This window comes from Lepidochelys kempii, chromosome 7 (assembly GCF_965140285.1).
Source record: "Lepidochelys kempii isolate rLepKem1 chromosome 7, rLepKem1.hap1, whole genome shotgun sequence".
NCBI lineage: Eukaryota > Metazoa > Chordata > Testudines > Cheloniidae > Lepidochelys > Lepidochelys kempii.
The window spans coordinates 108,488,435-108,632,613 of NC_136386.1; the positions used below are offsets into that span (position 1 = coordinate 108,488,435).

Here is a 144,179-nt window from a genome sequence, read left to right on the forward strand (position 1 = left end):
GCTGTAGTATAAACACAGAATGCAAATACTGCCCATTTTATGTTTTCTATCTGCATTACCCTGAACTCAAACTTTCACTAATTGCATGTTTTCCAGATAGTTTGACTCCAGCCTCCCCACCCCCATTACTTTTGTTGTTGATCTAATTTAAATTGAACGTTCAGCGACGGACATCTTTCCTTACAAAAGATTATGCTGTGGTTCAGCTGCTGAAGGCATGCAAGCAAAGCACATCCAATCTAAGCAGAGCTGGTTATCCTTAGGACAAACAAGAGTTTCAACTGCAGCCCTTTTAATTCAAGCTAATCCACGGAGCTTGCACAGCAATGGTGTAACCTACATTCAATTAAAGTTCAGGTTGCACAGTAAAGGTAAGTACTGAACAGACATTACTTCGACAGCTTGCAACTATTCAAGAATGACAACAATCTACATAGCTCTAATACGTAGCAAGTGTAAGACGGAGGCTAAGCTCTCTTTCTGTATATCTACAGCGATACGTAGCAATAGACCCTCAGTAAGCAGGAGCTTTTCAAGAGAAGTAACTGTAACCATGTGGAATTTACTCAAGCCACCTCTTGAGAAGGAGAAATGCTACTTAGCACATTTACTCTCCATGTTTCTGAAACCATGTACATCTCGTGCAGCAAGTTTAACAAAAGGCCCTTTTTGCTCTTAAGGGAAATACTTCTCCCCAGCGTTTTCTTTATGACTGCTTTATGTCACAGTCTTTGCTGGCTGTATTTTCAGTTTCAATTTGCTACTGTAGAAATACTATTTGCTCAATTAATCTGGACACACAGTTCTTGAAATAAGATGGTCTGCAGCTGCACTTACCCTTTTTAGGTTTTAGCTCTGCTTAACAACGTTATACTGCAGTGCCAATTATACTTCTGAGAGAAAAACACATTCCTTCTAAGCTAGCCAAGAAATAAGTTGTTCTGATGATGCTTTTTCCAGTCTAACTAAAGCCATTTTAGATAGCAAAATTTCTGAACAAACCTTGTTGAGTCAAGGGGGAGGAGGGACATTAGCTAGACAGGGAGCCTTCAGCTGTTTTCCTGAAAGCACAAAGAGGTTATTCTTATTCTATTGGGCTGATCCATACACAAGACTAACTCAAGTCTTCACAAAAAGTCTTAATACAATCAGTTTCGTTATGATCAGCTCAAGCATTTCACAATATATACACATAGCATGTAATCAAACAAACTCTTCTTGAGTTCTCTGCTCAGAGATGACCCAGCTTTAGACCACTGAACATGATGCAAGTCTGAAATGAAGTGCAGCTGGCAGCGCTCTGAGGATAAGTTTGTACAACATCTAGACCCTATCTTCCAAGTAATGCTGTTCGTTCAAAGCTCTTCTTCTGAAACTCCCTGAGCTTTAAAGTGGCTTGCCAGGGTCACTAGAGGATTCCTACTGTGTAGCTGACTAACATTCTTTTAAGTTGCATGATGTAAGCATTTATTACTGTTTGCACAAAGCACTTTGAAAAGTTAAGTTGTGAATAATATACAAGTCTTCTAAAAGGGGAAAACCCTGATGAACAGATCTTCAATGTCTCACTCCTTCCCCCACCCTCCCAGACTCTAAATATGCTTCTGCTCTGTATGCATTCTTTATACACATAAGCATCAGAAGCTTACTGATCCCTCCAAATTTCCCAAGCTTATTCTGTCTACCATGGGTGGCAATGCTTTGTCTCTTTCTACATACATTAAACACACGTAGTTGTTATAGGGTGTGTCACTATATTTGTAAATTCGTTCCCCCCTTCACTTTGTACCAAGGCAATAGCACGGCATCCTGCACTCCTTTCATTGCCTTAAGTGTTAGTGATTTTTTCAAATGTTGCAGGAAAATTTAGAACCTTGACAGGCAGAGTAAGTGATGATTCATGGTCTGACCTGTATAACATAGGCTAGAGAACAGCATCCAGTTACTCCTGTGTTGAGCCTAGTAACTTGTTTGGCTCAAGCATATTTTCAAGGAGATGGAGAATCCAACACTCCCCTTGGTGGAGGAATTAGGGTTTTTTAGACATCTTAGTGAAAGCACTTATAGGACTGAAACCTGGGAGCCAAGGAGTGGACAATATAGCTCAGGAAAAGGAGATGAAAAGGAGGCATAAAACACTGCCTTCCCTGACCCTGGTCTGAATTGGCTCCTTTGGTTTGAAACTTGAACTGAAGTCCAATATCCCTTCAAATATGAAGAACCAGAAAGCCTCTTTGGGTTCCTTATTTATTTTTTTTAATTAAAATATTTCTCATGTTCATCCCTCACCTTAAAATACAATGTATTTTATTTTTAAATATAGTCACAAATGTATATAGACACTCCACAAAACAAACCGCATTACTGTAATAAAACAAATAAATAACAAAACTGAAATTGTTTATCAAAGTCCAGACAGACAATCAGGTTTAGTTGATAATTACTTTGGTTACATTAGAGAGGTTCTAAGACACCTTACTACCATCATGACACTTGTTAATTGCTTAGAACACCACGTGTGATCTATCTACAGTACATGTACTAAAACACAGAGGCACTGGCTCTATAATAGTGGTGGTTATAGTTATGAACCACTGTATAGCAAGATCCTGCTTTATGCTATAGTTTCTATAGATGACATCCTACAACAGAACAGTGTTGGAACACCAATTCTGGGAAAAATCAAGAATCTAAAGATATAATTCCTTACACACACATTTATTGGTACCCAGTTCCCTGCACAAGTACAAGTTTAGCCTCATCCATGCGAATATCACAAAGATTGAGTTGGTTTAAACTAAATGAACTGTTTTGATACGTGTTACTATAATCGGAGTTTAAAAATCACCAAACTAACCTCATGAATGAGTACACTTTCCTTCTATGGTTTGCTGGCTTAATCACTTGCTGCTTTTGGCTAGAGGACAGTTAAAATTTCTAATCAAATGAACAGAACATCAGGATGTATCCTGATACACTAAGCAATTATTTCTGGATGTAGAGTACCCTGTTTGTTTTACCTTATTATAGGGGACAGAGAAATTATAGAGCAGTGTGTTTAGTAGAACAGAATGGGGAACAGGACAGCTTTAACACCAGCAAGATAATTAAAAGAACATTAGTTCCCACTGGTTTTACAAAAAAAACCCCACAAACTTTAAGAAGTTGCAATTCAGGCAATTAGATATTATAGATTTTTGCAACCTGTCTTATCCTTTAATTGAGGTAGGACAGACAAGAGTTGTGGTAGGGAAGAGTCTAAACTTCCAGTTAATGTAATGATATGTATAGGAAAATGTATCAGTTTCCATTGCAAAGACACCATTTCTTGAAGAACGTGTCTAGAACTTCAATGGAAACCACACAAAAAAGATTAAGTAAAAAAAAAAAACTAGTTCAAATATAAATAGAATAAATGTAATTTGCCAGTAAAATATGTTGCTGGTGCAGTGCAAGAGTAGTAAGGTAACAAAAGAAGTGCAGTACCAGCCCCTTTTACTATAAATATTCTACACAAATCAGAAGACCTACAAAATTTGTCTCAAAGATAACTGTGCAACTGATTTAAAATGAACAGCGTGTTTACTAAATACCAGTGTATAGGCTACCTGTTCAGTATGGTATGTCTTTCTATCATCTCGGCTGCTTGAGGGAATTCTAAAACCTATTCAGAACCAAAATCAACTTGCATCAAAAACACTTCCTGTAAACATTATTGGTATTTTATCCCAATGTTCAGTGGCAATTCACGTTACATAGATCTTCCAGTATGAATTTTTAAGAATATGTACAAGCCACAACAAGAGTACTTTAAGTTAGCAACTAAATCTGAATTATTCGGGTCTGGCACTGTGTAAACATTTCTATCAGTTCATTTTGTTGGATATCATTTGCAGCCTCAGGTTCTGCTGGGCTCTTCTGCACCTTTGCCACTGCAAAGTTTATCCCTTGGGTCAATCCAGCTTGTGTAATATTAGCAACTTGGACCATAGAACTGCGGATCTTAGCAAAGGGGGAGACTGCTCTGCTGCCATTACTGTCTGCTGGAGAAGGAGTCATGTGAAGTCCTGTCTCAACTTCAAGAATACTGGGTGCAGATCCTGGGCTCTTATGAGATCTATTGGAGTAAATCTCCTCAACAGCTAAGAACTGAGAACCTGACTCAGAAAATGATACATCCAGTTTAGATGGTCTTGAAGGGATGTCTCTGTTTGTTTCTGACCAGGTTTCTGTTTTCTGAGAAGCACTGTTGCTGGTTTGATCTACTCTTTGGCAGGATTGTTGAGGAGCAGTCTCTGCCATTGAAGCATCTGTCATCTTGTGTTGAGCGTCTTGTACAAATCTGTGGCAGTATGCATCAATGGGTTTAATGAACTCCATCGCCACATTGTCAGCAAAAGGACTTCCCTGCATAGGTCTGTCTTCACACTCAGGCCTGTTAGCCTGGGTGACATGGATCTCTGAAGGAATGTGAATGCTAATGTTGATGTCAGTGCTATTTATAGACTGGGACCGACTACCCAGTCGAGGAGCTGAAGCAATGATACCACAGCTGGGCAAAACGTAGTCTATCTGTCCCACATTCTCTAAAGAGCCAGTTAACTCATGGTCCTCATCAGATTTAGAATTTGTAAGGAAGTCATCGGAATGAAAAGAGTCATTATCTGATATTTCAATATCTGATTCAGCACAGACTTTTGTATCTGCCATTGGATTTTCCAAAGTTTCAAGGCTACTGTCTGATTTCCAAAGATTAACTTTCAAGTTGGGTTTTAAAAAATTGACTTTCATTTCAGGCTTGGTAAAATTCCCTAACTTGCGAAGATTGCCAATGTTAACATTGGATTTGGTTTGTTTGACTTTCTGATTAAGAGATGAAAACTTGCTCATTAAGAAATTCTTGCCTTGAGCCAGGGATCCTCGATTCTGGGATCTAATGCCAATGATGTCCTCATGAGGTTTACTGCTCTTCCTGAAAAATTAAAGAAAATAATGTCTTCTCTTGTTCAGTTAATCAAGCAGTTACACTTCTAAATCACAAGTTTCACAATATCCCAGTTAATATTGTTTTAATATTTTAATAGATGTAGATACAAGCAAATGAAATTTATTTTAGAACCATTCCAAGAGAATGGCCAATGAGATATTATGATGAACTGTTCTTTTAGTATTAACCTGACCAAACCAAAAAACCTTAAGATTTGAAAGTCATTGTTTTTCCTGCTGATCTTTAAATAACTGGGATTAATCAAGGAAAAAAAGGGAAAAACTGTTGTATGAAATGGCAAACATTTACTGAAGAGACTAAATTTACCCAAGATTATTTCAATAAAATAGTTATTACGGGCAAGTTTATGACCACAGATTGAAATCAGTACCTAGACTTCTGTTCATGACAAATGACATCACATCTATGACACTCTAAATGTAAGAAACAGAACAATATTCATAAAGTTTGCTGCTTTATGAAACAGTACACATAAATAACAATATTACCAGGAGGGGACATACAGGAGAAAACAACAGATAGTAATAATAGGTGAACTGGGTGATTTCTCTCCCTGGCAATGTAGGATTGTTTTATAGGATATATGGAAAAGTCCCACTTGATGAGAGACCCTTGATTCTTCAACTGTCAGGTTTTTTTCCCTAAATATAGCCTAAAATTTTCTTTTCTTAGTTTTACTCTATCCTCTTTACACCCATATTTATCACTAAATAATTTTTTTCCTTAGTGTTAATGCCTTTCAAATATGTGCAGACAGTTTGCCCCTGCTTAGCCAAACTATTCATATTTATTTTTGAGTTTATGTTAATCTCTTCTGTCCTTGATTACTTTTTATTCTTTTCTGAACTTCCAGTCTAATGTGCCAATATCTTTGAGATTCCTGGAACTGAATGAAACATTCCAAATGCAGCTTAACCAGTGCTACAGAACAGGATTATTACTTTCCTGAAAAAGGGTGGCCTCTTTTTTGAGCCAATTTCACATTGAAAACTCCAATCTAATTAATTGTCCATTATCACGCCTTGTTCTCCTTCAGCATTACTTTCTATTGAGCATGTTACAGATGGTTTCAATCTTTCCAACCACCCAAATGACTTCGCTTGCATTTTTTCCAGGAAAATCTCTTATTTTCTATTCATGTTCATACTTTCTACGTCCTTTTCTTATTTCTCTGTCCTTGTTAGTACTTGCACTTCCCTCCAATTTATCCTCATCAGCAAGGTTCATTATAGACTACTTACTATTCTTCTAGATTTTAAGGAAAAATGTTAAATACAACCAGTCTTACTACTGATCTCTGTGGTACCCCAGCAGACATGCTCCCTCCCTTGCTCAATATGTTACCATCTACCATCACCTTTTACTTAGGACCATTTAAGCTTTTTCTTTCATTCTTCTGTTTCCGAAGTACTAGTGTCTGCTGTGCCTTAATTTGCAAATCCTTTAGAATTCTTCACCTTCTTGTACTCTGGTGGATATGGGTCTCTAAATCACCGTGATCTGCTTTCATGAAATACAATATGCATACACTCCTGCGTTCTGGGTACCCATTCCTGCGTTCTGGGTACCCATTCCTGCGTTCTGGGTACCCATTCCTGCGTTCTGGGTACCCATTCCTGCGTTCTGGGTACCCATTCCTGCGTTCTGGGTACCCATTCCTGCCTGAGTGGAAAGTAGCTTGTAGTCACTTGTTTCGGCTTCTCCGTTATTCATCCAAATCCCATCAGTTTCTCCCTATGTCGCCTTCTCTAGTCTTTGGATCATAGTTATTTTCTACATAACTTTGGAAGTTTGCTGTTGTTGCCTGTTTGGATTTCTTTGAAACCCCACTGATATCTGATAATTAAAATCTCCTATGATTACAGTATTCTGCAGCTTATAAACACTGAATTGAGCTAGGAAGCCTTCTCTTCCTGTACTAGTGGTATATAAATAAATGTCTACATAGGTTTCCTCTTTGTTATTAACTCCTTGTAGCCTTAAGGAGAGAATTTCTCTGCCACACCCTCAGCAAGTTGCAACCCCCTAACATTAAAAAAAAAAAAAAAAAAAAAGTACCCACCACCCTAGAGGTCAATGCAAGTGGTGTGTGCTCAGAACCTCTGAAATAAGGTAACTGAAAAGCACAACCCATCCATCTTCCTTCTACTCTGAAGTAGATAATTACAGAATAACCTGTCCATAGGCAAGTGTCTTCTTCACTCCTTAAGCACAAGACTGACTTACACCTGAAGCATGAGGGTTTATATCCCTTCCAAAATTATACTAAGTATTGACATTTCAGATATGAGAATCATCTCAATAAGCTTCTGGTTTCCATTATACTGTTCTTGATGAGAAAAATCTAGTTCTTAAAGATCAGTAAATATTTACAGCTACATGGAAATTTTTCAGTTGAGAAAAGAGTAAAACACAATAGTACAGAAGATAAGTATTTCATTATATGGGTTATGACACCTCAAGAAAAAACTTCCATTTACAAGTATCCTTCAACTATTTACCTTACGAATAAAGATGGCAATACAAGACTTACAAACTATTAAAGAAAAAACAGATTGGTGAGAGATATTGACACATCTGGTTTAGAGATCAATTCTATACAAACACCAAAAGTATTGGCCATTTAGACTTCTGTATCTCATCAACGCCAAGTGAAAATATCCTGAAATAAGATTATCTGAAGTCTATTAAATGCAGGCCTTGTCTGCAACGAACCTGAATTCTGACCTCAGAAAACACTGCCTCTTACATAGTGGGTATTTTCATCCCATATTCAGTCTCTAACCTTTGTGAAGAAACTCTAGTGAAATATCATCTGTGAGCAGCTGACACCTCATTGTATTTTTCCAGAGCATAATAATGATTTTTAAATACTCAAGAGTTCAAAACATTTTTTAAATTTATTCACAACATTCCCCTTCCCAATTTATGATGCCATCCATTTTGCAGCATATAAATGTGGGGTACCCTTAATAAAATCTTCAGTTCATACGTTTAAAGTGGTTTACAATTTATTTGAAAAATGGAATTTGTCTTCACCTGTGGCAATTCCCAACCTGAAATCTCACCCCTCTTTGGGACAGTTTGTAGTCATTTCTACAGCAATCAATGCTGATGTAGAATACCAAGGCTGCATCACCAGAGGACAAGAAAGCAATAAATGAAGATGAACTTTTGAAAACAGGAAGATCTGTATTAAAAATCCTAAAAGTAATCAAGAAAACTTCAAAATATCTACTATGGAAACTAAATTATTCCATCAATTATCAACTGCTCTGAAATACACACCGCACAGGCACTTCTTGAGGGCTCTATTCATTTTCTCCCAGAGGCAAGATATTGTTCCCTTGCAAAATCTCTACCTTCTAGTTGTCTTTTCTTGTTGATCCAAGGGAACCTCAATAATCTCTCTATGGGCTTTTGTGCCCCCTCAATTTCAATTACTGTTTGCTTTTAATATTTCAGACGATCCTTTGTCTTTTCATAATAACTATGATTTACAAGGACTGTTTTTGTTCCACTACAACTAAAACTTTAAACACACACACACACACACACACACGACATTCAAAGCTTATGGGTTTGATAGCAACTGAAACTCTGACAAATGTTGCAGGACAGAGATAAAGACAAGGTTATGTAATGAAAGTATTACATAGGCGCAAAAGAAACAGTTACAGTTCCTGTGAAAATAGTCTTGAATTTTCTGATTTGTGCTATTAAAATATCTTCCATCAAGTTAAAACCAAAGTTACGTCACTTGCATTTATCTTCTAAACGGTTCTAGGTATTCCGTAAAATCAACTTTTTCCAAATAAAAATCACTAATTTAACTACACTTGATGTCGCATCACTGCCTTCACTAAGCTTGAGTGTATACTGACTTCATTATGTATCTGCATATTCTTCTAATACCATTTACCACAACTATGTTTGTTGTGGGTATCAAGCAATGCAGAATCAACAGCCTGGAGCAATTAGCCATATTTCAGAGATAATGTAGAGCCACTTTCCCATTGTTCAGTGGGTATATAGTTTGTTGCTTTTCTAATGAGTTATGTTTTAAGTTTATTTTGCTAGGCCTTCAGAGGCATGGACTTTCCTAGAAATAAATTTAAAATTCATCCTATCCAACAATCAATTCTAAAACAAAGCTGTTTATCTTGTTTAGTTTGGCTGTTTTAATACAATATCCATATCCATTCTTGAGTATTATGCCAATATACAGTAAATTTATCTAAGACCTTTTTTGTATGATGAAACTAGAGTCCTATCATTTAATTATTTTTGACAGTTCTTTCACAGATAGGAGACAGTGAATTATAACCTCTGTGTACTTGCCCTTAACATGTCTTGGGGTGGTGAGATTAGATACATGAATCTTCTAGACATGTCAGACAACAGGAAAAAAAAAAATCAAACTGACAGAGCACTTAAATGATAGTTTAGTACTTCTTCAAGGTGAATGATTTTTGTGTATGTACTACCGGACCCTAAAGTTGATTTTAAGAGTCCATTCTAGCTCTCACAATAGAATTTTTAATAAATTCTATTGGAGTAAGCATAAATTGTTTCTTGTTTATCAGATTAAACTTCTTCTAAATTCAGCTCAATTTTACAGCAGTTTTTCAATCAATATAGCAACATACATATTCTGACAGTCTAGATTCACACATACACCTTTCTCCTCATTCCCGCAGAGTAGCTTCTGGAAGGTTTCAACAGATTATAACTTTCTCCCAGGAGTTTCATGCAGAACACAGTGTGACAATGTTTTCTTCCCACAACATTTATTGCTCTTCAAGATTTCAACTTAAATTGTCAGATACAAAATGGTGTCTAATGGTAATGTGCCACATATTTTTAAAAATAGACCGGAATATAGCATTCAATGCCCCTCATATGCCTTAGAGTATTTCAGCATGTCACTTTAAGGTACCTTCAAGCTTTTGTAGTTTGTGAAGTCCAGTCCCTCGCCATCAATGAGAGATGTCCCATCAGTCTGTTGAGGTGTGGTAGGACTCTTCCTCAACCCATACTGAGTGGTTCCATAAAGGTTACCTTTAATATTATCTTCTGTTTTGTAGCATATAGAATACTGAACACGTTTCAGAACCACTGAATATTAGGAGAGGAACAGAACCATGCCTGCCTTATTCGACGCAGTTTTCCTACTCTACTACCGACAAGAGAGCATTAAAATAAGGGAGAGGTCTAATTATGTTATAATACACATGGCAAAATACTACTTATTTTTAGGTGTTAAAGGAACAAACAGCATGGCACCAGCTTCAAGAGGGGCTTTCATTTTAAAGACAGCCTCTACGAACACAATACACGCGTGTTTAAACATAAGATAACAAAGGACACCTGAAATCAACACACTGTCTTATATTCAAATAGTGTCCTTAAAAGAAAAGCAGTTGCCATCTTGGAAGACCTTGTGTAGCAAGGATTCATGGCTCCCAAGATGGTCTCACTTTTAAAGTGACAGTGCTATATGCATGTGTACATAGAAGGCCCAGATCCTTAGTCCACTGGAATCACTGGAAATCTTTCCATTGACTTTGATGGGCTTTGATCAGTCCCATACACTAACACAGACCGGGAGAAACTATTTTAAATTCTATCCTTCAATAAATGTTTACAGAGCGTAGGTGCTGAAAGCAGTACAGAAATCAGGTCATTCTTAGCACAGTAGCTAAAATGGGGACACAGTTGCTGTGAGAATCCCATGCAGAAATAACTTGGTGTCTCTAAAAAGAGTTATTTAAATTGTGGCTTGAAGATTCAGGGCAATTAAAAAAAAAAAAAGAAGCACACCACTCACCTCTCCAGCTTTTTCTCAATAATGGGCACATCTAATCCCATAGCTTGCTTCGTGATTCGCAGCATCTCTGCAATACACTGAAGGGTGTCTGAAATCCAGTTAGCAGACTGTCAGATTCCCTTAAATATAAACTTTTTAAAATCCCATGTTTTAGCAAATCTAATTTTAGAGGCTGTTTGTCAATTAATTAAACGTGTTAAATCTCTCTATTTTTTTAAACTTATACCCCAAAAGTTGTGATTTCCTGATGTAAAGCTCAAAGTGGGAGTAGACTATTCTCTTTCCTTCCCATGTCCTGGTACTGATGGGTTAGAAAAACATTCAGAAAGGAATTTTTACTGTAACTACTCAATTTGGGGAGAGAGAAGGAAGGGGAGACAGTATATGGATTATACTGACAGAATGATGTTTATTTTAATTCTCTTTGACATCAAATTTGGAGGTACGGGTAGGAAGTAAGATTTTTCTGCTGATAAGTGTTCTGTTAACCAAGTTAAACAAAATACCAAGGACTTTAGTCATGGATTACACTGACTTAATCCATACTCATCAGCATCAGTGACTTTGTTTAACATTCATCCTACCCTAAACATGAATAGCAGAACAAACTCGGACAGCCATTGTCCAGACCCTAGAAGGAAGATTGCTGTTTTAAGCTAACCAAATCTGAATTTACCCTGTCGTTTTTTAGTAAGTTAGGTGGCATCACAATTTAGTATCCAAACAGTGAGCCACTGTAAGACACATTCTCTTTCCACCTGTAAAATGGGAATATAATTAAACTTACCCTCCTTTGTAAAGTGGTCTGAGATCGATAGGTTAAAAGGGTTATATAAAAGATAAGCTTTAGTATATTGAACATGATCATGTGTTATTGCAAAATGTATATTTGTTACCTTTTCCATCTTCTTCAGGGTTGCGCACCACAGCTCTGAGAGTATGAAAATAGCCACTTGTTTCGTTGTATTTATAATGCAACCTCATACAAGAGAACTTGGGCTTTCCAAAAAGGGTGGGTTCAGGACCTGAGAAATAAGCCAGACATACACATTTTTGGGAGGGTGAGGAGTGTTCTTTCATGAAATAGTGGAACAAATATTGCAAAATTGTCAGCATATATAATAAATATCCATTAGCTACTCTATCTCTGGGATATAAAGAGGAGAATTTGGTTCTACAACAAACAACTTCTAAAACATCTGTGCAAATCTCTATAGAAAACCTGCTGCTTTTTCATCATTCTACCAGAAAAATTATTCCAGATAATATCTTCACCTAGAACCAAATTCTCTTCTTACTATCCATTAGCTGCTCTATCTCTAGGACAAATACTAGCGAGAATGAAAGGAAGAGAAAGAAACTTAACCCTATCCCAAGTCACTCAGCAAAAACAAGCATTTTAAGAATACAAGTCTCTGGTTCCAGTAAGAATGTAAGATATTTTAACGTATTGCATTGTGGTTCATCAACAATAAACCCTGCCTTTGAAAAGATGTGGCTAAAACAAAGCCATTTTATCCAGAGTTCTAATTAAACCTTGCAAATACTGAGTCTCAACCCAAACCATCGCACTCTGCAGATCCACATTTTACAACAGGCTCTGGAAAAAGTTCTTTGAGATGTGCATATTATATGAGCCTGTGAAAGCTCACAGAAATTACAGTATATGCTCATATAAAGAATGGAAACTCAGAATCAACAGAAATTAACATCCCCATGAAGAATGAGATTGCTGGCCAGGTCACTGGTACAAAAGAACATTCATATATCTCCTTCACATCGTGTATCTGCCTCCACATTGAAGATGAAGTGATAAAATGACAATAAGCAGAAAGGCACAACAGAGGACTTAATTAAACAAAGGTGACTGAATCTATCCTACTACACAATGGGATTTCATTCTCTCCAGGGGAACTACAATATAAAAAGACCTTCCTTTTCAATACTTGAGAGCCTCAGCAACTACGGTGGAAATACAGGTAACACTTAGGCTAGTGGCATCCATAACTAGAAACTCTGGATTCCCTCCTTTAGACATTACTTCCTTTAGCAGCCAACTTAATTCTCATATCACTGTTTACTTGGCGTTATAATCTGGCTAACTCTTAACTAGAGACAGGGATTACATTTTCAGCCAACAATGAAAAGATGAATTGATTATATTATGTTTAGAGTTCAAAAAATAGATTTTCTTCTCTATGGAGCACAGTTTTGAAAGATGTCCAATTGTGAGCAGTCCCTACTAATTACAAAAAATGCATTTAAAGAGTTTCTACCATTTTGAAAGAAAACTAAATTATTTTAACAATATTCCCCAATTAAGTAGAAGGAATCTCTCTTGAACTGTTAAAAGAAAAGGCGTACTTGTGGCACCTTAGAGACTAACAAATTTATTAGAGCATACGCTTTCGTGAGCTACAGCTCACTTCATTGAATTGTTGAAATCTTTCAAAAACAGAAGAGACTTTTTGAAAAGCAACCATTGTATCTCTGCTATTTACCACAGGCCTTATGAAAGAAAGAATACAAGAGCACAAACGTGAACCTGAAAACTCTGCAGAAAGGCATCTAATCAAGCAGTCCTCTCAAAACAGGCCATGACACCTTTGAAACTTTTCAGAATGTGATGCAACTGACCACAGAACATATTTTCAGAGTAACAGCCATGTTAGTCTGTATTCGCAAAAAGAAAAGGAGTACTTGTGGCACCTTAGAGACTAACCAATTTATTTGAGCATGAGCTTTCGTGAGCTACAGCTCACTTCATCGGATGCGATGAAGTGAGCTGTAGCTCACGAAAGCTCATGCTCAAATAAATTGGTTAGTCTCTAAAGTGCCACAAGTACTCCTTTTCTTTTTGAGAACATATTTTGTTTTTGATTTGGTTCAGACATCTAATTGCTGTAATAACTTGACAAAATTAAGCCAATACTTAAATTTGTTTAAAAGTTTCTTTAAAAACCATGTACTCAAAAATGATTCCCTTACTACTATGCATTATTATGTGACCTAACTGGAAATGGAGAGAGGTATACCCTGGAATTGACCATTATTGTAAACTCAGAGGAATCTGAAATGTGTTCTCAGAGAATACTGGGTATGGGACATAGAGGTTATGATCTGAAACCCTGACCAGCACTGGAGACATTGCCATTTTCCTTTTCAAATAGTACTGCAAGTAACCTGACAGAATCCAAGGTGGGCAAAGGGAAGAGAAAAACTACTTAATGCATGCTCAGTCTGGTTATACACCACCAGCGAGACGGCAAACTTCTGCTAGAGTCCTAACTACATGGAAGTTTTTAAAACCATCTGACAGATATTGCAACTGCATGCATTATCGGTGGTGACCATTATGTGTTAAACGTACTAATGGTTTATGTAACACTGTGGAACAGGGATTACAGAATCATAAAAATGGAGGGCCAGAAGGAACCTCAAGAGTTCATCTAGTTCAGGCCCCTGCACTCAAGGCAAGATGAAGTAATAAGACCATTCCTAACACGTGTTTGTCCAACCTGTTCTTAAAATCCTCCTTTGATAGAGATTCTATTCCAGGAGAAGCTTATTCCAGAGCTTAACTATCCTTATAATTAGAATTTTTTTCCCCTAATATCTAACCTAGATCTCCCTTGCTGCAGATTAAGTCCATTACTTTTTGTTCTATCTTCAACGGACATGGAGAACAATTGGTCATAGTCTTCTTTATAACAGCCCTTAACATATCTGAAGACAATTATTAAGTACCCTCTCAGTTTTCTTTTCTCAAGTCTAAACATGTCCAGTTTTTTTTAACCTTTCCTCATAAGTCTAGTTTTCTAAACATCTTATCATTTTTGTTGCCCTCCTCTGGACTCTCTTTTCAACTTGTCCACACCTTTCCTAAAGTGTGGTGCCCAGAACTGGACACAGTACTCCAGCAGAGGCCTCACCAATGCTGAATGGAGCGGAACAATTACCTCCTGTGTCCAACATACAACACTCCTATCAATAATCTCCAGAATGTAGTTCACAACTGCATCACACCGCAAATTCATTCACTTTGTGATCTATAACAACCCACAGATCCATTTCAGCAGTATTACCACCTAGCTAGTTATTCCTATTTGTAGCTGTGCATTTGATTTTTCCTTCCTAAGTGAAGTACTTTGCGCTTGTCATTATTGAATTTCATCTTGTTAATTTCAGATCAATTCTCCAAATTTGTCCAGATCATCTTGAATTCTAATCCTGTCCTCTAAAGTGTTTGCAACCCCATCCAGCTTGGTGTTATCCAAAAATTTTATAAGCATACTCTCCACTCCATTATCCAAGACATTAATGTGAAACTGGCTTGTTAGGGACTTCACAGTGAAGGCAGGGAGTTGTACAGCCTTAAAACCCCCAAATCAGAAGGGAGCAAGACAAGGGCCCCTACCCAGAGACAAGTGATGACTGGAGACCTGACTGGGCACTTCTGGAGAGGACCACAGGAAGGAGTGGCGGGGGGGTGGGTGGCGCGCAGAGGAATATATAGATGCAATTACCCTGAAACTGTGACTCCCATCTATAGATACCTACTGTACAGTGAGGAAATAGCCTTTGTACTCATAGCATGGTTTGGCAACAATTGTGGAACTCTACTTAAGATAGTACCTTCAAGGAACAGGGATAGCATGTAATGAAGCGCAGTGTCATTCAATCTTACCTATTTCTATTTTCTCCAAGGCTTCGAGGCTTAGTCTTTGATACTGATTTACTTTGTCAACTTCATCATCATAACTAGACAGAGAAAACAGTTAATGTCCGAAGTTAGATCTCTATTTACTCACAGCTAAAAACCAATTATTGTGTAGCACAAAGCTGTCAAAAGTAAAGTGATTCTGCATATAAATAGGGTATGTTTATTAACAGAATACAGCACATGAAGAATGAAGAAAAAAACAGTGACTTACTACGCCACATAGTAGGAAGAGTTCGAAAGCAGCAACAGAACATCCACATCTTTGTGAGTAGCATCGATGAGGCTACAAAACAAGTAGGCAAATATACACAATTGTTTAGTGATACAGCTGTAACTGATAGGCATTTTGCAGACATTATGTTTTAGACAGAAAAAGACATGACCACAATACCAAAATAAAAAAGGAATTCAAGTAATTATAACTGTGAATGGTCTAGATTTAATTACTGCATAATGTGTTGTGTGTTTATATCTGTCCATGTTACAGTTTTCAATAAAAATACACCAGCACAATGCAAATATAATTTTGAAGAGCAAAATTTTCTGTGAGGTATATAAATAAAGCGCAACAATAACACCAAGCCAAATTTGCCTGGCTGAAGCTACAAATGAGGTTGGGTAGGATCATGCAACTGGGCTTGGGGAAGAGGCAATGTTCATTCCCACCTGAAGGTGTTGGACATTTCTAAGGATTGGTAAAGGGATATGAAGCTTTCACCTTGAGGTCAGCAGTAAGTCACGTACACATATTTATTAATGTTAGACTGCTGTTTCTTAATTGTTCTTTTAAACAAAGCTATGACAGTCCAAAGTTAATTTCTTTTGTAGATCAGCTCAGTTCCTAGGGGATCGTTATTTACAGGGGGGAAAAAAAAGTTTCATAACTGAATTGACTCTTCTCTGACAGTCTCAGAGGCTAAAGGTTAACCTGGCAGGAGAGACAACCACTGTTTTATCTTTATAGGTCACCTCACCTGAACAAGTTTGAGGCACATTGGCATAATGGAAGTCTGCACTCTTATTGCCCCTGTGTGCCCGCTCTGTGGTTAACAAGAGGACACCGGGCTTTCACAAATCTTAAATTCACTTAATCAGATATGGCTCCATTACACTGCAAGTTATAGGTATGCAGCATACCTCAGCTTGAAAGCAATGAGGGTAACATACCTACTCTCAATGTCCACAAATGGCTGAGAAGTCTCTTTATGGTACCCACCACACTTAAAAGTTGAAGAGACTAAGAATGGCTGCATGGCCAGGTGATGTTTCCCAGAACTAGTTATATTACGCACCCATTTTTAGGGTACTTAAGAGAATACATTTAAGAAATCTTCACCACATTAATCCTCTCCTGCATTCAGAACAAATCACATTTTAAAGTGATTTGTAGGACACATTACCCAAGGACATAGTCACTTTCTGTAAAAGCCTTCATTTGCAACATGCTTAGAGTATGGATGTATCAACTATCAAAGCTATAAATACATTTAAGTAATTCAGCATATTTTATCTAATAATTGTGAAAAACTCCATGTTGGCAGATGACCAACAGAAAATCAATCAATTGTAATCTTGTTCTACACACCTTGGGTCACAATCAATAAGTGCCCATCCACCATGGAATTTTTCATCATCTGGTAAGAGTAGTTTCATGTAACTTTGCAATAGCTGGCTGATCAGTTCCTGATGGCTTCTCAGTGTCTCCTTGTGCAGTGCTTCATGTTCTTTCTCTTTTGTAAATATGGAATAAAGATCCTCAGTCACAGGGATACCTTGCATCAAATCTAGACAGCAAATATAGGAGATAAATATAAGGAACTGACAAATATAAGTGAGATAAATAACTAGGGAGATACATACAGAAGCAGTCTCTCAACACCTTAGTGTACGGCTTTGAATAAGCTTTATGCTCCGAAACTTGGGGGTCTACAATACAGTAGAACCCTTATTTTATAAGCTAATTGGGGACTGAGGAGTTCATAAATTTAAGAAGTTCATAAAGTTGAATATCTTAAAATTACAGGAGGCAGAGTGTATGACACTTTCTTCTTGTCCTCCAAACCACTGCAAAATGATTTCCAATGTACTGAAGGCATCAGAATGTGAAGGGATATTGACTTGTTCTTTACAGACATCACTTAAGTTATGTAATCCCCCCCCCCACTGAAAAAACTGGTTTGTATAACTGGTTGTTCGTAAGATTGGTATGTATAAAAATCAAAGTTATTCTGTATGGTGGATTTGAAGAACTGTCACTCAACATCTCCTAACTATATGCTTGTCTTAATATTATACAATGAAGTATTAACAAGACTATTTTGCTCAGAAAAATTTAGCTATAACCATTTCTTAAAAAACAAATAATTACTGGAAACAGTTTCCAAGAAGAAAGTTTTTTCTAATTATATTGTATAACTAAGATAAACGGATAAAGTCGAACTGTTGGTGCATCTTAAGTTACCTAGACAAAATGAGGTTATGGCCATATAATCCTACTGAGTGAACAGGCATCTACTACAATGCACTTAAGCCATGTTGCATAAAGTGTAAGTCACATACAGACTGTGGTAACATATACTTGCTTACCCTTTTGAAAGCATGAGTCACAAGACAAGATATTTTCCACAAACATTCACAAAAGTAGACAAATAAGCAATAATTCAGCTGAAAATATATTTATACTTTCCCCTTACCTATGACTGCTTGCCTATAAGCATCCCTGAAGCGATTCAAGTAGTATCTATTTGCAGAATTGACTCCATCTTTCATTACTCCTGCCAGTTTCCTTTCGCCAGTTCTTGTGAAGTCACCCTGTTACACAGAAACACTCCTTTGAACACTCCTTTGAACACTTAATTAGCCAAAGTGTGTGGCATTTAAACAACAACCCTCTCAGTTCTCAAAAAGCCGTTTTGGAGGTTAGTGTACATACTGCATAACTCAATGAGTGAAATTTCAGGGAATTAAATTTAAGTTGCTATTCTGCATATACAAAATAAAGCTATATTAAGAATAATAGAAAGAGTATTTCCTTTACCTGCGAAACATAAAAATAGATTTACAAATATAGTTTAAGGAATCTTTGAATCTGGAGAACCTTAAAAAATGCTGTTGACAACCAGGTCCATAGCGTTTTAACATAAATTACACCTACCAAGAAATCATTTCTATCAATTCATAGAATAAATGTCTCAGGGACACAAGTTCAAAGTAAAATGAATCAAGGTCACACTTAGATTGCATGGATTGTACATGCACAACAATAAGAGAGACTAAAGAAAGAAATCAATAGTCTGAATATCTATCCTATCTGTTAATATTAGGATAGGTCACGTAGGATTTTTTTTTTTAATTAAAATCAATAAAGGCATCACTATTCTTCAGACTAGTTTGACATGCATCACTCTCCATCACTGGAGATTTTTAAGAGCAGGTTACACAAACACCTGTCAGGTATGGTCTAGATAATACTTAGTCCTGCCATGAGTGAAGGGGAGTGGACTAGATGACCTCTCCAGGTCCCTTCCAGTCCTATGATTCTTGAATTCTTTTTTGGGGCATTGCAAAGGAGGCTTAGAATCTTTTGGCTTCTATTATTAATATGAGCCAAGCACCATGCACGGAGGCACAATAAGCTCCCTTTAAGTCAGTCATCTACATCCAAATAGCTGCCCTCATAATCATGATCCTCAGTAAGCAGTCGACTTGTGTAGGCACAGTAGGGCCTGCAGCATCAGGAGTCAAAATTCTTTAGAGTAAAGAGTTTTGCCAGATCTCCTAGATCTTACTTCATGAGAGGATCCTAGCAGAAAATTGCCCGGATATTCAGAGCTGCTGGGCACCCACGAAGCCAACAGGAACTACTGGTGCACAGCACCTCTGAAAATCAGGTCAGTTATCTTTAAAGAAAAATATGTTTCAAGAGTATTTAATTTTTAGAACCTTAAAAAATGTATCCACTGGAAGATTGCTCAAGTTGGTTTCTAGGTAAATAACTTGACTGTCAAAATACAAGCATCTTTGTGTAAACTAACTGAAAACAAACCAATCTTTGTGCTTCAATCTAGTTGCTTGACAGGCACAAATTAAAGATACGATGGAGAGAAAAAATAAAATAAATAGTTTATTCAATGAAGGCTCTAGTCAGGCAGCCTTATTAATTTGTTAAGTGACTACGAAGTGCTGTAGCAGACAAAAACCATTCCTACCCTGAGGAGCGTACAATTACAAAAGATTGTCTAATAACAGTGCAATCTGCTGACAACATAAAGGCCCCGCAACACCAAGGGCTGGGAGCACTGGAAAGATTTCCCCGGTGTTTGGGTGTATTGAGAGCAATTTGTTTTAGCTCCTTAATGATCCCTTGTAAAAATAAATGGAGCAGCCTCTACCAGAGGAAAGGGTCACAGCTATGAGAAGGACAGAACCCTCAATTCTAGTCTTGGCAGGTAAAAAGCATTTAAAGTTCACCTACAACATTAAAAAACAAATACTTGTATGGATTATTTTTCCATTATTTAATGATAGCTGGTTGATTTTTCTCACCATAGCTAAAAAGGCAGACTCATCTGCTATCTACCAAATTCTTCAACACGTATTTTGAAATACTATGTATGTATTCTGCTGAAATACTCAAAAGGTTGTTAAAACAGATCTCCAGTTTCAATATTAATTCAATTCTTACACTTTTCTTCTCTTTAAAACAGAGTCAAGCTATTTAACACCAAAAGTGTCATGTACTGAAGAATGCTGGCAACTTAGGCAAAACTAGACATTCACTCCTTGGGTCCAAGAAGTGTTTCTCCAATTGTCTAATGTCATTCTTTAGAAATCCCCCAAGAGTCCACAGGTCTCTACGAATTGTACAGAAGGAATCAAACTTCAGCTGATTTTACTGTGTCATTTTTATGTGCATCTTTTAAAAGCAATAAACTAAATGACTCCTACTGCATATTGCATAATAATTCAGATCACAAAACTTAAGGTACTCATTATACAAATGTTTTTGTTTCGCTGGTTTGGAGAGGGGTTATTTTTTGGGGTTTGTTTCGTTTTTGTTTGTGTCTTTTCTTTTTCCTTCTTTTTTTTTTTTTTTTTTTTTTACCTTTAAAGCTGCTGTTCCAGCATACTGTCTGCTTATCGAATCTCCATTGTTTGCCCACATTATCTGGTAGATTCTGTTGCATTTCATTGGCAAAGGCTGTTCTGGTGGCATCACACCCAACTTTTTCAGCTGGAATTTGACACATTTATTAGTGGATAAGGTCAAAGTGACATTCATTCTTAAACTATATAAATTCAATAAAGAAAAAGGTAACATGATACACATCATTTTAGTAATAACACCATTTACTAAATTTTCTTAGTTATTGCATTTTACAAATCAGAACAAAAAGAATCATTAGGTTATACTGTAAAAACAAACCAACATCCTTAATTTTTAGGATTTATCTTTAAATATTTGAAGATATCAAATATTCTTTTTTTTTTTTTTTTAGTTTCGGTGTCTACAAAGGTGACATTTCTTTGAGCACAAAAAACTACCAGATTTATTTTTTAGTGATCTAAGCAGAGAAAACTCCTAATTTTTACCCCTATCAGCCACCCAAAGGTCATGTTTTTGTTTTTCTTCCTCTGAGCATGCCATGAGGAAAGCCAAAAGGCACAAAGGAGAAAGACCACTTCTATATAGAGGTCTTACACTGAACCAAAGGAACAGCTGACTGGAATGATGTAATGGTCTCAAGTTGCAGTGGGGGAGGTTTAGGTTGGATATTAGGAAAAAAACTTTTTCACTAGGAGGGTGGTGAAACACTGGAATGCGTTACCTAGGGAGGTGGTAGAATCTCCTTCCTTAGAAGTTTTTAAGGTCAGACTTGACAAAGCCCTGGCTGGGATGATTTAATTGGGGATCGGTCCAGTCCTGCTTTGAGCAGGGGGTTGGACTAGATCATAGAATCATAGAATATCAGGGTTGGAAGGGACCCCAGAAGGTCATCTAGTCCAACCCCCTGCTCAAAGCAGGACCAATTCCCAGTTAAATCATCCCAGCCAGGGCTTTGTCAAGCCTGACCTTAAAAACCTCTAAGGAAGGAGATTCTACCACCTCCCTAGGTAACGCATTCCAGTGTTTCACCACCCTCTTAGTGAAAAAGTTTTTCCTAATATCCAATCTAAACCTCCCCCACTGCAACTTGAGACCATTACTCCTCGTTCTGTCATCTGCTACCATTGAGAACAGTCTAGAGCCATCCTCTTTGGAACCCCCTTTCAGGTAGTTGAAAGCAGCTATCAAATCCCCCCTCATTCTTCTCTTCTGCAGGCTAAACAAGCCCAGCTCCCTCAGCCTCTCCTCATAACTCATGTGTTCCAGTCCCCTAATCATTTTTGTTGCCCTTCGCTGGACTCTCTCCAATTTATCCACATCCTTCTTGAAGTGTGGGGCCCAAAACTGGACACAGTACTCCAGATGAGGCCTCACCAATGTCGAATAGAGGGGAACGATCACGTCCCTCGATCTGCTCGCTATGCCCCTACTTATACATCCCAAAATGCCATTGGCCTTCTTGGCAAAAAGGGCACACTGCTGACTCATATCCAGCTTCTCGTCCACTGTCACCCGTAGGTCCTTTTCTGCAGAACTGCTGCCTAGCCATTCGGTCCCTAGTCTGTAGCTGTGCATTGGGTTCTTCCGTCCTAAGTGCAGGACCCTGCACTTATCCTTATTGAAGCTCATCAGATTCCTTTTGGCCCAATCTTCCAATTGGTCTAGGTCCTTCTGTATCCTATCCCTCCCCTCCAGCGTATCTACCACTCCTCCCAGTTTAGTATCATCCGCAAATTTGCTGAGAGTGCAATCCACACCATCCTCCAGATCATTTATGAAGATATTGAATAAAACCGGCCCCAGGACCGACCCTTGGGGCACTCCACTTGATACCGGCTGCCAACTAGACATGGAGCCATTGATCACTACCCGTTGAGCCCGACAATTTAGCCAGCTTTCTACCCACCTTATAGTGCATTCATCCAGTCCATACTTCCTTAACTTGCTGACAAGAATACTATGGGAGACCGTGTCAAAAGCTTTGCTAAAGTCAAGAAACAATACATCCACTGCTTTCCCTTTATCCACAGAACCAGTAATCTCATCATAAAAGGCGATTAGATTAGTCAGGCATGACCTTCCCTTGGTGAATCCATGCTGGCTGTTCCTGATCACTTTCCTCTCATGCAAGTGCTTCAGGATTGATTCTTTGAGGACCTGCTCCATGATTTTTCCAGGGACTGAGGTGAGGCTGACTGGCCTGTAGTTCCCAGGATCCTCCTTCTTCCCTTTTTTAAAGATTGGCACTACATTAGCCTTTTTCCAGTCATCCGGGACTTCCCCGGTTCGCCACGAGTTTTCAAAGATAATGGCCAGTGGCTCTGCAATCACAGCCGCCAATTCCTTCAGCACTCTCGGATGCAACTCGTCCGGCCCCATGGACTTGTGCACGTCCAGCTTTTCTAAATAGTCCCTAACCGCCTCTATCTCCACAGAGGGCTGGAAGGAGAGGAAACCGCCTCTATCTCAGGAGGGCTGGACCTCCTGAGGTCCCTTCCAACCCTGATATTCTATGATTCTATGAATACTGCTAACCCAATGGAATTAGCGGGTGCCACATGGAAAAGAAATGCATTTGTTGAGCAATGTGGAAGCTACTGACCTAGCATTAATGAGAAAGTAAGGAACTAGAAAGGCAAAAAAAAAGAAAGAAGCAAGCTTTAAGATTTCAAGCTAGTTGCTTAAAGATGGTCTCAGAGAGGAGCTGTTTTTCAGCCCAGTACCCATTAAGATAGCTCTGGTACTGGTGAGGATTTTGTTTGAGGCCATTTTCTGACATTCTGAAGAAAAGAATAGTTACTCACTTACTTGTAACTTGTTCTTTGAGAAGCATGCATATGTCCATTACACTCTGTGCGCGTATGTCTTGTGCGCTAGTGTCAGAGTTTTCCCTAGTGATACCCACAGGCCTCTGATGCCTGAATCTTAAGCTCCTCGTGCTTGAAGAGGAGTATAAAACGTGGAAATGCCCTGTCCTTCCTTCAGTTCCTTCACACCAGACCCCATGTTGGGGAAGGAGGGTGAGTTATGTAATGGACATATGCAACACACCGCAAAGAGCAATGGTTACAAAAGGTGAGTAACGGCATATACCATTACACTAGGGGACTTCCAAGCAGTTTCCAACAGAGGTGGGGCTAGGCATCTTATCAGAAGAGGAACTGATTTCCCTATATTAGAATCTTCCTTTACTGCAGCAATCACGTAATGTCTAGACTATAAACCACGTTGCTGCTCTGCAAATGTCCACAATTGGGACATTACTCACAAATGCTGTGGCAGCTTTATCTGAAGGGAAGCTTTAACTTGGGTACCAACCTGACTTTTATATTAGCAAGAGAAACGAAAATCGTGACAAATCCAAGGAGAAAGTGTGGCAGGCTGTACAGCAGTATACTGTTTAATTAGCTACAGGGTGTTAAACTGTTGTAACAAGGGAAGAAGAAATAAATGATGGGACATTTTCAAATCTGGATGTCTGAAGTTGTGTTCCTAAATCCATGTCTGAAATAGAAGTGGCCTTATTTCAAAGTGCTTTGGGCACTCCTCATTCCCATTTATTAGCCTCATCAGTGATACCACTTTCTTTTTTCAAATAGTTTTTAATAATCTGTTGAATAAAAACTGGTGTCACTGTCAGGTTAGAACAGTTTCAGATTACAGCCTGTAAGCGTACAAACTAGTGGCAAAATTTTGTTTCAGTTTTAAAATGAAACTTCACAGCACACAAGCCTCATAAAACTGACAACTGAAAAGCAGTCAGGCTTCAGAGGTGACATACAGGCGAACTGAGGGAAACTTTAATGAATAACAATCCCAGATATAGTATTCACTAATTAGTTATTACTGCCACGAGTTTAATTAATCTAAACATTTAAGACCACTAATTATACATCTGGGTTCCAAGATTAATTAATGCACTGAAATTTAAGCATCAGAATAGGTAAAAATCTGACTTGCAAAACCTCAGACAATCCCACTCCACCCAAAATCTTAAAAGCATGGACATAAGAAGTTAAGGGGAAAGATCTACACATTCCTTTTCCATCTGCATAATTGCTTACAACATTGTCAGTAACATATTCCATGAGAAATTCACTTTCATCTCCAACAGATACCAAAAAACATTACTGTATCCCAATTTTGTCAAACTTGTACTCTAATGCAAACCTTAATACTGATCTCATATTTTTATATCAGACATTCCATGCCTTTGAAAAGTTATTCTGCCTTAACATTACTGAGGATTCCCTCTATCAATTCAGTTTTCATCAAACCACCATGAACAATTCAAATAGCACTCAAAGTTCATATTCTATGTTTTGGTTTCTGCCATTTCATTGAGAGTTTTACAAAATAAAAAAAGCTTAAAGCTCCTGTTATAAATTTAATTCTAATGCTTAAAGCCTTAGCTATGGCTTTCCAATGGGCTTCACTGGGTTAAATCAAGTGTGATTTTTTACTTTAGACTATTTTCTTAGAGTCTAAATGCTAAAACACCATTTGTGGACAAGAAAAGAATTTGTATTAAAAACTCTTTATTGATTTGAGAAGTGTTATCAAATTTCCAGCATAAAGACAATGAGTCATATGCTCCTGGGAAATGTGACAAGTTTACAGGCAACTAGAGTTCTCCGAACACTGTGCTTCTGCGGGTCTGTATTGTATGAGTCATACCGTACTTAACAACCGTAGAACAATTCTAAAGTAGATTAACAATTCTACTTTAGAGGTAAGAGAAAAGGTAGAGAAAAAGTATATGCAAGCGATAATCACTGCCTATTCTACTTTAGAATTGTTAATCTACTTTGCGGTGGGACGGGGGGACAGTCTCACAGATCTACTGTTCTAATGTTATTGCAGAAGGCCCCACTCCATAACTCAATATCAATCAGTATGTCCACACTGCAATTAGACACCCGCAGCTGGCTCATGCCAGCTGACTCAGGCTCGTGCGGCTCAGACTAATGGACTGTTTAATTGCAGTGTAGATGTTAGGCTGCAGCCCTAGCCCTGACCCCTGGAACCCTTCCACCGTGCAGGGTCCTAGAGCTGACGCTCCAGCCCAAGCCCGAATGCCTACACCACAATTAAACAGCCCCTTAGCCCAAGCCCCACAAGCCAAAGTCAACTGGCATGGATCAGCTACAGGTTTTTAATTGCAGCACAGACATATCCCAGGACTCGAACCTAAGATTTCTTGAAAGATTATCTTGCTTTGATTATTCGGAGGCAGAAGAGACCAAGAATCAGAGGCAAGATGCTAGAAGGAAAAATCAAAATCAATCGTACAACCAGAATCATATGGTCAGGATTCCTTGCTGCGGATGACATTGGAACTTGGCAGCACCTATTTTCATAGTCAGATCAATTCATTCTTTATTTATAGGAAGGGCCAGCTTGCCTTTATCCTTTATCTCAAGCACATCACGGAGCTTTTTCATCTCTTCCTGCACTGCAATGTTGAATTTTCAAGGCTACTGTTAGGATATCGATATTCAGGCCTGTCTGTAAAGGCCTATACGCTAAGAATTTAGGTGTATTCTTATCACTTAGCTAGTTATAGAGGTACAAAAGAGAGAATCAAAATCACTGTCTGACTGTATAAGGTCTTTTCTCACTGTGACAGTCTGAGGCCCTGTTCTTAGGCTAAGGCCTTTGGCTAAACAGCAGAGGCAGCCATAAGCTGGGAAGCGAATGCTAGTCACATTGAAATAAGGTGCTATTGGGCTGTTAGGAATACTATCCTGTCCTGATATTACCTATCACCTCCAGAGAAAGGGAAGTGCCTAGAAAATGTAAAAGGAAACTTAGTTTGATAGCATCCTGTCTGGCAAGAACTCACTTATCCATAGCTGGGATGTGAAATCGTCATTTCTGTGTTTGTTCTATCATTGTAGTCCCCGTTTCCCTATTGTTTTGTTGTAGAATCTCTGTCTGGATCTGTGATTGTTTCTGTCTGCTGTATAATTAATTTTGCTGGGTGTAAACTAATTAAGGTGGTGGGATATAATTGGTAAAATAATCATGTTACATTATGTTAGAATTGGTTAGTTAAATTTCAGGAAAATGATTGGTTAAGGTATAGCTAAGCAGAACTCAAGTTTTACTATGTAGTCTGCAGTCAATCAGGAAGTGAGGGGGGGAAATGGGAACAGGGAATGGAGGTGGGGAAATTGGAATCATGTTTTGCTAAGGGAGGGAATGGGAACAGGGACACAGGTAAGGCTCTCTGTGGTCAGAGTTGGGAAGGGGGACACTAAGGAAGGAAACTGGAATCGTGCTTGCTGGAGGTTCACCCCAATAAACATTCAATTGTTTGCACTTTTGGACTTCGGGTATTGTTGCTCTCTGTTCATGCGAGAAGGACCAGGGAAGTAAGCAGGTGAAGGAATAAGCTACATGCACCATCATCTACTTAACATCCTTTTCAGGCAGAAGATATAACCAAGGTTGAGGTTCCAAAGAAGGAAGCAGATGATTGTTGAACTATAAGAAAGCTCCTTAATCATCTCCTCCTACTCCTAGTTGGAAATGCCGTCTCTGAAAGGGACAGATTCATTCCAGAAGAGATGATCTGTCAACTACCTGTTTAGGATACCTGGAAAGATGGAGAATGATGGTCTCTCTATAGTCAAGGGGAATGATCTCTCAGGCATATCAAGCACTTAATATGCAGATTCATGGGATATTTTATTCTCAAGTGCCTGAAACTAAAGTGCATCTCTGGACCTACCCATTTTTCTACCTATACCTAATTTTGTATATGCAAGCGATAATCACTGCCTATGAACTAACAAACTACAAATCTACACAATAAACTGAGATAAGAGTTCTGGTGCCCCTAATGCCAGTCTCTTCTCCCAAAAATGTTAAAGACATGCCTCCCAATCCAAGAACTATTCAGAAGTTTAAACATTTGGGGGGCATATGCACATTCCCAGAAGATCCCGTTACCTTCATAACTTAACAAGTTCTAGGCTATTTTCACTCACAAAAATGCTGATTATCTTTTCATAAATAAAAAAAAATCTAAGATATTTAGCACTTTAAAATTTACACGTCATACATGCCTGCTGTTCCATGACCACTCTTGCAATAGCAGCCTGGACTACATTGGTCCGATCCAGACAGTCCATACAGTTAACACGAAAAATTCCTTCTTGTTTACAGATCACACCAGCTTGATCAACCCTTTCAAAGGTGGTAAAAAATAGCAATAGTAAAATGTTTATTGAGAGATCTTAAATATGAAAGAACTGATCAGTCCATGCAAATAAAATAGAAAATTTAAGTTAGAAAACATGTTTCTACTAGATTAAACCATGGAATATTCATTCAGCATCTCAGCTACACTCCATTAGAACTGTGTGAAGTTTTTCAGACAAATAGTTTATTCGCTGAAAAATGCAGTTTGTCTACCTGAAGCTTCCTGCAAATTTGTCAAAAAGTTTCAAACAAAAAAGGAGGAACATACAAACCATTCATAAAACAAAACAGTCAGACAAGGTGGTAGTGGTGGAGTCCACCTCAACTTTTAGCCCAGTGGTTAGGGCACCTGCCTGGGATGTGGGAGACCCAGACTCCATTCTCCCCTCTACTTGATATGGAAGCAGAAACCTGAACTTGGATCTCTCACATTACAGGAGTGTGCCCTAACCACCAGGCTATAGTCACTCACTTTTTCTCTCTAGCCCAATGGATTAGTCAAGTATTTTATACATAGGAGAGAGAGAGACTCACTCCAGAATATCCCATAGTCTACTGGCTAAGGCACTCTCCTGGAGGAGGGGAGACCCAAGTTCAAATTCCTGCTCCACATCAGACAGAGGGGATGAACAGAACCCCAGTCTCCCACAACCCAGATGAGTGCCCTATTTGGCTAAACAGTTAGAAGGTGAGCACCGGCACCATCACTATCACCTCCACCCATTCTAGCATTTTATTTCCTTTAATGTGAAAGAGTGTAAGTTTCATTCAACCCAAAATGAAATTCATCAACTTTTTTGATTCATCAAAACTTTTTGGAATTTTCAGGTTGTTTGAGACAAACCAATTTTTTTTTTCAATTTTTCAGAACTACCAGCAAACCCAAGTCAGCCCAGCTGACATGAGCCCCCTTTTCAGAATAGCTACCTCCCCCTCCATTCCCCTTCGCCCACATTTCTCCACCGTTATCCTGAACTTGCAAGGAAGCCCATTTTTACTAAAAATTCAATATTCTAGTACATGCACACAAATTTAATTATTTCATTTCTATATAAAAACAATGCCAGCTTTAGAACAATAGCTAACATATAGGACAACCATTCACAAAATTTCCTAAATGTTGCAGAAAAACATCTCCCAGACACCACTGACAATCTGACAGCACACTTCATTTATTTACACACACACCAATATGAAACAATGTACTGAACCATATACAATGTAATTCATGAAAGCCACATCAATCATATATCAAAATGCATAAATATGTAACCAATATACCTGGCTGGAGGTCAAGGGTTTTCACTGGCTGTTCAGGGTAAGGTTGGAGCTCTATGCATGGGGGAACTGCATGATATTTCATACATAATTTCTTTAGGTTTTTTTTTTTTTTTTTCAAATTAACAACAGTGAACCTCAGGGAAGGGACAATGTTATTGGGAGTTCTTCTGTTGTTAAAAGGGTAGAACCATAAGTATAGATCACAAGAATACTTCACAACATTGATTCCAAGATGCTGATTTGCTAACCAGGAACTAATGTTCAAGACAGGTAAAATTGGAGGGAAAAGATCATCATTGGAGAAATGTAAGGTCATAAAAATCCATCTAAACAAACATTGTTTAAACTGTTTTTCCCCTACTCTTTCATTCAAATTTTTCTATAAACATTTCATACCAGCCTGAGCATGCTAATACCTACCAACACCACTTCATATCAAGGATGATATCATGAATGGCATCAGTTAATGTTTGAACATTTTCAAACTTCATTCCTCTGCTAAAATAAAGTTCACAAAAGTAAATTAAGTTTCACCTAGAAAAATGATGCAACACACACAAGTCAAGTACAGATGAATATAAACTGATATTTAGCTAAATTTGAAGCAGAATTTATTCACAGCAGTTCTCGTGCAATGTACAAAGTTTATGAAAATCTTTTCAAATGTCAGTTGCAAATTAAACCATTTAAAAATATACTCAAACAGCTACATTGTAGCCATGCCCATCTTCCCTCCAGCCTCTCAAGAATTCTCTTTCGATGCGTTCACCTATAAATGGGAGAGGATTTGGGGGGCAATTATAGTATGGTGCTGAAGTATGAACCAAAAGCAAAACAAAAAAAAGTGACAAATGATCAAATCTTTACATTCATGTAATTTTCATCCTGAGGGTGCTCAACAAGCCTGACAGACAATATATGTAGAGATCACATTACCGATCCGCAGAATGCAGCCACCTCAGTACTGGAATGTAGTAGGCAATCTGCTCCAGCAACATCATAATAGGATTTAACATCCTCCTTGTGTTCCCTGCCCTTCCCCAACCATCTGATCCAGAAAAGGGACCAGAGGAGTTATCAATCATATCTATTATGGTGGCACTTGAGGGCCAACCAAGAAGAGGATCACATTGTGCTAGGTACTGTACAGAGTAGTAGACAGTCCCTGCCCTGAAGAACTTACAATTTAAATGGACAATACAGACAAAGGGTGCAGGGAATTCCATAACACAAAGGCAGAGTGAACAATGTGATGGCAGAAACAGTCATGTTATTTCCATGATTTTGGGGGGTGGGGATGGATTAGTCCAGAGGGGATGAGCTAAATGGAAAGAAAAGGGAAGGGTAAGGAGGCATTGAAGGCACTGAAGGGTTGGGGGACAGAGCAGGGAAGGATAGGTTACAAGGGGCAGGTGTGGAGTGAAGCTGAGTTGAAGAAACTGTGAGGAAAGGGAGGATTGGAGCAAACAACCAAAACACTAATGATGCTTTTTGAAACACCAAAACTGTCCAGCAGAAAACAATGGCAAGCTAAGCTATGAAAAACCCAAGTTATATTACTTTCATTTACAAAAAAAAAAAAGTATTTCTCTCTCTCTCTCTGTGAAAGTCAATGCATTTCACACACTATTAGAAAACGGTTTCCCCTACCCTCAGCATCTCTCATTTTAGCAAATACTACAAGATGACACATTTTAGAAAGCCCTCTTACCAGTGCTCATGGAAGTCAAAGGAAACATACGTGAGGTTTGAATTGTTGTACAGTAGCACTTGTTTAAGGTAAGCATCTCCAATAATCTTCTCTCGTCCAGTCTGATCCACCAAATTAATAATAACCTGTTCAAAAATTAATAATTTAATAGTTTGGTAATCTTAGTGAAGATACTTGCAGAATTACACTCTCTCTGGAAGGCAATATACAAAACAAATTACAAAAACATGAAAACAGTAAAAAAATAGTTAAGTAATTCCATTTAGCTTATCTAACACAAGGTTCTCTTCAGACACCCTTTTTTCCCATTTTTGTTTTGGAACCCAAGTGATCGGGTTAACTGCTGTAGTTAATCTCATCTCCAATAAAAAACAAATGCTGATTTGACAAGCCCAATTAAAAAAAAGTTACCAAAAAGATGGGTTCAATTACTATTTCTGGAAATTACTGTATAATTCAGGAAAATCAAGTGCTACACCTAAAGTTCTAATTTTTTATTGTCCTTTTAAGTACTCAGATTGTTTATGAAGTATTTTTAAACAATTCACACTAGTTGTTAAGTTTAAGTAATAAATACACTCATAAAAGTAGAAGTGCCAGCCTAAAACACACCTGTTTCTTGTAAATTTTCAGTTGTTCTTCAAAGTGGGCACAGAAATAGGGTACAGTTTCCTTTTCACCTATAAAGTAGAAGGACACTGAAGAACTAATCATTTCCTTTCACTTGATTAATTTTTAAAGGTATTAATTCATATTCAATTTCACACTATTAGGTACCTTGGATTAAGAAAACCTGCATGTGCATGCAGGTAGCAGGATACATTCTACAGGATCATATTAATTAATTTTACCTTCTGAGGTCCAACACTGACACAGTGGAGATCCAATTAATGCCATGCCATATTACTACTGTGCTACTTACTTACCATCAAAGTGCAGATGAGAGTATCTTAAACTAAAACATTCTCTTTTATACTTTGGATGCAAGCCAGTCTACTCCTTCCTTTTCTTATTTACAAACCTCTTCAACCTTTCTATGCAAGCTCCATACTTCAGATGAACTCCCTTCACCTCAGAAGTATCTTAAATGTTTAAATAATCTTGTAAAAGTATGTAGAGCTGGTTTAAGTATAAACATTAGAATAGGATAGCACAGAGCCTGCTAAAGAATAAAAAATTTCACAAACTGTCCAAGACTGAAAGTAGACTATATTCTTAAAGATGTAATAGCACAGACTAGGAGAAACTATCTGGAATACATTTAACTAATGAGGTAAGATTTTATATCTTCTACATTAAAACTGATCCCGACAGGAGCTATAATCTACCTATAAATCTTCCAAATTAATTGAAATCCTCTTCACATTACCCACCAATTTTGCTAGGAATTCAGAAGCGCTGATCACCACAGTATTGAATTGCCCAGCCCCATAAACAAATGCCACACACGGAGAGTCTTTAGCATTTCAAACTGTTTTGATAGGATTTTCGGAGGGATTTTCAAACGTTCCTATTGCTCACTGTTTTTTCTCATCTTTAGTACAAATTTGTTCACACTCTGCTCTTCTAGGATCTGGCAAGAGATCCCTTTTCAGCTATTTTAAGGGTTTTAGCAAACTCTTCACAAGACAGTTGAATTTGTTAGTGCTTTACAAAAACTTGAACCTGACGGGAGGGATGATGCTGGCAAAAATACTATCCTTCACTACCCTTCTAACACAGCCAAAAGCTAAGCATTACCATAAAGACATACCTTTACTTTTTGTTTTATGGTAGAGTTAAGGACATGTCTAGACTGCCCTGCACTTCAGACTCTGGAGGTACGAACAGCACTGTGCACAAAAATGCTATGCTGTAACTCCCCTGTGTGGATGCTGCAGCCACAGACTAAAAGGTTCCTATTTCAAATTAATGGAGTCTTGTCTGAAGAGAACTATGTTAATGTGAACTAGGAAACTTTGTTTGCACCCACAACATTTATATGGGGGGAGTTACAGTGCAAAACTTTGGTGTCCACTGCTATTCATGCCCCTTCAGTCCAAACAGCAGGACAGTGTAGACATGTCCCTAAAGACCCAATCAGGATCAAGGTCCCATTCAGCTAGTGCAAACATATAGAAAAAGACAATCCTCCCTTTAAGGGAAAGCACCTAAAACAAAATAAGAAAGTCTCTCTCCTGGAGAGTTTACAGACTAACATTAACTTTTAGTCCTAAATCAGCAACTAACTTTAAGTGCAGATTGTTCAATATAGTCTGTAGTTATCAGAAATAGGAGATAGTAAATATCACACACATACAAATCCCAGTCTTGCTGAATTACATGCTTGTGTTGTGGTGGGTTTAATACCACATCAATGGACTTATGAGCCCTGTCTGTTTCTCTGATGCTATGACAGTACTGTCAAAACACTTTTCCCTTCAAGCATTTTTCCCTTTGCGGTAATGAATATGCTGTACTCCTGAGGGAATTCTGCACCAAAAAAATTAAAAATTCTGCAAAACTCTGCATTTTTTTTGTCAAAATAACATAATATAATCTCACCAGTTTCAATTATTTTGGTAATTTATTTCAAAATACCTGTTAGCAAGTATGTTGGTAATAATACAGAGAACAACAAAGATTCAGGAAATATTTTTTGATAAATAGATTCCTTACTAGGCATATTAATATAGAATTCTGAGTAATAATTCATTTTAAACTATAATACAGAACTGCATGTCCCACAGCCATCAGAAGCAGTGCAAAGACTTGAGGGAGTCGGGGTAATGGAGGAGCTGAGGGAAAGAGAAGTAACTGCTGGGAAGGAGCCTGGTTGTGAACTTGGAGGGTTGCTGGGTATGGGTGGGAAAAGTGTGGAACAGGTTTTTTTGTTTTTTTGTGGGGGGGGGAGGTGGTTTGGCAGGGGGTGTTAGGGAGCTTCCTCCATGCAGACTCTGCCTGATCCCTAGCCTCTCCCATTCAGTCAGGCACATCTGCTCCTGTCCCCATCTGTCCTTGCACCCTGTTCCCATGTGTCCTTCCACCCTCACTCAGACACCCAATCCCACGTGGCCCTGCACCTCCACTCCCATTCAGCTACTGCCCCAATCTGTCCTCCCTCACTAGTCCTTATGAACCCCAGTCTGTGACACACACTCCAAAACAGCCCCATGTGCCCCACGCTGTCTCCCCATATCCCCTCTCCTAACCTGGCCCGACAAGCGCTGTGAAGAAGGCACAGGCGGTCTCTCTCTCTTCCCTATGATAGCTGGGGCTGACCAGGAGCCACTGCTCTGTTCTAGTGCCACAACACCCCCTGGTGGGTAAAAGGCAGAGCAGCAGCAACTTTCCACCAGAAGTTATTTTCTGCAGGGGACGGACAAAAAAATATGCATGGCCTATGAATTCTGCAGTGGCGCAGAATTCCCGCAGACGTAACATTGGGATACAGAGCACTGGCAAATCTCAACTTTTCGAATTTCATTCTGGAGAACAATCCAGGAGCCTGGGTGCTAATCTAAACTTGATGCCCATAACCAGCCCAGATTCTCTCCAACTCAGAACTCTATTTTTTGTGCCATCTTAGTGGCGCAGAGAGAGAGACCAATTAGCATACTTCAAAACTGATGTAGCAGGAACTTCTTGGTTTCATTTAAATTTAGAAGGAAGTCTAGAAAATGCACGTCCCAGAACTCACTGTAGTAAATTTACAATGTTGTACATTTTCATTCCTACCAGATTAGAAGAAGAAATTCTTAAAAAGCAGAGGGAAGAGTCTTATTATCAGTGAACTCTGTGGTGTAAGTTTCATACTGCCTCCAAAGCCTTTAGCATTTCCATTTTCAAAGCAGACCAGACTCTCCCCCTCCCCAACCCTGAAGACCTGCCACTGCATAAAAGAGTCTGGGGCATTAAAGAGGGGTGGAAGTGCGTACAGTTATTTTGGGAACTCAATTATCCTCCTGTATCTGGGAGAAATGGGGACTCCTTAATCAAGTTTTGAGTTCAACTAAAGAACAGAGAAGTTATTTTAAATTGGACCAACTCACCATCATTACTTTTAGTTTTTAAAAAAAAAGCGTTGACCAGAGGTCAATAGAGTAACAATTTTCCAAGTCTATTATTTTAAAGTGATCTGGGTACGTTTTACAAGCTCCACAGATTACCAATACTTACTCTTGTCCAGTCGTGGTCGTGGGTTGTACCTGTATCCAACCTGACTCCAGAACACTGGCACAGAGCCACGTGTTTGAATAAATGAGAGAGTATGATTATGGACATGAATCAATTGCTCTGTCTCCACATAATTTGCCACATTCCCATTTTTATCAACACCTCTTCGCTTATACCGCATCCCTAGAAGACCAAGAGAAAGATGTTGATCAGTTCACTCAAGAAAGCTGTGAAATTTTTTAAAATTAATCCTAAATATGGATATTCCTCACCACCAAAAAGACTTTCAGAAGTGTACAGAAGTAAATTATGTGAAATACAAGACAAATCAACCAGGCTATCCCAACTGACAACAACACTGATATCTGGTTCCTTTTCTGGCTCCTCTCTCCTGTTTTATTTTATTTGGTAGAGATGGAACAAGGCTTTGGTTTTAGTCCTTATCCTCCCCTGCAACTATTCCCAAGGGTTGATTTTGTCTATACTCCTGTACTGCAGCAGGGTCTTCGCTGTAAGTACAGTACTACCATTAGGACAGTACTTCCTGGACAAACCACAGTGGTAATGTCACTTCGATAACCTCACTTTCATTCTTCCCTTCCCCTTCTAATCCCTATACACTGTTGCAGTGAGTGTTAATCTTGTTCCTGTGCTACTATGAAGTTGAGAGTCAAGTTCTGATTTGTGAGTGTTGTGTGCTATTACTGGAGCCGCCCTATAGCAGGAGCTTAACTATATGAAAAAAATTTAAGGGCTGCGGGTGGGGTCTGACAGTAATTTATAGACTTGTGATAAGTAAACTGTGTGATTTAAAGTAATTAATCCATTACAAAAGGCCTATAACCTTGATAGAGCAGATTTCTACCAAATAAACATGTACAAGCAAAACCTGAACACTAAAAACCCAAAATACTAAATTGAAAGAAACTACAGATCATCTTTGACTGACAGATGCTCCAGTTTACAGAACAGTAATGAAGAAAGCTCCATGAGCAGCTTCAAGATTTGTAATATGGGCAGAATTGTTCATTAGCAAATGAAAGGAATTACATTTCCATCTATATACCTAGCTCTGTGCATTTTAAACATTTCTTGCTGCTGTGGCTACTATTTGTTTTTCCATCCAGTGTCCTCTGACCTGATTGCCAAGTACAGTAGTTTGGAAAAGTTTATAATGGTTTACATCAGTATTCCAAAGGCAAGAAAGTTAGTAAGTTTGAGTAATTACATTCATATTAAGTAGGAAACTAAATTTATATAAAACATGGAAATGTAATTCCACAATATTAGAATAAGAATCAATCCCTGAAACAGCACTGAACTTCTGAACTTCAGAGCATTAGCTAAACAATACTGTGTGGTGGCTGCATGGGGGTGTCAGAAGGAGGTTATGTAACTAACAGTATCTAAACTTTAAATCACCACTTTTTCCTCAAAATTTCTAAGGCACCTAGAGGATGGCAAGTTCTAAAAGCAAAGCTTAAATCTATTTTTATGTACAGATTTGGACAAATTAATTTTTTCACAACATTTTAGGTAGCGCTTCAGTTGTTTCTCATTTATCAGTGAATTTTGGAGTGTGATTCTGGACTGTACCATGCAGCACTATTATTTTCAAAATTTTATCCTTCACATCCCTTTTGGCATGGTTAGTATCTTGGACACACTCTGCTTACCAGCTCTATGCCGACTTCGGCGTGAGATAAGTGCTACCAGAAATCGAGGGTGAATATCATCTACACAAATTGACTCCTGAGGAGGCGTCTCTGGACTGCTTTTCTCATCATCAGATGCATCACTGTAATTAACTACAAGTTCTTCAATCTGTACAAATCCCTGAATGATGGGTATAATCCAAGAGTCCACTTCTGTGTTCTGTAAATTACAAAAAAAATATATACATCTATACCAGTTTTAACAGTTACGCTAATCTACAGAGGTTTCTGATATTATTGCTATTTCTGCAGGTGTGCTTGGTGTTACTCTGGCTTTTAGAGAAGTCTTCTCAAAACTCAGGTCCAATCCCACAAAAATTCCCAGAATCCCTGCCTCTTCTATGAACACCTTTTTTACCTTCTCTTCTGATGGTGCTTTTATTTTAATCAGCAGAACCAGAGGGTTGTGGTTTTTTTGAGCTGGGAGAGGGTCTTTTTGGGGAGACTGGTGAAAAATAAAACCAAAGGAGCTGCCCTGGCGCATTACAATGTAACCTAAAAGTTTCATCATATTGCTCACTATTAATTTTAAAAAGTTACATTCTTTAAAGGATTTCATTTGTGTCTTACAGACAGCATCCAAATAATTTAAACTCTTCTTTTAAAAAAAAGCTTGAACACTGACAGTTAACAGTCAAATTAAAACACAAGATTCAAGTGTTCTGTCAAATGGAAGAGATCTGTTGGGTAAATAATATCGTTTCAGACAAGAAGCAAAGAGCCTTCTGTAATAATGTCAAATCAGAATATTCAGATTGGATTTTTTTTTTAAACATCCACAATCAGTATCCTGTTGTAATGTTGAAAGATTAAATTATCCTTGCTAAAATGTCAGACCAAAGTCTATTCATTTAAAAATTTCCAGAAGGCTTTCAGAAAAGAAATCTCTCTCTTATCAGTCTTTTCAGGAGGGAGAAAGCAGTTCTTTCCTTCTTTGTGGAACTCTCCTTTAGCTGCATTTTATGGTACACTGCTTTTTGTCTGGTTCATCAAAATCTCTTGTTCAAGTCACTTTCAACATAGTGCAAGTAAAGAATCCTGCCAGGATCAGGGATGCTATTGCGCCACAAGAATTACACATTCCATTTACCTTTTTAAGTTAGTTGCCATAAATGGAAGAAATTCAGCAGATCAAATGCACAGGAGATCAAAATTAATGTCAGAGACAACTGCTACTTCTACTTTGAAGAGCCTGACATATTTGTGGAAAGTCAGGCATCACACGTGAAGCAATTAACCACACAGTATAAAGAATAACCAAAACGTTCAAATCTTAAATGATGCATATTGAGTTTAGATTAGTTTCCCCTTTATTTCTGTTTATCATTTACATTTAACTTATTATATTCTAAATGTATACATAAAACAAGAAAATGTAATAAAGATAAGAGACATATACTATGCTTGCTATTAGTTGTATTCTCTAAAATAACAGTCTCTAACTTGTGGTAAGAACCCCCTAGGAGGGCATGGAGGAATGTGCGGGGGGGAGAGGGAAGCACGGCAGGATCTGGGCCAGCGCCCTTGGGGAGGGCGAAGGCAGAGCACCACCTAGTCCTGCTCTGCCCCCAGCCCCGCCCTGGACCCGGCCCTGGCCCCAGCCACAACTCCATCCCACCCCACCCCCAGCTGCAGCTCTGTCCCCTGCTCCGCCGTCAGCCCAGCTCTGGCCCCACCCGCAGCTCCACTCTGCCCCCTGCTTCACCTCCAGCCCAGCTCTGTCCTCATTCCCTCTCCCCCCCCAGGCCAGGGCCACCTCCAGCCCTTCCCCTGTCCCCAGCCCTGCCTTCAGCCCAAGCTCCTCTGCTGAGCCAACTGTGCAGTAACGGAGGCGGGGCACAGACCGATTCCATTACTGGTAAAGGGTCAGGCGACAGGAAAAGCTTGGGCACCACTGCTCCAAAAGGAAGTCTCTACTGAGCTGTGAGTTGTGTCATAAATCATCAAGTTTCTCATTCTCCTACAAATTATCGTGTGAATTTGCCCCAAACTATCTTTTTTTTTTTTTTTGGCTCAAAAAACAGACGCCGTCATATTTACAACTAATGGAAATATGACAAACTAATTTTCTACATTTTTCATCTTGTGGACAAAACCTTTATATATTTAGGCCCTGGTCCTCCAAGTCTCAACAAATGAGAAGACTCCCACAGAAAGATGGCACATTTGATAGCCAAGTTTTATTTTTTTTAAACCACAAATGACAGAAGGCAAGTGTTAAACTTTTGTTTTGAAGTTTCTAGCTAGCCCAACTAGTTAGTTTTAACCTTTAAATCTTTGTGATATATTACACTATGTTCATCTATGAGCTTGAAAATTTAGAAGACAGTGTTAATGAAGCATTTCTAATTCACATTTCTATTTAAGGAAAAGTTAAAGTGGCTTGTTTGCTGCTTTATCACTTATATATCAACCATACATACTAACAAAAGCTCAGAATACTTCGATGCACAGTAGCACTTTGTAACACTGAACAGTATTACTATTACTTAGTTGTATTACTGTAGCACAAAGGAGCCCTCGTCAAGGATCAGGACGCCACTGTCCTAAGTATTGCACAGACATCGCCAATCTGGCAGCCAGCCAACCAAGGAAAGAGGCACCCCTATACTGCCAATGTGCCTGGAAGTCCTCCCAAGTCCCCTTCCAGGCAGACTGACAAGATGCTGGGGAGCCCAGCGCATGAGCTACCAGGAAAACAGGCAGGTTTCTGTGGAAAGTTTAGTTAAAATCAGCATAATCCTGCAGAATATTTCCATTGCAACAAACCTGCGTTTTCCTTTGAACAATTATGTTGGAACATTTCTGACCACCTCTACTAAATAGTGTTCAGCTTTAACAAATTTAAGATGCACTTTTTAGAAAACAATTACCCACATCAGTATTGATGAGATCGTGAATCATGTGTTTGTTCCAAAAGAATCTGTCATCAACCTGTAAGAGAATAAAACAGCAGTATTTTAAACCAGGTTTTTCAGAACCTCTCAGTAAAGACACACATGTGATCCCAAACATGAATTAGCTACCCAATAACTCCAACTGGTTATCCAACCCTTCACTGCTCGCTTTTTTTTTTTTTTAAATCCGAAACATTTTGACAGATCTCATACCAAGACATGTACTTGGTAGTTTTTAATTTTGTTTTCATTATGTAGAAACCTAATGTAGAGCCAGTTGATATTTTATACCAGCTGATGATCTGGCCTTTAAAAGTTTCAAAATCAATACCACTAGGACTCCTAACAAATACAGTATGTTGAAAACACAGACTGGGCAGCCATCTTCTGACGTATAAATACTTACTTTCCTCCACAGCGACAAGTTAGTCTTCTCACATGAGCTTTGCTTCTGGACAGAGTTTGTTAGGTCATAAGTCAGACTATAGTAAAAGGAGTCTGAATCCATGAACATTTTGAAGAGTTCTTCTAATAACCTCCTCTCCAGTTTCTCCTTCTCCTTACTTTCTTTTATCTGCAAGACAAAATAATATTACCACCTTCTTAGTGGAGCTAAATAAAAATCAGGTAAGGACACTTGCAGACCAGCATGCACACTCCAACAAAAGCAAACTTTCCTGATGAAGAGGCCCATGTAGATGTAGGAAAGATCAAATTTAATATAAAACAAAGTAGTTGTAGTAGATTCTTAGAGGTGCTGGGCACAAACGCAACTTTCCTTGTGCATCATGTATGGGAAAGCATTTTGCCAAGAACAGTATCCAGAAGGTGGTGCAAGCAACCTGGACATGAACAAGTTTTATAGATAGTTTGGGGGAATTTTATGAAAACTATTGGCCTAACAAAATGTTTTACTAAGATTACGCAGGTTTATTCAATTTTACTTCATTCAGGATTTCAACCTACAAAAATAAATGGATAAGATGGATAAGCATCTCTTGCACTCAGAAAGGCCTTGTTGATACAGCAAAATGCTGCAGATGCTGAGGTAATATTATATAGCTGATTGTAATAAAACAAGCAAATTAGTAAATGAAAATGCCCTATGCCCCTTGGATTTATTCAGCAAAGCTAAACTGGATTCTGAGCCAAAGTGAGAATCATTCCACAATGTTCATTCCAACATATTTCAGCTCAAATGAAAAAGTTCTAGAAATGCACCACAATGTAAATTCCTAACAATCCCTATTATTGTCTTTGTAAGAGAGGAATGCTACTACAATCTGGGTGCTGTGTGTTTTTGGGCTGTGTGGCCAAAAAGGCAAATGGGCTGAGGAAGGGAGAACAAATTGTGCTAAAAGAATTATCTTGAGAACATGAGGAAGCAGTTTTCAGCTGAGGTCCTTCAATCATGAAGAAACAGATGAGTTTAGGGTCACACAGAACAGCCATCTTTCTCTCTTACTACATAGTTCCCTAAGCCATGCAGAAGCAGTAGATGGCAACCATCTCCACTTTAGTCTCTTCTGCCCACACTTCTTAGAAAAAGGACCAGCTGAGCAAGCCACTCATTTTTGCTACCTTGAATTGCCAACAAAGTCTCTCTTGCTGCCTCCCATTCTCATTTTAAGGGCAGCAGACAAGAAATCCACTGAACCCCATCTTGTAAGAAGGGAATGTCCAGAAAAACTGTAGCAAGGCAAAACAGCAAGTGGACAATCTTAATGATGGCAAGAAATTGGACATTTTAATTATCTGATTCAGAGAACACAAATATGTGGCATCTAGCCAAACTGAAATTATGGGGTCACTTGCACTACCGCAGAATCATACATGGGGTCTTGCAAGTGCAAAAGAGCTAGAAGTTATTGAATGAAATTTTTCCATGAGTTACATTTATCAATAACCAGTGCTCTTCAGATATTAGTCCTAAGCAAAAATGGAAATTTGTATTTTCAATCACACTTTTCTAGGGCAAACATCTGACGAAGTCCACAATTTTACTGTACTCTGGAAATAAATGTTTTAAAAGTAGATTATTTTTAAATATTGTGAAGTAAGTGGTGGCTTTTAAATACCATACAAGGCCACCAATAGAAATGGCCCACATCATCATTAATCTTGATGACATCTTCATCACCTGGACTCATGGAAAAGAAGCCCTTGAGGAATTCCACCATGATTTCAACAATTTCCATCCCACCATCAACCTCAGCCTGGACCAGTCCACACAAGAGATCCACTTCCTGGACACTACGGTGCTAATAAGCGATGGTCACATAAACTCCACCCTATACCGGAAACCTACTGACCGCTACGCCTACCTACATGCCTCCAGCTTTCATCCAGACCACACCACACGATCCATTGTCTACAGCCAAGCTCTATGATACAACCACATTTGCTCCAACCCCTCAGACAGAGACAAACACCTACAAGATCTCTATCAAGCATTCTTACAACTACAATGCCCACCTGCTGAAGTGAAGAAACGGACTGACAGAGCCAGAAGAGTACCCAGAAGTCACCTACTACAGGACAGGCCCAACAAAGAAAACAACAGAACACCACTAGCCATCACCTTCAGCCCCCAACTAAAACCTCTCCAACGCATCATCAAGGATCTACAACCTATCCTGAAGGACGACCCATCACTCTCACAGATCTTAGGAGACAGGCCAGTCCTTGCTTACAGACAGCCCCCAAACCTGAAGCAAATACTCACCAGCAACTACACACCACACAACAAAAACACTAAGCCAGGAACCTATCCTTACAACAAAGCCCGTTGCCAACTGTGTCCACATATCTATTCAGGGGACACCATCATAGGGCCTAATCACATCAGCCACACCATCAGGAGCTGGTTCATCTGCACATTTACCAACGTGATATATGCCATCATGTGCCAGCAATGCCCCTCTGCCATGTACATTGGCCAAACTGGACAGTCTCTATGTAAAAGAATAAATAGACACAAATCAGATATCAGGAATTACAACATTCAAAAACCAGTTGCAGAACACTTCAATCTCTCTGGTCACTCAATTACAGACCTAAAAGTGCCAATTCTTCAACAAAAAAATTCAAAAAACAGACTCCAACGAGAGACTGCTGAATTGGAATTAATTTGCAAACTGGATACAATTAACTTAGGTTTGAATAAAGACTGGGAGTGGATGTGTCATTACACAAAGTAAAACTATTTCCCCATGTTTATTTTCCCCCCGTACTGTTCCTCACACGTTTTTGTCAACTGCTGGAAATGGCCCACATTGATTATCACTATAAAAGGTTTGTTTTTTTTTTCTCTCCTGCTGGTAGTAGCTCACCTTATCTGATCACTCTCATTACAGTGTGTATGGTAACCACCCATTGTTTCATGTTCTCGGTATATATAAAATCTCCCCACTGTATTTTCCACTGAATGCATCTGATGAAGTGAGCTGTAGCTCACAAAAACTTATGCTCAAAAAAATTTGTTAGTCTCTAAGGTGCCACAAGTACTCCTTATCATTATTGATGTACATCTTTACATTCCACCATTTGGTTCTTCTAAACATTTAAACTCAATGTTAACACCTCGGCTTATAAACATTCACATTTTTATTATGTTACTCACAGAAAGAGAGCAGGGCTTAAAACACTGAATGTACAACTGAGTAGATCTACTTTACCAGTAGAATCTCACCTTCAGTTGAAAGTTAGTGCTAAGCAAGGGACTGAAACTCTCCCCCTTGAGTGTTTCAACCAATTAAGTCAGACTGAGCTCTGGGAGTGGGGGTGTGAAACATTGTGAATTCTCCCCCACACACATACTGCCCTTTGCTATAGCCATTCTGAGCAATGCGGCCTTCAACAAGAAGAGGGAGTGGGGACTTGCTTCCATGACAAATTAAATATATTTGCTGCTTACTGTGGAGGTGGGGAATGGCTGCAAGAGAGAGGAGAGGACAGACTACAGAATAAAAAAAAAAAGAGTTGCCCGATTTTTACACTGTCAGATTATGAAGTGTTTTCTAATGACCAATCAAGCTATCACCTTCAATTAGATTAGCAGCTAAAGGACTCAAAATAAACCATCATTTATCACCCCTCTCACAGACAAACTGTGAAATTAAAAGGAAAAAGAAATGAATTAATGTAAGAAAGCTGCTTGCCAGACTATGGAAGCTCCAGGATAGGTGCAGCTTGGATATGGTTTCAGGAGACAAGACACTCGTCATCTTAACAGGTAGTATACCCAGGAAAAGAAAGTCAAGAAAATGACTGAAGAAATGTCTTATCCTGTAATTAGGCTTGGCAGAATTTTATTTTCATTTTGTTATAATTTTGACACTAACAAATAAAAAAAGCTTAAAACAAACATTTATCAATTTAAGTTTTCCCAGCTCCTGGAAATTATGGGGGTCAGACAATTATTTAATCATAGTAGATTTAAGAAGTTAAAGCTTTATAAGCGTTAAAACACAAACTGTCAACATCAAATGTCAAAGGAAATATCCTTACATCAAACATTAGTAAGTTCTCAAGCTGCATTTTTCTTACTTCGCCTACCCGTAAATTGCAGTCATCATCTATGGGAATTTTTGTTTGTTTGTGTGTATAGTAAAATCGACATTTACCAATACAAAAATCTAATCTTTCCAAGCCTACCTATAATCGTGACACTGAAGTCTTGGGCCCTAACGGATGTGATCATTGAGGTAAATTAAATGCAACACTTGTATGTCTTGTTTAGAAATGCTCTTCCCTTTTACTGATTCGCTGCTTGCTAGTGCCCCCCCCCCCCCCGCGCTCTCTCTCTCTCACTCACACACAGACAGTTTCTTAGCCCCACTTCCCTCCAGGCCACTCTCAGTCCTTCCCTCCCTCTATCTCTAGGTTTGATACTGTCACACATCACCACAGTATCCAAGCATCTTCCATATAAAGTCAACAGCAGCAAAACCCTTTGGAGATTTCATGGAATTCCCCACTCATCTTCTCCTCACTCCCCCTTCCTTTGCCTTTCGGTTTAGGTATTCCACTCCTACCATCCCCTGCCCAATCCCACCTCCAACATTTTTTTTTCCATTGTGGAACTAACTCCAGGCTTGCAAACCACTATTTTGTATATCATAAACCTTCCCCTCCTCCCCATCCCCTTTTCTTGTCTATTTAGATTGGCCATGAGTAAATTTACGCTGGAAATTAGAAGACTGTTTCTAATCATCAACAGAGTGAGGTTCTGGAACAGCCTTCCAATAGGAGTAGTGAGGGCACGAAAGCTAACCCGTTTTAAGATGGAACTTAATATCTTTATGAACAGGATTATATAACGTGGTTGCCTGCAATAGCAGGGGACTGAACTTGATGATCCAGGAGCTCCCTTGCAGTCCTATGTTCTTATTGTTAACTATTTGGGGCAACAGGATGCAAGCTGTTGGGGCTACCAGGTACTATAGCAATACAAAACTAATAATATTTAAAGTATATCCCGATCAGTATCAAGAACGACAAGTGTATTAAAATACGTATTTAACTTTACTGGAAAAAATGCACAAGGGAAGAAAAGGTAGAGGACATTGATAAATAAAATGCCATGGTATAAAGCTATGATTGTTCATCAAACGTTTTCAAATATCTGTCTATCAAACAGAAATAGACTTTTTAAACAGGTTTGCATTATAAAAGCAAACTGTCAACTCATCTGTTCTTTGATGAAACATTTCTCTATTTCACATGTGAAAACTGTTTAACTTAGATATCATCCATGAATCAACCTGTTCTCCACTGGTGCCTCAAAAATGCAAACCCCCAAAAATATCAAGCACATTCTTTTCGAAAGCATAATTTGCCACAAGGAAAATCTTCCTAGAGATCACACTCAAAACATTAAGTCTTTTATGAAGAGTCTCTTCTTTTATTTGCTCTTTACGTATTGTTACTATCAATAACTGACTGATTACATTATCAAGCTTCAAAGTGCTAACACCTTGTTCAAACGTGATAAAAATACCAACTCCACAGATTCAAGAGCCAAAACAAAATCTTTTATAGAAGAAAAAAGTGGCTTTGAGGTACTTGTATGAAACAGAGAACACATATCATAAGTTAAAAAAAAAATCTAAATACTGATTCAAGATTAAGCCTCCGTCTAGTTCCCCTAAAAAATGTTGAATGTGTATATACACTTCATTACAGGATAGAATTCAACAGAATATTCTTTGTAGCACTATCTCTATGAGAGTTTAACATCAGCATCAGCCTAAAAGCATATGTCCAACTATCACAAAACATTGTTCTACAATCTCCTCAAATATAAAAAAAAAATGGAAGCACCAGTTTTTAAATCTAAAGTTTTCAAGTTATCAAAATTTATCAGTTAACATGTGAGGACTTGGACACACCTACCACAAATACATAGGGGACCCTCCTTTTAAGTCAATCCTATCGTCTGGGTTCTATGGAAGGACCCCAACATTTAGGAAGAATTATTGGGAGAAACCACATACCAGCCAGGTCAGACTGCAGAGACCTTGCAATAAATAACAGGTTTCAGAGTAACAGCTGTGTTAGTCTGTATTCGCAAAAAGAAAAGGAGTACTTGTGGCACCTTAGAGACTAACCAATTTATTTGAGCATAAGCTTTCGTGAGCTACAGCTCACTTCATCGGATGCATACTGTGGAAACTGCAGAAGACATTATATACACAGAGACCATGAAACAATACCTCCTCCCACCCTGCTCTCCTGCTGGTAATAGCTTATCTAAAGTGATCACTCTCCTTACAATGTACATATGCATCCGATGAAGTGAGATGTAGCTCACGAAAGCTTATGTTCAAATAAATTGGTTAGTCTCTAAGGTGCCACAAGTACTCCTTTTCTTTTTAATAAATAACAGGTGATTACAAAAAAATGCATTAATAACCATGCTGTCTCTAACTTTTAAAGTTATTTATAAGCATAAAGAAGAGATTTTACTGTGTGTGATGTCACAGAATGTTTTTAAAAACGTCTCAAACTTATTAACAACTAATTTTTTTTCTATTCAAGTCAGGATTTAAGAACAAAACTAAAAAAGCACTAGATACAAGAGTGGATGTAGAAATACAGTTTTAGTAGATCATGGGGATCATCTAGAGAAGGATTCTGAAGTGCTGAAGTTAGTGAAACTAGCTTGTTGTATAGCAAATAGTATGTACACATGTGCTATCGTTTGTTAGATTTAGTTCCTCAGTGTCACTTCAGATTTCTTTCTACAGAGTTTGGAGAAACCTTCATCTCTCATCCACTAGGTACACAAATCCAAAAATAATTTGAAGTGTTTGTATTCTTTTCAGGCTACTTTCCAGGTGAAAAGCTGAATTGTTTTTCTACTTTGCTGGAAACTGAAATTCCTAAAATGAATTAGGCAATATCTCTGTGTATATAAAATCTCCCCACTGTATTTTCCACTACATGCATGCAATGAGTGAGCTGTAGGTCACAAAAGCTTATGCTCAAAAAAATTTGCTAGCCTCTAAGGTGCCACCAGTACTCCTTTTTGCAATATCTACAGACCTCTGCTCTGTTCCATCATTCCCTCATGGATTTTGTTTCAAGATGGTGACTTTATGACTAGGGTTATAAGATAGAAGAATGTTTTGTATGCACAATTTTTCTCTTTATTACAGCGTTAGCAACTAGTATTGTTTTATAAAGATGAAAAATATCTCTATTAACTCCACTTCACCAGGAGAACCCTTCAAATGTACTTTCCATTCTAAGTGAATATAATTCTGTAACAGTTAAACATTTAATGCTATGGCCCCATCTTCTGAAAATCTATATTACATAAAATCAAATGAATGAGCATGAGGACTAAAATGAAACACTCAGGATGGAAGTCAACTTGTTTTCTTTGTGTTATATACTACATAATTCTAGGTCATTTACTGGTTTTCTTTACAGGGTGTATTATGTTACTCTGGTTATCCACCACAGCCTTCAAATCACTAAATCAAAAATGCTTTGAAAAATCACAAATAAAATAGTAAATCCTCACCTTCTTTTTATTTGATGCAGATACATTTGATTTAATTTGAGTAAAGGTCTTGAGTAGAAATTTAGAGTCATCTGGAGACTGTGTAATCTTCTCTGTCTTATTTATCCCAAAGTGATGCTTTTTACAGAGCTAAATAATAAAAATACTGTGTCAGTTAAAGTTGATACTTAACATTTGTCCCAACAGCAATTTTTATTTATAAATAAAATTTAAATAAAATTAGATTTCACTAACATGTACTTAGACTCTCAGTAAGATTAAAAATAAGACTAATATCTTCATCAGATTAAATACAAGTTCAACAATAAAAGAAGTATTTACATCTTTCCATCTACTTCTTGCTGTGTTAATTGCATGCTTTATAATGTGTCACCGCCATAACTACTTATACCCATAATAAAAAAGGTGACACACATCAAACCAAGTATTTTGACATGTACAATACAAGCATGCTCCCGCAAAGAATGCCTGTCAATACTGAACTGCCACTAAACAATACAAACATGGATCATAAAAAGCTCTGTTAATTGTTATGCTAGTCTTTGGAAGTCAGACTGATATTTTAAATTGCTGAATAAATTCTTTTTTTAACAAGAAATTACTGGTTAATAGCAGTACTTCCATAGATAATTCTGCAAGATTCAAGTCATTCATTTCTAAACTCAATATTTCTTACTTATTACCATACCAGTGCATAATTCTACAGTTCTGTCCTAATTTCTCTGGTGTTTGATAGATAAAACAGAAGTCATTTTTTTCCTGTTAAGTGCATTCACCTTTTTAGATTGTGTCTTCAGAAAAGACTTCAGATTATGTCTTATTTTTAAAATGATACAGTTAAAGAACTGTGAATACAATACATGAGAGTTTCATTTTCTATTTATACACAAATATTTTTAATCCTAAAATACTAATGTGTATCAGTAAGGAGAGGAATTACACTTATGGAACCTTGTACACCTTGGTTCTTTCATCCACTACTGAACCATTCTAAGGCACTCTCCCCCCTCTGTCCTCATCTTTGCCTTTGACATGGCACACCAACAGTTACTTTTACTTCTCTCTGCCTCCCCAAAGGACAGAATGTAAATCCATCCACAGGCATCTGTAAGTAATTACCAAAGATTCATTAGTCCAGCTCTTCAATTCTGTTTACCTTAAACAAACCAAAAGGTACTAACCACCATGTTACAGAAAGAGAAAAAGCAGAAAGTAAAAGGATGGTAAGTTCATACACCTTCTAGAATATCTGTTTAATTGTATCTTTAGACTGGCAATAAGTTTTAAATTATAAAATTCCAAGATTATCGTGTCCTTGCACCGCAGGGCTGGCGCAAGTTCATCACACAGTCCCATGAATGTGGCTTTCCTCATCCAAAAGTTCTGCAGCCACTGCTCATCATCCCAGACATGCATGACAATGTGATCCAACCACAGTGCTTGTTTCCCTGAGCCCAAAAGCAGCGTTCCACTGCGGTCAGCACCTCCATGAATGCCACAAACAATCCCGTGTCGTAGCTACTACCCGTGGAGAGATCAATGTCACACTCCTCTTGCCTTTGTAGTTTAAGGAATAATGCCACTGCCACTCATGATGGGTTAGTCAGAGCAAGCAGCATACTTTCCAATAGTGCCGAATCTGTTCCTGCAGACCGAAGAGGCCGAGCATGCAGTACACAAACCATTCAAAGATAGCGCCAAAAATGCGAACAGAAGCACAGGGATTACTGGGATACGAAGCAATGCATCACAGGGCACTGGGACAGAACCCAGGATGCCCCGCGACCCCCTCCGTCTTCCCACAACTCTTAGTGGCAGAAGAGGAAGAGATGCTCTATGGGATAGCTGTCCAGAGTTCACCACTCTGAATACCACTGCAAGTGCCATGAGTGTGAACATGCTATTGCGCAAGCAGCTGACAGTGTGAACACACAACAGTGGTTTCTCTCAGCGCTCGCTGAGAGGTGCTGTAACTCTGCCAGTGTAGACATACCCTTAAACACTTTATACATTTACTTTTGACAGTTACGACTGAATCAAAGGCTTACAAAATTCATTTATTTTGCAGAACATAAATTTATCATCTGTTAACTGTCATCCGTGCACTAATTATTCATGCTACAAGTCAGAATGAAATCACTAAACCTCAGATTATTTCAGAGAATCGTTATTGTACTGAACACAACTTTTTACAGAAATCCAAATTTAAACATCAGGAAGGCCAAAAACAAGTTTTCATAACTAGATATGAGACCAATATCACTTATTCAAGTAGGAACATAAAAACAATAGTTTAATTTCCAGTTGACATAAACCACTTTGCTGTTCAGTGAATAGTGACCTCTGCCAAATTAAAACCCTGTCCTAAATATGAAAGGCTCCATATATTTCATTGAGCCATCCGTCCACCCACTTTTTTTTTTTTTAAACAAACATCCTGGTCCTGTTTATGTAGACTAGGTTTTGTAAAATTCAGTAAATCGGTGTCTTTTCAGGGATTTTCTGATAGTTAGCAATTAGTTATTTCCATAATCTCTTGTTTAGAATGAAGGTAAATAATGTGATCATCTTAAATTTCATTAAGGAGAAAAAAGGAAGACGACTACAGAGTTTTATTTGTAGTCTTCAAGTCTCAACTACAGATTACCAAGAAACCGAATAAGCTATATAGATTCCTTGACAATTATCTGGGTGTTTTCTTCCACAAATTTTTGTGACAGAAGAGCAAAAATTTGATTATTGATGGGTGATTATTAATAGTATAGTTACCAGATACTATCCTAGTAGGAAGTTTGTCAACACTGGATGCACATATTCATGCAGTTCTACTCCTATCGCTGCATAACTTGCTATAAGACTCTGGGAGGCAGGAGCTAATATTGTTGTAGAAGTAGCACACTCAGACCCCAACAAGAGGGTCTGACAGAAAGAGTGCTTTGCCACACAACAGCAACTTTCCAGAACTAGTGAATGAATAATTCTTTAAAAGATTTTATTTCCCAATTAGTTATAAGCCTAGAGTCACACCTTAATTGTATTGACATTTAAAGAATACATTCTGGATCTGTTAGACTAGAGCATTTCTTACTAACAAGAACATAAGCTCTATAGTCCTGAAGATATCCTATTGCTAAATAAAATGGCGGTCAGTCATTTCCCACTGAAGCCCCTGATTATCATATCTTTATAGGCACTATCCTCCCCCTGTATCTCTGCAGGGAGGGTAGCCTGAGCCTAAAGGTGGTGTGAATTTCCCCTCTGTGGCATACACAAAAGCCTCCCCAATAGCTTCGGCCTCTGCAGAATTTGAGGGGACTGACAATCTGATCAGATTACTCTGGATTCTTTTCCTCCCAACCTACAGTGAAAATTAATACAGTCTGAGGATGCATTTAATTCGTAGTTATCCCTCATTTCTGAGAAGTCCCCCTTTAGAAATGTCCTGAGGCAGACATAGTAAGGGAAGCTTGTGTATGAAGGACTCCTACAGGAGTCATGATTACAAAAGCAAGCAGGACTGCATGTCAGAGTGGAAGCAATGGGCATCCGTGCCAACATCTGTCACTTCCTATGCATCCCAAGGGATATGTTGGCCCAATAAAAGATACTACCTCACATACCTTGAATCTCTAAGAATTTCAAATTAGATGTTTTCAAGGTTTTAAAATCATACCTCCAACTCCAGATCCTGAGGGTCCGTTTCAGAGAGCGGAATCACTGCAATTTTGGTTATTTTGCACACTTCATGGCTTTCTGGGAGCTTGCCAATCAATGCTTTCTGGCGAATGAGAAGTAGCCACCATGGTAGATCTGGAAAATGTCAGCAAAATCTGTTAGTGTCACAACAGAAAATAATTAAACCATATTCACTGAGAGGGCACAATCAAATTAAACCCAAAACCTTACTCCTACCTTAAAAGTGTTATAATCTCATAGGCCAATTCCCTCCAGATTTTCCTGAGCTTTGTGGGAAGAAAAAACCCTCTGCTACTCTATCACTGAAATATTAAGGAAAGTCACCATGTTGTGGGATAAGCTATTAAGGGAGAGGGCACCACTGCTTCACTGGCAGCAATTAAAATGATCCCAGGCACATTCCTGCCAACATCAATAATGCTAGTGCACATTCAAAACAAGGTCAGTCAATTGGATTTCTGTATCATTAGAAACAGAAAAGGAAGAAAATTAGAGTTCACCGCACGGAGAAAAAGTCAGCCAACAGGGAAAAGCTTTTCCACAAGGCTGTATCACACAAAAATGGAAAGTAAATAAAACATTTAAACACAGCTGCTGTGTCCATTTTAAATGGTCATAATGTGAACAGATCACTTCAGTGCACAGACATGAACGCTATACCCTAAAATCAGGCTTAATCAAGTTACAGAGCCTGTATTTTTAACATGCATGTTAACCAGTTTGGGGATTGAGAGACAAAAGCTTAGTTTTGTAACAAGGGAAATGTTAGTTATACTGGCACCTAAACAATCTTTGTAATACAAAGAACTGTGTAATACCTGACACCCATGTGAAGCTGACACATTTATCATACCCTCAACAATTCAAAAAGAGATAGGGAACTAGAGAGAAGTTAAGTGGCATACCCATGCCTCCAAAATTCCTGTCCATGGTTAATCCATAAAACTATATTGTCACTGTTTTAACAAGCCAAAAATATCAGACTAACCCCATCTCTTGTCCAATATGCTGGGTTTTGTTGTTTGTTTTTTTTAAAAACCACACACCCTCGCTATTTGTTGGACTCGGCAATAGTAACAAGATGGCATTGTGCATTTTGATGGATTTTTATGTAATGCTATGCAAGCTTCACAAAGTCGTTGACATCACTATGTTAATACATTTGCTACGACGCAGTGTGCACATTTAATTTTAAGCAAGGATCACAATCTCAGTTTTGCTTTTACTCTTATTACAATGGATCGTTGGCTCATTCATGCAACAGTAAAAACCCAACCAAAATGAAAAACAAAAGAAGTCTAAACCGATTCAAGTGAAGCACTGCCGCAGCACATATCAGTATATGTACTTGTGGGGCGGTGGGGAAGGGAGGAAGGACGTAAACTAGTACAGACACAAAGAAGGGGGGAGCTAAAGGACAAGAATAAATTGGAAGCACTTTTAGGACTTCTATTTTCTCTTAGGCCTACAACTAAAGGGTAGACCAGTACAGAAAAAACACTCGAGCAATGCTGCAGACATTTTTAAAAATGCAAAGGAAGAAAAAAAAATTACTGAGCAGGAAAATCATTTCATTAAAGGTATTTATACAGAATAAGTATTTAAGGGGGGGGAGAACAGGAATAATTCTGGGCATTGTATATTGTTAAAGATATTGAACAAAAGTCAATGTTTGAGGTCCAAAATTTTATCTACTGCACAAGTGCATTAAGGGTGAGAAAAAAAAGTCTTCCAGACTCAAAATCTAGATGCCTTCGGATGGATTAAACTTTTTTCATAGAAAAGCATGTTTAGAAACTCAGCTACTAGAGTTTTGTTAATTCCCACATACAGAAAAGAAAGTTGACTTCTGGCCAATTTTTATGAGATACTGTATGTATGCCAGTCCTGCTGTCTATTGACTGAAGATGAAGGCAGCAGAGAACTATCAAAGCAAAGATACTTCTATAACCTACCAACATGGAAGCCAGATAATAGCCCAAAACTGCTGGAAGTGGTGTTGTGTTATATCAGTACTGCTGTTCAAGTGAGTTTAAAAAGCAATGAAGGATGGTCACAACCACTGAAGAGGCTCTCCTAAGAGTTACTTGCAAAAAGAACAGATCTGTTTGCACAAGACTGGAGTCAAGCGCTAACTAGACCTGAAGAGCACTTCCTTTTGCCTGTGCTGTTCCGCATTGGCAGCCTCTGGAGAAGTGGCTATCCCCCACACGACCTTCCAAAAAAGGCCAAGAGTAGCCAAAAAAATTTATACCTTTTAAAAAAGGAAATTGAACTGCTGTAAGATAAAATTAACATTAGACACTTCAAACAGGGATCGAATTTCCACTTAAAATGGAAGCTCTGTCACTCTAGTAAAAAAGCTGTACCCTAGACACACAAGTCAGGCCAGATCTTAGAAATAGATCTGCATTGTAATTAATAGCTCAGCACCACCTTAGCCTCTGGGCAGCTACGGGCACAGCGTGCCACGCCTGCAGCAGCGCCTGCCCACGCCCCCCCACTCCTACGGGCACAGCGTGCCACGCCCGCAGCAGCGCCCCTCCGCACCTATGGGCACAATCTCCTCAGGCCTGAGCTGCACTCAGTTTATTGCAAATACATATCAATAAGATATTTTGACAGGAGAGGGTACCATCCAGGTCAATGGTTCTGAACCTGGGGCCCAATCAGCCGAGAGCTACGGCCCATTTGACATCCTCAGGGCCATCGAGATAATATTGCATGCAGTCCACATAACACGTTGTGGGCCACATATGCGGCCCACAGTAGTAAATAGGTTGAGAACCACTGGTCTAGGTTGAAGTTGTTTTTCCAGCATAGCCATGTTGATATTAAGTGAAACTTCATTTAACAAAGTGTGGAAAAAACGGTTACTCACCTTCTCGTAACTGTTGTTCTTTGAGATGTGTTGTTCATGTTCATTCCAATCAGGTGTGTGCATGCCGCCTGCATGACGGCTGGAAGATTTTTCCCCTAGCAGCATCCGTAGGGTCAGCCTGGGAGCTCCCTGGAGTCGCACCTTCATAGCACCCAATACAGGGTCCTGCCGACCTGCCACCCCCTCAATTCCTTCTTGCTGGCTACTCCGACAGAGGGGTAGTAGAGTGCGTATTAGAATGGACATGAACACCACATCTGGAGAACAACAGCTACGAGAAGGTGAGTAACTGCTTTTTCTTTGAGTGCTTGTTCAAGTCAATTCCAAACAGGTGACTCACAAGCCCAAGTTCAGGAGGTGGGGTCGGAGTCCTTCACTGATTGGAGCACCACTCTTCCAAAGGCCACATCGTCTCTGGCCTGCTGGGTGATTGCATAGAGCACGGTGAAAGCGTGTATGGAGGACCACATCGCTGCTCTGCAGATTTCCTGGGTGGGAACCTGGAACCAGGAACGCCACTGAAGAGGCCTGAACCCTGGTGGAGTGCGCAGTGATCGAAGGAGCAGGCACCCCTGCCAAGCTGTAGCACTCACAAATGCAGGACGTGATCCATGATGAGATACGTTGAGAGGAGACAGGAAGACCTTTCATTCTGTCCGCCACTGCCATGAATAGCTGGACGGACTTTCGGAACGGTTTCACTCTCTCGATGTAGAAGGCTAGTGTTCTGTGGACATCCAATGAGTAAAGCCTCTGCTCCCTGATGCTCGAGTGCAGGGTAGGGCAGAATACAGGGAGGAAGATGTCCTGGTTGATGTGGAACTGGGAGACAACCTTCAGGAGAAAAGCCAGGTGAAGCCTGAGCTGAACCTTGTCCTTATGGAATACAATGTGAAGGGGGCTCTGATGTTAGGGCCCTGAGCTCAGACACCTTCCTAGGTGAAGTTATTCCTACCAGAAATGCCCCCTTGCATGAGTGAGAGAGAGAGAGAGAGAGAGAGAGAGCGCGCGCGCGAGCAGGGAACAGGTCACCAAGAGCTAAAATGGTAACCCCATAAGTTCGGATAGGACCAAATTGAGGTCCCAAGCCAGGACAGGCTGTCAGACCAGCGGGTATAGTCTGTCGAGACCCTTAAGGAAATGGGTGACCAACGGGTTGGCAAAGACTGAGCATTCCTCTGCTCCTGGATGGAAGGCAGAGATGGCAGCCAAGTAAACTCTTATTGACGACGCAGACAGTCCCTGCTCCTTGAGGTGGAGAACACAGTCCAGTATTAGTGGAACTGAGAAGAGCATCAGAGACGAATGGTGCTGTGCAGACCAGATTGAAAATCTCTTCCACTTAGCAAGGTAGGTAGCTCTCATGGAGGGTTTCCTGCTGCCCAGGAAAAAACTTGTCTGACTTGATCAGAGCAAGAAAATTCAACTGGGTTCAGCCATGGAATTTCCATTGCGTGAGGTGGAGCGACTCGAGGTTCGGATGTTACAGATGACCATGATCCTGAGTTATTAAGTCCAGAAAGAGTGGCAAGGTGACAGGAGCTTCCATGGACATTTCCAGGAGTGATGTGTACCAGTGATGGTGAGGCCAGGCTGGAGCTACCAATATCACCAAAGCTTGTTCCCTCTGAATCTTGAGGAGCACTTTGTGAATGAGAGGGACAGGCAGGAACACATAGGAAACTGCCTCCCCATAGGAGGAGGAACGCAACCACGATGGAGTCCAGGCTGCAATTCAGGAAGGAGCAGAATAGCTGACACTTCCTGTTGCGTCGTGTGGCAAACAGGTCTATCTGGGGAAAGCCCTGCTGATGGAAGATTGAGTTCACTACGTCCAGGAGAAGGGACCACTCGTGGCCGTGGAACAACCTGCTGAGATGGTCCGCCAACTCGTTCTCTACTCCAGGGAGGTACGATGCTTGCAGGTGTATTGAGCGCTCTACACAGAAGTCCCACAGCATGAGGGCTTCCTGGCAAAGGGGAGAGGAGCACGCACACACACATTTGTTGATATAGAACATCGCCATGGAGTTGTCTGTCATGATTGATACACATCCCCCTGCTAGGTGGGCTCAGAAAGTCTGGCATGCCAGGCACACCGCTCTCAGCTCTCTGACATTGAGGTGTAGAGTGAGATCCATCAGAGACCAGAGGCCTCCCAAATGTGCCCCCCAGCCCAAGTCTGACATGTCTGTCATTAGCGAGAGGGATGGCTGGTTAAGGGTACCCCTGCCTATATGACCTGAAGATCGAGCCACCGCAAGAGGGAGTTGAGTACCAGACGAGGCAGGGTTACAATCCTGACCAAACTGTCCCGGGCTAGCCGATACACTGAGGCTAGCCATGACTGAAGAGGTCTAAGTCTGAGTCTGGCTTCGTAGGTACTACAAAGGTACAAGCAGCCACGTGTCCTAGAAGTTTCAGGCACTTCTGTACTGTGGTGGTGGGGAACTTATTTAGACCTCAAATGATGTTGCCGAGAGCTCGAAATCTTACTTTGGGAAGGAACGCCCTGGCCTTCCTGGGAAGGAACGCCCTGGGGAGTCCACTACCGCCCCTACAAATTCTATCCTCTGAACCGTGGACAGCTTTGATTTGCCCTCGTTCAGTAGCAGGTCCAGTTCATCGACAGACGCACTTATGAAGATGGCTCTCTACCAGAGTCCTGGATCGGTCTTTGATCAGCCGGTCGTCGAGGTATAGGAACACCTGTACCTGTCGCCTGCACAGGAAAGCGCCCACAACTGCCATGCACCTGGTGAATACTTGAGGTGCCGCTGACAGGGAGAACGGAAGGATTGTGCACTGGTAGTAGGTCTTGTTCACCATAAACCTGAGGTATTTTCTATGGGACGGAGTTATTACTATGTGAACGTAAGCGTCCTTCAAGTCGAGGGCAGCATACCAGTCTCCTGGATCCAGTGAAGGGATGATGGAGGCCAAAGAGACCATGCGGAATTTGAGTTTCTTCATGAACTTGTTGAATTCTCGCAGAGCTAGGATGGGCCTGAGCCCACCTTTGGCTTTCGGTATTAGGAAATACCGGAAATAGAAGCCCTTGCCCTTCTGCTCCTGAGGAACCTCTTCCACAACCCCTAGCAAAAGATTCTAGTGCACTTCCTGTATAAGGAGTTGCTCATGAGAGGGGTCCCTGAAGAGGAACAGGGAAGGGTCATAGGAGGGCACAGAATTGGATGGAGTATCCCCTCTCTCCTGTGTGGAATACCCAGCGGTCCGAAGTGATACGGGATCATGCATGGCAGAAAGGGGATAATCGGGACGAGAAGGTAAGGTGGGGTAGATCCAGTTCTCAATATTGTACGCCATCCTCATGCGTGCCTTCAAAAGGCCTGTTTCTGGCCCCAGAAGGCTTGGTATGGCCAGAGCCCTGGCCTGAGGACAGGTGCGGCCTCTTCCTGCCGCTCCTATTCCTTCTCTGGGAACTGTCCTGTCGGTTTTGCCGGTAAAACTGCAGAGGAGGTTGTCTCCTGAAATGCCTGCATTGTGTGGTGCGGATGTGTATACCGAGGGACTTGAGGATAGTTCTCGAATCTTTTAAACTGTGCAGTCTTCTGTCTGTCTTTTCAGAAAACAAAGCCTGCCCTTCAAAGAGCAGGTCTTGGATGGTCTGCTGGACTCTGTTAGGTAGTCCAGAGACCTGGAGCCAAGAGAACCTCCACCCCCATAGTCTTTGTATGGGCGGCCGCATCCACATCATCAAGAGCCGCCTGCAAGGAGGCCCTAGAAATGAGTTTGCCTTCCTCCACCAAGGCCTTTAATTCAGAATGGAAGACTGATGGTAACAGCTCAGAAAACTTGGCCATCGTTCCGCAGGTGTTAAAGGAGTATCTCCTAATGATGGCCTGTTGGTTTGCAATTCATAGCTGCAAACCAACGATGGAGTAGACTTTCCTCCCGAATAAGTCAACCTTTTTGGCTCCTGGTTTTTAGGTGAGGGTCCCTAAAACCCCTGGTGCTCCCTTTGGTTTGCAGAATTCACCACCAGGGAGTCGGGTGGAGGGTGAGTTTTCAAGTGCTCGTACCCCTTTGAGGGGATGAAATAGTGTCTTTCATTCCTCCTTGTTGTGGGGGGCAAGGAGGCCATAAGGTTTTTGTGGTTTCACTTATAGTTTTAATAAGTGGCAGCACAATATGCGAAGTTTCCAGAGGGGGAAAGGATATCCACCATGGGATCCGCATCCTCTACCACCTCCTCTGCCTGGATCCCCAGGTTCTGGGCCACCCTGCGCAACAACTGTTGTAGAACCCTGCTGTCCTCCAAAGCCAGGGCCGTTGACATGCCTGCAACAGCCTCATCTGGGTAGGACGAAGACGAAAACACTGGCCCATGGCCCTGGTCACTGCCCTCGGCGCCCAGGGGGTTGCGATGCTCATGGGGCTAGCGTGCTGATGGAGCAGAGGCTGCTGGTGCTGGGATCATCAGCGCCGTTGGCACCGGGATCATCAGTGCAGAACCCAAAGCAGCAGGCAGGAGTCATCACTGAAGATGGATCCAATGCCAGTAGCTGTGCAGGGGCGACAGATGCCAACACGATCGACGCTGATCTAGATCTCGATGCCTGGCTCTGACCCTGGACCTGATGGTAAGCCCAGGGAGTCCAAAAGGGCCACTCAGTGGGTTGTTGCCATTGAGGTGGCCACGGCACCAGAGGAGGCTGGCCATGTCACCTAGATCTAGACCTGCTGCTGCTGGACCTATCCAAACAACAGGACTCTGCCTCAGAGGTCTCCGAAAAAAGACCACGGAGGTGCGATACTGGTGGTGCTGAACAGCAGTGCTGAGCCTCTGGGGACTCATGTGGTTCCCCCGGGGGGGGCGGCCAGTGCTTGGAAGTGGCACGCCAGAGATGGGGAGCAGTGTGACATCATAGCCAGCTTGCCTCTAGATGGACTAGGTGGCCTGGCTAACACCAGTGCCTCTTCCCTCCCTGAAGAAGGCAGAGGCGTCAGGCAGATGAGGTCCTGGGCTGCCTCAAAAGTCTCCGGAGTGGAGGGGAGTTGAATGTCCCAGCCCTGATGGTCCGGAGAGCAGTAGTGGGATGAAGTCAACATGACCCGTTGCGGGGCAGGAGTTGACAAGCCCCTTGGAGCTGCTGGGCCTGAAGTAGGCTGAGTGAGTTGAGGTCTCCCTGCTCCTGTCTCCTTAGACTTAGTAGGGGAGAGCGCCCTCTTTCCTGCTTCTTTTTCTTCTGGGCACCAGAGATACAGATCGGCGCCTACTAAAGTCTTATGTTTGGCGCCGTGTCGGTGCCAGGAGTCCTTAGTCTCCTTTCAAGGAGCCGACTCGCACAGCATTGGCACCGGTGCGCTGCACACGGAGGAGGCAGCAACTGGCACGGGCTCTGCTGATCCGAGGTCGGATTGTGGGCGGAGGACTGCGTCCATGAGGATAGGACTGAGTCTCTGTTCACGATCCTTGAGGGTCCTCGGCTGAAACCCTTTACAAATGCAGCATTTGTCCTTTTGGTGACTCTCGCCAAGGCACTTCAAACAAGAAGTGTGCAGTCACTTTTTGGCATCAACTTTCCACAGATTTCACATGGTTTGAATCCCGGCGACCGATGCATACCTCGGCTGTGGGGGAGAAACAGGGAAGTGGGGAGGTAACCCCCCACAACGAAAACTTAGACTACTACTACTACTATCAAAAACAAAAAACTACTACTAACTATATACAAATAACAGGACACTGCTAAAATGTTCTTGCAAAAGCAAGAGCGAGGGAAGTTCCAGCTAGCCATCACTGACGGTAAGAAGAAACTGAGGGGGTGAGAGGTCGGCAGGGCCCTATATTGGGCGCCATGAAGGCACGACTTACGTATGCTGCTAGGGGAAAAATCTTCTGGCTGTCGTGCATGCAGCGCGCACACACCTGATTGGACTTGACATGAACAAGCACTCGAAGCAGCAGCAAGCTTAACAAAGTCAAGAGTGATATTTTGGCCATTCCCCATTCCATTTACCGCACAATGGAGTATAAAGCCTCCTATAATGCTGAACAAGAACTAAAGAGATTAATTTACTTAGCTCTATTGTTAAAAGCAAGGATGCAGACACTTAAGGTGCAAAATGTGTACAGAAAACATGCTTGGGTGCATTGAAAAAAAAAATGCTTGTACTGTAATTCTGATCCCTGAGCCAAAATAATAGAAATGACACTTAAATCTCAGGGCAAGATGAGAATGCCGATCAGGAAGTGATTATGCAGATAAAGTATGAGCTGGAGGAAAAACCAGAACAATGGCCAGGAAAGGCTCTCAATTATTCAGATATTGCTTGCAACTGTAATAAGGAATCCCTAAAATGGATGTGTGCTCTTATGGATAAAGTAAGAACAGTTTCCTAAAACAGCTTTTGAACAACACATTTATTGGAATTGTTTCTTACTCATGTACACACGCTAACTCCCGCCTTCAGGGAAATCACAACTTCTTGTCATTTTAGAAGTGTACATTTTAGTCATCTGCCTCATTTTTCACTGGATTTAATTATTGTGGGGTTTCTGCATAAGCAGCTAGGGAAGAACAGATGGCAACAGCTAATTTAAAGCACTGTATCTGTTAAAATAACCTACCACTTCAGATTCTTCACTATAACAGGAATTTAGTTCAGATTTTTGCTCCAACTACCAGCCAGTACCACTTAAGTGTTTTTCTAACACTTCCTAAAACACTCAGTGTACAGCAACATCTCAAGTAACACATTATGCATACTGTCTAGTCACACTTTTCTCCCCTTGACAAGGTGACATTGCTATAGTATTACAAGTCCTAAACCTGCAATCACATGGCCTACCTCTATGAACACTGCTGCTTGAGTTTGCTCAGAAAATATTGCCACCTCCTTATTTTTGTCACATAGGGATTGTTGTCTGAGCTAAATAGCAAATTCCTTGTTAAGTGCCAAAATGATGCATATTTTATTTCTTGCAAATTTCTACCTATGCTTTTGATTGGGTGGAGGTGGAGGTAGAGGTAGTCATGTCCTGTTGAAGATACGAGATATCTTTTCACAAGTTTTTTGGTTTCAACAAGTCAACAATTTTCCAACAAACAACAAAAAGCATTTCTTCAAAAAAATTTCCCAACCAGCTCTGCTAATGAGATGTACAACATTAACTCAAAGAGCTTTCCGGCACTTCATCCATCTTATCTTACGGGGCACCCTTCCCAAGCCATGCCTACTTCAACTTTTATATATTCTCATCTTCTAACATGAATACCAGAAACACCACTAGGTTCAGCTATTAACTTTCAGTGAAAGCAGACATGAACCTTCACGTCTGCTGGGATAATTATTCTGCTGCATTCAGCTGGTTAACTATTTACATACTATAAAGACTATGCAATGGCTAATTACAATTTTATCTTGACTGGTAGCACTGAGGGATATTTGATATATCTTTTCACTGACTGTAGACCTCCTTCAGGTGCAAGTCAGGGTGTGTTCAACATGAGTGAAATCTGCACAGCACTGGTGTAGTGTGCTACTCATGATCAGCCTTCCTACTGAAGCAGGCCACTATACCATCTTCTAACCACAGTTTCCAAGTGGTCTTCAAGGGAAGCCCCAAGTAAAGTGCATTAAAATAATCCACTCTGGCAATCAGAAACACATGGATAAGCATAGCAAAGTTCACATCAGAAAAGTAGTCAGACAGATGAATTAAAGGATGCTTCTATCCACCAAAACCATCTAGTATTCCAGAAATAGCTTTGGAGGGGCAGGTAGGTATTGGGCTTCAGAAATTGCAAATATTACTCTCCTCCCCATAGGGCCTTCCCACACAAAGTACTTAAGGTCACAGACAAAATGGAGCATCCTCTACAAGTCTAGGATAAGTCAATACAAATCTCCATTACCCCAATCCCTGCCATAAATCAAAAGAGTCTCCCCATATCCTCCCCAGAAATACAGATAGAAACCCTTTAATAAAACCAATCAGAGAGATCACTGACCAACAGGAGAACTGCATTTAAACAGCTCCTCCAACCCCACATGATTGTGCTGAAAGACGGGCTCAGCTCTTATGTTGAAATGGCCCGCTGAATGCAATAGAATATTCAAAGCAATATACCCTGCTATATCAGAAAAAAAAATCTTTTATCCACATTTCAGCTCACTCTAGCCATTTACTTTTTTTTTTTCCCTTCATTCTACTGGTTTCTCTACAGCAACTCATACATATTCTGTGCTATAGAAGCTATTTCTGAAAACACAGGTGATTATTAAGGATTGCACAGAAAAGTGTAACGGAGACCTGGTTAAAGAATCTCTAAAAGGTAAACGCAGAAGGGACATTTCTCAGCTTTTGAGACTCAACAATTTGTGACCTACACAAAAGCCAAAATTATTTCTAGTAATCTTGCTTATACTTGTACTGCAAGCTCTCAGGGTACAGTCTATTTTTATATGAGCTTGTAACAAAACTGATTGCAACTACTCGGTGCTATTGTAATGGACATTTTTTAAAAAACAGTGAAAGAATTAGAAGTTAATATTTCAGAAAGGAAGTGATAGGGCACAGTCCAATACCACATTAATGAGCACAGTTAAGAACCAAAGTATATAGAATGGGGAGATAGAGGTTGTAGTGGGCAAAAGAGCCAGCTGGAATTGTCAGGCTACCACTTAGGAGTTCACAGTAATAATCTTTCAAAAAATAAACACAAATCACAGATTTAGGAGAAAAGCCTAACTCAAAAAAAAAAAGTGGTGTGAAAGTATAAGGCACCTCTATAGCAACACAAAGCCAACTGGTATAATACTGACCGCTCAATTTAAGGTTTTTTACCCTAGATAGTATCCCTTTGATTACTTGTTACTGCTGATGTATTTTAAAGACAAGATGAAGCCAGTTTTTTATTTTCTTTTGGGTGAAATTCATAGCTTATGTAACAATCCACCCCACAGGTAAAATTCTTTGATATTTTAAGTTTATGTGACCTACACATGTTACTCCTGGGGGAGAATTCTGCATCACTGCTCAATGCAGAATTTTGCAGAAATTAGTGTTGTGTCAGCAGAATTTCCTCCCCCCCACAGAAATGGGCTGCAGACATGTTGGCCGCCACTAGGGGCCGCTGGATCTGGCATAGCCCAGCTCTCAAATAGAAGACATGGCCAAGGGGAGGGGGAGGGCACTGGAGGGTTACCAGCAGTTGCAGTTCCCAGCATGCCCTGAAGAAAGGAGGTGGCGGCATGCAGGAAGGGCTCTGGGATGGTAGGGGGTGTGAGTGTCTGGGCCGGAGGAGAGAGAGTGTCTGGCCACCCAGCTGGGCTTTGTGGGGGTGGGGGGCAGAGAAACAGGAACTGGGTTGTCATAGGGGTTTAACTCTCGACTCCTGGGGGAATTTTTGGGTGTGTTTGTATTGTTACAGACATACTTGCTGACAGGTATTTTGAAATAAATTACCAAAATAATTGAAACTGGCATGATTATATAGTACAATTTTGACAAACAAAATTCAGAATTTTAAAATATTGTGCAATTTTAATTTTTTGGCGCAGAATTCCCGCAGGAGTAATATGCAAAGCAGGGGATGCTCACTGAAGCTTCCCCTGCAAAGGAAATTTTCTATTATTAAAGGATGAAGCACCAACACATGCAAGATCACAAAACATACATATAATGTGAAATGGCTATCTGCCAACATTTTCAAGGTTATCAGAATTTATATTCATGTCCTCGAATATGCATATGAGTTACTTGTTACAAACCCTCCCCGGCTTTTAATAAGACTTTCTACAACCTCTTCTCCCCACTACCTGCTCAGTAACACTCAGTGTTTTAGTTTCTCTTTTACTAAAAGGACAAAGAAATAGACTACCAAGAAACATGACAGAAATAGGGCTCAAAAACCACAAAGAGACAAAGACCATGTTACCAAGAGTTTTAATGTGTGAAAGATTTTCAGCAAAACAGGAAAACAAACCTCTTGAACAAATAGTGAGACAGACATTCCCCAGGGTACAATCCGGACTGTTGAACAGCAGTGTCCCCTTAACTCAGTGGCACCCTAGGGCACCTTTTACACTGCTTTGCTGTCAGAACAGCCACACCTGGCCTGCTCACACAGCCTTCAGCATGCAAATTCACTCCCAGCTAAATACATGAGCACTCTGACCAGTCACTCATGAATTACATACAGGGCAACACCCAAAAATTCTTAGTCTCAACCTTGTTCCCCAAGAAATGTGCAACTTGTACTGACCAGCACACTACTGAACAATGCAAGCTCACAGAAACTCCAGCATTTAATTAAAGGAAATGATATATGCAGCAGCTTTGTTATCCTAAATGGAGTTTCCAACACACTTTAATCCAAACAGAGAGGTTAAAATAAAACTAAAATAAGTTTATTAACTATAGAAAAATAGATTTTAAGTGATTATAAGTGATGATCCATAAAAATCAAGATTGGTTACCAAAAAGAGTAATGAGTAGTTGAGGTCATGAGCAGAGACATGGGAGGACAAGAGGTGAGTTGGAGGTCACCGTCTCTTATATTTATATCCCTCTCCCTTCAAGGATTACTCTCTGCTGGGATGTAGGGAACAAGCTGTCTCTTGTGGATGTGAGGTTTGAAACATTTCTGGGATGTAATGTAAATTTCTTGTTTACATCTCCCCCTTGCTGGGGGATGTCTGCTTAAGTAGGTGATGGCCCTTTAACACCTGTCTGGGATGCTAGTGTGCCTTTGTCTCTGAAAAACTGGTTTGTGGGTGTTACCCAGAATTACAACATATTTCAGTAACAATCATGCAGTAGAAGCTTATAATTTTGCATGAAGTGTTACAATACATATTTTAACAGGATAATTATATTCAGCAGATTATAACTTTTCAAATGATACCTCACAAGGTGTACTTTGTACAAAATTTATCATCGTTTTGTAAAAGTGGTGATCATAATAGAATAGATTGTCCATATTGATTTGATTCAGATACACAATGCTGAGATTGGTTATATGAATCATTTCCGGATGAAGTCAATTCATTCCTTCTCAGTGTATGCCAAAGGTTTATTCCCTTCACTCCCCTCCAAGCACCCAAATCTTTCATTCCAAAAGGAACTGCAGGTGCTCAACACCTCTGAAAATAAATTAACTTAATGTTTTAGTTATGTTTCTGAAAAATGCTACTTTAAGCAAAACGATGTTAAGCGAACCCAATTTCCCCATAAGAATTAATGTCAATAGGGGGATTAGTTCCAGGGAAATTTCTTTTGCCAGACAAAAGACTATATTGTGTGTGTGTATGTATATATATATATATATATATATATATATATACATACACACACATATACACACACACACACACACACACACAGTATAAGTTTTAAACAATTTAATACTGTACACAGCAATGAGTGTGGCGGTGGAATCAGAGGGTAGAATATTTCCCAGGGAATGCCTTACTGCTAAATGATGACTAGTACTCAGCTGAGCCCTCAAGGGTTAACAAATCGTTGTTAATGTCACCTCACACTCTAAGGCAGCACAAACAGAGGGAGGGGAGACAGCATGGCAGAGAGAGACACACCGTGTATGTGTGTGAGAGAGAGATGTGCATTGCCCCTTTAAGTACACTAAGTACATTGCCTTTTTAAGTAGATCAGCAAGGTGAGACAGCAGCGGCTGCCGGCAAGCTCCCTCTGTCCTGAGCCCTGTCATGCCCCCACCCCCACTCTATGGAGATAAGGTAAAAGAACAGGGGGAAGGGGGACACCCTGACATTAGCCAATGGGGACTGTGAGAAGCGGCGTGGGGCGAGGGATGTGCTGGCCGCCACTTCCTGCAGCCCCCATTGGCCTGGAACAGCGAACCGCAGCCAATGGGAGCTGCGATCGGCCAAACCTGGGGATGCTGCAGGTAAACAAACTGTCCCGGCCGGCCAGTGGATTTCCCTGATGGGCCACGTGCCAAAGGTTGCCAATCCCGGATTTAGACTATTCCTAAATTAAAAGGTCTACAGACACGGATAGATAATATGCAAGTTCCTGTAAGGTATTCAGGGGGAGATCTCAACCATTATTACCTGGTACAAGCTGGCACCATCAGAATAATCCAACCTCTGTCTTCGCTTAATGATCACTAGTAAAAGATGACTGATTGAAAAGCTTATAGTAGGTCTCTGCTCCAGTCCAACAGGAGCATATCTGATGGAGACCGTCCATATCTGTTCATAGTTTGTGGCAGAGCTCTAAGAAAAGAACATTCTGAATGGAAGGTCCATCACAGACTGCTTCAGAAATTTCTCCTGCTGGTTTTATGGCTTCTGACTTGAGTTACCAGCAAAGAACGCACGTTGTTTGACAAGGTTAGGGGCCACAGATTGCATCCAACAAAGCCAGACATCAGTCCTACAGGGATTTCACTTCAACAGAGCAACTGAGAGCGAGAGCATCATTCTGCTTGTTTAGAGAGAACTCTGATGACGTTGCCCCTCACCAATTTCATAAAACAGCACTTAAGTAACAGCAAAATGACTTTAGAGCACATTTAATAGCCTGCAGCTTCAAAATGTATGTATAATGAAGGGCTCGATTGCTGTCTGTATAGACCAGCACAGAAACTAACACCAGAATGTCCCATCTAGCTCAATCTGCATAAGAATCAGCCTATGAAAGGGTTGCAGAACTAAAAGGGATCCCCTTTGGAAAACTATTACTACTTAGGGATGTTTAAGCTATTAGTGATGTTACTATTAAATACAACAAACAAGTGTATGCTGCTATTTTAAATGCATGTCAAATCCAAGAAATGAAGACTGGGTGTCACAGAAAGACAGTCATTTTTTCTTAACAATGAAAGCCTTAATCGAAGTTCTCCTAACTTTTTTTTTAAACATATATATTACATGTATAACATTGCTAATTAGTTAAATATTAAACCAAAGAATGAAACAGAGCTTGAAATACCTATTAGTTACAGCAGGTACTAAAGGACAGATTTTGAGAAGAATGTTTATTCTCACCATTACAGAATTTAGTGGAAGTGTCCCAACTGAAAAAACAAAACGAACAGGCATTTCTGGAACAGTTCCATCATTTATAGCTTTGACTTGTGATTGGGGCTAGAAATTTACAGCTACTGAGTTGCACACCCACACTAGCACCAACAGAACAATTACCAAACATCAATGGCAATCAAAATGATGACATTTCAAATCCTTTATAAAGCACTACTAAACTCTTCTATGGCAAGTAACACTAAAATTTCAGTTACATATGGGTATCAACCGATAAGCTAGGTTTCAGAGTAGCAGCCGCGTTAGTCTGTATTCGCAAAAAGAAAAGGAGTACTTGTGGCACCTTAGAGACTAAAATTTATTTGCGCATAAGCTTTCGTGAGTTACAGCTCACTTCATCGGATGCAACAGCTGTAGCTCACGAAAGCTTATGCTCAAATAAATTTGTTAGTCTCTAAGGTGCCACAAGTACTCCTTTTCTTTTAACCCATAAGCTAATTATCCATGAGCCTAAGAATACAATTCCACAAGTTAGCTAGTATAAGATAGATACAAGCTAGTACAAGTTACATCTTTTGTTTCAAATTTACAATCAAAGCAATGTTTTATTTAAAACCCACCATAGGTTTTATTAACACGCTAAGGAATTCTTTAAACTGATCATTGCACTAATTCTTAAGCAATGGCTAATCCTCTTAAAATGGCTCACTAACTTCTCAACCCATTAACAACTTTGTTTACCTTCACCTTTTTTTTCATAGGATAGTTACAACTTCCATCTTCATATTCTATGTCACTTTTGGAAAGATTAAAAAACTCTTGCATTTGTTGCCATTCTACTTCCACATTTTTCTTTTGAGGTAATTAGTGTTTTCTTCTAACTTTGTTATTAGTCACATACCAAATCTGGTCATCTGTATTTCTCGACAAAAGAGCAATATGTTCTTTTTGATAGAGAAAGCTCAACAAAAATATTGTGCTTTGGGATAAGTGTATTCTCACCTCAAAATGTATACATATAATTGGTGAACCTCACAAACTCATTTCCTCTTTGTATAAATAAGGAATTAAATGTAGGGTTTCAGCTGTCCAGCAGCAATGCAACATGCTGTTATGCCATTTTGGGCTATTCAGGATCCACCCTTGGACATAACGTTTGAAGCCGAGGCAGCAAACTCAACCCCTCGATGATGGAGCATTAATGCTGTCTAGCAGCCTCTCTGGCCTATGTTTACTAGTTCCAGAGAGAGCGCCATTGCTAAGCCTTAGCAACAATGTAAGACCCTTAAGGGGGGCCAGAAACTCCATGTCAGAGATCTTTGAGTTGTGTAAGAGGTTCAACTGTCAAAGACATCCCCCTCCCATATTGACAGCCAATATTTTAGGATATATCTAACTTGCTTGTGTAAGTGGGGGAACAGTCCCGCTATTGTGGATAACTTTCCTGGCTTCTGCACTACCCCGGTGAAGTGGGCTAGCGAAAGGATCTGAGACCTCACTCCCACTTCCTATACCCAGTGGCCTCCCTGCCCTTGAAGACTCCCCTTCCACTCTCCTGTCTGACAGAGTCCTCGTAACCCCAACAAGGCTGGTTCCAGGATTCCTGGGGGGCTCGACCCCCAACCCTGCTGTGGTCACCTAGGACAGGGGCTAGGGTGTCCCCACTCCAGGGTACTCTCTCTGCACTGGGCACTTCTCTGACCCACTGACCATTACATACAAGTTAAAGCAAATGCAAGTTATTTAATCAACAATTAATTTGAAAAAGAGTAAGAAAAAATGGGAAAGGTTAAAGGAAACACATCAACCCACTCTGTGGCAGGGAACATCACAAACAGTGTCTCTGGAATGTCAGGGCAGTTCAGTCTGTTCCTTGTAAGTCCCAGGCCACCTTCTCAGGCCCTGGCTTTGCTGCAGGGATGCTGTGGGTTGGACACTTGATCTGGTGGTGACCACACGCTCTCAGGCTCTAAGTGGTAGGACCCTTCTTCCCAGTGTCGCCCCCACCCTATCGGGGTTATGATCCAAGCCTGGCCTGCAGAGCCTCTTGGCTGAGGTGTCTCCCTGTGCTGGGCCCACTGCCCAGGATCCCCCTCGCTCTCCCCAGCTGCTCACCGCACCCAGCTCCAAACTGCTCCAGCCCCAGCTCCACCACTCGGTCTCTGCACTGCTGCTGCTGCTCTGCCTCCAGCTCCCTGGCCGGCTTCTTTGGCCCCTCTGGCTCTGGTTGCTGGAGCTCTGCTCCCAGGACAGGTCTGCTCTGCAGGCTGCTTCTGTTACTCTGCTCCCAGCACTGATCTGCTTCGTGGGCTGCTTTTCTGGCCCCTCTGGCTCTGGTTGCGGCAGCTCTGCTCCCAGGGCAAGTCTACCCTTTCTGGGCTGTGCCTCTGGCTTTGGGGCTGAAGCTCTGCTCCCAGGACAGGGTCTGCTCTCTCTGGGAGGCTTTTCTGGTCCCTCTGGATCTGGCACAGCTCTGCTCCGCAGCTTAGCTTGGCCCCCGCTTTCTCCTTAGCTCAGCCCACTCTGTCTGACCTAGGCAAATCCAGTTCACACGGAGGACGGGACCTCCCCGGCCTCCTGACTCCCTGATTAGCCTGCTCGCCCTGTCATTCAGGCTGACCTGGAGCACTGGCCTCTCCCCATTGTTCCTGGGGGCTGTCAGTCTCAGGGTCCTGATTCCCCATCGACCCTTCCCCCTTTTTAATACTGGAAGCTAGCAACTAAAACACCCCCACTGAATGTTAGTAAGGGGGCAACAGTCTCCTTACACTTGGATACATATAAATGCAAACATTAAGCACAAATAAAAATAAGCCAGCCTGAAGTGATAGCATGAAAATAGCATTTTGACCCTTAATAAACCAAATGTCAATTCAAAATAATTCAAACAAATAGGCAATAACTATTTTGATCCCCACATCAATTTTTCCCTAGTTTAAAAGAAGATTAACTAAATCAATTTTAAGGAAAATAAAAATCTAGAATATTTATCTGAAATAGGGATTAGAGATTTCTTCACCCACTCTCCATAGCTGTACATCCATCATCCCAACGCAGGCAGCAGCATTTCCTGCGCTCTTGCCCTGTAACAGCACTGGCATCTCTAATACTGCAGTGTATCCGTTTCTTATTTTGACAGATAGCAAGAGTCTGATCCATTTTACCACTTAATCTATCCTAGTGTTCTGTAACTTATTTGAAACTTTACCTACATAGACCATGTTGCCAAAAAATCACTCTTAAATGCTGCGTTAAGCACTCATGAAAATCTAAAAATAGCATTGAGAACAAGAAATAATATAAACAGAAGCTATGCAAGCTTTCCCCACACAGTTTTAACAATGCACTTTTATCCAGACCACTATCAGCATAGAGACTCTCCTAAACAAAGAATAGAGTGAAGTCAGAACACACGTTCATTGTGATGTTTTTGCATTTTAAGTTATAATCTGCATTTCATTGTCCAGTCTGTCAAGAATTTGCAAGCTGTAGTTGTAAATTGGAGTTGGTGAGGTACTAAAGAAAAGGAGTACTTGTGGCACCTTAGAGACTAACCAATTTATTTGAGCATGAGCTTTCGTGAGCTACAGCTCACTTCATCGGATGCATACCGTGGAAACTGCAGAAGACATTATATACACACAGAGACCATGAAACAATACCTCCTCCCGCCCCACTGTCCTGCTGGTAATAGTTTATCTAAAGTGATCATCAACTTGGGCCGTTTCCAGCACAAATCCAGGTTTTCTCACCCTCGGCCCCCACACCCCCCACACACACACAAACTCACTCTCCTGCTGGTAATAGCCCATCCAAAGTGACAACTCTCTTCACAATGTGTATGATAATCAAGGTGGGCCATTTCCTGCACAAATCCAGGTTTTCTCACCCCCCCCCCCACACCCCCATACACACACAAACTCACTCTCCTGCTGGTAATAGCTCATCAAAAGTGATCATCAAGGTGAGGTACTAGTTTTCATTCATGGTTCAGGGTATTTGTAGGAAAGTCATGTTCTGTGTTTCCACCAAAAGAAGGAAATGACATAGGAAACTTTAACCAGAATTTGCAATTATCCACGATTTCTTTCTTTGCTAAGAAAAAGAGTGCTCAACTTAGTTAAGTAAACTATCCTACTGGGAAAGGAATTTGTGAGTCTTGTGGCAACTGGTCATCAGTGGAGACAGATGAAAATAATTCACAGCCATTTCAGCGCTTAATAATATTTTGACAGGAGTATGACACACTGGTTCACTGGGGAAAAGTTTTGATGGAGAACTAGATGACAAGGATTATTACTACAAGGCTATCAGGAAAAAACAAAATTATCAGGAACCTAATTAATGCTGATCTGAATTTTGTATTACTGTACCACATAGCTGCCAGTCTGTGTCCATGGGAGACATTCCACTAATGAGAGCCAGCTTGCCTAAATTCTCCTACATTGGCTTGCAAAAGCAAGCATTTGAAGGAGGAACATGAGAAGAAATGAGTTTTGGAACTCACTCAGGAAAAACATACTGAAGAGGGAATTCCTCCCCCATTCCGCCCCACCTAATTTTTATCCCATCAGCCTCATTCATGAGCCAACAGTAACTCCTTACCTACCACAACTGTCTCAGGGCTTGGCTACACAAACCTTCCATATGGCTCAGATTTTAAGATGTCTGAGCAGCTTCCTCATCTTACATATTTCCTAATTGTTACGTAAAGTTTTCTGATGCTATTCATTTCACTCAATCACACTAGAATAGCATTTATCCAGATATGCCTGGAGTACCATAGGTGCTAGTGGACCGATGTATTTTTATGATCAAACTCTTACACACATTTTTGACAGAATAAAGTGATTCCATTCATCATTCTGGGAGAAACACTTCTCCAATTGATGGCAGATGAGGTACTACAATCTGAAGCTTCCCCTCTCCACTCCCATCCCACAAAAAATGCATATTGTAGTCCAGGTCAACTCAGCTACACCAGGGGTCTCAAACGACCACTAGGGCCGCATGAGTACATTGGTCCGAGGGCTGCAACACTGACCACCCCCCTTCCGCTGCCCTGGCCCCGTCCCCACTCCACCCCTTCCATGAGGCCCCGCCCCTGCCCCGCCTCTTCCCACCCCTTCCCTGAAATCCCCACCCCAACTCTGCTCCCACCCTGCCCCCAGGGTGTGCAGGAGCGGTGCAGGGTGCAGCAGGGGACCCAGAGCAGGGGGTTGGGGTGCAGGGCGTGTGCAGTGTGTGCCGGGGGTCTCAGAGCAGGCAGTCAGGGTGCGTCAGGGGGCTCAGGGCAGGCGGCCGGCATGCAGGAGGGGTTCGGGGCGGGGGAGGGAGAGCGGGTCCGGCCCGGCGTGCACTGGGGGCAGGACAGGCTCCCTGCCTGCCTCCCCTGCCCCTGCGCCACTCTGGAAAGCGACCAGGACCTGCAGTGGGGGGCCCCACACAGAGGTCTGTGTGTTGCCTTAGCCACTCCTCCAGGTATCTCCCCCGAAGCTCCCATTGGCCGGCCAATGGGAGCTTTGAGGGAGGTACTTGGAGAAGTGGCCAGGGCAACATACAGACCCCTGTTCCCCCCCTCCCCCAGGTCCTGGCCGCTTCTCAGAGCGGCGCAGGGGCAGGGAGGGAGCCTGCCCTGCCCCCGGTGCACGCCGGGCCGGAGCCGCTCTAGGTAAATACTGGGGGAGGAAGAGAGACCGCGGGGAACTGGCAGGCCACAGAAAATAACCCTGCGGGCCATGTGTTTGAGACCCCTGAGCTACACCAAGAACCTAGGTCTCCAGGTCTGACGACCATGTTTAGCTTTCTCATAGCAACTCTAGTTGACATAGTGCTGAATATGGCTACCCAAACCAGACAGCAGTACAGCCAGTGAACTTAGAAACCTAGACAAGAATCTGTTTCCTATATATAATTTATATACAGGACTATAATTTGCCTCCATCAAAATTTACAGAAAACTCTACCAGGACTATTCTTCCCATCTGGAAAGAAACTAGACCAGGAAAAGAGGACAAAACACCACGGTTCAGATCCTCTTTTCTACCCACTAGTGATATGGAGGATTGATCATTTCAGATTGGTGCACGGAACACTGCAAAGCTTCTTTTTTATTATGCAATCACATTACAATACAAAACATATTTAAACAAATCATACCTGTATGAAGCTGAACTTTCCCAATCACTCCCTCTACCAGGCCCAGACAGACAGGATTCCAAGCCAGAAGAAGATCAGTGGCTGCAAGAAAAATTGAGGCTTATAAGAAAATCTGAAATGTAACAATAGAAGCACTTACATTAAAAAACAAAACACTTTACTCTTCAGGAATTTCTAATGCACAGTGTAAAGAGCTGTTTTCATCATCAATCCTAAAGTATTCTAAAGACATAAATTACTAACCTTTGACACCTTAATCAGCACTACTAATTACTGTTCTGGATGAAACTCAGTTTTGTGACTTCTATCCAAGCCTCACGGATTCCCAGTAAATCTCAAGTTAATGAGACAAGCTTAGTGTAAAAACTAGTCCTGTTCACTTTTGCATATTTATCATTGAAACATGCCTCATCCAAGTGTCCAAAATAGGAGAATGCCATGGCAATTACTGGCGCTCTTTAGTCTCAATCATGTAATAGCAAAAATTATCACCCTCCCTCGCAACACACATCCCAGCCGTGCTCCGATATAGACTATGAAATAAAATCCAACTCATCCAATAGGGACACGGTGCATAACGAATATAATGAGATTACCATTTGGGGGGTAGGCATATCACCCTGAACTGCATGATTAGTGCTAGAATGATGTAAAGCCAGCTCCTTCCAAAAGGTGCCATTGTCACAAGCCAGCATAGTACAGTAATAAGTATGAAGGTAAGTTTGTACCTCAAGTGAGATGCTCAAGATGCATGCTTACGAACACTTTCTTGAAGTTTAGAGAACATCCTTTGAAACCATTTCTACCTCACTGAGGTGAAATTATTTGATTAAGGAAAACCACTTATTCCCAGAGTTTTACAGACAAGGAAAAACTCCAAAATCCTCTTCATGATAGAATAAAGCAATGTGTGTTAGATGTTTTATTCAAGTCTCCACTTACAGCTTCAAATGTATCTGATAATAACAACGGATCACAATAATACTTTATGTACTAAATAATCCCAGGGAACATGACACACAGAAAAGAGAATCATTCATCCAGAACACTGTGGGGAAATAAGATTTGGCACTTCTGTTTTCTATAGTAAGCTTTTTATTCCAATTTTGTTCCCTCCCCACTTCAGATGACTTCAGTTTAATCATCAAGACAACACAGTTTTTTGCGTTGCCAGTTAAAAACAACAGTGATCACTAGCTTCAATTTTCTTTTAAACCTTTTGCAAACTAAGACCAGAGCTTGTAACAAAGACTCTACTTTGAATCTTATTTTTGTATTATTTTTCCATTATTAAATACAACTTAAAAGCTGCCTTCAAAAAAGAGAGCACGCCACTTAGATATAACGTAAGAACTAAAAGGCAAAAGATTCTTCACTCCACTGCCATCAAGAATTCGAGCTATTTGTCAGTTTGCTTATAACAAAAGCAAGATATCTAGATTCACTGAGAGATTCTCATACTTTCTTTAGCAGCTACCACAAAGACATGTCAATCAATTCTACCATATCTTTTAAATATCCTCCTCTCTAGGAGAGAATTTCTCCCAAATTAGAAAAACAGCCTTTAAAAGAACGAAAAGAACATACTATAATAATGATACATAATACATCTTAATAATGCAAAAAAGTTTTAAAAAGAAACTAAACAGTGTTTACAAATCATTAAGTTTAGTGTTTGCAGGTGACAACTTAATGTCAAACTGATACTTAAATGATTCTTTTCCCACTCAGCTTTGCTCAAATTTTAAATTATCAGCAATTGCATTAAAAATGCCAATGGATTTTGTTTTCCAATACCATAAATTTAACAAAACAGTGGGTATGCTGTACTGGAAACAGTGAACCAAACTCATCAGGGGAGTTGTGAAGTAATAGTAATTTTCACAGGGAATCTGAAAGTCTGACAGGCCAGGCTAGGCAATATTCCACAGTTCAAAATCAGGTCCAACCTGGCTTTAGCTATTCCCATTACATTAGGTAACCCAGTAAAATTTTGTGTGTGTGAGAGAGTGTGTGTGAGAGAGAGCGCACGAGCATAGAAAAATATACAGCATCAAGCAATATCCTATACTTTAGGGAAGTTAGAGCTCATTGTTCAAAACTTCCAAGAGGTGATGTGAAGGCACAAGCAGAGTCAAACAACCTACTGCTAGCATACGCATTCTATATGAAGGGTCTTTAAAAAACCACCACACCACACTGAGCATATATTGGTAAATCATCTTGAAGAATTTTGACACGCCAATAGCTCAAAAACTAAAATATTTTTCAAAAAGCTAAAAATTAAAATTCCCATATTAGGATCATTTACAGGTGATACAAAATCAAAGTTTAAAGTAATCGAAGAAGGAATGTTTCACATTAAACTAAGCAGCATGGTCTAATGGATAGTGCATTGGATTGAGACTCAGGAAACCTGGGTTCTACTCACAACTCAACTTTGGACAAGTTATTGTCTTCCTTTGACTCAATTTTCTCATCTGTAAAATGGGAATAAGGACACTGACGTCCTTTGTGAAGTGCTTTGAGATCCATAAATAAAAGTGCTATAAGAACAAGGTATTGTTTATTGTATTTTAACATTAGATGTGATAAATGAAGTGGGGGGGTAAGCTCCTTTTGATGGACACGCAGCCAGCCAGTCCCTCAGATAAAGGAAAGGAAGTGGGCACCTGACCAAAAGAGCCAATGGAAAGGCAGAACTTTAAAATGGAGAAAGAAATTTTCCCTTTGTCTGTTCTCCAGAGGAGGAGACACGGAGCAGCAATGCTATAAGCAGGAATGCTGTGTAAAGTTTGAACCAGATATGAAAACCATCAGATCATAACTAGAACTACTTTTAACAACCCAAATAAGTAAGTAAATTAAGAATGTTTAGGAAGACGCGATTAGGTTTATTTCTGTTTATTTTTTAAGGCTTGTGGACTTCTCTGTGCTAACCCCAGATGCTTTTGTTTGCTGTAACCTTTAAGCTGAACCCCCAAGAAAGCTATTTTGGGTGTTTGATTTTTGGAATTGTTCTTTTAAAATATCGCAAAAGCCTAAGTTCCAGATGTATTTTCTTCCTTTTTTGTTTTTAATAAAATTTACCTTTTTTAAGAACAGGATTGGATTTTTGGTGTCCTAAGAGGTTTGTGCATATGCTGTTTGATTAGCTGGTGGCAACAGCTAATTTCCTTTGTTTTCTCTCTCAGCACTTCCCCGGGGGAGGGGTGAAAGGGCTTAAGGGTACCCCACAGGGAGGAATTCTCAAGTGCTCCTTCCTGGGTCCACGGCTGTTTTTTTGTATTTGGGTGATGGTAGCGTTTATAAAACCAAGGTCAGAGAAAAGCTGTAACCTTGAGAGTCTAATACAAACCTGGAGTGGCAAGTATTAATTTTTAGAATCCTTGCAAGCCCCCACCTTCTGCACTCGGGGTGACAGAGTGGGGATTCAGCCTTGACATTAGATATGCCATTTTCTGTGACATACAGTAAGTCTTGTTACAGGTGCCTCTGTAGCTCTTATTATTACTACTACTACAAGACCACAGTTTACCTGTGTTATAACGCTTCTCTCTGGATTCCTATAGTCCATCACCATTCCAAATTATGAAACATACAAGATTTCTTTCCACCTGTCAGTAGGAACTGGGGGGAAGTCTAGGGTAAAGAAGAAGTGTCTTTTTCTATCTTTCTCTGAAGGTGCTAAAATTCATGGTCATGTGGTTATCTTCCACAAATGAATTCCAGATTCATAGTCCAGTAGCAGAGAAAGCTGTCTCTTGTACACAAAGGTTTCACTCTTGGTGACTGACAGTGCCACAGTTCCAGAGGAACAGCTGTCAAGGGAAGGTCACAATGCAAGGTAAGGTGGTCTCTCAAGTAACTTGAGCCATTCCACTGGGAATTTTAATCTTGACTAAGCAGAAGGTCTTACTTGACGGCTATCCCTAGTCCTTTAGACATAAGCGTTTCACTAACTAGGGACAGATTGTTGAACTGGGACCTTTAAGACAATGACCCAAGCCTGACCTCATTTCACCTCTAGCGTATAATAGTACTAGACCAAAGTTACTTAAAAAACTCTGCACTGTAACAAATTCATGGTTATGTTGTGGGTTCTTGTTTGTTTGCTTTTTGTGTTGTACCAATAAAATAAAAACCAGCAGGATCTTATTAAAGGGAAAAAGGCAAAATACCACATTTATTGTGAATACAGAAAGGATCATAGTAAGCAGTTAGTTATAGTTATAACATTCCATTCAATCTCAAATTTATTCTCACATTCATACAAACATACACACACACACACACACAGGTTCTGCAAGGTTGTTATCATAGTTACCAGCCTTAGAGTTGCTCATGCCAAGTCACTGGCCAGGTGGCCTGGACATGAGGAGGGAGCAGGGCCTTGTCAGATGCTCATCTGATGCTCCTGGAAGTTGGTTTGCAGAATCAGACCCCAAAGTTCTCACTTTTTAGAGTCTATTTTTATAGGAATTTCTTCCTATGCCAGTCTATGGGAATTGCTTCATCATGCTGTTGCTGAATCAATCAGCAGATAGCACATTCCTGACGGCTCCAAGATGTTATCTTGTTCTTTGGTTCTCCCATCCTTGAGGCTGTTGGGTGGATTCCAGTCTGCCCTCCGGGGGTGGGGGGTCCTCTGGTTATTTCCAATTGACGCCTTCTTCAGCCGATGGACACTGGATTCTTAGGCTGGCACCTCCCTGATCATTCAGTTATTATCCACACCAAGCATCCATCCACATACATCCTCTATCTCTATTTTAATCACAATTGTTAATACAACAAAAGGGCGGGGAGTCTCTGGGTGCTGTTTCTGTTGTTAGAGTATTGCTTTGAGTCTCTCTCTCTTGTGAATTGCTTTGAGAATAGACTCTGTCTTAGAATGTACTAACACAATTAGCAGCTTGCAAGTTTCACACATAGAGGGAGAGAAACAGTACCAAAAACCAAGAGACCTCTTAATTAGTAATACCCTGGAATTTAAACTCTGGGGAATCAAACTCATTTGTGATTTTAATACAGAACTTCTTTAATATGATCCAACATTTGCGGGGGAAGCAGGTGTTTGTTTTTGAGGTTTTTTGTTTGTTGTAAGCAGAAGCTTATGCACACAAATTGTACTTTTAGAATTTTATCCGTTTTTGTTTTCAAATCCAAAGAAAGAGAAAACTAAGTGCAAAGACATGAAAAGTTGGCTCCCATTTTGACAAGAAGCTCCTGGATCCTATTTCCATATAAGATCAGCTATCATAGTGGTAGAAAACAGGACTTGTAAATATGAGCTTTTAAAAGAGATATTTGAAAGTTAATTTCTTTGCAACAGAATCAGAAATGCAGCTGGTAACCAGTGAGAACTGTTCCACTTTGTTTTCACTTTCAGCTACTTTCTGAGCAGCTATAGTATTAGTTTGCAGACCTGGTCTCTAATACTTTAAACTAGAAAGAGATGCTGTAGTAACAAGATTTTTTAAATCTTCCCTCCTTTCTACTCACCTTACCCATCGAAAGCAATTCAGAGATCAAGCTGGTTTGTGCATTTCAACCAGATACCCACCAACAATTTCCAGGAGCCAGAGTTCTCCTTTATAAATGTTCGTGTTGTAGTGGAACCTCACTAACTCATTACGAGGTAGGAAACAAATTGTGAGTTACTGAATTTTGGAAGCAAACATTAATGAAGGGTTGGTCACTCACTGTAGTGAACAGGTAGTCCAAGAATTATCTTAAAGGCCTGTGCTGCCTCTCTGCACCACAAAGTTTTGGCGGATTTGTATTAACAAGTACAATCTTTGTAAATATATATTACCTGTTTAAAGCCTCTGAAGAAGATTTACTTTTGAATGAAAATGAGCCAAACTCAAAATTTAAAGCTGAAATGTGGGTAGTGTTATTTCCCCTACACAGTTGGCAGAAGTCTTAAAAGTAATCCAAAAGAGATGATTAACTCCAGGGTTTTGAAGAAGGCAGTCAAAGTAATCTAAGATGATAAAGCCATCAGAAGAACTAATTAAAAATTCCTGAAGCTGGCCTGATGTAATCAATTTATAGATTACTCTTTTATTTGGTGTGGGAGAGGGGGAGGGTTGTGATTACAGACTCAGTTTTGTTATTGTTTTCACATTAGTCATGGATTCCATAATTTTCATATTTTATTTACAGATATGGATATAGATCTTGACATTTGGCATTTTGCACGCTTAGTGGCTGTGACAAAAACTGATTTAAATGAGAACCTTGGGAACTGCCAAGATAAAACCTGGGGTGCCTAATAGAACAAAACTTTGTTTAGCTAGTGATTTGTTGTGGGTCACCAATCTACAGTTTCTCTGCTTTGGGAAGGGGTAGAGGAAGGCAAAGTTTACATAGCGAGTTTAAAAGGATCGGTGCAAAGCAGATGCTTTTGTTTTTGTAAAAAGAAAAGGAGTACTTGTGGCACCTTAGACTAACCAATGTATTTGAGCATAAGCTTTTGTGAGCTACAGCTCACTTCATCGGATGCTTTCAGTGGTGTCATAAATATAAAGGGAAGGGTAATCACCTTTAAATCCCTCCTGGCCAGAGGAAAAATCCTTTCACCTGTAAAGGGTTAAGAAGCTAGGATAACCTCGCTGGCACCTGACCAAAATGACCAATGAGGAGACAAGATACTTTCAAAAGCTGGGAGGAGGGAGAAAAACAAAGGGTCTGTGTCTGTCTGTGTGATGCTTTTGCCAGGGACAGAACAGGAATGGAGTCTTAGAACTTAGTAAGTAATCTAGCTAGATATGCGTTAGATTCCGATTTCTTTAAATGGCTGAGAAATTAAGTTGTGCTGAATAGAATGAATATTCCTGTCTGTGTGTCTTTTTGTAATTTAAGGTTTTGCCTAGAGGGATTCTCTGTGTTTTGAATGTAATTACCCTGTAAGGTATTTACCATCCTGATTTTACAGAGGTGATTCTTTTTACTGTTTCTTCTATTAAAATGTTTCTTTTTAAGAACTGAATGCTTTTTTTCATTGTTCTAAGATCCAAGGGTTTGGGTCTGTGGTCACCTATGCAAATTGGTGAGGATTTTTACCAAGCCTTCCCCACGAAGTGGGGTGCAAGGGTTGGGAGGATTTTGGGGTAAAGACGTTTCCAAACAACATTTTCCCAATAAACCCAGATAAATGTTTGGTGGTGGCAGTGGAAGTCCAAGGGCAAAGGGTAAAATAGTTTGTACCTTGGGGAAGTTTTAACCTAAGCTGGTAAAAGTAAGCTTAGGAGGTTTTCATGCAGGTCCTCACATCTGTACCCTAGAGTTCAGAGTGGGGAAGGAACCTTGACAAGTGGAAAATACAGTGAGGAGATTTATATACACACAGAACATGAAAAAATGGGTGTTGTTATCATACACACTGTAAGGAGAGTGATCACTTAAGATGAACTATTACCAGCAGGAGAGCGGGGGGTGGGGAAAGAAAACCTTTTGTAGTGATAATCAAGGTGGGCCATTTCCAGCAGTTAACAGGAACATCTGAGGAACATTGGGGGAGGGGGTAGAGGGGAAATAAACATGGGGAAATAGTTTTACTTTGTGTAATGACTCATCCACTCCCAGTCTCTATTCAAGCCTAAGTTAATTGTATCCAGTTTGCAAATTAATTCCAATTCAGCAGTTTCTCATTGGAGTCTGTTTTTGAAGTCTTTTTGTTGTAATATTGCGACTTTTAGGTCAGAGATTGACCCTCCCCCCCGCTGGTAATAGCTCATCTTAAGTGATCACTCTCCTTACAGTGTATATGATAACACCCATTTTTTTATGTTCTGTGTGTGTATATAAATCTCCTAACTGTATTTTCCACTGAATGCATCCGATGGAGTGAGCTGTAGCTCATGAAAGCTTATACTCAGATAAATTGGTTAGTCTCTAATGTACCACTAGTACTCCTTTTCTTTTTGCGAATACAGACTAACACGGCTGCTACTCTGAAACCTTTGTTTTTGTAGTGGCTGAAGCAGAAAAGCAGCACCGAAGACAAGCAAGGAGCAGCTCTCTTTTACTCACATTCTGCAACTGCAGCAAAGCCAACTAGGAGGCACCAAGATAAGTGTCTTCTATATTATGCAATGGCTTGAAAAATTTCACTGTGAACTAAGGGATATTTTTATTGAAATCCTACAATGATGACTTTATCATACACTCCCTCTCCCCATGATTTTCCATATAATTTACCATGAGAAACACTACTAACCTTAATTACAATTCTCACTCCAAGAATATTATATGCATGCACTCTACAAAATATTTTGCTGTATTGGGTGAACGTACTTTGTAAGTACTTGCAAGACACCAAGAACCAGTCTACATATTTCCTTCTTCTAGCAAAGAGTTCTCTAACAAAATCAGAAGTGCAGAGTTATTGCTCATTCCAGAGAGACTATCCACCCTCATTCCCTGAGATTTATAATAGATCAACTGATGAAATACTAATTAGTTTGTAAAAAGAAAAGGAGTACTTGTGGCACCTTAGAGGCTAACAAATTTATTTGAGCATAAGCTTTCGTGACCTACAGCTCACTTCATCTGATGAGACTTTTTAAAAACAGCCTGCCAGTACCACATCAGTACTGAACATAATGCCTAATAAGTATAATGCACAAAACTGTTAAGCAGCATTGTATGAAATAAGTCTGCAAAATTTGTTAATATAAATCCTAGGACTTGTATACAAGAGACAACAGCTGCAAACTGAAGACAGACAAATTTAAAATTAGAAATGAGGCCCACATTTTTAACAGTCACGGTGATTAACCATTGGAACAAACTCCCAAGGAAAATGGTGTGGATTCTCCATCAGACTCTTAACTTGAACAAAAGCTGAAACAGCCCTAACTACAGAGCTGCTACCAGGGCCTCAGTAATTAGTAATGTGAGTTAAAGCAATTCTCTCACAGTTTGATTAGTATTTGCAGAGTATGATATTCTCTCCATCCACACCTACTAATCTTCCCTACTCTTTCCACCCAAAGAGCTGTTAGTCTACAGCTAATGCTGCTCAAATTGAATTTCCTACCAATGCATTCATAAAGAGTGTAGGAAAATCACCACATCAGCCATAACTCACATGCCTTGTCACGCCATACCCAAACAGACTCCACTCTTCTGCTCCAAAAACACAGACCTTTTTTCAATTCCAACATGCCAAACTTGGCGCAGTTTCACACAATCATACTAGAACACAACTGTCTCCTACTGTTCAATGCCAACTCTTCAAGGCAAGAACAGTGTCTTTGTACAGTTCTTAAAAGAGTAGGATCCCCAGTCCTAATAAGATTTTCGCATTTTCATAAAAAAGTGGAGACGTTTAATGCCTATTTTGTTTCAGTCTTCACTAAACAGGTTAATAGTAACCAGTTACTCAACACAAGTAATATTAAAGGAGGAAGGAATGCAAGCCAAAAAGAGAGAAAGAATGGGTTAAATTAACCTCCCCTTCTTCGAATGATGGTCCTATTGTTGGATCATATTAAAGAAGTTCTGTATTAAAATCACAAATGAGTTTGATTCCCCATAGTTCAAATTCCAGGGTATTACTAATTAAGAGGTCTCTTGGTTTTTGGTGCTGTTTCTCTCCCTCTATGTGTGAAACTTGCAAGCTGCTAATTGTGTTAGTACATTCTAAGACAGAGTCTGTTCTCAAAGCAATTCACAAGAGAGACTCAAAGCAATACTCTAACAACAGAAACAACACCCAGAGACTCCCTGCCCTTTTGTTGTATTAACCATTGTGATTAAAATAGAGATAGAGGATGTATGTGGATGGATGCTTGGTGTGGATAATAACTGAATGATCAGGGAGGTGCCAGCCTAAGAATCCAGTGTCCATCGGCTGAAGAAGGCATCAAGTGGAAATAACCAGAGGACCCCCCGGAGGGCAGACTGGAATCCACCCAACAGCCTCAAGAATGGGAGAACCAAAGAACAAGATAACATCTTGGAGCCGTCAGGAATGTGCTATCTGCTGATTGATTCAGCAACAGCATGATGAAGCAATTCCCATAGACTGGCATAGGAAGAAATTCCTATAAAAATAGACTCTAAAAAGTGAGAACTTTGGGGGTCTGATTCTGCAAACCAACTTCCAGGAGCATCAGATGAGCATCTGACAAGGCCCTGCTCCCTCCTCATGTCCAGGCCACCTGGCCAGTGGCTTGGCATGAGCAACTCTAAGGCTGGTAACTATGATAACAACCTTGCAGAACCTGTGTGTGTGTGTGTGTGTGTATGTTTGTATGAATGAATGAATGTGAGAATAAATTTGAGATTGAATGGAATGTTATAACTATAACTAACTGCTTACTATGATTCTTTCTGTATTCACAATAAATGTGGTATTTTGCCTTTTTCCCTTTAATAAGATCCTGCTGGTTTTTATTTTATTGGTACAACACTATTGTATTCCACTGAGGGTGCTTAACAAGCAGTACCTAGCTAGGATGAGCGTACAAGGGTGCAGTGGAGGACCACTGTGCAGAACGAGGCATCTGTTGCAAAAAAACCACACTACATAAATGAGAAGGAAAAAGTGTGTACCGAACTCCACATACCCCCTTACATATGTCTGCAAGGGGCACATCGTGGAGCCCGGCAGTAGCTGAGGTCCCTGAAACGAGTTCTCCAGCAACCAAAAATGTCCACAACTACCCTGCTGTGCAACTTGCATTCATGGCCGGTTGCAAAGTTCCTGCTGAGAGCATCAGCAAGCACGTTCTGGGTTCCTGGCAGGTAGGCTGCCGACAAAAGGATATGCTGTGCAATGCACCATTTCCAGAGGCATACTGCTTCAGCACACTGAAAGAGTTCCCTGGCCAGGATTCAACTGCGGCCCCATGGTGACCTCAATGAGGTGCTTCTTAAAATGGAAGACTCTTCCTTCCAGTGTACAAGCAGGGAAGGAGAGGCAGATGCTGAATCTGGACATTGTACGGGCTTTCCTCAAAAACACTACAGACAGCAGTGCTGCTCATCGCTGAGGGAAAACAAGTGATGGCAGGAAGCGCAGATTTTGAATCCCGGCCTCTTCAGCATAATCCAGTACCCAGACTCGGGTACTGGGGAGAAGGTAGTGGATTGTTTGGCGGGAAAATGCTGAAGCTGCGTCCCCAGACTTTAAACCTACAATATTTCTAAAAACAAGAAAACTACTATAAAAACAGCAAGAATCCTGATTATAAACAAAAATAAAAATAGGTTTCAGAGTAACAGCCGTGTTAGTCTGTATTCGCAAAAAGAAAAGGAGTACTTGTGGCACCTTAGAGACTAACCAATTTATTTGAGCATAAGCTTTCGTGAGCTACAGCTCACTTCATCGGATGCATACTGTGGAAACGGCAGAAGACATTATATACACAGAGACCATGAAACAATACCTCCTCCCACCCCACTGTCCTGCTGGTAATAGCTTATCTAAAGTGATCACTCTCCTTACAATGTGTATGATAATCAAGGTGGTGGGCCATTTCCAGCACAAATCCAGGTTTTCTCACCCTCCGCCCCCCGACACACAAACTCACTCTCCTGCTGGTAATAGCCCATCCAAAGTGACCACTTGTACAGATACAGACAGACATCATCTTCCTTTCCAAATGCAAACAGATGGACATCGTACCAAAAGGACTGAAGGTAAAAAATCCATTACAATCTACATACCACACAGACTATGCTGACAGCTTGTGCCACACGCTCTCAAAGAAACTGCGGAATCACCTGATCAACATCCTCTACAGCAAACAGGGAAAGATTAAGAATGAGCTCTCAGAACTGGATACTCTCATAAAAAAACAACCTTCCACACAAACTTCCTCGTGGCTGGAATTTACTAAAACTAGACAAGCCATTTACAAAGCACACTTAGCTTCTCTACAAAAGAAAAAGGACACTAAACTTTCTAAACTACTACATGCTACAAGGGGCCACAGCAATGGTTCCCTCAACCCACCCAGCAATATTGTTAACCTATTCAACTATACTCTCAGCCCAGCAGAAGAAGCAGTCCTATCTCGGGGCCTCTCCTTCTGCCCCTCCACCCCCACAAACATGATACAGTTCTGTGGTGACCTAGAATCCTATTTTCGACGTCTCCGACTGAAGGAATATTTCCAAAATACCTCTGAACAACATACTAATCCACAGAGACCTCCCTACCAACATTACAAAAAGAAGGATTCTAGGTGGACTCCTCCTGAAGGTCGAAACAGCAGACTGGACTTCTACATAGAATGCTTCTGCCAATGTGCACGGGCTGAAATTGTGGAAAAGCAGCATCACTTGCCCCATAACCTCAGCCGTGCAGAACACAATGCCATCCACAGCCTCAGAAACAACTCTGACATCATAACCAAAAAGGCTGACAAAGGAGGTGCTGTTGTCATCATGAATAGGTCGGAATATGAAAAAGAGGCTGCCACTTTCTACAAACTATTACCCTATGATCCCACTGAGAGTTACCAAAAGCAACTACAGCATTTGCTCAAGAAACTTCCTGAAAAAGCACAAGATCAAATCCGCACACACACACCCCTGGAACCCCGACATGGGATATTCTATCTACTACCTAAGATCCATAAACCTGGAAATCCTGAGCGCCCCATCATCTCAGGCATTGACACCCTGACAGCAGGATTGTCTGGCTATGTAGACTCCCTCCTCAGGCCCTACGCTACCAGCACTCCCAGCTACCTTCGAGACACCACTGACTTCCTGAGGAAACTACAATCCATCGGTGATCTTCCTGATAACACCATCCTGGCCACTATGGATGTAGAAGCCCTCTACAGCAACATTCCACACAAAGATGGACTACAAGCCATCAACAACACTATCCCCGATAATGTCACGGCTAACCTGGTGGCTGAACTTTGTGACTTTGTCCTTACCCATAACTATTTTACATTTGGGGACAATGTATACCTTCAGATCAGCGGCACTGCTATGGGTACCCGCATGGCCCCACAGTATGCCAACATTTTTATGGCGGACATAGAACAACGCTTCCTCAGCTCTCATCCCCTAATGCCCCTACTCTACTTGCGCTATATTGATGACATCTTCATCATCTGGACCCATGGAAAAGAAGCCCTTGAGGAATTCCACCATGATTTCAACAATTTCCATCCCACCATCAACCTCAGCCTGGTCCAGTTCACACAAGAGATCCACTTCCTGGACACTACAGTGCTAATAAACAATGGTCACATAAACACCACCCTATACCGGAAACCTACTGACCGCTATTCCTACCTACATGCCTCCAGCTTTCACCCTGACCACACCACACGATCCATCGTCTACAGCCAAGCTCTGCGATACAACCGCATTTGCTCCAACCCCTCAGACAGAGGCAAACACCAACAAGATCTCTATCAAGCATTCTTACAACTGCAATACCCACCTGCGGAAGTGAAGAAACAGATTGATAGAGCCAGAAGAGTTCCCAGAAGTCACCTACTACAGGACAGGCCTAACAAAGAAAATAACAGAACGCCACTAGCCGTCACCTTCAGCCCCCAACTAAAACCCCTCCAACACATTATTAAGGATCTACAACCTATCCTGAAGGATGACCCAACACTCTCACAAATCTTGGGAGACAGGCCAGTCCTTGCCTACAGACAGCCCCCCAACCTGAAGCAAATACTCACCAACAACCACATACCACACAACAGAACCACTAACCCAGGAACCTATCCTTGCAACAAAGCCCGTTGCCAACTGTGCCCACATATCTATTCAGGGGACACCATCATAGGGCCTAATCACATCAGCCACACTATCAGAGGCTCGTTCACCTGCACATCCACCAATGTGATATATGCCATCATGTGCCAGCAATGCCCCTCTGCCATGTACATTGGTCAAACTGGACAGTCTCTACGTAAAAGAATAAATGGACACAAATCAGATGTCAAGAATTATAACATTCATAAACCAGTCGGAGAACACTTCAATCTCTCTGGTCACACAATCACAGACATGAAGGTCGCTATCTTAAAACAAAAAACTTCAAATCCAGACTCCAGCGAGAAACTGCTGAATTGGAATTCATTTGCAAATTGGATACTATTAATTTAGGCTTAATTAGAGACTGGGAGTGGCTAAATCATTATGCAAGGTAGCCTATTTCCCCTTGTTTTTTCCTACCCCACCCCCCAGACGTTCTGGTTAAACTTGGATTTATGCTGGAAATGGCCCACCTTGATTATCATACACATTGTAGGGAGAGTGGTCACTTTGGATGAACTATTACCAGCAGGAGAGTGAGTTTGTGTGTGTGGGGACGGGGGCGGAGGGTGAGAAAACCTGGATTTGTGCTGGAAATGGCCCACCTTGATTTTCATACACATTGTAAGGAGAGTGATCACTTTAGATAAGCTATTACCAGCAGGAGAGTGGGGTGGGAGGAGCTATTGTTTCATGGTCTCTGTGTATATAATGTCTTCTGCAGTTTCTACAGTATGCATCCAATGAAGTGAGCTGTAGCTCACGAAAGCTTATGCTCAAATAAATTGGTTAGTCTCTAAAAATAAAAATAGTTTTTCTGGAAAGTTTGGAAAATGTGTCACCAAAGAACAAAAGGATAGCAGAAGCCCCGACTTGGACTATGCAGCGATGAGCGGGAACTGAAGATATGGTTGGTCTGCCCCACTCTATCGCCTTGGGCAAAACCCTGAGGCAGACCAAGGATGCATAAGCAGACTGACGGACTTTACTACTTTGAAACACTTCAGACACATGGTGCATAACCCTCAGTGGAATACAATAGGGACCATCGCTCAAAGAAGAACTAGCTGAAACCATCTTGAAACTGTTAGTTTCTTTGAGAACTCGTGGGGGATAGGTGAGGTTCTCGAAGATTGGAGAAGGGCAAACATAGTACTTATCTTTAAAGAAGGGAACAAAGAGGATCTGGGAATTATAGACCAGTCAACCTAACTTTGATACCTGGAAAGATACTGAAACAAATTATTAAACAATGAATTTGTAAGTACCTCGAGGATAATAGAGTTATAAGGAATAGTCACCATGGATTTGTCAAGAACAGATCATGCCAAACCAATGTAATTTCTTTCTCTGACTGTGTCACTGGCCTACTGGATGGTGGGAAGCAGTAGATGTGATCTATCTTATTTTAGTAAGGCTTTTGACACAGTCCCACTTGACAGTCTCATATGCAAACTAGTGACACAGTCCCACTTGACAGTCTCATATGCAAACTAGGGAAATGAGGTCTAGATAAAATTACTATAAGGTGGGTGAACAACTGATTGAAGGATCATACTCAGAGTAGTTTTCAATGGTTTGCTGTCAAACTGGAAGGAGTTATCTACTGGGATCCTGCAGGGGTCAGTCCTGGGTACAGTATTATTCAATATTTTCATTGATGACTTGAATAATTGAGAAGAGAGTACACTTACAAAATCTGCGGATAACAGCAAGTTGGGAGGGATTGCAAGCACTTTGGAACACAGGATCAGAATTAAAAATGACCTTGACAAATGGAAGAAATGGTCTGAATTCAACAAGATGAAATTCAATAAAGACAAGTGCAAAGTACTTCACTTAGAAAAGAAAAGATCAAATTCACAACTGCAAACAGGGGGAAACTGGCTAGGCAGTAGTGCTGCTGAAAAGGATTGGGGAAAGGGTGTTTATAGTGGGTCACAAATTGAATATGAATCAACAATGTGATGCAGCAGCTAAAAAGGTTAATATTCTAGGGTATTTTAACAGGAATGCTGTATGTAAGACACAGGAGGTAACTGTCCCACTCTATTTAGCGTGGGCAAAGCCTGAGCTGAAGTATGGTGTCCAGTTCTTGGTCCATACTTTAGGAAACATGGGGAAAATTGAAGAAAGTCCAGAGGAGAACAAAAATGATAAAAGGTTCAGGAAACCTGACTTATGAGGAAAGGTTAAAAAACTAGGCATGTTTAGTCTTGAGAGAAAATGCCTGAGGGTGGGGGACCAGAAAAGAGTCTTCAAAGATGATAAGGGCTGTTATAAAGAGGACTGCAATCTATTGTTCTCCACGTCTACTGAAGGTAAGACAAGAAGAAATGAGCTCAATCTGTAGCAAGGGAGATATAGGTTAGATATGAGGGGAAAAGATTTAACTATAAGGATAGTTAAGCTCTGAAAAGGCTTCCAAGGGAGACTGTGAAATCCCCATCACTGGAGATTTTTAAAGCCAGATCAGACCATCTCTGATAGGTGTATGTCCAAGTTTACTTGGTCCTGCCACAGTACAATGGGCAGGACTAGGTGACTTCTTGAAGTTAGTCCTACATTTCTATGATTCTATGGAGTCTATAATAAAAATACAACTCTGTAAAGAAGAAATTACCAATAACTTATAGCAAATATTAATGAGAAATAAATAGAGTTTAACTCAACTGAGGTCATATTTACTGTTAACATTCCAGTTATTAAAGAAATTGCAATTACTGTAAATAATCATTTGTTCTCCAAAAACTTAATCAATAAGCTGTTTGTTAAAAAATTTGTTTGCTTAGATAAAACAACAAGATCGAATTGACTAGTAAGGTCATTGGAACCTGCTATTTCCCTTGAAAACCCACAAAAGGAACAGTCTATTTTTCAGTTTCAGTCTGTTTCAGCTCCTTCTTTAAAGATGTTATGCATGACTGGAGAACTATAGCTGAATGAGGATGAATTAGAAGTATTGCCCTTTTTATTTCCTATGAAAGAGTAAAATGAGTGCCTGCAGCAAATGTAACATGCCACTTTTAAACTGGATCTTAAGTGCAGGTTTTCTAACCTATATACATGTTGCTCTTTTGCCCCTGCTTGCTTCAACCTGGAGACCATTAAAAAATTATTTAAATTATAAACCTAATCTAACACTTTAGTTATCACCAGCAGCAATACATACAGCTGAGGTTGTGAACTATTAACCTCTTTCATGGGTTCTTTACTTTCTACAGGATTCATTTTGCAAGCTCTCTCTGCCCAAAGTAGAGTTTTTGTTTTAAAGTTGGAAATGGAGTATAAATAAATTCAAGTTGTGCCGATGTTGAAAACATTTTGGGGGTACTGTAATAAAAATAGCAATCACTTTTAAAGACAGACTAACACGGCTGCTACTCTGAAACCTCTTAAAAAGGGGAGGCTCAAAAGTATCAGAGCTTTGAAAAATACATACATACATCAGCCCAAAACTAGAGTTCTAGGAAAAAACAGTATAGTATGTGATCATGTAAATAAAGACCACCTTAAAGCAGATGTACGAGAATGCTTCACAAGTATAACTGACATTTTGTTTTTGAATATTGTTCGACCCCAGCAAAGTATCCAAAAGTATATGAATACCTATAATTCCCATCATGCAGGAGTGATATTTTGCAGTCGCTTGTATCAAACTACAACAGAAAAATTGCTTATGTTTAAAATCAAAAACGTTCAAATGTAGAGACTAGGTAGGATTCTTTCCAGTTATTTTTAAATTTACTTTTCATTCTTTATGCTATTTAGTTTTGCATTTCTTATCTTGGTAACAAAAGTAGGTCAGTCAGTCACTTGTCTCTAGTTAATTGCACTTCGCAGTAGTCATGCAGTCACACAATAATGCAATGCTTGGGTTCCAGGCACTATAGGCAAAATATTGGCTTTAAAAGCTTTCCATCATGTGCTTTTTTTTTTTTAAAAAAGGGGACAAATGTTTTTAGTCCTAGGTTTTGTTTAAAAAAAAATTTTTCTTCATAGAGCTTAAAACTGGCAAGCATTCTTATGTCATTCTTATGAAGGTTTTTTTTAAAACATCCTTGACCTGGTTAGCTACACTTTTGACCTTCTCCTTCTTGACCTTCTATTGAAAAAGGCATTTCCTCCAAAAAGACTACAAACCTAGCCGCCCCTCCTCATCCTGAGTGAGGTGGGTTAGCTAATGAAAACCACAATTGCAGAAACTCAAATAGTGTAGTAAAAAAAAAAATTGTGGAAGTAATATGCATATTTAACCTCACTACTGGTCTGCATTCTTTGTTGCCTCCCATTTTCCCTCATCTGTACACTATTTAGACTAAACTATTTCCAGTTGGACCCTTTCTTAATTCTGTAATGTACCTAGCAAACTATTAGCACAATGCAAATACATCAGATTAAGAAAAAGCTATTTCCAAAAGCACTGAAGTCAGTGGGAGTTTACCTTGACAAAGGAGTGCTGACAAGGGCCCCTAAAGAAGGGACGTTGACTTCTGCTTGTTTCATTGCTAACTACAGCCCTTTTTAATTTCTGGGCGGGGGTGGGGGAAGAGACAAGCCAACTACCATGGTAAAATAGAAATACAACCATTTCCATTTTCTTGGGTGTGTCTGAGCAAGCTCTCTATAGAAGCACAGAATACAAGCAGGTACATGTCCTCACAGTCTATATCTCGGCAAGTGACAGTATTAACTAAATGCAATTCTTTTATAACCAAACTATTATGGTTACTTGTGGAATTTTCCTTCTGTATTTGAGATGTGAAGACTTTGGATGAAAAGCATATATTTAAAAATAACCTTATTATGTAGAACTCATAATGGGTGAGAGTGAACAGGGATTTCTTTCATTTGCAGCAACAGGAACATATTAAAATGACAGACTTCAGTAGCTGGTTAATCCACCAAGAAGATTTTAAGTTCCCTTGTTACTATAATCAGTATTCAAATTTCAAAGCAACTAATTCTCCAGAAACAATTATCAACCTCTTCCTGATCATGTGTCACTGTTTGTTTTTTCCCACCAGTTAGTTTCTTACAGGAGTCTTAACATCCTTTGTAAACAGTAATGAAATGAAACTTTGCAGCTCGCATTGAAACAAAGGACTGCAATCTACAGTGGCAGTAAAAGTTCCCTCTGAGTCAGCAAGGTACAACACAACTCAAACTGAGCTTACAGAGAAGTATATCATAATTACCATTTGTAGCAGGACCCGAGTCTGAGCCACAAAAAATTCACAGGAGGCACAGTTAAGCAACAATTCTTTAAGAATGCCAGTTTAATTTCCAGAGCTCTTACTGAGCACACACCACAGCCAGAGAAGCATCTGGCCACACTCCCTTCATACATACATCTTACCAAGCTATCCCAACACAAAAGACAGCCCTTAGGTCTGTACAGTTCCCTGTCTTCATCTTACAAAAGTATACCAGCCCTCTTTAAATGTTACAAGCTTTGGCAGGCTCAGCTACATACCAGTGGCTTCATTTCAAGGAAGCACTCCCTCCCATCAACAACAAAAATAGTGGGGGGGACTTAGCGGGGAAAAGTCCTAGCAGTAATACTAAGGCATAAAGCAAGAGCACTGAAGGAACCCCTTCAGGAGTCACAGCCAACCTGTACTATACATCACACCCTTTATAAAAAGAAATAAAACAGAACAGACATTTTACGTGCATCTTCTTCCCCCACCCAGTCCCAACATCCTCTGAACTTACCCCTTAATGAAATTAATACAATTACATCGTCAAGAGTATGTACCATCTTATATACAAATTTGCTTAGAATAGGAAGACAATTACATTTCTCAAGGAAGAGACTAGGTTTCAAATATGCAGCTGCACCAATTCAGGCAGCACATCTAGTAAAGAATCTTGTGTGCTCACTTTGTATTCCTAAATAGTTTCTTCCACTAAAACACTTCAAATAGCAAAGCCTCATAAGAACACAGACTGCATCACAATACATATAAAATTGAAATTCTGAGTTGCAGACAACTTTATTTTGTAAAGAATCCTGCATACAAACTGTATAATGATAAAAGGCAGCATGCGGTTTAAGTAACTGAAAGCAACAGTGTAAAATGACACTGATGAATAAATTAAAGCAATCATAAGACAGAGAAAGGGAAAGAAAACAGAATAGAAAAAGTGTTAAGATTAGCTTTTCACAAATATGTGAGTCAGCAAAAGAGAGCAACTCAGACAGCTAAAGGAAGGATGCTCTTGATAGCAGAATCTATATAGGAAGAGTCAAGGGTGGCAAGAGAAAGGGAGGGGACCTTTTTTTTTTTTTAAGTTGGACATGGAGAAGAGAAAGGGAATTACAGAAAAGTAAAAGTGTGTGTGTGAGGTAAGTTTACACACTATTTTGAACCAAAACCTATGAAAGTGGGAAGCTAACAGAGTAGCCTTAGGATAGGCCAATGGTGGTCTTCCTTAAGTTAAGAACAATCTGTATAAGCTATCTAGGACACAAGTGAGTCCACAGTGAAGGAAGCTGAAGATATTGGCTTGGTGCAGAAAGAAGCTGCTCACTTCCAGACCGCTAAAGGCCTCACCTAGCACATGGAACAGATATTTCAGTCTCTCTAGTGGCTTCTTTATTGCTTTGTGATGTAATCGGAGATGTAAGTGATTATATAAGAAAACAGTGTTGGGCATTTGACCAGACCAAAAATAATTGGTCAACTGACCAGTCATATTATCGAATAATGTCAAAAATGGTCATATATTTTAAAATACTAATTTATTACAACAGTAACAAAAAACAGCAAGACTTTATAGTTTCCCACAAGCTTATTCTTACATAGATACTTATGCCTGATTACAAAAAACAAGCTCCTTAACTGAGTTATTTTAACTCTGAAAAATGTGAAACAATGAAATGAAGTTCTAAAAATAAAAAGGATTATTATTGTTACCAACTTTTTTTTGTGCATTGTTTGGTTAGCATTTAAGTGAGAATGTTATTCAAGACTGAACTGTTACAAAATAAAAAAGAAATTAAACAAAGATAAAACAATTACATAAGAAAAATATATATTTTTAAATACCACTTATGCTAAGTAGGCATCAGGCCAGCTCTGGAAGAAGCTTATTGGCTTCGCATCTTTTACCTTTGTGTCAGGAAAGGAGGTTTAATGATTGAACTTTCCTCCCTGACCCCTACTCCCTTCTGAGTTAATTTCTGTATGTTTGTCTAGTCAGTTTAGATTGTAAACTTTTTGGGGCAAGGACCAGGCCTTTTAACTTGATTAATATGCTTTGTAAACTGTCACATAAATCGATGGCCTGGTATACAAATAAAGATATACATACGTTTGTTCCTGAAGATTCTAGCCAATAAAGACGCTCAACTTTCAATTAGTTCACCTTTTTCCCCCCCAATAGGTGGCATCATCATATAGTAAAAAAGGAGTGATCAAGACATTTAAGTAGGCGTGCTAACAGATGACACCATCATGCAACCAAAAAGGTACGCTGTGGCCCAAATCAGGCCCCAGATACTCTTACTGGAATATATGAAAATATTTGACTATGCTATATATATTAAGCAGTCAACTGACTGGCTTGCCAAGTCTAAACGGGCATTATACTTTTTATATTATTCTCCATCCCTCTACTTATATATCCTAATACCACTGACTTCCTGAGGAAACTACAATCAACTGGTGATCTTCCTGAAAACACCATCCTGCCCACTATGGATATAGAAGCCCTCTACACCAACATTCCACACAAAGATGGACTACAAGCCGTCAGGAACAGTATCCCCGACAATGTCACGGCAAACCTGGTGACTGAACTTCGTGACTTTGTCCTCACCCATAGCTATTTCACATTTGCGGAGAATGTATACCTTCACATCAGCGGCACTGCTATGGGTACCTGCATGGCCCCACAGTATGCCAACATTTTTATGGCTGACTTAGAACAACGCTTCCTCAGCTCTCATCCCCTAATGCCCCTACTCTACTTGCGCTATATTGATGACATCTTCATCATCTGGACCCATGGAAAAGAAGCCCTTGAGGAATTCCACCATGATTTCAACAATTTCCATCCCACCATCAACCTCAGCCTGGACCAGTCCACACAAGAGATCCACTTCCTGGACACTACGGTGCTAATAAACGATGGTCACATAAACACCACCCTATACCGGAAACCTACTGACCGCTATTCCTACCTACATGCCTCCAGCTTTCACCCAGATCACACCACACGATCCATCGTCTACAGCCAAGCTCTACGATACAACTGCATTTGCTCCAACCCCTCAGACAGAGACAAACACCAACAAGATCTCTATCAAAGCATTCTTACAACTACAATACCCAACTGCTGAAGTGAAGAAACAAATTGACAGAGCCAGAAGAGTACCCAGAAGTCACCTACTACAGGACAGGCCCAACAAAGAAAATAACAGAACGCCACAAGCCATCACCTTCAGCCCCTAACTAAAACCTCTCCAACGCATCATCAAGGATCTACAACCTATCCTGAAGGATGACCCATCACTCTCACAAATCTTGGGGGACAGGCCAGTCCTTGCCTACAGACAGCCTCTCAACCTGAAGCAAATACTCACCAGCAACCACACACCACACAACAGAACCACTAACCCAGGAACCTATCCTGGCAAAAAGCCTGTTGCCAACTGTGTCCACATATCTATTCAGGGGACACCATCATAGGGCCTAATCACATCAGCCACACTATCAGAGGCTCGTTCACCTGCACATCTACCAATGTGATATATGCCATCATGTGCCAGCAATGCCCCTCTGCCATGTACATTGGTCAAACTGGACAGTCTCTACGTAAAAGAATAAATTGACACAAATCAGATGTCAAGAATTATAACATTCATAAACCAGTCGGAGAACACTTCAATCTTGGCTCTAGACTGTTCTCAATGGTAGCAGATGACAGAAGGAGGAGTAATGGTCTCAAGTTGCAGTGGGGGAGGTTTAGATTGGATATTAGGAAAAACTTTTTCACTAAGAGGGTGGTGAAACACTGGAATGCGTTACCTAGGGAGGTGGTAGAATCTCCTTCCTTAGAGGTTTTTAAGGTCAGGCTTGACAAAGCCCTGGCTGGGATGATTTAACTGGGAATTGGTCCTGCTTTGAGCAGGGGGTTGGACTAGATGACCTTCTGGGGTCCCTTCCAACCCTGATATTCTATGATTCTATGATTCTATGATAATCTCTTTGGTCACTCGATTACAGACCTAAAGGTCGCAATATTACAACAAAAAGACTTCAAAAACAGACTCCAAAACGAGAGACTGCTGAATTGGAATTAATTTGCAAAATGGATACAATTAACTTAGGCTTGAATAGAGACTGGGAGTGGATGTGTCATTACACAAAGTAAAACTATTTCCCCATGTTTATTCCCTCACCCGCCCCCTCGGTTCCTCAGACGTTCCTGTTAACTGCTGGAAATGGCCCACCTTGATTATAACTACAAAAGGTTTTCTCCCCCGCTTCCCCCCCCCCCCCGGCTCTCCTGCTGGTAATAGCTCATCTTAAGTGATCACTCTCCTTACAGTGTGTATGATAACACCCATTTTTTCATGTTCTGTGTGTATATAAATCTCCTCACTGTATTTTCTACTGAACGCATCTGATGAAGTGAGCTGTAGCTCACGAAAGCTTATGCTCAAATAAATTGGTTAGTCTCTAAGGTGCCACAAGTACTCCTTTTCTTTTTGCGAATACAGACTAACACGGCTGCTACTCTGAAACATATCCTAACACTGTGTTTGCTCTTTTAAGTACAGCTGCACATTGAGCAGCCCTGGTTGACTTGGGCACACAGTTATCTGACATATGCCCCCAAAACCCATGGTAGTAGTTAAGATCAGTTAGGAGACTATTACAGTCAGTTCTTCGTCTGACTACCGACTTCAGGGCTCTCCCAAAAGGAGCCAATCTTTATTATTCTCCCCACATACCACAACTGTAGTGAACTTCCAAATTAACAGAGCTCTGACTTTTCATTTTGTTCCCTCCCCTACCCACTCACCCACCCAGCACAAGCACATCCAATTTTTAATTGCATCTTTAATTACAGCAGCTAGCAGCTACTACAGGAATTAATAGCCATAATATACTAATATAGCATGCTATTTTCATTAATTTAGGCTTGTGAAGAATCAATATTCAAAAAGCATTCCTGTACTTGATACATGATAATTTGTATTTATATTAGATGTCAGACTGCACACTGATAATGAGTAGTTTTTTAAACAATGAACAAATTTATGTTTCAAGTACATGTATTTTAATTTTTCTATCTGGGTGCCTGATTTGGCAGGAAGTCCTAGGTATCCTACATTTTCTAGCTCTCTCTATATGTCGGAATTCTCTAGGGATAACCCTATCTATAGCACTGCTCTTGTGCATACTGTTTGCACAGTAACATGATAGGAGCAGTAAGGTTAAGCTAATTAAATCTTCATCATTTTCAGCCTTTTACATTTCCTGGTAGCACTATTTGGCACATGCTGTGTTCTTGGGGAAAAGGAAAGTGATGAAAATGTAGACAGGAAAAGGAGAACTTGTCCCGTTGGTCTAGCTAAAGCACAGTTCAGACACAGGTATGGTCCCTTTGAGGAAAGGGAAGTAAAAAAAAAAAGGAAGGAATGGGAAGAGATAACCAGTGGGTCATTGTAAAACCATTCTTGAAGAATAGATTTAAAATATATTGAACACAAGTTTGAAAGTTGCACTCTGCATGTGAAGATGTAGGTTTTATATATAACAGCATGTTTGTAGTGCATCAAAAACAAGTTACCTTAAAAAGCCAAAAATATTTTGCCTTTCAAAAAGTTGATATGAGATGAAATTCACAAATTTAAAAAAAAAAAAAAACAGAACCAAAAGTGTGCATGGAACTTAGACATAGGGCAATAGCCTAGCCCCACTGAAGTCAGTGAAAGTTTTGCAATGGTCTTTAACGGGGTCAGGGTTTCACCCATGGTCCCTGCACTGAAGATTTCAAGCTAAGTTAGACAATGTACAAGGAAAAGAAAAATGGGTTTACAAAAGTCATTTCACATGTATCTTAAAGTTCCAGGATATATATTTAATATGCTATAGCTATTTATATATATGCATGCACATATACGGCAGACGAGAGGAAAAAAAGACTTAGCAGAAGTAATGAGTTTTTAGGAAGGGCTTTGAAAGCAAGGTTGCTTGCCTGGAATATTCTTTCAGCCATTAGGCAGCATGAAAACAGGTAGGGAGGCATGAATCAAGAAAACGGATAGGAATCAGTAAGGTAAGAGCAGGTGATAGAGCACAGCCACAGTATGCATCTGATGAAGTGAGCTGTAGCTCAAGAAAGCTCATGCTCAAATAAATTGGTTAGTCTCCAAGGTGCCACAAGTCCTCCTTTTCTTTTTGTAAAGTACCATAGTAAGAAGTTAGTATAGAGATGGAGGTGGAAAAGCAATATGCAGGGCACCTTAGAGATAAGAATGAGGAGATTCAGCATGATTTAGAATTAAACACACACACACACACACACACACACACACACACCACTAAACAACAACATCAGAACTTGCTTAAGTGCTGGCAGGATCAGGCCCCAAGATGGTAAGATTTTTGGGACAGACCTTATCTGTATACATTCTGAAATGCCAGTGTCGTTACTGAGGCTATACAAATCAGTTAGAAAGAGAGCTGGACGAAGAAGAGAATGGACATCTGGCAAAGTCTGGCATGACAAAAAACGGTGAAGGGAAAGAAAAAAAATATTTTTGATGTATAATGTTTTAATAAGCCTTTCTTTAAAAAAAAAAAATCCAAAAGTATAGCCTTTCAACATATAGTACGTTAACTTTGTTTAAAAATTCCCCTACTGTCCTGCTAGGCAAGGGCAAGACAGCTTCTCCGATAAACCTGCATAAAGCATGAGTCATTCATTTCAAGTTCATGATTAACGTGTAGGTGTCACACCCTGAACCAAGCACGTACAGCACATTATTCTTTAGATCATGAGTAAATAATATCATATTTGGAAAATTCTTTTTGTATATCCAAGTCAAACTCTAGAAGAGCATACTGTGAATGCAGAAAGGTACAATGCTGCAAGAATTAAAAGACAAAACATAGCATCAGAAGTATGCTAGGAACTATAAAGACAATGAGACTATTATACCTTCACCCCAGAGATGAAGGGGATATGAGATACTAAGTGATCACAGTGAATTTTGGCATACATCATTAGCTCTACACTTTTCATGCAGTTTTAATCCACTTGGGACTACCATTTTTAGCCTCCTGGGAGATATGTTAGAGAGTCTTGAAAAAGAGGCAGTGCTAGCAGGATATTAATTTTCATATTAGAGTGTACCAAGATTCCCACTGTCAGGGTCAATTCCAAAGTGTAGGATTATGCCACTGACGCAGTATCCCACAATTACTTTCCATCTCCTCACAAGCTGGCATGTCCACACTTAGGGCTTGTCTACACCAGTGGTTCTCAACCAAGAGTACATGTACCCCTGGGGGTACGCAGAGGTCTTCCAGGGGATACATCAACTCATCTAGATATTTGCCTAGTTTTACAACAGGCTACATAAAAAGCACTAGCAAAGTTAGTGCAAATTGGTTATTCTGACAAAATGAGAAATTAAGCAATTTTATGCCAACAGGAGAGTGCTTTCCCGTCGGCATAGCGTCTCTTCACCAGACACAATGCAGTTGTACCATTGTAATCCATTAGTGTAGACTACCCCTCAGTGTCATTGGCACACAGCACTTCCTGCACTGTAGCAGTGGACAGAGGATTCAGTTGGAGAAAGGAGTGAAGGGGGGCAAAGTATTAACAACTGAATCCTCTGGGTTTTGCTGATAATCACTGTTGCCAACAAGGGAAATTTGCATAACTGTCTGTTACCAACCTCTATTTTCAGACTCCTAACTTTCACCTTTCAGGACGAAAGGTTAAAAGACTTCACTTCCATCCAAATGTCTTTTTGATAAAGCTAAAAACAAACAAAAAACTGTTCAGCTACTTAGTAAAAAGGAAGGATGAAAAATAGTGACATTCCATAGTCTTCATAGAAATATTGTTATGATGAATATGGCCTAAGACATATTTTATGCAAGATGGGTCCTATAAGGTATCATTGGAAAGGTTGTAATTTACTGACTGTGATTATCCAATTTGTATGCATGTATAATTTCTGTATCTAAGGTTAGGAATATTAACTATGTGACAATTACAATTGTGTATGTATTTGGGAGACACCCACTAGACAACAGGCCATTATCAGCTTTGATGGGCCATTAGGAAGAAACAGTAACACTTGGAAGATAAAACAAGTACTCCTTTTCTTTTTGCGAATACAGACTAACACAGCTGTTACTCTGAAACTTGGAAGATACTAATCTCTCCCCTTCCTGAGAGGCGATCTGGAATGTAGCTGTGACATTAGTAGGTCAGGCAGTCCTGTCACCTGGGACTAAACACCTGCGCTCCTCCTAAGGCTGAAGGGCAGCATGGAAGAAAGCATGAAGGTGCCTGGGAAAATTTAACAAGAGGGCAATGAAAGCTGGCATTATTGGCCAGAAATGGAAATTTACTATCGAGATTTCAACAAGAGATGATAGCTAGGGTGGGAACGGGCCTTGAAAGTGAAGACAAGTACCTTATATTTGATAAAAAAGGTGGGCCATTTCCAGCATAAATCCAGGGTTTAACAAGAACGTCGGAGGAACAATGGGGCGGGGGGGAGAATAGGAAAAAACAAGGGGAAATAGGTTACCTTGCATAATGACTTAGGCTTAAATAGAGACTGGGAGTGGCTAAGTTAATTGTATCCAATTTGCAAATTAATTCCAATTCAGCACTCTCTCGCTGGAGTCTGGTTTTGAAGTTTTTCTGTTGTAATATCGCAACTTTCATGTCTGTAATCGCGTGACCAGAGAGATTGAAGTGTTCTCCGACTGGTTTATGAATGTTATAATTCTTGAAATCTGATTTGTGTCCATTTATTCTTTTACGTAGACTGTCCAGTGATCACTTTAGATAAGCTATTACCAGCAGGAGAGTGGGGTGGGGAGAGAGAAAACCTTTTGTAGTGATAAAAACCCATTTTTTCATGGTCTGTGTGTATAAAAACATCCTCACTGTATTTTCCACTTTATGCAGCCGATGAAGCGAGCTGTAGCTCAAGAAAGCTTATGCTCAAATAAATTCATTAGTCTCTAAGGTGCCACAAGTACTCCTTTTCTTTTTGCGAATACAGACTAACACGGCTGCTACTCTGAAACCTTATATTTGATGTGACAAAGAAAGGGGAGCCAGTGAAGGAATGCAAATGAGTGACATGGTCAAAGCAATGAGCTAGGAAAACAATCCCTGCAGCAGTATTTTCAAATGATATTAGTTGGGCAAGACAGTATTTGTCAAGACCAAAGAAGAAGAGTTGCGGTAATCAAGACACAATGAGGAAAGCCTTGACAAAAGCTTTACCTGTGTGGATGATAGGAAAGGCCATACCTTAAAAAACTTACGACAGATAGGACAATATCCTGGACAACCTTACTAAATTAACATTAAATCTTATTAAATTAAATATAAGTATTTCAGGAGTTCATTGTACTGCTGAGGGACTGTATGTGATTTCATGAAGGAGAGGGAACAAAGCCCTACAGGAATTAAGAACAGTGCGGGGGTGGGGTGGGGGGGGGTTAGGCAAACTAATTCATGCTTTAACACCTCCAGAGAGAGTTATCACTACCCAGAGAGAAAAGGAGTACTTGTGGCACCTTAGAGACTAACCAATTTATTAGAGCATAAGCTTTCGTGAGCTACAGCTCACTTCATCAGATGCATATCGTGGAAACTGCAGCAGACTTTATATATACACAGAGAATATGAACCAATACCTCCTCCCACCCCACTGTCCTGCTTTTTGCGAATACAGACTAACACGGCTGTTACTCTGAAAACTACCCAGAGAGAGACTCAAATATGCTGGTTCAAACTGGATTCTCCAGGGATCAAACAAACAAACAAAGGATTTTTGGTTAAATAGCCTGAGCTTAAACTGACCAAATGATCACCAATACAGCAAATGGACAGGACCTCTGATCCAAGAGGGGTTGGAAGGTCTTTGACCTTCTGACGCCCCATAAGATTTTGGTGCTTGTTCTGAGCTGAAGTTGTGATGAACTTGTGATCACGGGGGGAGGGACACGAACCTGTATGGGGTTTGAAGCATCTCCAACCAGAATTCTTGTTGGAAGGAGGGGGTGGTCTCTGGTAAGCTTAATAGCATATGTCTACGTTCAGTTTGGTGTTTAATGTGTTCATAGATATTTAGGTCAGAAGGGACCATTGGTAAGCTTAATAGCATATGTCTACGTTCAGTTTGGTGTTTAATGTGTTCATAGATATTTAGGTCAGAAGGGACCATTATGTTCATCTAGTCTGACCTCCTGCACAACGCAGGCCACAGAATTTCACCCACCACTCCTGCAAAAAACCTCTCACCTATGTCTGAGCTATTGAAGTCCTCAAATCATGGTTTAAAGACTTCAGGGAGCAGAGAATCCTCCAGCAAGTGACCCATGCCCCATGCTACAGAGGAAGGCGAAAAACCTCCAGGGCCTCTTCCAATCTGCCCTGGAGGAAAATTCCTTCCCGACCCCAAATTTGGCAATCAGCTAAACCCTGAGCATACGGGCAAGATTCATCAGCCAGATACTACAGAAAATGAAGGGTTCATGTAGCGTTCATGCACCTGGAAACAGTCAGGGCACACCCTGACTGTTGTGTAGGAGCAATGCACACATTGCTCTGCTCTGTTCAAGGACATGGACCATGGAAACATGGACCATCTGGGAAGTCAAAATAAGGACATCAACCGTGGGAAGCTTCCCTGGCCTAAGCTCAAGGCCTGAGAACAAAGATTGTAGTAGATAGAGACTAGTAAATAGGAATATTAATCAAAGTCATATTATTTTCTTTGTTGATGCCTTTTGCGGTCGGTTGGGGTATGTAATGCGCAGGGGGGGGAGAAATAAAAGAGAGGTGGAAAAGCTGACAGGGGCAATCCCGTCAGCAGACCAGCCTGCTTGCTTGCCTAAAGCGTGTCCTGTCTTGTATTGAACCGCCACAACTGGCGCCCAAACGTGGGGCCCTCAGCACTCACCTCGCCCAGCAAGGGTTTCAGACGCGTCACTCATCCGCTTCGTGGATCCCGGTGAGTATTTTTCATTGTGGTAAGTATGGGAAGCTCCCTCTCTGCTTTGCAAGTGCAACACCGCTGTGAGCTACAGTATTTGCTGCGTAAGGCTCAGCATAACTGTCCCACTCAAGAGCTCACTCTCCTGCTACAGGAGGTGAGTGCCCAGTGCCTGTGGTACCCTGAAGCTGGAACCCTTAAGCTCGCGGACTGGGAGCGGTTGGGCCAAAGATTGCACAAGGAGCCTCGGGCACCCGTGCAGGCTTTACAAGCCTGGCACCTCTGCCGCGATGCAATACAGCGTGTCGCTTTGGACAGGCCCCCCCCCACGCCAACAGAGGGGCTGCCGATCTCGCCACCCCCGTCCGCTCCTGCAACCATCCCTACCCCTGCTTCGCCCCCAGGGCCTCTATTACCACCGCCTCCCTGGCCTTACCCACCGGAGCCGGTGTGTGATCACCCTCCCCCCGTGGGGCCCCATGCTCCGGGGCCCCCCGGAGGGTCATCCACGTCTGCTCAGGGGCTTTCGCTGGTGCAACAAATGGTCCATGCAGCGAAGACTCGCTCAGATCTTACACCGGAGGAGCTGGCTGAGCTGGTCTCAGTCTGTCCGGTAACCTGGCAGGATGATGGCCAGGGCAACCAGCTTGCAAACTGGGTCAGTTTGCCTTACTCAGTGATCAGAGAGGTAAAGAAAGTGATTCGCGAGTTCAGTCTGACTAGCACGTATGTGCGTGGTCTCATTGAAGGGCTAGGTTCTGGGTATTCCCTGGTCCCTGAGGACTGGAAGGCGCTGTTGCGCATGATGCTGACACCTAGTCAGTATGTTATTTGGCTTAGTGAATTTCGGCAGATGGCGGAACGCCAGGCCCAGGTGTATAGAGAGCAAGGTATCATTTATGAGCAACAGATTGCAGGAGGCTATCCTCCGGCAGGTGGATAGCCCTGCAGCAGCTCAGATCCTCTTAAAAATGGCAGTTGAAAATGCGAACGAGGATTGCCGCCGTGCTCTCCAGGCGGCACAAGCCTCCGGGATTCTAGAGCTGTCAGACATGCTGCGGGCGTGCCAAAACATCCGCACCCAAGCCCATAAGGCTGGAGTTCTGGCTGCCGCCCTGCGGAAAAGCAGGAAGGAGGGGAAGCGTTGTTACCGCTGTGGTAAGGAGGGTCACTTTCAGCGGGAGTGCCGCTCCTCGGCAGCGCCCGCCCGCCCCTCAAAGAAGTGCCCCAAGTGTAGGAAGGGCTATCATGGGCTAATCAGTGTCGTAGCGGGTCGGGAAACCGCACAACGGGTCCCCCCCGAACCCAGGGCCAAACGGGGGTGTTTCCCACTCAGACAACTGTTCCTCTGCCTCAAAACCCATAGACTCCATGAAGGCGGCGACTGCCGGAAGTGCAGGGCTTGATTTGATTATGCAGGAGGATGCTGACTTTCGATTGCTGGGGGAGGTTTGCGCCATACCTACCCAGGTGACGGGACCTCTCCCTGCCGGATTTGTGGGCCTGGTTCTCCCTCGCTCACACGCCGGGAAACAGGGTTTTTTTGTCATTCCAGGGGTCATTGACGCCGACTACACTGGCGTTATTAAGGTTCAGGTATGGACCCATCTTCCACAGTCGCTCCCGCATGGACGGTCAATTGCGCAATTGATTTTAGTCCCCTATCAGGTGCCAGCTGCGGAGGATCAAGCCCGGGGCGGTGGCGGCTTTGGATCGACGCTGGCTCAGTCGCCATCTCACAACACGTCCTCTCCACTTGTTGCTCTAACAATGTCGGTCCGCCCCTCGAAACCTCAGTTAACACTTCTTTTAAATAATTTTCCTTTTCCAGGGCTGGTGGACACTGGAGCTGACGTTACGGTGATTCGCGATCCGGAGTGGCCGGTTAGTTGGCCAACAGTTCCTTCTAAAGAGTTGTGGGGGATCGGGGGTAGTAAACCCGGGCGCCAAAGTTTGTCTTGGGTCACGGTCTCTAAACCGGAGGCCGTGCCCTTGCTACAATCCGTCCTTTTGTGCTCCCTGTCCACCTCAATATTTGGGGCCGTGACTTGCTTACAAAGCTGGATACCACCCTCGATATTAATATCTAATGGCCCAAAATCCTCCCACACCCTTCTTGCCCTCAGCATTACCCTTGGTGTGGCAATCCTTAGAGCCCGTATGGATTGACCAGTGGCCCCTCCCTATAGAGAAGCTAAAAGCACTTCAGTCACTTGTGCAGCAACATTTGCATGCACAGCGCTTGGAACGCTCCACTAGTCCCTGGAACACCCCGGTGTTCGTTATTAAGAAAAAATCGGGTGCATGGCGGCTGTTACATGATCTAAAGGAAATAAATAAACGCATACAACCCATGGGCCCCTTACAATTTGGCTTACCAAACCAGAATTTAATTCCTCAAACCAATCAGCTTTGTGTGTTAGATTTAAAGGATTGTTTTTTTACCATTCCCCTTTGCCCACAAGACCGCGAAAAATTCACGTTTATGGTGCCACAATATAATAATCAGCAACCCTCTCATAGGTATCAATGGAAAGTCTTGCCCCAGGGAATGCAAAATAGTCCGACCTTGTGTCAGCTTTTTGTGGATCAGCCCCTTGCCCCTTTTCATGCCCGATATCCATATAATGGTAGACCTTTAGTGTGGGGTGACATTTTGCTTAGTGGTCCCCAGGTTATGGCAGAACAGCTTGAATCTCTGTCCCAGATTCTCGGCCAACATGGCCTATTAGTGGCACCAGAAAAAATCCAACGCTCTTATCCCTACCACTACCTCGGGCATAAGGTTTTACAAACCTATGCCACCCCTGTTCGCCCCAAACTAGTTCTACCTCAACCCCTAACCCTTGTTAAATTACAACAGGTTTTGGGTCATTTAAATTGGATTCGACCCTACTTCCGTCTCCCCACATCAATGCTGCGGCCGTTGTTCGAGCTCCTACATGGAGCTCGGGCACCGGGCGCAGTTATTACCGTCACTGAAGAGCACCTTGCCTGCATTCGGCAGATCAATGCAGTGTTGAGTCAGCAGTTTGTGGATAGACTCACTGAGATCCGTCCCCTACAGTTGGTTCTCCTTGCCACCCCTCATACGCCTACTGCGGCTCTGTTTGTCCCTCGTACGGACACAGCCGTCTCTATCATAGAGTGGCTATATTTGTCATCCACTCCTCCTCGGAACATTTATCCTTATTTAGATGCCTTGTCCGATCTTGTTCGTAAAGCCCGCCACCGTGCAGTGCAACTCACGGGTACCGATGTAGTTGCCATTGTGTTCCCATTGTCCCATAGTGAATTTGATACCTCCTTGGCCTGGCAGGTTGCTCTTTGTGATTATGTGGGAGAGATCTCTTATAATCCCCCAAAAGATCCCCGATTGGTAATTACCCAACAGGTGCCCCTAGTTGTCCATTGTCTTAGCCGCTCTCAACCCATTGTTTCAGTCGTCACTCTTCTTACTGATGGCTCTCCAAGTCGAGGTGTTGTCACCTATCAATTAGGTGACCCCCCTCGTTGGTATTCTCGTTTTACGCTGCCTCAGCGTTCTGCGCAGCGCTCAGAATTGGCTGCTGTTGTTTTGGCCTTTCAACTTTTTGTTGATTGTCCCTTTAATTTGATTGTGGACACCCATTATGTTTATCAAGTAATTGTGTTGTACCAATAAAATAAAAAACCAGCAGGATCTTATTAAAGGGAAAAAGGCAAAATACCACATTTATTGTGAATACAGAAAGAATCATAGTAAGCAGTTAGTTATAGCTATAACATTCCATTCAATCTCATATTTATTCTCACATTCATTCATTCATACAAACACACACACACACACACATATACACACCCACAGGTTCTGCAAGGTTGTTATCATAGTTACCAGCCTTAGAGTTGCTCATGCCAAGCCACTGGCCAGGTGGCCTGGACATGAGGAGGGAGCAGGGCCTTGTCAGATTCTCATCTGATGCTCCTGGAAGTTGGTTTGCAGAATCAGACCCCAAAGTTCTCACTTTTTAGAGTCTATTTTTATAGGAATTTCTTCCTATGCCAGTCTATGGGAATTGCTTCATCATGCTGTTGCTGAATCAATCAGCAGATAGCACATTCCTGATGGCTCCAAGATGTTATCTTGTTCTTTGGTTCTCCCATCCTTGAGGCTGTTGGGTGGATTCCAGTCTGCCCTCCGGGGGGTCCTCTGGTTATTTCCACTTGACGCCTTCTTCAGCCGATGGACACTGGATTCTTAGGCTGGCACCTCCCTGATCATTCAGTTATTATCCACACCAAGCATCCATCCACATACATCCTCTACCTCTATTTTAATCACAATTGTTAATACAACAAAAGGGTGGGGAGTCTCTGGGTGCTGTTTCTGTTGTTAGAGTATTGCTTTGAGTCTCTCTCTCTTGTGAATTGCTTTGAGAATAGACTCTGTCTTAGAATGTACTAACACAGTTAGCAGCTTGCAAGTTTCACACATAGAGGGAGAGAAACAGTACCAAAAACCAAGAGACCTCTTAATTAGTAATACCCTGGAATTTAAACTCTGGGGAATCAAACTCATTTGTGATTTTAATACAGAACTTCTTTAATATGATCCAACAATTGATCATTTACCCCTTGCCCTCATTACCCCTCAGGTCGATGCAGACCTCCTTCGCCTGTTTTTGTCTTTACAGTATCTCATCACCACTCGTAATTTCCCTTACTTTGTTGCTCATATTCGCAGTCATACCCCTCTGCCTGGGCTACTTACTGAGGGCAATGCGTGCGCCGACCGCGCTTTACGTGGTGAGGTAAATTCCCTTTTTTCTGACCCCATTGAAAGTCATGCCTTTTTTCATCAGTCTGCCTCTGTTTTGGCCCGCCAGTTTCACATTCCTGCTGATCATGCACGTTCTATTGTTCGTTCCTGCCCCCACTGTGCCGCTACTGCCCCTACCTTTTCTTATGCCGTTAACCCCAGAGGTACTGCAGCAAATCAACTGTGGCAAATGGATGTCACTCACGTGCCACAATTCCACCCCTATTCGTTTTTACATGTTTCCATTGATACCTATTCGGGATTCCTCTGGGCAACCCCACAGCGTGGGGAAGCCACTCCTAAAGTTATTCACCATTTGCGGGCTTGTTTTGCTGTTATGGGTCGCCCGAGCCAAATAAAAACAGATAATGCCCCAGCCTACTGCTCCACAGCCCTTTCCGCCTTTTGTGTCCAATGGGACGTCCGTCTCACACACGGGATCCCTCATAACTCCACGGGCCAAGCCATTGTTGAACGTGCAAATCGCACGCTAAAAACCTTGCTTGATAAACAATTAAAACAAGGGGAGCTGCGTCTCCGAACCTTAGGAGACATTCAGCAACAATTGCATATCCTTTTGTTTACTCTAAATAATTTAACACTGAATGCAGATCAGCAGACCCCCACGGATCGGCATTTTCATAAATCCGAGGTGCTGGAAAGACCACGTGTCTATTACCGTCAGCTGCCTGATCCACAATGGCTGGGCCCAGTACCTCTAATCACTTGGGGTCGGGGATATGCTGCTGTGTCTCTCCCTGCAGGACCATTGTGGGTTCCGGCCCAGTGTGTGCGGCCAGCACTGAAGCAGCATGGCGTGGCACCAGGGACTATCGAACCCCATACCGGAGTTTCAGCTGACCCTGGAGGAGAGCACAGTGCCTCCCGGGTCGACAACAAAGGGACGGAAACGGAAGAGGCGTAGTGTCCCAAGCCAGCCCGTGACATGGGGAGCAGTAAAAGCATTGGTCGCCGCGGCTCAACGACAGCTGGCAGCAAACCAACAGACAGAGACTCCTGAGACTTTGTTTGTGGCAATTCTTGCCCAAATTACTGCTAATTCTGTATTGATTGTATGTCTTTTGTGCCTGCTATTTCCTGTAGGGGTTGGCTCGGGAGCGCTTTCTCCGTTACGAGCCCGAATGACATATAACCTATGGGAAAGATTGGCTTCAATAGCAAATGTTACCCACTTTTGTTTATCTAATTCTGTAGCAGCTGGAGAATTGTTAGGTACATGCCTTATCCCAGTATGTCATCACCCTGAGGAAATAGGGAATGAGACGATGCTCGCTGCTTACGCGAATCTCTCTTCCCAATACTCTGGTATGGCTAATTGGGGCCCGGCCAATTATACTTTGTCTCACACGGCCATATCCCTCCACACACCGTACCCGGCCGGGGCCAACAATGTCACCTGTGCACGTGTGGTTAACTGCACTAGTACAAAGGTGCCCTTGGGCTGTCGGCAAGTTTCTCAACCCTTTTTAAATTGTTCCCACGCCGTAAATGTTTCGTACAATTATGGCCATATCATCCTACCATCAGGGTGGTTTTTTACCTGCGGCTCACGCACCTTTAGTTATATTCCCGCAAATTTAAGCGATGGCACCCTTTGCTGCCTCAGCAGAATGACACTCATTCTGCCTTTTGCCGGCCAAAAGCGCAGTAAAAGAGGTGTACCCCTTTCAGAAGACTGTGTTGCAGATGTTGATCTCCTTAGCCACGCTGAGTATACTGCCTTAGCGGCCTCTATTGTTGGAGTTCCTGGACTTGCCACTTATACAGCCAGAACTTTAAATAACCTATCATGCTTTGCGGCAAAGGCAATTAATACAACATCCCAGGCAATTGCCCTCCTTAACACAGAGCAACACGAATTAAGGGATGCAATTTTGGATAACAGAGCAGCCATTGATTTTCTGCTCCTGAAACACCATCTAGGCTGCTCCACGTTTCAGCATATGTGTTGCTTTAATTTAACTGATAATAGTCACTCCATAGAAACTAGACTGGCCGAATTGGCCAATCTTACGGCACACATACGCCAAGATCTGGGGTTTGAGGGCTTTTGGAATTGGCTTACAGGATGGCTGCCCTCTCTAGGATGGCTGCGACAACTTTTTGGTTATGCTGTGTTTGTAATTGTTGGGCTTATATTTTGCTGCTGCTGTATACAATGTATTCCCTCCTTGCTAAGGCTTTGCAGAGATCTGCCCTGGCAGGCTCCCCGAGTTATGTCCTTGTCTGTCCGGGAGTTAAATCACTTGCAAAAGCAAATTGATGGCTACCATGAGATGGCCAAGCACAAATAATAACAAAAGGGGGGATGAAGGGTTCATGTAGCGTTCATGCACCTGGAAACAGTCAGGGCACACCCTGACTGTTGTGTAGGAGCAATGCACACATTGCTCTGCTCTGTCCAAGGACATGGACCATGGAAACATGGACCATCTGGGAAGTCAAAATAAGGACATCAACTGTGGGAAGCTTCCTCGGCCTAAGCTCAAGGCCTGAGAACAAAGATTGTAGTAGATAGAGGCTAGTAAATAGGAATATTAATCAAAGTCATATTATTTTCTTTGTTGATGCCTTTTGCGGTCGGTTGGGGTATGTAATGCGCAGGGGGGAGAGAAATAAAAGAGAGGTGGAAAAGCTGACAGGGGCAATCCCGTCAGCAGACCAGTCTGCTTGCTTGCCCAAAGCCGTGTCCTGTCTTGTATTGAACCGCCACAAGAAAATTCTTTCCTGGGTAACTCAGATCCCACCCCATCTAATATCCCATCACAGGCCATTGGGCCTATTTACCATGAATATTTAATTACCAAAACCATGTTATCCCATCATACCATCTCCTCCATAAACTTATTGAGTTTAATCTTAAAGCCAGATAGATCTTTTGCCCCCACTGCTTCCCTTGGAAGGTGTTCTTTCTGTAATGCTCATACTTTAAGAATAAATGTTCTTGGTTAGAAAGAGCTGTGTGGTAACTTAACTGTGGCGATTACATTGTGTACTGTCTGCAGAGAGAAGCAAAGCAGGCCTGCTTAGGCAGTTTTGTCTTCTGCTGTGGCTACCACAGCATAGTCAGGAGATTGTGCAGTCTGGAAATACCCTGATCAAGAGGGAGAGAAATGAGGCTCTCCGCCCAAGAGAGGTGATGGCTGAGGAGCCTGGAGCACCTTTGTTGAACCACAGAGGGGAAATGCAGGTGCAATTGCCCTGAAGTGTGACAGTTATGCTCAAAGAAAGAATCAGCAAGATTTAGATACAGCCTGGATGTGAGGCTATAGAAAGGACTCCCACACTACAGATATAGTATCTGGCTGATGAATCTTGCCCATATGCTCAGGGTTTAGCTGATCGCCAAATTTGGGGTCGGGAAGGAATTTTCCTCCAGGGCAGATTGGAGGAGGCCCTGGAGGTTTTTTGCCTTCCTCTGTAGCATGGGGCACAGGTCACTTGCTGGAGGATTCACCTTGATTATCATACACATTGTAAGGAGAGTGATCACTTTAAATAAGCTATTACCAGCAGGAGAGTAGGATGGGGGGAGAGAAAACCTTTTGTAGTGATAAACACCCGTTTTTTCATGGTTTGTGTGTATAAAAACATCTTCTGTATTTTCCATAGTATGCATCCGATGAAGTGAGCTGTAGCTCACGAAAGCTTATGCTCAAATAAATTGGTTAGTCTCTAAGGTGCCACAAGTACTCCTTTTCTTTTTTTGCGAATACAGACTAACACGGCTGTTACTCTGAAACTAGTGATTTAAAATGTAGAGTAAAAAACAGAAGAGTCTCTGAAGACTGAAAGCAGTCTGTTTTTGAGAGTGTTTTTGTCAATGGAAGAGAACCTATATACACACACAAATAAATTCATATATTTGTTTATGAATGAAAGAATGTAGCGCTGTCCAGGGTCTCACAGCAACCAGCAAGTGAGTCAGAACGACAGGGATGAGGATGTGAGTCTAAAACTAAAAGATTCAGAGCTTTTGACACACTAGATCCATTTTTATCTGCCAAGGCTTACTGAATTATTCCTCGCTCATAAAGCTATCCTGAAAGTTGATTTAAGACAGGCAGCATTCCTTAATCATTAACAAGGAAATAATTTTGGTTTCATACTCTGAAGTTTCACTCACTCATATCTCTTTTTCTAAAGAGTGTTTATTTAGTTTCCATACAGATTTAGGCAAAAAGGTACTATACATGGTTGTGAAAGGTTTATGCTGACAAATGGTGAAATCCATCATCAGTTTCTAATAAGGTGAAGTAGCAAGTCACAGTTAAAATTTCAGAGGAGCTCGATGACTGTTTCAAACCTCCAATTATATCAGTCACATGAATGCAGTCAGCACTACTTGCTCTCTTTCAATTAAACTCTAAAAAAAGATAGTGGCCAGACAGCTTAGGTATCCTACTTCCATTTTATGTTCTGGACCTCTTGTCTCTGGAAGTGAGCACACTTTTGTACCCCAAGGTTGGGGGGGGAAGGGAGAGAATAAAATCCTATAGTAATACCTCCCACACTTTCAGGTCCCTGTATTGTAACAGCTGACTGCATGACAATCTCAGAAATGCGAGTGTTCATTTTCTCTTAAGGCTTATTTCCTTAGGTACAGATGCAGTTTCTCTCTCATCTAAGTGAAGAGTTAAATTTTCACAAACTAGAACATAGGTCCCCATTTATAAAGCTTGTCTATATTTTAGATGCTGTAGCACTTCAGTGTAGACTCCCTATAGCAACGGGAGTTCTCCCACTGACATAGGTAATCCACCTTCCTGAGAGGCAGTAGCTAGGTCGAATGTGATATATGCCATCATGTGCCAGCAATGCCCCCCCTGCCATGTACATTGGCCAAACCAGACAGTCTCTACACAAAGAATAAATGGACACAAATCAGACATCAGGAATTATAACATTCAAAAACCAGTCGGAGAACACTTCAATCTCTCTGGTCACTCGATTACAGACCTAAAAGTGGCAATTCTTCAACAAAAAAACTTCAAAAACAGACTCCAATGAGAGACTGCTGAATTGGAATTAATTTGCAAACTGGACACCATTACATTAGCCTTGAATAGAGACTGGGAGTGGATGTGTCATTACACAAAGTAAAACTATTTCCCCATGTTTATTCCCCCCCCCCCCCCACCGTTCCTCAGATGTTCTTGTCAACTGCTGGAAATGGCCCACCTTGATTATCACTACAAAAGGTTTGTTTTTGTTTTTTCCCCCTCTCCTGCTGGTAATAGCTCACCTGACCTGATCACTCTCGTTACAGTGTGTATGGTAACACCCATTGTTCCATGTTCTTTGTGTATATAAAATCTCCCCACTGTATTTTCCACTGCATGCATCCGATGAAGTGAGTTGTAGCTCACGACAGCTTATGCTCAAATAAATTTGTTAGTCTCCAAGGTGCCACAAGTACTCCTTTTCTTTCTATGTATTAGGCCACTTCTAAACAAAACTATTTCACCTTTGGAAAGCATCAGGTTTTATCTGAAATTGCTTAAATTTTGGGATATGCCAACGGATAACAAAGTTGGACCCTAGTGCTGCAAAGACTTAAGCACTTAACTTTATGCATGGCAAGTAGTTCCAGTTGCTTCAATGGGACTGCTCACAGTGTCTAAAGTTAACCATGCATTTAAGTCTTCGCAGGATCAGAGCCTTTACTGGCAAGAATCATGAAAAGAGACCGTTACAATGATCTCCTACATAACACAGGCCAAAAAACCTCATACAATAATTTTTGGATCAAGCCCATATCTTCTTTGAGCTATGCATATCTTATAGAAAGAAAGACACTTAAAGTAACTGAAAGTCCACTACTTCCTTAGGTAACCTGATCCAATTGTTAAATTACCCTCACTGTTAAAATATGTGCCTTATTTAATCTGATCTGACTATGCCTTTTTCTGCTTGATTAGAGAGCTATTATCAAAAATCTCTTCTCCATGTAGATATTCTATAAACACTTGAATCTGAAGTGAGTTATAAAAGGGTATATTCCATTGCAGGGAATTACTTCAACTGCTGATATGCATCCATCTCCTCCACAGAAACAGGAGCCTTTCTGCAGCACCAACACTATAATAGTTTGTTTCCTAGGAAAGTGCCCTTTTTTGTTAATTCACATTTGCTCCTATAGATCCAATTACAAGGTAGTTCTAAAAACACCTCTGCTCTTGCAAAAAGGCATGGGGTCTTTGGTGACACCAACCAGTGAGAAGTTGTGTTAGACTGAATGTTTTCTGAGTGAAATGTCAGACATTTTATATTTATCCTGAAAATACTGGCTCAGTACTAACAGCAGGAAAAAAACCTTTTTTGGACACCCGTTTCTCCTTTCACAAGTGTCTGATCCAAGCAGTAACTACAATCAATCTTGTTCAGTTTGAGAGATCACAGTCCAAAACATTATGGTTGCAGGTGGCGTGTGTGTTTTATCCTTCAAAATTTCTCGTCACACAATTCCTCTTAGCCCAAAGAGCTCTTTATTGCTTTCTCCCCCCCCTTGAAGACGACCACCTGGTTAAGAGTCTCTTGTCATATCATGTTTTTAACTGATCAGTTCGTACCAAGGAATTCCTCATCTTCTACTAAGATATATCCTTGTAGTAAGAGTCATTACATCCATATTTGTAATGTGCATGGTGATACATGCCAGGAGATCCTAGGTAATATGTAAACAAGAACTGCTAACAATTTATTCTAGAACAAGTCAATAAATGTTCAAAACATACTTTGTTTTAATATGTTGTAATCACCCAGTTAGATTTTCATGCTGCAGACATATATCATGGACAGTTAAGAATCTAACATATAGTGCCAGAGTAATCTAAAGATTCTATATAGAGATTCAATAACGCTTTAGGTCCACAAACAAAAAAACATCTACGACTAGAGAAAGCCTGTGTAAACACAAGCAGATATCACTCAGATTAGGGCATAATGTCAGCCTTCTTGTGAAGTCAAACAACTGGAATACATTCATTGTAATAAAGCCAATCCAGTTAAGTTGTTCTTTCCACTATCTAAGAGATTAGTCAGGAATTTAAATGTTCTATTGGTCCAAAACTTGCTATTCAATCCTGAAGAAATATCAAAAAGACATTTACTCTTAATACCTCCTGCCCTGACAGTTTTAGGAACACTTTTACAAACAATACAGCTGTTTTGAAGCTCTCCCCCATCTCCACAAATTTACTGGTCCAGGACCAGTAACAAATTTTACTGTTTCCTGTTAATGGATATACATTTTTAGACATCCTTAAAAAAATTAAAGGAGCCAATTTTCATTTTTAAAATTGTAATAGATTTCCTTTACCAAGTCTACATACCAAGTTACATAATTCACTGTTTAAAATCAATTCATTTTGATATCAAGTACTACACTTGACCTGAGTGTCTCTGCCAGTTTGGGGTTTTCATATTTCTTTCCTTGTTGCTGTGTGCAAAAACATACACACAACAGAAACTGAACGCAGTTAAAAAAAATGAATATACTCAAGGGGGCTATCAAATGCACAAACTAAGAGACATATTGCTGGCCCTACCCGGGACCCAGTCTTTCACTTATAGAAATCCCAAGTATTACTTGCAACAATAGTAGGTAAAGAGTTTCTAACACATGGCTGTGTTCCTTTAAATATATGAAATAGAGAAATCATTGTTTACTGGTAAAGGAACTAGGTATTTGAGAGCAGAATTCTAATAAAAGCTCTCCCACAGGACTTGTGTGATTTTGACCTGAGACAGTGTCTCAATTTCCTTCATCAATAAAATGGAGAGAATACTTACCTATTTCTAGGGATGTCAAGAGGCTTACATTCAATAGTGTTGGCAGATTAATTTGAGCTCTTCAAATGGAAGGCCTTAGATATATAGACTAATATTTTGCATGGCTTATCACTCACCTGAGATTCAGTCCAAACCATACACATGCATTGTTTAAACAGAATGAAAGTGAAGCTTTTTAAAAAAAAAAAGAGCAATACATATTCCACATGAAACATTTTGACAACTGACACAATTATGAAACATTTCAATGACATAGATTATGGCTCTACTGTTTACTAACTGATAAAACACTGGCATATAATCTGATTACTTACATCATTGGGGAATACAGACCATTATAATGGCCAAGAAACAAAATACACTATCAACTTAAACAAAATTCAGACAAGTGCATCTTTTTTAACTTATTACTAAAAGAAATAGCTAGTTACAGAAATACACTTCTTTTTTTCAGATTTACTTTACAAATTTTAAAGTACTTTGTGTATAATCAGTTTCACTACTTTCATTTTCTCCTGTTTGCAAAGGTCAGCAAGAGACAGGAAAGAAAAAAACATTTAAAAATAAGGCATGTGGCTGTAACCTCAACAAAAATTGGCAAGAAGGCAAAGGGGCAGATGTAGCATCAGATTACTTTTCACTTACTCATTATTTTAAACTGAGTAGAGTTCAGGTTTACAGCATTCCTTTAAATTTTCAATCAGTAAGAATCCAATCCTGCAATTGTCAGCGTGCAAACAGACTGCTGCACCCTCACAAGGCCCCCCTGAAGTAAATGGGTTCCACAAGACCACAGTAATCCCTGCAACTGACAGCATACAGATGATTAAAAGCCTTTAAGCCCCAAGAACGTCAATCTCAAAGACTAGCGTGTGCAAGTTTGTTATTTTACTATTCATGTGCAGAGTAATAATTTTCTACAAATTGATAGAAAGCTATAACTATATCAGTTTAAAATTAGAGTTTGTATAAACATTTATTCAATTAATAAACTATCCTGTAGACCAGCTTTTGTCAGCAGACATTTTATAAGTGGTTGTTATAAGATAGTTATAATGTGGTTTATAAACTAAAATGTTCAGACCCTAAACTATAAATAAAGCTCCTGGACAAAATGTAATAAATAAATGATGCTAGAACAACATTACAACCCATCTCAAGTGAACTGAAGCATGCAAATTAAAATGGCAAGAGGGACATACTTTAATGCATACACACATAAACCTGGCCAAATGTTAAACTTGTTTGGAGTGGGTTTTATTTAAATGAGAATGAGAGAGAGAGAATAATTATTCTGATACATGAAGATTGATAGTATTTGAGATTATGTATTTTGTTGCTAGAAATATTCTTTACAGACTAGCTTACTCAAAAGATGGTCATAGATTTGATTATACACATGCTTATACAATTTTTCCTCAGTTTTCCTTGGACTCGCATTTTAGACAGGTATAGGTAGTAAGACTGGGAAGCAGCTAGAGTCCATGAACAGCTGCCACACTCTTCAGTGAAATATCCCAGCTATCTTAAAGCAGCCGAAGTTTTTATACCATACTACAAACTAGTCAGGATCAAATATTTCCTTAATTTTAAGCATATGTCTATTACTCAAGGGTAGAAGGTTACTTCTTAGAATAGTACTGTATTTAGTAATATCCAAAATGACTACCCTATTGCTGGGGAAAAGGGGTGTTGCAATTTCTTTCTTTGTTTTATTTTTCTTTTCTCGGTATTTGAATCCGAGTCCTTGTTTATAATCCTATGTTTCTTTACTTTTTTGGACTGTATCTTTGAATATGATTAAGTGACACATAAAAAGTTGGTACTTGCTTCAAAACAGACTTAGTCATCACAGAAGTGAGTCTAATGAGAACAAAATGCACAAAAGTACAAACCTGCCTGATTGCTCATAAAAAGAAACTCAGGAGAAGGGAGAGGGAATTGTTTACCCTATGTAAGAGATAATGTGCCAGATAACCAGCCTATATTAAGATCAATAGCAAAGAACCATTTATTTTGCACACTGTTAGTCACACAAGATGGCCTTCCTCATTTTCATGATGGTCCAAGAGGGACAGCAATCATACACCAGTCTATTGCAACGGCACACATACAATATAAAGAGAGAACACAATCTATAAACAGCTGGCAGTCACACTTCCAGTTTATTTTTACAAGGGGGAAAAATTCACAGGAAAACAAAGACTGCTTTTAAACTGATTTAGACTATTAGTGATACCTCAACACCATCATCTGTCTGAACTGATGCATGATGTTTTACCCTGCCTATACTAAATTATATACACAGGGACCAGTGTTCTGTCTTGTTCTATATTTTGTGAATGACTGTAATTCTCTAAAACCATTATTAGAGTAGCAGCCTCAACAATTTATCAACAGCAAAACCTGACTGAAGCCAATTCCTATCACCAGCAAGAAGCATTAAGAAATTCACCACTGGAATGAGATATATCCTTGATGTACAATCCTCCATCAGTACAAGAATAAAAAATAGGTTGTAGAGACTGTCAACGACCACACAGCCATTTCAGCATAAGTCCCACTTTCTAATGACCAGATGACAAAGCCCCCACTTCACTGGGCAATCAGCAGAGGACTACATGCCCCATACCTACACCACACACATCCCACACTCCCATGTACAGGGCTGTATAACCAGCTCCCCTCATGGTGCTTGGATTCAGACAGCTGGCTGCAGCAACATAATGAGGAAAGGTGACTGTAAATATTGGGTTATGTTTTGCTAAGCAGGGGTAGTAAACCATCACAATCCTACTGCTTCAGGAGTAAGGAATAACATGATCCCTACAGCATTGCCAGGCTGCAAAAGAAAGAAGGAATGAAAACTCATGTTTATCCAAAGCCAATGCTAGGCATAAACAGACTAAGAAATTTCTTAGGGCAGGTCAAGGGGACCCCCTATTCACTTTTCATTATGTGTTCTGAGGGGGGGGGATATTCCTACTTAGGGCCCCCAATGGGCTAGCACCACCTCTGTGTTTATTAGTGCCTCAAAGATTTCAAGATTCTCATCCTCACCCTGTAAGCACTCAGCAGCCTGCCTGAATGGGTCTCCTGCCATCCTCTCTCACCTCTCCACCCACTCCAGCCTGCCTGCCTGTCCCCAGTGGGTCTGTCATCCTCCTCATCACCTCCACACTCAGCAGCCTACCCCAGTGGGTCAGCTACCCCCTTTGTAGTCATCACCCCCACCCTGCATGGGCCCAAGTGGGTCCACCATCCTCAAGCACCTCCCCATAACCCCCACTCGCCACCCCATCTGCCCTTGCAGCAGGTCTGCCAACCTCCCCATCACCCACACTCACTATCCTGCTCCCCCTGCAGGGCTGCCTTTCCTCTTGTCACCCCCACCCTACCTGCCCCGCCCCCCGCAGCGAGTCCACACCCCACCCCCGCTCGCCAGCCTGCCCCGCCCCCCGCAGCGGGTCCACACCCCACCCCCGCTCGCCAGCCTGCCCCGCCCCCCGCAGCGGGTCCACCATCCTCCTCGTCACCCCCTCCCCCACTCACCACCCTGCCCCCACTCCCCAGCAGGTCCTCCTTGGCACCCCCCGCTCGGCCCGCCCCCGGGGGTCCGCCATCCCCCCGTCACACACACCCCGCTTGCCCCACCCACCCTTCTCCTCCCCAGCCATACCACTCACCACGCCGCCCGCCCCTCCCCAGCGGGTCCGCCATCCCCCTCGTCACCCCCTGCTCATCCCGCCCCCAAGGGATCCGCCCCCCCTCTCGCTCCCCTACCTGCCTACCCCGTGCCCTAGCCCGAGCCGGTCTGTCGGCCATGTCCCCCCACTGCCCGCCCCCGGCTGGCTCTGCCCGTCTCCTCACCCCCGCCCGCAGGCGGGCGAGCGCCCCCCACCTGCCCCCAGCCCAGCCCAGCCCAGCCCGCCTGCCCCCGGCGGCGGGAGACGCTCCCCTCCAAAAGCCGCCGAGCGCCGGCGCCTGACTCACCGGGTCGCAGCTGCAGGGTACCGTCCCTCCGGCTGCACCAGAGCGCCAGCTCCCCGCGCTGCAGGATGTAGTGATCCTTGGCTTGGAACAGCTCCATCCTCCGGAGCCCGGCGGCGGGGCCGGCGCGAGAAGCGGGGGGGGCAGCGAGGAACGCCGCCCCGGGCTCGGGATCGCGGCGAGCTCCTGCTCCGAGCTGGGGCGCCAGAGCCCGCCGGCGCGCGACACGGGGGGGGTGGGGGGGAGAGAGGGGAGGGAGAGCGCGCGCGCAGCCCCTGCCTCACTGCTCCGCAGCCTCACCGCTGTCTCGAGCTTCCCAGCCCGGCCGGGTTCCGGCTCCAGCCGCGGGGCACGTGATTCCATCCGTCAGCCGCTCACCGGCCACTTAAAGGGGCCGCGCGGTCTCACCCAGCGCCGGGGGAGCCCCCGTAGTCCTCGAGCAGCGCTCCGTGCGCGTGGCCGGTGTCACCCCCCTCCGCCGGCCCCGGCCGGGTCTCGCCCCCTCCCCCTCAACTGTGGGGGCAAAGAGCCCGGCTGCGGGTGGGGGCACCCTAGCAGCCACCGGCCCCCTTCCCTGCAGCATATGCTGCCCCTCCGAGTCCCGGGTGAGGAACCAGCAGCCCCCCGACCGTCTAGACTGGGTGCTCGATGGACACCCAAAGCCGCAGCACGACTCTAAGCCCCAAACGCGCCAAGCCGCAACCAGCTGCTACACGTCCGGGCGCGGAAGCCTCACCCAGCGGCGGCAGGTGATCTGAGCGCCATGCCCAGCGCATCTCCACAGCAGCCGCTCACCAAACACAGAAACGAGCCGTGACCTTGAGCTAGAGGTGGAAACAGGCAGACCCAAGCCAGCCCAAACCCAGAAAGGAGCAATCGTGCAATCTTAAAAGAGAGGTTGACGCAGAGAGGCACGGTCTCCTCCCGTGTGTGAAATACAAGAGAGTGCAAGAAAATGTTTCCCGCAGCAAAGTCGTTTAATCAAGAAGCATGACAAACAAACAAAAAAAAAAAAGCCTAAAACTTTCCCTGGACCTGAGAAAAAGGAGAGAAACAGCAAAGATGCAATTGCACTATGCAGCCACCTGTTACTGAGTCAGGAATGGACTCTTACAACAAATGGGCACAGGATATAAACCTCCAAAGGAGGGAGCAAATTTTGGCTTAGATCCACAAAAGTACTTAGGCACCTAACTTCCATTTATTAATTGGTTTCAATATGAGTTACGTGCTTAAATACCTCTGAGGATCTGGGCTATTATGCCTGTTTCTGACAGACAGGGGTTTATCTCTTTTTTTATAGTTTGGCACCACTTGTATAGCAGCAGCTTGTGTGCCAATAAGATATTGTTAGGAGGTAGGTGAAACTTTGGTATGGGTTGAGTTAAAACCTGGTTGAGATTGATAGGTAGGAATGCACCCCTCAATTCATAGAATCGTAGAATAGCAGGATTGGAAGGGACCTCAGGAGGTCATCTAGTCCAACCCCCTGCTCAAAGAAGGACCAATCCCCAACTAAATCATCCCAGCCAGGGCTTTGTCAAGCCTGATCTTAAAAACTTCTAAGGAAGGAGATTCCACCACCTCCCTAGATAACCCATTCCAGTGTTTCACCACCCTCCTAGTGAAAAAGTTTTTCCTAATATCCAACCTAAACCTCCCCCACTGCAACTTGAGACCATTACTCCTTGTCCTGTCCTCTTCTACCACTGAGAACAGTCTAGATCCATCCTCTTTGGAACCCCCCTTTCAGGTAGCTGAAAGCAGCTATCAAATCCCCCCTCATTCTTCTCTTCCGCAGACTAAACAATCCCAGTTCCCTCAGCCTCTCCTCATAAGTCATGTGTTCCAGCCCCCTAATCATTTTTGTTGCCCTCCGCTGGACGTTTTCCAATTTTTCCACATTCTTCTTGTAGGGTGGGGCCCAAAACTGGACACAGTACTCCAGATGAGGCCTCACCAATGTCGAATAGAGGGGAACGATCACGTCCCTCCATCTGCTGGCAATGCCCCTACTTATACAGCCCAAAATGCCATTGGCCTTCTTGGCAACAACGGCACACTGTTAACTCATATCCAGCTTCTCGTCCACTGTAACCCCTAGGTCCTTTTCTGCAGAACTGCTGCCTAGCCATTCGGTCCCTAGTCTGTAGCAGTGCATGGGATTCTTCCGTCCTAAGTGCAGGACTCTGCACTTGTCCTTGTTGAACCTCATCAGATTTCTTTTGGCCCAATCCTCTAATTTGTCTAGGTCCCTCTGTATCCTATCCCTACCCTCCTCCATATCTACCACTCCTCCAAGTTTAGTGCCCTCTGCAAACTTGCTGAGGGTGCAATCTACACCATCCTCTAGATCATTAATGAAGATATTGAACAAAACCAGCCCGAGGACCGACCCTTGGGGCACTCCACTTGATACCAGCTGCCAACTAGACATGGAGCCATTGATCACTACACGTTGAGCCTGACAATCAAGTTAGCTTTCTAGCCACCTTATAGTTCATTCATCCAGCCCATACTTCTTTAACTTGCTGGCAAGAATACTGTGGGAGACCGTGTCAAAAGCTTTGCTAAAGTCAATTAACATAACCATAAGGATACATTCATCACAACCCCCCATATACAACAAAAAGATTATGTAAACCTGCCCAGGAGTTTTGGGCTATGTGGGTGGAGGGGTGTTTGTTTGTTAGTTTTGTTTTGTTTTTTTTCCCTCTGAGTATTGTGAGTAACGTTTTGGGTATGAAAAAGGGTGCATGGAAAGCAGAACAGAGAACCAGAGAGGGAGAGACAGAAACAGCCTGAAAAAAAAATCTAAGCAGAAGCCTGTAAGCAAAGTGTGACTCTCAGAAAAAACTAGGAGAGGTTCTGGGTTGGGGCGAGCTGAAAAGAAGCATAAGAACGGCCATACTGGGTCAGACCAAAAGTCCATCTGGCCCAGTATTCTGACTTCCAACAGTGGCCAAAGCCAGGTGCCCCGGAGGGAAGGAACAGAACAAGTAATCATCAAGTGATCCATCCCCTGTTGCCCATTCCCAGCTTCTGGCAAACAGAGGTGAGGGACACCATCCCTGCCCATCCTGGCTAATAGCCATTGATGGACCTATCCTCCATGAACTTATCTAGTTCTTTTTTGAACCCTGTTATAGTCAATACTTGCTTTTGTTTGTTTTAAACCTGCTGCCTATTAATTTCATTTGGTGATTCCTAGTCCTCATGTTATAAGAAGGAGTAAATAACACTTCCTTATTTACTTTCTCCACACTACTCATGATTTCATAGACCTCTATCTTATCCCCCCTTAGTCGTCTCTTTTCCAAGCTGAAAAGTCCCAGTCTTATTAAACTCTCCTCATATGGAAGCCATTCCATACCCCTAAGCTTGGGCCTATTAACTAAGAAACTACTCTTTTTGCCTTTGATTTGTCACGCATTTGGAGAAACGGGTCTGTACATTTCTTGTAAAAATAAAAAAGGAAAATAAATCAAAGAAAAAAGCAGACTCCATCATCAGTTTCTGCTTCCAATTGGAACATTTCCGGACCCTGAATTTTGACTAGTTGCTGGGATTGAAAATGGGTAAGACTAGTGGGAGAGTAGGCTCTAGTGTCCAAGGAGAGAGACTGTAAGCTGGGATTCCTATTGAACCAAAATGGAACTGTGAAAGAATGTGATAGGTTTAAAAAAAAAAAAAGGTACTACCCCTTTAAGGGTCAGGCTGGACCCTACAACCTGCAGAACAGCTCTAATCAAGGAGAACTTGATCCCACCCTGGAGGTGAATAGGAACAGGACATTAGGGTGGAGAGGAGAAGAGAAGTCAGGTAGAGTGCAGTGGGGCAAGATAGTTGTTCTGTCAGATACCAGGAGATGAACCTACTGAGTCAGAGACTTGGGTGTGGACTTGGGTGTAAGTTTGGAAGCCTGGTCCAGAGTCCTGATGAATTGTTTGTTACGATTCCTGTCTTGAAGTGTAATTTAAAAAGAGTTTATGGTATTGTATGAACATATGTTGGTGTCTTCTTGCTCTGGATGTTTAAAGTGAATCTATTGCTGTTCCACTTGAGAAAATTAAGGTGAGGGCACACCTGTAGTATCACCTTGGCCACTAGGAGTGTGTGGTGACTGCATATACCTTTTAGGAACAAGTAATGGAGGTGATTACAGTAATCAAAAATAGCCAGCAGGAATTAAAACTAAAAGGAATTAAAAAGGAACTGGAGGTGTCCCAAAAGGAACTAAAGCAGCATCTAGAGCCTTCCCAGAAAGAGCTAAGGATTGACTTGCAGGGAGAGGTCAAATCTCTGTTAGAGCAGCAACTACAAAGTGTTTGAATAGACGGGGAAACTCAACTTCAAAACTCCCAGGCTGGAATAGTAAAATGAATTGACGAGGTGGCCAACAATCTGACTGCTGGACACTAGAAGTTCCTCCATGAAAGACGGAAGACTAAACAAGCTTTAGTCAACCTGGAGCTCGCCAACAGAGATGAGCTGCAGCAAAGACTTAAGCTGCTGAAAATTTAACTCCAGAAGGAAAGGTCACAGACTACAGGGGAAAGCAACTACCTGGGTGAGGAATGGAACCAGCCAGAGGACTTCGGTAAGAGTGGACACTTAACAATAGTTTTCTACTCTGTTTGTAACCCACAGAGGGAAGAGGATGGGTTGTTCCAGCTCAAATAATACAAAAGCCCACTGTCTTCCTGTAAGGGTTATTTGGTTCAATTTAACATTATAGCTCAACTGAATGCCTGGGAAAAAAAACAGAAAGGGATGTTAACAAGAAGCCAATGTGGGTGGCCCAGCTGTGATTGTACTGCAGAATGAAAAGAGACTGAGTTTATCCAGACCAGATACAAGCCCTTGACATGTGGTTTGGAGCTAGCCATCAATCTGAACTGGAGAGGGTACAGCTAAAAGCTAGAAGGAGAGGGAAAGAAGAAACTGCACCTGAACTGGCAGCAGATCTGCAGAGACTTGCGTTTCTGAAATCCCCAGATACCACTGCCTTGTTGGCAGTGGTGTATATGTGCATTCAGTGCAATCAGCTCATGACTGTCTGAGACCAGTTACAGGCTATTGGGTCACCATGGCTGAACTGGAGCAGCTAAGTGAGACCAAGATACATAGACAAGACTTTCCAGGCACAGTAGAATGGTCCCACCCTGAGTCTGATGGCGTCAGTGCTACTGAGGAGGACGAAAGTGAAGCTAAGGGAAACGATCCTATAGTTGAGACCCTGCTTTCAGATGTTATGGTATCTTCTCGCCCTGAGAATACCTCTTATTACCACTTATTTGGAAGAGACAAATAATAGTTATGGGGGATTTGATTATTAGAAATATAGATAATTGGATTTGTTATGACAGGAAGAACCGCATGGTGAATTACCTATCAGGTGAGAAGGTTGCAGATCTCCTGAGACATCTAGACAGACTTATTGCTGTGCTGGTGAGGAGTTTGTGGTCATGGTACATTTACATACCCAGTGACATGGGAAAAGATAGGAGAGAGGTCCTGGAGGCCTAATTTAGGCTGCTTGGTAAGATTAAAGTCCAGGACCTCCATGGTAGCAGTCACTGAAATGCTTCTAGTTCCACACACAGGATCAGTTAGGCAGAACTGCAGGATCTCAATAAGTGGATGACACAATGGTGTAGGAAGGAGGGTTTTAGGTTCATTAGGACCTGGGGAACCTTTTGGGAAAGGAGAAGCCTATACAGGAAGAATGTGCTCCACCTAAACCAAACAGAACCGGATTGCTGGCATGTACAATTTAAAAGGTCACCAAGGAGTTTTTAAACTAAGAGCAGGGGGAAAGCTGCGGAGAAGCACTTTGTTTGGACAGAAACATCCTTTAGGGGAGGATCTATTAATGGCAATTCTGTGTATCCTAGGAGAGGTTAAAAGCACAGGTAGGAGCTGAAGCGAAACAGTCAGATGAAAGAGTCCCATTCAAGTACATCACATGAAGGCAGACAATTAAATATTGACACATTTTATAAGTGCTTGTATACAACTGCTAGAAGTCGAAATACTAAGAAGGGTGAACTTGAGGGCCTGGCATTAAATGAGGCTATTGATATATTAGGCATCATAGAAACTTGGTGGAACAATGATAATCAATGGGACACAGTAATGCCAGGGTACAAAATATATAGCAATGACTGAGTAGGTTGTGCTGGTGGGGGAGTGACACTATACGTAAAAGAAAGCATAGAGTCAAATATAGTTAAAAATCTTGAATGAAGTAAACTGTACCATACAATCTCTATGACTAGACATTTCATGGTTGAACAATAAGAATATAGGAGTAGGACTATACTACCAACCACTTGACCAGGATGGTGATGGTGATTGTGAAATGCTCAGGGAGATTAGAGAGGCTACAAAAGCAGAAAACATAAGAATAATTCATTCTCATATTGACTGGGTATACAACACTTCAGGAAGGGATGCAGAGATAAAATTTCTAAACATCATTAATGACTGCTTCTTGGAGCATCTAGTCCTGGAACCCACAAGGGGAGAGGCAATTTTTTATTTCATACTAAGTGGCGCATAGGATTTGGTCCAAGAGGTGAAAAGTTGAACTGCTTGGTAATAGCTACCATAATGTCATTAAATTTAACATCCTTGCGGGGGGGGAGGAAGATACCAAAGAGAAGCACACCACAGTAGCATTTAACGTTAAAAGGGGGAACTACACAAAAATGAGGAAGCTTAAGCTAGTTGAACAGAAATTAAAAGGAACAGTCACAAGAGTGAAATGCGTGCAAGCTGCATGGAAACATTTTAAAACACTGTAATAGAGGCTCAAACTGAAAGTATACCCCAAATGAAAAGAAATACTAAGGGGGCAAAAAAAAAAAGCCATCATGGCTAAACAAAGTAAAAGAGGTTGGTAGAGGCAAAAAGGCATTCTTTAAAAATTGGAAGTCAAATCCTACTGGGGAAAATAGAAAGGAACATAAACTCTAGCAAATCAAGTGTAAGAGCATAATTAGGCAGGCTGAAAAGGAATTTGAAGAGCACCTAGCAAAGGAGACAAAAATTAACAGCAAAAAAATGTAAGCACATCAGAAGCAGGAAGCCTGCCAAACAATCAGAGAGGGCCGCTGGACAATCGAGGTGCTAAAGGAGCATTCCAGAAAGACAAGGCCATTGCTGAGAAGCTAAATGAACTCTTTGCATTGGTCTTCGCTGTAGAGAATATGAGGGAGATTCCCATACCTGAGCCATTCCTTTTACGTGATATATGAGGAACTGTCCCAGACTGAGGTGTCAATAGAGGAGGTTTTGGAACAAATTGATAAATTAAACAGTAATAAGTCACCAGGACCAAATGGGTTTCACCCAAGAGTTCTGAAGGAACTCAGGTATGAAATTGCAGGACTACTAACTGTGGTATGTAACCTATCACTTTAAATCAGCCTCTGTTCCAGATGACTGGAGGGTAGCTAATATAATGCTGATTTTTTTTTTTTTAAGGCTCCAGAGGTGATCCTGGCACTTACAGGCCAGTAAGCCTAACTTTAGTACCAGGCAAATTGTTCTTTACCATAGTTTCTATCAGAATTATCAGACACATAGATGAACATGATTTGTTGGGGGAAGAATCAACATGGCTTTTATTAGAATCTGTTAGAATTCCTTGAGGAGGGCCAAACATGAGGAGAAGGGTAATTCAGTTGATATAGTATACATCGACTTTCAGAAAGCCATTGACGAGGTCCCACCCCAAAGGCTTATAAGCAAAGTAAGGAGTTATGGAATAAGAGGGAAAGTCTTCTCATGGATCAGTAACTGTTAAGAGTCAGGAAACAAAGGGTAGGAAATAATGGTCCGTTTCCACAGTGGTAGAGGTAGAGAGGATTGATACTGGAATCAGTGCAGCTTAACATTCATAAATGATCTAAAAAAAGGGGTGAACAGTGAGGTGAAAAGTTTGCAGGCTATACAAAATTATTCAAGATAGTTAAGTCTAAAGTAGGCTGTGAAGCGTCATAAAGGGATTTCACTAAAATGCATGATTGGACAATACAATGGTAGATGAAATGGTGTTGATAAGTGCAAAGTAATGCACGCTAGAAAACATAATCTCAACTATACATACAAAATGATGGGGTCTCAATTAGTTGTTACCACTCCAGAAAGAGATCTTTGAGTCATTCTAGATAGTACTCTGAAAACATCTGTTCAATGTGCAGCAGCAGTCAAAAGAGCTAACAGAATGTTCGGAACCATTAGGAAAGGGATAGATAATAAGAGAGAAAATATCATAATGTCACTATATAGATCTATGGTATGCCCCCACTTTGAATACTGTGTGCAGTTCTGATTCCCCCATCTCAAAATAGATACATGAGAACTGGAAAAGGTACAGAGAAGGTCAACAAAAAATGATTAGGTGAATGGCACAGCTTCCATGTGAGGAGAGAGTAAAGAGGTTGGGACTTGTTCAGCTTGGCAAAGAGACGACGAAGGCGGCTATGATAGAGGTCCACAAAGTCATGAATGGTGTGGAGAAAGTGAATAAGGAAGGTGTTACGTGAAGGGGTAAATAACGAACACAGGAACGAGGGGTCACCTGATGAAATTAATAGACAGCAGGTTTAAAACAAACAAAAGGTAGTACTTCACACAACACAAAGTCAACCTTTAGAACTCATTGCCTGGGGATGTTTTGAATGCCAAAAGCAAAAAAGAATGAAGTAAGTTCATTGAGGATAGGTCTATCAATGGCTATTAACCAAGATGGCTAAGCCTCTGACTGCCAGATGGATCACTGGGCTAGATGGACCGTTGGTCTGACCCACTATGGCCATTCTCTTGTATTCACTTTGGCCTTCCAGGATAAGTTGAAAATGAACTAATTTATACGTGTTTAGCAGGTCTTGAACTTGCAGCTCAAGATCAGTGGAAGGAGACCATATACATGCAGAGAGGGTGCACACTGTCACCGAACTTGAATCTTTCCTTGCAGCAGTGTACCAGAAGAGGAAGCAGCCACTAGCAAGAAAGATGGAGACAGATCACCAGGGGTCCTGTAACTACAGCTCTGCATCTAATACGTATGAGAGAAAAGGGGATTCTCATCTGATTCATGACCTTTATTGAACAATGAGACAAACTGATAAATTCAGTTTGTAAAACAAGGAAAGCTGACAATACAGGATATTCAGATTTATCCAAACCCGTCATCCAAACCTCTGCATTAGCTGCATCCCTTCTCTGTCCCTCAGGGTATCTCATGCTGGGAAACACGAAAGGAATCTGGATAACACAGAGGTTCAGATAATAAAGAAGAAGTGCCTGGGCAGGACGACAAAGAGGAGTACGAGCCCCTGGCTTCGGGGGAGGGCACACCCTCTGCACCCCGCTGACTTGGGAGTGAGGTCGTGACAGCAGAGCTGCAGGGCCGGTGACATCCTGTCCATTCAGGGGCAAGGTCCTGGTGGGGCAGAGCAGAGACACCCGGCAAAGCATCTGCTCTGCTCTGCCAAGCCAGCATCTATGCCTCTAAGGATTGGGTGCGACCAGCCCTGTGACAGCAGAGGGAGCCCTCTGCAGCCCCACTGTCATGGGAGTGAGCGAGTGGGGCACAGCAGAGACCCCTGGCCAGGACTGGGAGGAAGAGGATTGGGCCAAAAGAAATCTGATGAGGTTCAATAAGGATAAGTGCAGGGTCCTGCACTTAGGACGGAAGAACCCAATGCACAGCTACAGACTAGGGACCGAATGGCTAGGCAGCAGTTCTGCGGAAAAGGACCTAGGGGTGACAGTGGATGAGAAGCTGGATATGAGTCAGCAGTGTGCCCTTGTTGCCAAGAAGGCCAATGGCATTTTGGGATGTATAAGTAGGGGCATAGCGAGCAGATCGAGGGACGTGATCGTTCCCCTCTATTCGACATTGGTGAGGCCTCATCTGGAGTACTGTGTCCAGTTTTGGGCCCCACACTTCAAGAAGGATGTGGATAAATTGGAGAGAGTCCAGCTAAGGGCAACAAAAATGATTAGGGGACTGGAACACATGAGTTATGAGGAGAGGCTGAGGGAGCTGGGCTTGTTTAGCCTGCAGAAGAGAAGAATGAGGGGGGATTTGATAGCTGCTTTCAACTACCTGAAAGGGGGTTCCAAAGAGGATGGCTCTAGACTGTTCTCAATGGTAGCAGATGACAGAACGAGGAGTAATGGTCTCAAGTTGCAGTGGGGGAGGTTTAGATTGGATATTAGGAAAAACTTTTTCACTAAGAGGGTGGTGAAACACTGGAATGCGTTACCTAGGGAGGTGGTAGAATCTCCTTCCTTAGAGGTTTTTAAGGTCAGGCTTGACAAAGCCCTGGCTGGGATGATTTAACTGGGAATTGGTCCTGCTTTGAGCAGGGGGTTGGACTAGATGACCTTCTGGGGTCCCTTCCAACCCTGATATTCTATGATTCTATGATTCTATGAAGATGAGCCACTGTCTGCAGGGGAGGCTCCCTCGTTGACAAATGGCTGCTACCCTCTTGATTATTGAAACTCCTGATTATCCAACTAACAGCAGTGTCCCCCATGCTATTTGGATAATTGGGAGTATACTGTAATGCAGAAATGAAAGGAAACAGATTAGTTAAATGCTGGTACTATGACAAAATTGGCACAAAAAGGATTGTTATAAACTTATTGAAGGCCAAGACAACATATCACATGTGTCTGGTGAAAGCCCCTCTCCCAGTTTAGGAAATGGGGGAACACCAAGTTGAGGGGGCAACGTTTGGTGGAGGTACGAGGAGCAGCTCCACAGTATTGGTGTAGATCTAGGTAATTAAGTAAGATTAATGGGAGTCTGGCTATTGAGTGTGTAATAGAATTTGGTAAAATGCTCCGCAGTGACGAACAGTAGCTTGAACACAACAGTTATTAAACTATGCAGGCTAAAAAAAGCTGGGAAATCAGGGTTCCAAAATTGAACCACCTATCTGATTTCAAGTGGAGACAATGACTGGGACAAGAGCACCTGTCTGAAAATTAGGTTTAAACACTGGACTTCCTGGAATTCACATAAGAAGTCTGGGTGGCTGCAATTGGGGATGAACTGACAATTGGTTTGGATTTTCTTATGGCTAATATCTGTGTAGTTAATGCCAGGAAAAGTGTCTTACAAATTCAGTCTATGGACATTCCCTTTAAAAATATGGCCTGCATGAGATAAATAGTTTGTAGACAATTAGTTTGCAGTAAATGAATTATGCCCTTAAGGACAGAACCATTGTAACAGCTATATGCTATAGCAGCTTTCAGGAAGGGAAAGGTGGGGAGAGGTTCAAAATTGTTTTCAGACCTAGGATTGGGGAGAGGAGATTTTATCTGCTAAAGTTTTTGTGGATCTGAAACAAGAACTGATACCTGTTCATTTGCTGAATGTTTCTGACAAGTAGCAAATATTAAAAAGGAACCACAGTTGCAAAATATGAACCAGTATATCTGGCATATACTGGTGAACAGAAAAACTACAAGGGGAAGTTTTTACTGACAAAAAGAAACTTGAGGCTTTACAGAAAAGGCCAACTACCTAGACATCCACTGAGGGGCTGTGTTCTTATTATAGAAGATTTATATGTGGGTTGGCAAAAACGCTGTATAGATTGGATGAGAAAGGGAAACCATTTCAGCAGTGAGGTAAAGTATGATATAGTATTCTCAGAGCTGAAAAAGGCCCTTCTGACTTTCTCTCTATTTGTGTGTTTCAAAACCCCTTTCATATTGGCCACAGATGCTAGTGCTTATGGTTTGGGGGGCAGTATTGACACAAGAACACAAAGAATTTTACAGATTGGTGGCTTATTACTGCAAAAGTTTAGGTTGTCTTGAGATAAATTGTTGAAAAAGCTGTATAATGTAAGGTCACATGGAGACACTCTTAAAACAGGTGATGTGATATGGTTCCACAAACCTAAGGAGGTATCCATGGTTGCCACCCCAAATCTGAGAACATAGCTGTGTAAGCTGAGGCTGCAAAAGTTGTTACAGAGCTGAATTCCCCATTCCCCAAATGGAAAAAGTCTGCCTCAGCCAGCAAATTCCACAGAAACAACAGGCATTTCTCAGGGGCAGATTGAAAGGGACCCCTCCTTCGTGACTGAAAGAAAGTCTATCAGGGAGCAAAAAGTTCCACAGAGGTTTGAGTGGGAATAAAAATCTATTTGTGATAGTGATGCAAAAACATCTTGACAGACACTGCATATATGTAAATAGTTAGCCAGGTATCATTTTAATTTGTTCGATTTGTCAAATTATTTCTTTTCTTTCTGTGAGGAATGGGGTATTGGCTGCCACCATTTTTTAGGCCCCATTTGGGATGATGAGTGAAACGGAGTTTGGGGGTGGGTGTTATGAGCAGGGTGAAACCTTGTGATGCGTTGGGTTAAAATTTCATTGATAATTTAAGGGAATGAATGCACCCTTCAATTAACATAATTGTAAGGATAAATTCATCACAACGCCCCACCTATGACAAACGTGTAATGCGAACTGCCCAGGACTATGTGAGCAGTGGGGATTTTGGTGTGGGTGGTGTTGTGGACAAAGAGAGATAGACAGACAGCCTGAGGAAATCCAAGCAGAAGCCTGTAAGCGCAGCGTGACCCTGAGAGAAACCTGCGGAGATGTCAGGGATGCTGACTGAAAAGAAGATTGGCCTGTAAGTTAAGAGACTAACCCTTTTGCCTTTGGTTCCTCCTGCATTTGTAGAAGCAGGATTCTTTGTTCCTTGTTTAAAATAAAAACTGCGTCAAAGAAAATACTTGTTTCCATCATCAGTTTCTACTCCCAGCTGAAACATCCCCAGAGCTCTGAAAAGGTGCAACAATACTATTGAACTGAATGCTTTTACAGCTGACACATTCTGAATCTGAGTGCTCCCTCATTGGCACACACTACCAAACATCAGACGCAGTCCTGCTCCCATTAAAGGCTGGATCAGACTTTTTTTTTTTTTTCAATTTGTCCTAGGCCCCACAAGGTTGTCAGCATAAGCCTCAAGGTCGCAACTGGTTATTCTCAGTCACCACTACTTAAGTGAATGGGAACTGTATTCAGAACAAAACTATATTTAAGTACATCATTTAAATTTCCAGAAACTGGGAATGGGCAACAGGGGATGGATCACTTGATGATGACCTGTTCATTCTCGTTGGGGGTCCTGGCATTGGCCACTGTCAAAAGACAGGATATTGGGCTAGATGGACCTTTGGTCTGATCCAGTGTGGCCATTCTTATGTTCTATGTTCTTACCATTCCCCACACTCCTTCCTCCCCAAAAGTATGTGAAGAAAACATTTGACGGAGCAGGCATTGTCAAGGAGTGGTTTAAGGGAAATTTTCAAAGAAACTTTGATTTCAACTGATGCCATAACTCAGTTTTCATTTATACTTTACATTTTACATGGACCAGAGCTGGCAGTTGCTGAGCTGATGTGTTTGGGGTGCTGTCTGTGTCTACCCCAGACTTGATATGATCCTAAGGGCTTGTGTACACTGAAATGATACAGTGGCACAGCTGCAGCGTAAATGTTACTTACACCAGTGAGTGGGTTCTCTTAGCAGTGTAGATAATCCACCTCTCTAAGAGGCAGTAGTTAGGTTGAGGGAAGAATTCTTTCGTCAACCTAGCGCCATCTGCAGTAGGAGTTAGGTCGGCTTAACTACGTTGCTTAGGGTTGTGAGATTTTTCACACCTTTGAGTGACTTAGCTGTGTCAACCTAACTTTTCAGTGTAGACCAGAGCTCAGAAGTGTCAGCTGGAACTGTCAAAATCCAGCTGTCAGAACCTTCTCACCCCCAGCATTCTCTAACTGTCTCTTGGTCATAGGCTTGAAAGTCTTAATCTTCTATTTAAAAGTTGCAGGGGACCCAAAATCCCTGAACTGAAACCACTGCTTCCCATACCAATTAAATAAAATCCCATATACAGGCTTTGCTGAAGCTTAGCTTCTGATCTGACCTCTACCTCTGGTATACTTCTAAAATTAATGGTGCATATAATTCCTGATAATTCCTTTGAGGTCCACATCTATTAATGTGGAATCAGGCTCTGGCTGGTCCCATGAGGTCAGGGGGATGACAGAGATTCCAGCTTGAAACCCTGAGGCCTCATATAAAGAACTTGCAAGTGGTTAAAATGCTGGGTCTCTGTGGAGGCAGGAGGCAGAGAGTCCGCAAAAAAGCAGGCTGCAACTTGATTCCTAGGAGGATGGGGGCTAAGTCAGACCTACCTACTTCCAGGAGGCAAATGTGACAACATGCTTTTAGGCTTTTGTTACTTTAATCCCTTTTCTCTCTGCTTGTGATATTCTTATAGGTACACAAATATGTTGTTTTGAACAAACCATTCTGTCAGTGTATTTTCAAACTGGTCACAACTCCCAGAGATAAGTCAATAGCAGGGTCCAAAGCCACTTGCACCTGCTCAGGTCATACAGCTGGTAAATGGAGGTACTGTAGCCTGCAGACCAATCTAAAAGTGGAGGGACTCATAGGATTCCAGTCAGAGAAATACAGGCACAAGCATGTAAGTTGGAAAGTAAACCCATGGAGACACTGGGTGAGGGTTCAAAAGTACAGCTTACTCTGAACCAACAGATCCCAATCAGAGATGAGGCATGATTGTGCTAAGTACTGCAGAAGTCAGGAGTCAGGTACCAAAAGGTCAGAGTCTGAGAGGGGTGAGTGGGCAGATCAAGAATTAGGCATCAGGAGGCACGGTCAGGTTACAGGGTGATTAGGGTTGGGCACCAGGTTACAGACAGCAATCAAATAGTGAAGTCAAGGACAAACCAAGGTCAGAAGCCAGAATCTAGTGTATAGTTCCTGGAGGATAAGTCCACCAATGGCTATTAGTCAGGAAGGGCACGGCTGCAATATCGTGGTCTGAGTGTCCCTAGCCTCTGTTTGCCAGAAGTTGGGGGTGGATGGATAGGGGATGGATCATTTGATGTTCATTCCCTCTGAAGCACCTGGTGTTGGCCAATGTCAGAAGACAGGATACTGGGCTAGACTATTGGTCTGACCCAGTATGGCAGTTTGTGTGGTCTTATGGCAAGCAGGGTCTAGAGCAGAGACAGGAAGGCAGTCTGTGTTGTTGCTGAGACAGCTTCCCTTCATTTCTTCCTAGTTCAAGTACTAGTACTAGTACTGGCCAATCAGTGGGCTGTGAGGGACTGCCACTCAGGTCCTCCTGGACAGTACTTCCTGCCGAGCCCAGCCTTGGAGCGTCCTCTCCGGGAAGCCCTGCCTAGGCCTCCAGTCACCATGCAGAGGTGTCAGTGCCCCAGAACCCCCATGGTCCCAGGTTCCAGCCCTGCAGATTCGCACAATACATATAAGAATTGATAGGTTGGGTGGGCCCATACCATAAAGAGCCTTGAAAGTGAATGTGAGTACTTTGTGCTTGATGGAATGCAGGAAGAGGAGCCATCAAATAGACATTAAAGAAAGGATGGTGTGGTCAAGCCAGAAGGATGATATTTACAGCAGTCTTCTGAACAAGTATAAAGTGGCACAAAATGGGCTTTGTCAAATCCGGAGGGGAGAGGTTTCATTATCTGAGATGTGAGATTAAGGCCTAGACAAGAGATGTAGCTGTGTGGATGGAGAGGAAAGGCCAGATCTCAGGGATATTGTGCAGAAAAAAGCAGCAAAATTTAGACATTGGTCAAGAGAGAGGGTTGAGTCAAAGACAACATCCAGGTTACAGGACAGATGGTGATTATGTCCAGTGATTCATTAAGGGGGTAGTTCTTGGAGAGAAAGATAAAGTGCTCAGTTTTGGCCATGTTGAACATAAGCTGGCTATCCATGTGACAATGTCAGAGAGACAGGCTGAGATTTTAGTCTGTCTAGGAGGAGACAGATCTGGAATGGAGCGAGAGAGCTGCAAGTCAACAGCATGAGGATGATAGTTAACACAATGTAAATGAGATCATCCAGAGACAGGGTGTAGAGGAGTCAAGGACAGAGTCCTAATACCTGGGATCCTTTGCAAGAATCTATGAATAGTATATAAATGCTAACTTTCTTGTTTGTCTGCCTGTCTTCCTTGCCAGAGCGGTGGAACTTTTTTAATGATATATATATAGTATGCATGACTTTTCTTAGCAGACTATTTGTAAGGCATATCAATTTTTGGATCTAAACAAGTTGGCATTGTGCCTGTAGATAAATTCCTATGATGTGAGTTCTCTTGTGTATTTTTTTCTCTTTATATGTGAAAAGAAAATTATACAGAGGATGGAAATGAATTTGAACTCTGTTACATTTGATACAATAGACTTTAATAGCTCTCAGTGTTTCCACTTGTGGCAATTGTATAAAGAAGACTTGCTATGCTTTGTTGGCCACACATCCTTTAAAAATATTAAGTTACTATTTTTTAACTATACCATTCTACCTTTTTCAGCTGAGCTCCTCTCTTGACTGATACCTAGATGCAGAGGTCAATGTCACAGGCAAAACTGTGCTATTAATTTGTCACCCTACAGATACCAGGCAAAAGAGTTTAAATGGCTACTCAGCATTTCTCATCGATTTTCCCATAAGCACATATTCATTTTCAAAGGCATATCAGATGTACACAGAAATGCAGTACAATAATGGTTTGTTCCATATAGGTAATATTAGAAGTCCTGTTTTTGAAGGGATAGATCTAAAAGAATAAATTTAAATATACATAAACAAGCAAAGCTCCTCTCTGTGTAATCCACACACCAGTACTATGGAGGACAGATTATGTGGCTGTCAAACTTGTTATAATGCACTACTACCTTTTCATTTCACTAGATATCAAATATACACAGTGCTTCATTCTTTCTTTAAAAAATATTATTTTATGTTGATGTCAACTGTTGCACCAACATAACTACTTCACAGGGGTGTTGTGAAGATTGGATAATATTTATGTAGCGCTTTGAAGATAGATAAGGCCTGATTCTCCATAGTGATACACCAGTATGAAACCCTTGACCATGATGCCTTAAAAGAGAGATGGAGTATTTTTCATGCAAAAGGAATCCAAGCCCATGATTTGCATACATTGGTAGAAGTTATTGGGTTCTTTGGCTAAAAGGTGTTATATAGGAATATCATCTATTAATAATAATCTGATTGTAAGAAAATTAAATGTGTTCACATCTGGTTTTTCTGAAATATTTAAAAATTACAGCTAGTACTACTATGGATATTGAATATAAGAACAATTTAAAAGCAGAAAATAAATGAACTTTCATAATTGTTACTGTGTTTGATTGAAAGTGTTGAAATACTTTCCTTTTGTTACCCCAAATAACAATATTAATTTATGGGCCTACAATTACAGAGATATTTTTAACTGGAATGTAGTTACTCAACTGGATCTTACCCAGGAAACCAATGCTAACATCACTAGTCTTTCAAAAAGTACTGTGGGATTTTTTTTTAAATAACCACAAATGGTCAGAATCTCAGTTGAAAGACAGCAGCCCAGTGCTTAATAAGGTCCCCAGTTCAGTAAACCACTTCAGGACTTACTTCACTGTAATCAGTCCATTTGTGTTAAGCAGTGTATTTAAGTACTTGTTTAAGTCCCTGTGATGGAGTGTTGACCCCACACCAGCCCTGACGGGGATAAGGTGACTCAGATGGGGCCAATTAACCTTATAGGCTGTAGCTGGAGGAGAGTCAGGCTTGACTGAGATTCACTAATTGAAGATTTCAGAGTAACAGCCGTGTTAGTCTGTATTCGCAAAAAGAAAAGGAGTACTTGTGGCACCTTAGAGACTAACCAATTTATTTGAGCATGAGCTTTCGTGAGCTACATCCGATGAAGTGAGCTATAGCTCATGAAAGCTTATGCTCAAATAAATTGGTTAGTCTCTAAGGTGCCACAAGTACTCCTTTTCTTTTTACTAATTGAAGATGAAGCCAAGCTGGGCTTATTTAAAGCCAGGCAACTGAGGGCAGAAAAGGGCTGTAGGGTGAGAGTCTGCCTTTGCTGTCTGTGTTAGAGAGCTGGGTAAGAGGAAATCTATGGTGGCAGCAAAAGTCCTGGACTCCTGTTCCTGATATCGGAAAAGGTTTACCCAGAGGAGTTGTAGGGAAGAAAGCATGTAGAAGGCAGAGTAGGAAGAAGCCCAGGGAAATTGCAGTGAGGTGTTGAGAATGTATAGACCTTGGCTGCTGATTTTAGGGTCCTTAGGTTGGAACCAGGAATAGTGGGTTAGCCTGAGTTCCCCTACCAGCTGGTAGGGAAGTAGCACAGAGTGGGAAGTCACTCTGAGGACTGCCTGGGACAGTGTATAGACGGTTGGTCTTGAAAGCCTTTGATACCCTGGAAGGGCAAGACTATATAGTGACCTAGCTGGAGGGCTGAGTCATAAAGAGGGAGGGTTGTGAAGTACAGGAGGAGAGGCCACTGTAGTGATGGAGTGACCACTAGAAGGCGGTGCCAAACTGGTCCTTCTTGGATACAATATCAGTTGTATTAAAAAAAAATCTACAAAAATGTAACTTATTTCTATGAACAAAAGTAGCATTAGGTGCAGTTACAGTATGTCATTCCTGTTCTTCAGAAAGCAACTGGAGCAATAGCTGTCTTAGGTCCTAGCTCATTTGAGAGTAGCAAGTAATCTAACTAGCATTAGTCAAACATAATTAGTATTTTCTTCAGTTTCCAGAGACCGTGAAGCAAGAGACCTATCCAGTCTACATTTATTCTTCATCAACTGTAGCAAATGAAGAGGAACATATTTGTGGAAGACATTGAACTGATCATTATCAATACATGTCATTAATGTGGAAAGCACTGTCTTGGTGATGGAAAAGGTTGATTGACTAGTTTTATAATTAGGCTTTTTCCAGGTGACAGGCTAAAGTTTGATTTCCTCAAAGATAACCTGTCCCTTCCCAATTGCAGTTTTCTTTTCTTTGATGAGCTCTCAGGATCTCCCAAGTGTCAGCTGCAATGTTAGCATCATTAAGCAAACACTCCAAGCTATCTTTCAAATAGAGATTTTGGTCTTCCATAACTAGGCATAGAATACTTTTGTTTAAAAGCTATTCAGGGACATTGGAAGAATGTGCCTCGCTCAACTGAAATTGCATAAGAATAGCAGCACCTTGAAGCTTTAGTTACAAATTTTAAGACTGGAGACATTCAGAGGATAAACTAGTTAGTGCTGAGAATCTTTGTAAAGCAACACATAAGGCATTGATCCTTCTGTTTTGACACAACCAAGGTGGTTTATACAACAGCTTAATATATTTATTTAAACGTACTCTAACTGTTATGAAATCCATGGTCTTTCCTGACACATTTAGTGCTGCTTTTGACAAGTTCAGTTAATTTGGATAGTGATTTCAGCATTCACAGTACATCATTTGTTATAACACACGCTCCCAAGATAAATAAATGGTGACACTACTGGATACATTTGGCCACAGATAAATATTGCTGGTTTAGCATAAGGGGGGCCAGGAGGAGGTCAGCAGAAAATGTCTGTCTTGTTTATTCTGTCAATGAGACCCATTGCTACTGTTCAGACTGTAGCTCCTACAGCAGTGATTCACACATTTGGGGGGCAGCTGTAACAATTTACCAGGCTACAAGTTCAGCTAGTGTCAGCCAACTCATTCAGTTTTGTACTTTCTACTGTGCAGTAAGGAAGGGATTACTCCAGACCTCAGGCTACACTGTGGATTATAACCTGCACCACAGCAAACAGAAATGTAATGATCTTAGAAGATGTCACTCTGTAAGTTTCTGGAAGAAACCAACATCCCGGAACTCTCCCTGGGCACAGGAGAGAGGATGCCACTCAAAGGAAAGGTTCTTCTTCCTCCCTTTAATCCCTCTCTTTTTTCCCCTAATTTACCTTCTTTCCCTTCCATATATATATCTTTAGAAAATATTCAGGAATATGATACTTGGGCTGAAATGTTTGCATTTCATACCGTATGTTCAGTTTATTATATAGAAGCTAAGCTGCAATTGCTCACCGTTGGGCTAAAACATATCTTTCTTTTATTTATCATTTAGCTTTAGTTTCTTCTTAGTTTCCCATTTTCTTGACTCCTTTTGCAAGTTTCTTCCTCTCTTCTCCTCTGCTTTCTGTTTTTCCTCCCCCATTCTCTCTTGTCTGTTTTGTCTGGATTCAGGAAGTATATCCTCAGCCTATTTTTGGTCATTTCTTTCTTTTGTTGCTGGGCAAGGAGCGACTCAGGGCACGGTGCCTCTGCAGATGTAAAAGGAAAAATGATTGGAAGAGTGAACGTTTTATTTCTGATGCCTGAATATTACACGTAGTGGTGTTTATGCAGGCGGCTTATGGAATGTCACTACGTTCAAGCTCCACTTGGAGCAGGTGTGGGAGGGGGGTGTATCAGGGAGCTGATTACAGCTTCCTCATTCTGTGAGGGGGAGTGTCAAGGAATAGGTTACAGCCTGAAACTATGGGTCATTATGCTACCCTTGGCCTCAACATTAGTTAGGGCTACTCTCGTTTATGCCACGAGTATGGTCCCTATCGGATATCGTGGCAGTGGAAGATTAGCAGAATGGCACTTCATCACACCCCTTCCTATTACTGCCTCTTTTGACAGGCCCCCTATACTGGGCTGGTGTAGGAGCCAGCTCCTCTGGCATTACACTAACAGTCAGTTCCTGCCACTTGTGCGATTCTCCCCTGGTCAGAATTCTCCCCTGGTCCCCTGGCTGCTGGAATCATTCTGACCCCTTTTTGCTGATTGGAGGAACAAAGGAACAGGGTGTGATTTAAAACAAGAAAAATGTCTCTACATGATGTGCCTTTGCAAAGGTGAACTTCATTAAGTGAGAGTGAGGTTGCACTTCATATTTTTATGAAAATATGCTTATGAGTGTGAATATAATGCAACTGGAATACGCTTTATGCAAAAGGTCTCTTGTAAGGTCTCATTACAAAGCTTATAATCTACTGAGTGTATTCATCCTATTTGAATGTATGTAAGATTCTTGTATCTAAAACTAGAAATATGAAGTATTACTCTGAAGTCCTATTGTAACTATGCAAAGTGTGGGCCATTAATGGTGGCTTGAAATCTTGATGGCTCCCATTAACTAGGACAATTAGTTGTAAATGGCTTTGTTTACTTGTAAGCCTTCCTGTATAGGTGTGTGCCAGCCAGTGGGTAATGAAGTCTCACAGGACATGTGAACATGTCACATGATACTGGAATCCATCTAAAACCTGATGCTTTTCCATTTAGAAGGAGGGGTGGCCAACAGCACTATAGCTGACGGCAGCCCAGGCTCGCAGCCCTGGGTGGGGGAGGGACGAGGCAGCAAAGGATACCAAGCAGCCCAGCCCACCTCACCGTGGTGGAGAGTCACAGTCCCCCGCAGAGGACCCCGTACTCTCTCCCTCAAGCAGAATGCATGGGGCTGGCACATTCGGCTCTGTGAATACGGCCCCTGCCTAAGGAGACTGCAGTGCCCACTGGGTGTGTGGGAGCCAACCCACTCTTACCTGCTGTCACAACCCACCTGTGGCCCTGCCCATACTTCAACCGAAAGTATCTTTAAATCCATTTCTAAGAGCTAGTGCCTGGGCTGTCATTCAAAGCCACCACTCCCAATCATCTGACCAGGTGTCATTCACCATCCATTCACCCCCAGTCTGTTGGCTGCTGGACTACGTGGGGTAGCCTGACTACCCAGAAAGGTACTGTTTGTAATTGAACCTGTGGTGCCACAATTTCACTGCTATTTTTAGCCGTGCTAGCTAAATTAAAGCTAGCGGGGGGGGGGGGTGGCAGAGGGAGGAAGGCAGTATGCCTAGCCGAGCTGCACTCACATCTCTGATTGGGGAGACGTACCCATTGTGCCTCACTGAAATAAATGTCAGCATTTGCCCATTTAAACCATCATCTTCATTGGTTGGGAGGCCTGCAGTGATTTTTTTTTTTTAACCTTTTCTCTGAAGAGACTGAAATCGCTCAAATGTAGTCTCTCTCCATTAGTGCACTACATACATCTATCTGGTATTTGTTCTACAGTACATGTGATAGGACAGTCAGAGGGGGAAATCTCCATGTTAAATATTATCATTCACGACCTGGTTACGGGTCTGGTCCTGAAAAGTACTGAGTACCCAGCAAAGCACTTACGCCCATGCTTAACTTTTAGCTCATTGACGTTCAGGGGGCTATTCAAGTGTCTCAAGTTAACTACATGTTTCAGTGCTTTCCTGGGCTAGGGCCAATGTTCAGAACCTTCTTATATCCTGCCTCCTACTTTCTCAGCTAGGATTTTGTGTATTTCCCCGCTTCTGTGTTTTTCCATAGTTTGCACTAAGATCTGCCACGTATCATGTTATGAGGTGCTACATACCTGTGTCAATAACTTCATCTTTGTTGCATGGCTTCCCTCATCTATGAATGTTACAAATAATTCACTGATTTAGTGCAATAAGCACAAGTAGCACACTGATTGAAGGAATTCAGTGCTTCACACATGCATTCAAGGACAGAACTTGTTTTGATCTTCCGTGTTCAGGGTTTTTCCTCCCCTTGGGTATTTCTCTATTGACTTTCACTGTGCTCTCCTTGGATTCACAGTTTGGCAGGGTTTTAATGATCCTGTCAGCTCTAGTTAGCACAAAAACGGGGCATTTTTGCAGTTCATTGACAGTGGCTGGCGGAGAGGAAGTGTGTGGGCTAATAATATGCAAATACTGCTGTGGTATCATTATTCATTCTTTCATAACATAACCTGATAGCTTTGTTTTTGATTTTCAATTAATATTTTGACTAATGGGAAGTGGTTGGATCTGATTTAGCAGCAGCTGTTGGATAGATGTGCGGCTCTAGCTAGGGTGGATGATGTCATTGAAATAAAATGCTGACAGTGTAAAAACCAGGGAAACATATTTACTTGTATTTTCTGATGACTAAGAAACAATATTATTTGCTCATGAAATGTTCTGGCTTGTCAGTCAGGGACAGAAGTCCTCTATCTGCAGACTAGGCACAGCACAGGAAGAATCAGAGCAAACTTCTTCACATCACCGCCTGGCCAAAGTGACTCTACCGTCTCTCCAGGCAGCCCCCTTTACAGGTGTAAGGTTTCCTCGCTTTTCCTGAGAAGGGTATTAGTGCTGAACTGGGGTATTACCTGAAACGGGTATTAGTGCAGTTTTGTTCAGCTCCTCTGAACTGAGAACGCAAGCTAGGTTTTCATAGCCACCAAACAACGATAAGGTGGAAGTAATTTTTGGTCACCAAACTACTTACTTAGGGTACACTTATATTGGTAATGTACTTTGAAGGTAAAATGCCATATATCTCATTGCCCATCTGTGACACTGGCAGACCAGGTGCCAGCTCTTGCCAAAGCTTTAGGCCTCAGCTGAGCACGAACAAACTCATTGATGGAAACCAGTCTGTTTCACCTGTGTGCTAGTATGGCTAAGAGGGGTATCGGATTTCTGACTGTGGTTAGTGTTTTGACTTTATGAAACGTTTGTACGATGCTGCATGCATTAATGTCACTTATAATACCTTTATCACATGCTTTAAGGTAATATTTCAGTTTTTGCTTTGTATCTTTAAAAAAATGTTTGCTCTGAAACTGTGAACCCGGTCAGGAAGGATCATGTCCTTCCCATCAAGAAGGCCTGTCTAAACTAAATGGGCCACCGTGGGACATCACAATACAAAGACGTTGTTAATTACCCCCTTGGTCCCATGAAGAGGCTATAGGCCAAAGTGCTCACCCCATCAGCTTGAATTCTGAGAGAAGGAAATAAAAATAGCTGACAAAAAACTTTTTCATCTATTTTGCTGTTTGGACTCTCTCAGGGCTGGAGCTATGAAACAGAAGCAGAGATCCATAGGCTCAAGCTGGGTTAACCCTAAAAGACATTCAGAACTAACAGCTTAGTACAACTCCATCATTTTTTTAAACCATAGACCGTAACTCATTTGTGTGTATACCTGCTTTAACCTAGTAATAACTCATTTCTTTTCTTAATTAATAAATCCTGAGATAGGATTGGCTACAGACATTGTCTTTGGTGTGAGATCTAGGGTGCAAACTGACCTGTGCGCCAGTGTTCCCTGTCTTTCTCTGTGGCTCCCTGCAGCGAATCCAGACAAGCCAAACTCCTGCAGGAGGCTTGTACTGTGCCCCTTGAAAGCACAATGC

The 144,179-nt window shown here is 41.5% G+C and overlaps 1 protein-coding gene across 5 annotated transcripts; it reads right to left on the minus strand.

Moving 5' to 3' along the window:
• Nucleotides 1-2,239: 2,239 nt before the first annotated feature.
• On the minus strand, nucleotides 2,240-120,777 carry INPP5F (inositol polyphosphate-5-phosphatase F). 5 transcript variants are annotated; one of them, XR_013636091.1, is made up of 21 exons: nucleotides 119,984-120,777; nucleotides 73,401-73,481; nucleotides 51,342-51,478; nucleotides 47,669-47,797; nucleotides 40,043-40,210; nucleotides 39,617-39,673; nucleotides 36,701-36,899; nucleotides 35,028-35,207; nucleotides 31,482-31,549; nucleotides 30,870-30,994; nucleotides 29,579-29,656; nucleotides 27,742-27,862; nucleotides 20,666-20,794; nucleotides 18,255-18,372; nucleotides 17,147-17,345; nucleotides 15,773-15,844; nucleotides 15,526-15,599; nucleotides 11,735-11,863; nucleotides 10,839-10,926; nucleotides 9,948-10,126; nucleotides 4,900-4,972 (listed from the first exon to the last, which is right to left on the minus strand). XR_013636091.1 is itself a non-coding variant. In XM_073354205.2 (20 exons), exons 1-20 carry the CDS (start codon nucleotides 120,078-120,080, stop codon nucleotides 3,823-3,825), a joined length of 3,399 nt encoding a protein of 1,132 aa, XP_073210306.1. In that variant the 5' UTR covers nucleotides 120,081-120,772; the 3' UTR covers nucleotides 2,240-3,822. The 5 variants fall into 5 exon arrangements, 4 of the variants coding, with proteins under 4 accessions (XP_073210306.1, XP_073210307.1, XP_073210308.1 ...); XM_073354205.2 differs by lacking the exon at nucleotides 9,948-10,126 and having other exon boundaries at nucleotides 2,240-4,972; nucleotides 119,984-120,772; XM_078853865.1 differs by lacking the exons at nucleotides 4,900-4,972; nucleotides 9,948-10,126 and adding an exon at nucleotides 5,397-5,421.
• Nucleotides 120,778-144,179: the final 23,402 nt, after the last annotated feature.

Bases quoted from the DNA above. Each gene is read 5' to 3' on its own strand.
- INPP5F (XM_073354205.2), bottom strand. From the start codon at position 120,080: ATGGAGCTGTTCCAAGCCAAGGATCACTACATCCTGCAGCGCGGGGAG. The intron at 29,657-30,869 runs GTAAGAGGGCTT...ACTTTATTTTAG, and splicing joins TTTGACTTCCATGAGCACTG to CAGAGGAATGAAGTTTGAAA. The intron at 10,927-11,734 runs GTAACAAATATA...ACTGGATTTCAG, and splicing joins CCCTGAAGAAGATGGAAAAG to ACACCCTTCAGTGTATTGCA.